This window comes from Myotis myotis, unplaced genomic scaffold (assembly GCF_014108235.1).
Source record: "Myotis myotis isolate mMyoMyo1 unplaced genomic scaffold, mMyoMyo1.p scaffold_m19_p_2, whole genome shotgun sequence".
Taxonomy (NCBI): domain Eukaryota; kingdom Metazoa; phylum Chordata; class Mammalia; order Chiroptera; family Vespertilionidae; genus Myotis; species Myotis myotis.
The window spans coordinates 46,054,480-46,198,658 of NW_023416324.1; the positions used below are offsets into that span (position 1 = coordinate 46,054,480).

At 40.3% G+C, this 144,179-nt stretch overlaps 2 protein-coding genes and 1 pseudogene across 5 annotated transcripts; 2 read left to right on the forward strand and 1 right to left on the reverse strand.

Annotated features, from left to right (window-relative positions):
- Positions 1-6,166: 6,166 nt before the first annotated feature.
- Positions 6,167-108,081, forward strand: LEPR (leptin receptor). Of its 4 annotated transcripts, none has more exons than XR_004974164.1 (20): positions 6,167-6,295; positions 43,027-43,086; positions 46,670-46,999; positions 48,963-49,086; positions 76,729-76,937; positions 78,030-78,172; positions 80,367-80,511; positions 83,023-83,313; positions 83,455-83,572; positions 84,422-84,621; positions 86,385-86,533; positions 87,543-87,702; positions 87,821-87,903; positions 90,852-91,068; positions 91,648-91,830; positions 93,617-93,712; positions 95,077-95,182; positions 96,417-96,492; positions 101,055-101,165; positions 103,199-105,384. XR_004974164.1 is itself a non-coding variant. In XM_036350770.1 (20 exons), the coding sequence occupies exons 3-20, from the start codon at positions 43,047-43,049 to the stop codon at positions 106,931-106,933; spliced, it is 3,495 nt and encodes a 1,164-aa protein (XP_036206663.1). In that variant the 5' UTR covers positions 6,167-6,295; positions 23,302-23,453; positions 43,027-43,046; the 3' UTR covers positions 106,934-108,081. The 4 variants fall into 4 exon arrangements, 3 of the variants coding, with proteins under 3 accessions (XP_036206663.1, XP_036206662.1, XP_036206664.1); XM_036350770.1 differs by lacking the exons at positions 101,055-101,165; positions 103,199-105,384 and adding exons at positions 23,302-23,453; positions 106,109-108,081; XM_036350769.1 differs by lacking the exons at positions 101,055-101,165; positions 103,199-105,384 and adding an exon at positions 106,109-108,081.
- LOC118676607 (cysteine desulfurase, mitochondrial-like) lies at positions 20,559-22,048 on the forward strand. Its single transcript, XM_036350772.1, has one exon. The coding sequence runs from the start codon at positions 20,602-20,604 to the stop codon at positions 21,973-21,975; it is 1,374 nt and encodes a 457-aa protein (XP_036206665.1). The 5' UTR covers positions 20,559-20,601; the 3' UTR covers positions 21,976-22,048.
- Positions 74,948-75,410, reverse strand: LOC118677458 (annotated as a pseudogene).
- Positions 108,082-144,179: the final 36,098 nt, after the last annotated feature.

Genomic DNA, 144,179 nt, shown 5'->3' on the forward strand with positions numbered 1-144,179 from the left:
CTAAGGCACAAGTGGTTAGGGGCAATCAGGCAGGCAGGCAGAGGTGGTTAGGGGCAATCAGGCAGGCAGGCAGGTGAGCAGTTAGGGGGTGGCCAGGCCAGCAGGGGGGCTGTTAGGGGGTGACCAGGCCAGCAGTGGAGCAATTAGGGGTGGCAAGGCCAACAGGGGAGCAGTTAGGATGGAGCCAGGCTGGTAGGGGAGCAGTTAGGGGGTGACCAGGACAGCAGGGGGGCAGTAAGGGGACACCAGACTGGCAGGGAGGCACTTAGGAGGCGACCATGATGGCAGGAGGCAGTTTGGGGTGAACAGGTCAGCAGGGGGGCAGTTAGGAGGTGATCAAGCTAGCAAACAGAGGTAGTTAGGGGCCATCAGGCAGGCAGATAGAGTGGTTAGGGGCGATCAGGCAGGCAGGCAGGTCAGCGGTTAGGAGCCAGTGGTCCCAGGTTACGAGAGGGCAGTCAAACAGCCCCCCAAGGGGTCCTGGATTGGAGAGGGTGCAGGCCAGGCTGAGGGACACCCCCTGTGCACAAATTTCATGCACTGGGCCTCTAGTATACTATATAAAGACACAGGTTTATTTCTGGGTTCTCTATTCTGTTCCATTGATCTATATGCCTCTTTCTATGCCAGTAATATGCTGGTTTGATTACTATTACCTTATAGTATAGTTTGATATCAGGTAGTATGATTCTTCCAACTTTGTACTTCTTTCTTATGATTACTGTGGGTATTCAGGGTCTTTTGTGATTCCATATACATTTTTGGAATATTTGTTCTAGTTCTGTGAAATATGCCATTGGTATCTTGATAGGAATCCCATTGAATCTATAGATTGCCTTGGGTAGTATGGACAGTTTAATGATGTTGGTTCTTTCTATCTATGAACATGGGGACAGTATATGCTTCCACTTATTTGTATCTTCTTCGATTTCTTTCTTTAGTGTCTTATAATTTTACGAGTACAGGTCTTTTACATCCTTGTTAAATTTATTCCTAGGTATATATTTTTTGATGCACTTGTAAATGGGATCTTTTTTTGGTTTCCCTTTCTGGTAGTTCATTAGTGGTGTATAGAAATGCAACTGATTTATGAATATTTATTGTGTATTCTGCTACTTTACTGAATTCATTTTATCAGTTCTAGTAGTTTTTTTTGGCATAATATTCAGGGTTCTCTATATACAGTATCATGTCATCTACAAATAATGAAAGTTTTACTTCTTTCTTTCCAATTTTAATTCCTTTAATTTCTTCTTCCTATCTGATTACTGTAGCTAGTACTTCCAGAACTGTGTTGAATAAGAGTGGTGAAAGTGGACATCCTGTTTTGTTCCCGATCTAAGAGAAATGCTTTTAGTTTTTGCCCATTGATTATGATTTTGGCTGTGAGTTTATCATATATGGTCTTTATTATGTTGAGGTATGTTCCTTCTATTCCCACTTTGTTGAGAGTTTTTTTTTTATCATAAATGGGTGCTGGATTTTATCAAATGCTTTTCCTTCACATGTTAATATGATCATGTGGTTTTATCCTTCTTTTGTTTCTGCGGTGTATCATGTTCATTGATTTGTGAATATTGTACCAACCTTGTATCCCTGAAATAAACCCCACTGATCATGGTATATGATCTATTTTAGAGTTAATAATACAAAATATATGTTTGTTCAGTCCTGGGTTTAAAAAATTGTTATCTCTGGTGTGTTTGCCAATGAAAGAACCTGTTTCTAGAAGTTATGAAGCGTGTTTTGCCAATCTAAAAAATGCTAATAGCTTACTTTTTAGTTGTCACTAAAAAAATTAAGGTTTCTAAAAGTTAAGAATTATGGTTTTGTGAATAGAAGGTATAAAGCATGAAGATACTTTTTGAAGGTAAAGGAAGAACATGAGTTGTTCTAAAGCTGGTTATTTCTGAACTAGAGGCCCGGTGCATGGATTCATGCATGGGTGGGGTCCCTCAGTCTGGCCTGCACCCACTCACAATCCAGGACCCCTCAGGGGATTTCAGACTGCTGGTCTTGGCCTGGGCCAGAGGGCATCAGGCCAAAACCAGCAGTCCAACATTCCCCAAGGGATGTAGCAGTGCACAAAGCAGCAGGCAGCCAGGGGGGAGCCCCAGCTGGGGCCAGGTGCCACTCCTGCTCATCCTGGCCCTGCTGCACCTGCTGCTGCCACCACTTGGTAGCGCTGTAGCAGAGGTGGGAGAGGCTCGCGCCACCGCAGCTGTGCTCACCAGCTGTGAGCCGGGCTTCTGGCTGAGTGGTGCTCCTGCTGTGGGAGCACACTGACCACCAGGGGGCAGCTCCCACATTGAGCGTCTGCCCCTGGTGGTCAGTGCGTGTCATAGGACTGGTCGACTGGTCATTTGGTCGCTTAGGCTTTTATATAGAGAGATGGGTAAGAAGGTTTGTGAAAGTTTGTTGAAGGTTTGGGAAGAGAAATCTTGAAAGGAAATTATATAGGTAAGCTGAATAATGAATTTAACTAAGTATATAAGTTTAAGAATCCAAAGTAAGATAATACAGTGTTGGAATTTTATTCTTTTATAATTTGTTAAAAACAACAACAAGGATTTTCCTCTTACTTGCCAGACATAAGGAGACTTATTTTTAAAAGCAATTTGGTAAATTATATATTTGTCTCCATACCTGATCCCTCCAGAATTTAGAAACTCTTAATGAGTATTATTATTTCCATGACAATATGTTTGTTTGCATAAATTAAATGAGAATTGATTTTTTTATAATAGGACACAAAACTGGTTTCCAATTATGGTTATATTAGCCAAGAGCTTGACTGAAATGTCATGTTTGAGAGAGACATGCCTAAACTCTGGATGTCACCAAAATGGTTTAAGGCCGTGGTCAGCAAACTGCAGATCGCGAGCCACATGCGGCTCTTTGGCCCTTTGAATGTGGCTCTTCCTAAGCCTTAGGAGTACCCTAATTAAGTTAATAACAATGTACCTACCTATATAGTGTAAGTTTAAAATATTTGGCTCTCAAAAGAAATTTCAATCGTCGTACTGTTGATATTTGGCTCTATTGACTAATGAGTTTGCTGACCACTGGTTTAAGGAATTAAGATAGACTTTGAAACCAAATAAAGCCCCTTGCAGAAATGGCCTGGTACCTTGCTTACTCACATGGTTCATGGCAGTCTTTCCAGGTAAGGAACAAAATTTGCTTTCCTGGAAGATTGCAAAGAAAAACCCTCAACATCTTTTTTGTCACCTCTAGAACTCGAGGAATTCACCCAAATCTATAGGTATTGCAGGCAAAGCCTGATGCTGGACAATGTTTTCTAGGATCATTAGTTACTCCTTTATCAGTCGACCCAGGAAATGAGACCTGCCACTGGACTCCCTTGCTCAAACTATTCGCTCAAGTAGCCCTAGATCTTTTAGGATACATCTCTGACAGGGACAAGTATTGCTTTGGTTATACCATCCTGCCATGGTGGAAAGTGGTAGTCCACTGTCATATTTTATGTAACCTATCTAAAACATTAATAATTACCTCCAATGAAACTGCTATTTCACTTGCCAATCTGCTAAAATCTGTAGACTTGTTAGCAAAAATAGTATTAGGATACTGAGTGGACTAAAGGAATTATAAATTTAGGCCTAACCCTTCTAGTACTAATTTTAATCCTTTATATAACATTTAAGTTAACCATGTTATGTATCATAAGATATGTAAATGAGCCTCAAGGATTGAAAAGCAAATGCATCTTGAGGCTTCTCCTCCTGATAAAACTAGAAAATATATCTCACAATAGGTTCTGGCATTTCATGCCAAATTAATATCTCAAGGCTCTTCTGCCAATTAGTTAGGGGGGAAAAAAGAGAGAAACTTCCATAGAAATGGAAGAAAAATTGATAGCAGGTAGTTGTAACCCACCCCTCTATTCTTTTAATGGTGTTTCTGTTAAAAGTGTTTTTGTAATAGATGTATTGTTAACTAATATGTAATCCGTGGATAGGTGGTATATTTGTGTAAGAGTTCCAGGAACTAGTTTTGGGTGAGGAGGCTGACTCCAGCAACTGTTCTGGCTCTGGAAGACTTGCTGATTCTCAACCATAAAAACCGGACCTCTGCTTGACCAGTTTTGAGAAAATCATTGAAATGGACTCTGCTGACTTACAGGTAGAGAAGTTTCAACCTCCTTCCGCCTGATTTCTCTGTTCTGTTCTCCCTCTTCCTCCTAATAAAAACCCCTGCCTACACTGAGATGTTAAGATGGTTTTGGGGATGGGAGTTCACCTTTTTCCCAGGCCGCCAGCACCTGAATAAACCCTCTTTCCTTGCACTAGCACCTCCCTCTTGAGAATTGGTTTTTGATTTGGCAGCCAGCCAAACCTGAGTTCATTATCAGGATCTTACTTAAATAAAGGTCTTTGCAGATGTAATTAAGCAAGAATATTGAGTTGAGATCATCCTGGATTCTCTGGATGGTCCCTAAATCAATGACAAGTGTACTTATAAGAGACAGAAGAGAAGAAGACAGACACAGAGGAGAAGACCATGTGAAGATGGAGTCAATGATCGGAGAGATGCAACAACAAGTCAATGAATTCCTGGAGTTACCAGAAGCTGAATGAGGCAAGAAAGAATTCTCCCCAAGAGCTGCGGGAGGGAGTGTAGACCAGATGACACACTGACTTTGGACTTCTGACGTCCAAAACAGTGAGAGAATACATTTCTGGTGTTTTAAACATTAAATTTGTGGTCATTTGTTAAGGCAGCTTAGGACCCTAACATGCTATTTTACACCAATTATTTGATTAAGGATTCGGCTATGTTGTTTAATTTCATAATTATTCAGGAGAGTCAGTATCTCTACTCCACTTCTTGTCTCCACCCACTGGAGACATTACCTGTTTTTGTGAGGTTTGATGAAAACCGAAAGGTTAGTGCTTTTGGGTTATTTTTGCCTATCACTGATGGCCCAGCAAGTCCATTCATTGCACAAATATGAAATTTTGGAATAAAGTAGCCTCAACAAGTGGTCTGGAGATTGACATGCTCTTCAGGAAAGTGACACTGGTCCTTGGAAGATATTTCTACGGGGAAAAGTTCCATGAACAAAACTGGCCAAGTGATTGGGCTAGGGACCTAGACAGGATACCTGCTTTTGGCCTTATCTATCTCTGGGCTCCGTTCTCTCTGCGCTTCTGATGCCTCTTCCTGTGAGGGCGTTGGGTAAGTTCATGTCTAGAAACCTTTTAAAATTAACTATCCAACCGACCTAGAGTATGTCCACTCCACTTAATTCATTCTTCCTCACCCTGTATCATCCATCACAATGAATAGTTATAGGAATACTTGCTTGTCTGTCTGCCACAACCCCAAGTTCAAGGAACATAATAACTTCACCTAGCATATTGTCTGGCACCCAGCACCTCCTCAATTAATAAACAGATCCATGGGTGAACATTTTGAGTGGAGAGCAAGAAAATGTCTATTTACTTTGAGGTCGGAATCAGACTGGTCAAGGACGTTTTTTTTTTTCCTATATCAAAAGCCATTAATTTTCAAGATAAAGGTAAGTGGCCATTTAGTCCAGCCCTCCACTTGATGCCTAAGTGGCCTCTTCAGCCTTCCTTACAAGCATGACCAATATGGTTGGCTGACATCCTTGGTTACAGGAAACTCACTACCTCACTACTCCTGGGCTTTTCAATTCTCTTTCCTTTCCCACTCCCCCCAGTTACTGAAATCGTTATGGCACATTTCCCACCCCTGATGGAGCAGAGGCCTGGAAGTCTGAGGAACAGGGGGGCTCCTAGGCCAACTAAGAGTCTGAGAACCACTGGCTTAAGGTGGGCGCGCTGTAGCTGACGGCAGCATCCAGGAGTGGCGCCGCCTTCCTGCTGGGTTTGCCTCCGCTTTCTGCCTCAGGGAACGCAGGGGGTCCTCCTTCCCGAGCTCCCGGTAGTCCTCCCCGCGGCCACCCCCAGCCGTATCCCAGCCGCCGCCTCGGTCACCTGCGCCCCGGGTCACCTGGCCGCCCGCTGGGTCCGTTCCTCCCGCCCCGGAGCGAGCGTGGAGAGGGGCGCTGGCAGCATCCCGCTCTCCCTCCCCTCTCCCCTCCCCACCCGTCCCCCCTCGGCCCCTCCTCCCCACACCCTCGGCTGCGCTCCACTCTCCCGAGAGTTGCCCGGCCCCTTCAATGAGGAGTTTGGAGCCGCCCCACTGCAGAGTCCACACCGGCTGAGCCAGAGCCACGCGAGTGCGAGAGCCCGGGTGCGGCCGCCATCTCTGCTTTCCGTCTGGGTTGGACCCCGGCATCGAGGTGAGACCCGCTTCTCTCTCCTCCATTCCCCCACTGCCTCCTCTTCGGGCCCCGGGGAATCCAGGAGCCGGCCGCTGGGGCGCGCGTGGCCCGCCCGGAGCCCGTGGGCCACGTGGGGACCCGGAGTTCGGGCAGCTCAGCGGCGCCACCTGAGAGGCCAGCGGCCGGGGGTGGGGGCGGCTGGAGGGGCGCCGGGGAGCTCTCGGCTTCCCCCGGGCTGGGAACCGGGGGGTGGGGGGAGCGGAGGCGAGGGGGATCGGGGCGCAGGACTGAGGGCAGCCAGCGAGCCTGGGCGCACCTGCCGGGCGCCACGGAAAGGACGGGCCAACCCGCCAACTTCTTTTCCGTCTCCTTCCTACACTTTGGGACGGAAGGGACTGCGACTTAAACCGTAAGCCTTGGGTCCTGGAGGAAGGATTTATTGGTTTGGGTGACAAAAGAAAAAAAAAAAAAGTGTGTTATAGACCCGAGCCTCTGCTTTCCACCCTTTTCTGCTATCCTCAAGCAAATTAAAAACAAAACAGAAGACCCAATCCCAATCCCAATTAAAGCGCTTGTTTAAAGGGATTCGTAGAGGTGAGAAAAAGAGACCCCACTGGGGAATCATTTCGGAAATCTCAGGTTTGACGAGGCTGGCTCAGAAATTGGGTGCTGTGGGTGCTATTTCCCTTGCGTTTGTGAACAGGATGACACGGGCTCTTGTAACCCTGGAGGAGTTCCTTATAGTGAGGGGTTGCTTAGAGTGTTCTCTGTTAAAATTCTTTCCCCAAATCTTAAAGGATGTGGAAACAAATATTCTTTCAGAGCTTTGGACTTGAAGTCAGAATTTTGGTATGACGTGCCATTTGTCTGTGACACTGGTTAGCTTAACTTCTCTGGGCCTCAGTTTCCTCATCTGTCAAATTAGGGGGTTGGATTGGGATTCCGAGGGCCTTCTAATAACTATTTCCCAACTAAAAAAAAATGTATAATTCTGGAACTCTTTAGCATGTTAGATTCATAATTTCATGACATTGGTTCTTGGCATTTTTGTATATAGGCATTTATGATTTGTACCTGTAGGTTTTTCAAACAAAAATTAAAGAGAAAAAAACACTTATAAAAGGGTTCAGAAATATATAGTTTACGTGTAAATACTTAGATCATCTCTCACAGTACCTTAAAAAACCTTGTTCAACTTTAAGTCAGTAGAGTATTTGTAACATTGCAAAAAAAACCATGTGCCATCAGCAAAGTACTTACTCTCTTTCAGCATTGTACATTTGGAATACATAAAAATTGTTTTGGAGGAAAACTAAAAATTTCACATTTCCTATCAATTACTGATCTTGAACAGTGTTTGTTACTTTTTAGCATAAAGTTGTGTGTAGAATATTAAAAAAATGGTTTCAGACCACTTCAGAACCTCTCTGAATCAAGCTCAGGAGCAGAGATGCCAATTTTAGTAATGCATTTTGGTCTGCTTGGAATGAATCCCAGAAAATAGCAGAGGTTAACTAAACTGATAAGCCAGAAATTAGGAATTGACACACACACACACACACACACACACACACACACACACACACGAAGTTATACAAGCAGTGTGTACTATAAAGTGTCATTGAACCTTTCATTTCTTTTTTATTAAAACAACAACAACAGACAACTATTGGCTTAAGCAGACAGAGAATATTAGAATGGCTTTTGTTGTCACTTGTAATTCAGAATTATTTAAGATTTAGTCGTCAGCCATTAGGATAGGTTTAGAAGTGGTCTAGCTTTTTTGGTGGCTTTGATATAAAATAATGTCTTCCCACCAGCATGTGTGTTGTCTGCAGTGAGGGAGAATGGAATGGATTGGAAGTATTCTTTTATGAACACATTTGAACTTAGTTTCAGGGCCTTTTGCTTTTGGGCTGGAAGTCTCATAAACCAATCATTCAGGCATTTGCCTTCTCTCTTATGCTCTGGTGAAGTAGATCAGTGGTTCTCAACATTCCTAATGCTGCGACCCCTTAATACAGTTCCTCATGTTGTGGTGACCCCCAACCATAAAATTATTTTCGTTGCTACTTCATAACTGTAATTTTGCTACTGTTATGAATCGTCATGTAAATATCTCATATGCAGGATGTATTTTCATTGTTACAAATTGAACAAAATTAAAGCATAGTGATTAATCACAAAAACAATATGTAATTATATATGTGTTTTCCGATGGTCTTAGGTGACCCCTGTGAAAGGGTCGTTCGACCCCCAAGGAGGTCGCGACCCACAGGTTGAGAACCGCTGAAGTAGATGATCATCTCCTTTGAAGCAGATGTTCAAAGAGTTCAACAAACTGTTGAATGAACGCCCAGCAGTAGAACTGATATACCCTGGCTTCTCCTTGCTTTTTTAAATATATTTTCATGGATTTCAGAAAGGAAGGGAGAGGGAGAGAGAGATAGGAACATCAATGATGAGAGAGAATCATTGATTGGCTGCCCTCTGTACACCCCCTACTGGGGATTGATCCCACAACCTGGGCATGTGCCCTTGACTAAAATCGAACCCGGGACCCTTCAGTCCACAGGCCCACGCTCTAGCCACTGAGCCAAACCAGCTAGGGCTCTCCTTGCTTTTTGCAAAACAACTGGGAACAGTGGGTGGATCTGACTGCTCATAGTCCACAGCCAACTCATTCATGCCTTAGAAGCATCATTGTGGTTGGCAGAAGCTGTATTCCTCTTTTGTAATGTGGGGATTTTACTCTCACGAATTTACCAAGAAAAAACAGTCATGTCTTCACACTTAGATCACTATTATATAACCAAATGGTTTGTGTTTGTGAAGTGCAATATCTCAGGAGGTCTTGGAAATAAAACTAAAATATCCATTAAAAAATGAATGTTTTGGCAGTTACTGTACTGCATTTTCTCATACTCAGAGCCAAACACACAGAGAGTTCTATGGAGTTAAAAATGAAGAAAATGGCTATAGTCTGATTTAATTCTTAAGATTTTTTGTGGTTTACAAATCCTGCTTTTAATTAAACCAGAAAGGTACAAATGTTCACCAACTGGCCAAACCTATGTATATAATGTTTTAGAATTTTAATTTAAATCTGGTCTTCTCAAATACTTTTGAAAACTTTGTGACAATAGGCAAATACCCCACTATTCACCATGTAAGGAAAAACACACATTGCTATTACTCTGAAACCTTTTCCTTTATCCTTCCTGATCACAAGGGGGTTTTTTGGAATTTTATATAAATACTAGGGGCCCAGTGTACAAATTCATGCACCTTGAAAGGTACTGTGGGCTGGGAGGCTGTGGTGGACACAGGGGGAGGTCTCGGCCCATCCTCCGTGCCCCCACTCTGCCCCTCCCACCATGGCCCCTTGTCCCCTGTCTGCTGGCAGCCCCCGCCACTGCCGCCACTCCCACATGCTGATGTCACAGAGCGATAGGGGCCAGCACCAGCAGCAGGTGTGAGCAGGGCCGGCACCATCAGTGGGTGCAAGCGGCAGCTGCTGCCCCCATCACCCTTTAGAAGGAGGGGCAGATAGAGAAGCCCTCAGGGATGATCAGGACTGGCAGTCGCTTGCACCCACTGTTGGCACTGAGCGATCAGGACCAGCGCCGGGCGCCAGCAGTGGGTGTGAGCAGCGGCTCTGGCGCTGGCAGCGGGTGTGAGCAGTGGCTGCCAGCTCTGATTGCCCTTCAGCAGCAGGGGGAGGTGGAAAGCCCTCAGGGGCAATTGGGGCCGGTAGCCGCCACTCACACCCACTGACAGCACTGAGTGATCAGGGCCAGCACTGGGCACCAGCAGCGGGTGTGAGCGGGGCCAGCGCCGGCAGCAGGTGCAAGTGCCCAGTGGGACTGTGGTGCATGGGAGCAAAGAATTTTCAGTAATGGCCAGAGGCTCAGCCTGATGACAGCAACTGGTGCCCCGCCTTGGTCTGGCGCTTCCACTCACCACCATGGCTAAAGCCCACCATGTTCCGCATTCTGCTGCCTGCTGCCAACGCCCACCATGTTCCATGCATACCCCCTAGTGGTCAGCGCACATCATAGCGATCGGTTGTTCGGTTGTTCCGCTGTTTGGTCTATTTGCATATTAGGGTTTTATATATATTGATAGGAGGCCTTCTTTCTTCCTTTTTTAAAATTCTTTGTTGTTTAAAGTATTACATATGTCTCTTTTTTCTGGAGGCATTCTTTCATAGATTCTTTTGCTTAATATTATATTTATAAGATTAAGCCATTTCTTTGTTTCCCTTTATTTTATTTTTTTAAATCCTCACTCAAAGATAGCTTTTTGCATTGATCCTAGAGAGAGAAGAAGGGATAGGGAGAGAGAAAAACATTGATTTGAGAAAAAAACATTAATTAGTTGCCTCCTATAGGTGCCCCAACTGTGGATCGAACCCAAAGCCTGGCTGGAATCAAACCCACAACCCTTTGGTTATGGACAACACTCTAACTAACTGAGCCACACCAGCCAGGGCTCTTTGTTCCCCTTTAAAGCAAAAACTTTTAAGAAGAGTTGTCTCTCTCCAATTCATCTCTTTGGAACATTTTCTCTCTTATTTGTTTATTTATTTAATCTTTATTGTTAAAAGTATAACAGATGCCCCCTTTTTTCCTTCATTGACCCCCTTCCATTCCATTCCTGCCCCCTCCTCCGGCCTTCCCTGAACTATTGTTTGTCCATGAGCTATGCAGATCTATAATAATAAAAGCATAATATGCTAATTAGAACAGACGTTTTTCCGGACGTCCTTCTGGATGACCTTCTGGTTGAAGCCAGGGCTGCGAGGGAAGCCCAGGTCCCAGGTGCCTGCCTGTGGCTGCAGGGAAGCCCAGGTTTGGGGTGCCAGAGGGAAGCTGGTGCCGGCAGCCAGGGGAAGGAAGGCCTACTCTTGTATGGATTTCATGCATCGGGCCTTTAGTATGCATATAAGTTCTTTGGTTAATTTCTTCCCATCCCTCCTCCCCGCCCCTTCCCTATGAAATACATCAGTCTGTTGCATGTTTCTGTGTCTCTCGATCTGTTTTGTTCATCAGTTTATTTTGTTCATTGGATTCCACATATGAGTGAGATTATGTGATATTTATGTATATTTGTATTGCTCAGAGTTTATAAATGACTTTATTTTGGCCTCCTTAATATTTAAAAGTAATTTGAGCCAACATTAAAACTTTTTGAGATTATATACTCAACTAGTAGCCCTACGCATGACTCCGTGCGGGAGTAGCTTGCTGCAGCTTGTCTCAGCTGGCCACCCACCCGCTGCCACTGGTAGCTCTCCACTGCTCCTAGCTCACTGCCCCGCCCTCCTGTAGCTCTCCACCTGCTGCTCCACCCTCCTGCAGCTCTCCCTGCTCCTAGCTCACTGCCCCGCCCTCCTGTAGCTCTCCACCTGCTGCTCCACCCTCCTGCAGCTCTCCCTGCTCCTAGCTCACTGCCCCGCCCTCCTGTAGCTCTCCACCTGCTGCTCCACCCTCCTGCAGCTCTCCCTGCTCCTAGCTCACTGCCCCGCCCTCCTGTAGCTCTCCACCTGCTGCTCCACCCTCCTGCAGCTCTCCCTGCTCCTAGCACACTGCCCCGCCCTCCTGTAGCTCTCCACCACTTGTAGATTGGTCATGACGTTATGGCATAATGGATAATTAGCATATTATTCTCTTATTATATAGGATTATATATTTCTGGCTCCTTTAAAGAAATTTAGAACTATCTACAGCAATGAGATTGAGCTGAGCACAAACTGCTCTCTTTTCCTCTTTTTAAAAAAAGGATTAAATCTTTATTGTTGAAAGTATTACATATGTCCCTTTTTCCCCCAATTGACCCCTTCTAGCCTGCCCCACCCCCTGCCCCAGGCCTTCACCACCCTATTGTTTGTGTCCATAGGTTATGCATACATGCATACAAGTTCTTTGGTTGGTATCTTCCCACCCACTCTCCCTCTCCCACCTTCCCTCTCTGATTCCATACTGTTCCATGTTTTTATGTGTCTGGATTTATCTTATTCATTAGGTTCCACATATGAGTGAGGTTATGTGATATTTATCTTTCTCTGACTGGCTTATTTCTTTTAGCATAATGCTCTTCAGGTCCATCCATGCTGTTGCAAATGATGAGTTCTTTCTTTTTTACAGCTGCCATCGTGTAAATGTACCATAGCCTTTTTATCCACTCACCTACTAATGGGCACTTGGGCTGTTTTTATCAGATTTTAGCTATTGTAAATTGTGCTGCTATGAACATAGGGGTGCATACATTCTTTCTGATTGGTGCTTTGGGTTTCTTACAATATATTCCTAGAAATGGGATCACTGGGTCAAATGGCAGTTCCAAATTTAATTTTTTGAGGATACTCCATACTGTTTCCTACTGTGGCTGCATCCCCACCAGCAGTGTACTAGGGTTCCCTTTTTTCCACATCCTCACCAACTCTTGTCATTTGTTGATTTGTTGATAGTAGCTATTCTGACAGGTGTGTTGTGATATCTGATTGTCCTTTTAACTTGCAACTCTTTGATGATTAGTGACTTTGAGTATTTTTTAATATGTTTCATGGTCTTCTGTATGTCTTCTTTCAAAAAGTGTCTATTTAGGTCCTTTGCCCATTTTTTGTTTGGATTGCTTTTGTTAAGTTGTATGAGTTCCCTATGAATTTTGGAGATTAAACCTTTATTGGAGATAACATTGGCAAATATGTTCTCCCATGCAGTGGGCTTTCTTGTTGTTTAGTTGATGGTTTCTTTCGCTGTGCAGAAGCCTTTTATTTTGAGGTAGTCCCATTTGTTTATTTTCTCCTTAGTTTCCATTGTCTTAGGAGCTGTATTGGTAAAGATATTGCTATGACATATGTCTGATATTTTGCTGCCTATGGCTTCTTCTAAGATTTTTATGGTTTCCTGTCTTACGTTAAAGTCCTTTATCCATTTTGAGTTTATTTTTGTCTATGGTGTAAGTTGGTTGTCTAGTTTCATTTTTTTTTTTTTGCATGTATCTGTCCAATTTTCCCAACACCATTTATTGAAGAGACTGTCTTGACTCCATTGTATGCTCTTGCCTCCTTTGTTAAATATGGAGCATAATGACTTGGGTCTATCTCTGGGTTCTCTGTTCTGTTCCATTGGTCTATATGTCTGTTCTTGTGCCAGTACCAGGCAGTTTTGAGAACAGTGTCTTTGTAGTATAGCTTGATATCTGGTATTGTGATCCCTCCAACTTTGTCCCTCTTTCTCAAGATCGCTGCAGCTATTCGGGGTCTTTTTTTTTATTCCAGATGAATTTTTGGAGAGTTTGTTCTAGGTCTTTGAAGTATGCTGTTGGTATTTTTTTTAATATATTTTATTGATTTTTTACAGAGAGGAAGGGAGAGAGACAGAGAGCTAGAAACATCGATGAGAGAGAAACATCGATCAGCTGCCTCCTGCACATCTCCCACTGGGTACATGCCCTTGACTGGAATCGAACCTGGGACCCTTCAGTCCATAGGCCGACGCTCTATCCACTAAGCCAAACCGGTTTCGGCGATGCTGTTGGTATTTTAATGGGGATTGCATTGAACCTATAGATTGCTTTGGGTAGTATGGCTATTTTAATGATGTTGATTCTACCAATCAATGAACACGGTGTATTCTTCCATTTGTTTTTGTCTTTCTCTATCTCTTTTTTCAGCATCCTGTAATGTTCTGAGTACAAGTCCTTCACCTCTGTGATTAAATTTATTCTTAGGTATCTTAATTTTTTTGTTGCAATGGTAAATGGGATTGGTTTTGCAGTTTCTCTTTCTGTGAATTCATTATTAGTGTATTAAACAGCCATAGATTTCTGAGTGTTAATTTTGTATCCTGCTACATTACCAAATTCATTTATTAGTTCTAGTAGTTTTTTGATGGAGTCTTTAGGTTTTCCTATGTACAATATCAAGTCACCTGCAAATAATGACAACTTCACTTCTTCTTTTCCAATTTGGATGCCTTTTGTTTCTTCTTCTTATCTGATCACTATGGCTAGCACTTCCAGTACTATGTCAAATAGGAGTGGTGAAAGTGTGCATCCCTGCATTGTTCCTGTTTTTAGGGGAAATGGTTTTAGTTTTTGCCCATTGACTATGACATTGGTCAAGGTATCTTTTGATTTCTTCCTTTATCTCATTGTTAATCCATGGATTGTTTTGTAACATGTCATTTAATCTCCCTGTGTTTTTGTGTTTTTCTTGTGATTGATTTTTATTTTTACACCATTATGGTCAGAGAAGGTGCTTAATATGACTTTAATCTTTTTAAATTTATTGAGACATGTTTTGTGTTCTAACATGTGGTCTATTCTGGAAAATGTTCCATGTGCATTTGAAAATAATGTATATTCTGCTACTTTGGGGTGAAATGCTCTGAAGATAGCTATTAAATCCATTTTATCTAGTGTGTCCTTTAAGGTCGTTGTTTCATTGTTGATTTTCTGTCTGAAAGATCCATCCACTGATGTCAATAGGGTGTTAAAGTCCTTTACTGTGAATGTATTACCGTCGTTTCTCACTTTATGTCCATCAAGATTTGCTTTATACATATTTAGGTGCTCCTATGTTGGGTGCATAAGTGTTTACAAGGGTTGTAGCCTCTTGTTGAATTGCTCCCTTTATCATTATGTAATGTCCTTCATTGTCTTTTACCATAACCTTTGTTTTAAAGTCTATTTTGTAAGTATTGCTACTCCAGCTTTTATTTCATTTCCATGTGCATGAAATACCTTTTTCCATCTCTTTATTTTTAGTCTGTTTGTTTTGAGGTGGTTTTCTTGTTGACAGCATATATATGGGTCTTGCTTTCTTACCCATTCAGCTATCCTATGTCTTTTGATTGGAGCATTTAAACCATTTACATTTAAGGTGATTATTGATAGGTACTTATTTATTGTCATTTTATTCTTTATATCCATGTTCCTCTCTCCTCCTCCTCCTTCTTCTCCTCCTTCTCTGTCTTGTTCTTCTCCTCAAAGAGGGTTCTTTAACCTTTCTTGTACTATTGGTTTGGTGGTAATGAGGTCCTTTAGCTTTTTATTGTCTGGGAAGCTCTTTATATCTCCTTCAATTTTAAATGATAGCCTTGCTGGGTAAAGTAGTCTTGGTTGTAGGTCTTTGTTTTTCATGAATTTAAATGTTTCATATGAATCTCTTTCGGCCTGAAATGGTTCTGTTGATAAACTCATGGGTGCTCCCTTATAACTTACTGTCTTTCTCTTGGTATTTTTAAGATTCTCTCCTTGTCTTTTACCTTTGCCATTTTAATTATGATGTGTCTTGGTGAGGGGCTTTTTGGGTTCATCTTATTTGGGAATCTCTGTGCTTCCTGGGCTTGTGTGTCTTTTTCCTTCACCTTGTTAGGGTCATTTTCAGTCATTATTTCTTCAAAACAGTTTCTCAATCCTTTGTTCGCTCTCTTCTCCTTCTTGTACTTTTGTGCGTATATATTGTTACTCTTCATGTTGTACCAAAGTTCCCTTAAACATCCTTATATTTTTAAAATTCTTTTTTCTTTTTGCAGCTCTGATTGGATGTTTTTTCTACCTTGTCTTCCAAATCACTGATTGAATTATCTGCTTCATCCAATCACTGTTTATTCCCTCTAGTACAGGGGTCCTCAAACTTTTTAAACAGGGGGCCAGTTCACTGTCCCTCAGACCGTTGGAAGGCCGGACTATAGTTTAAAAAAAACTATGAACAAATTCCTATGCACACTGCACATACCTTATTTTGAAGTAAAAAAACAAAACGGGAACAAATACAATATTTGTATTTGTATGTGGCCCGCGGGCCGTAGTTTGAGGACCCCTGCTCTAGTGTATTCTTTATTTCAGATATTTTTGACTGGTTCTTTTTTTATGGTTTCTATATCCCTTTTTTTGTTTACTATCTCTTTGGTTATGTTCTCATTGATTTCATCCATTCTTCCCCTGAGACTTGAGCATCCTTATAAGCATTCTTTTGAACTCTATATCTGGTAAACTTGCCTCCATTTCATTTAGCTCTTTTTCTAGAGTTTTCTCCTATTCTTTCATTTGGTGCATGTTTCTTTGTCTCACCATTTTGGCTGCCTCTGTGTTTGTTTCTATGAGTTAGTTTTATCTGCTATGATTCTCAGTCTAGGTAGAGTGGCCTTATCTGTAGTCTGTGGCTCAGTGTCCTTGACCACCTGTGTTGGGTGCTTTAGAAATGTCCTTTATGTTAGTTATGTGGGTCCTCCGTTTGAATCTTGATTGCTATTTACCCATACATGTATGGAATCAACCCTCAGGCTGGATGAATGTGAGGATAAACCCCAACCACAATATTCTAGCTGCTGTGCAGGTGCTGACCACATAGGGAGGAAGTTGCCTTAGCAAGGTGTGGTACCTGCTGATATATCTCTTTGGATATGTTGATTGTAAAGCTAAACTGAATACTGCTCTTTGTTGCCTGAAGCTGGCCACTGGGTGTGTTGATTCTGGGGCCTCTTGGGAATGATTCTGATGCAAGTCAATGTCAGACTCTGCCTGTGACTGACCCTGTTTGGAGCTACAAAGTGATCCACAGTTTGTGACTGCCTCTTCTGGGCCTGTGTGTGTGTGGGAAGGGTCAAGCTGTGCATCAATGTTTGCTTTACCAGCACTGGACCTGGGGGCAGGTGAGCAAAAGTTCCTAGGAGCCCCTAGGTCCACTTCTGTCTGCCCCCACCTGCAAGCTGCCTATTAGGCTCAGCCACTGAAGGAAACTCTGGCAGTACTTAAATTGCATGCAATAGGTTCTGTGAGTTACTAGGTAGGAGTGAGAGTGTTCTCCAGATCTATATGGGCTCAGCCTTGGTGCCAGAACTGGGTCTGAGGTCCCTTAGCAAATGTCCTAGGGTTTACCAAGTCTAGTGGGTGCTTGCACACCTTTGTGTGGGTCGGAGTTTCAGAGAGTAGTCAGGATGAGGCCAGCAAAGTTTATCAGGCCTAACCAGACCAAAATTTGTCCATGTGAAAGGAAGACTCTCTACTGATCAGGTGTGAGATAAAAAAAATATCCTCTGTTCTAAGGCCACACAACATAGTCTGTCCCAGATTCTGCCAGGAGTCTGATCCCAGCAGGGAGGGGCCCCTGGGAGTCAGGAGAGGAGGAAGTGCTGGTCAGGTTTGGGGGATTTGGGGGGCTATGGCTTCCATCCCAGAGCCACACACCTCAGACTGTCCTGGATTCTGCCCAGGGTTCAGCAGGGTGGAACCTCCAAAAGTCATGAGGTTGGGGCCCCTGGGAGCTCAGAGGTTCTACCGTGAAGAAGAGGCACCAGTCAGGTTCACAGGAAAGCCACACAACTCAGTCACTAACATCCCTTGAGTCTGCCCAGACCTCTACACCACATCCCAGGCCTCTCACTCCTCAGCAGGGCAGAAGCTCTGCAAGATGGGTCAACAGAGTGTCTGCAGGGTGGGGCTGTTGCTTTCCCCCAGGCTGATGCTGTATGGAAAGGCAAGCTCAACCCAAGAAAGATGGCATCTATGGTGTTGTAGAACGACTCAGCATAGATATCCTGGAAGTTGTTTTCTCAGCTCTCTCCCCAGAACCCCAGTTTCTTCTCATACAATCGTAGCCTGCTCTGCCCTCATTCTGTCAGATCCCAGGGTGAATGGCTGCAAACGAGATTTTATATGTTGACCCTGTAAGGGGGTTCCTATTTTTCTAGCAGACTCTTGTCTCTCTCTGGTGGAGAGAGACCCTGCTGCTTTTCACAGCCAGATGTTATGTGGGCGTCTCTTCTTGGCTCTGATGCCCTGGGCTGTGGAGCCCAGTTTGGGCATGAGACCCCACACTTCTCAGGGGGTGCCTCCAGAATCTCAACTGCTGCCTGTGGGAGCAGGGCCAGTTCTTTTTGTGTCTCCATACTTCCTACTAGTCTCAATGTGGTCTCTTTTGTAAATCCTTATTTATAAGTCTTCTTTTCAGCTAGTCTTCAGTTGGCTATCCTGGTTGATTGCTCTATATTTTAGTTGTACTTCCAGGTTGGTTCTGGGAGGAGATGAGTGCAGTTTCTACCTATTTTGCTGCCATCTTGAATCTTGTTTTCTATTTTATTAATTGCAACTTTTATCTTTATTTTCTCCATTTTACTTTCTTTGAATTTTCTTCTGTTCTATTCTAACATCTCAAGATGAATAATAGCTCATTAATTTTTGGCCTTTCTTATTTTTGGAATTTTAAAAAATTATTTGAAATTTCCCTTTAAGGAATCCTTAATCTGCATGAAATAATTTTGAGATGCTTTTGTAAAAAAAAATTATCAGTTTAAAATATATATTGTTTTTAATTTTATCTATTTTGTTTAGACATTTGCTCAGAAGATTTTTTAAAATGTCCTAACATGTGGCATTTGTGCAGTTATATTTTTTGCTATTTATTTCTGTCTTAAAAACTCTGTGGTCAAAGGATGTGGTCTGTCTGATTTTAGTCCTTTGGTTCTGTTTGTACCATGCTTTCTATCTTTGTGTATAGTCAGTTTTTGTAAATGCAACATTGGTCCTTGAAAATAATATTTTGTCTGCATTTGGGGGGAGCAGAGTTCAATGTGTGTCAAATTTGTTAATGTTGTCCCAATGTCATTTGTTAGTGTTGTTCCCAACTCATATATCCTCATATATTGTGTATCTATTGTTTTGCTTATTTGACTCATTCTTTAGGAGAGTGTGTTAAAATATCCCACCATCTATGTGGACTTCTGCCTTTTTTCTATAGTACTCTATGAGTTTTTACATTATATATTTTGAAGCTACATTGTAATATGTTATTTTTACATTATATTATAATTATATATATATATATATATATATATATATATTTAAAATTATATATTCCTGCTGAATTGAAGCTCTCATCAACTGGAGTGACTCTCTTGAATTACTGTTTCTGCTTCTGTAGGGTTTTATTGGGGAGATATTATTTTAAGATACATATTTACATACTTAACAACCTTTTAAAATAGTTCTGTGTTAGGGTTATACTCATATTTCCGATTGGCTTCAATATGAAAACCAAATATATATGCTCTGTAACTCTTGAATCTGGCATGCCAAGCTTTAAGATGTGATTAATGCAATTTTAATATTTTCCAGCGAATTTTAGTAAGTATAAGAAATATCAGAGACAGAAATGCTAGATATGTAATAAAAATTGTCAAATTTAAGTGCAGTGAAATTGGAAGTTTAAAATCTTTTTTAAAATTGTGAACACTTAATATGTTTAAGTAGGCTATGGGAATTTGGGGGGATACTGATTCTTACTGAATGAAAGTCAGCCAGTCACTTATCCTATCTAATAATAGACAAACATGATAATTGACCATACCTTTGCTACACCTCCCACTGGCTAATCAGCACAATATGCAAATTAACTGCCAACAAAGATGGCGGATAATTTGCATACTGCAGGCAGGGTGGGACAACGCCATCCAGCCTACCCTGCTGCCATCCGGGCTGGGCAGCAGTGATCAGCTGACCCCCTTGGGCGTCCCATGTGCAACCCGACCTGGGGCGGCGCCCCAATCCCCGGATTGGCCCTGTCGTGCGCACAACCCGGGGAGGCAGGGCAGGCACAGAGGGATCGGGCCTGCCATCTGCCACCTGGGGAGCAGGCCTAAGCCAGCAGGTGGTTATCTCCTGAGGGGTCCCAGACTGTGAGAGGGCACAGGTGGGGCTGAGGGACACTCCCCACACTTCCCCTCCCCCGCCAGTGCACAAATTTTTGTGCACCAGGCCTCTAGTTCTTTCATAAAATTAGTAGGCTAGATTCTTCCCACCATACAATTTTATGGTACCAAATAAAGTCTCCCTCAAAGTGAAAACAGTTCACTTTCAATAAGAGTGGGAGACTATTTGCTTGGTCATTGAAATGCTTAGGTAATGTACTCAGCTGGGTTATTCTTGTGGCTCTGCTTAGCATAGCATGGAGACTGCTGCAGAGAGATCAGAGTTGTGGGGAGCCATTGCCTAGTGGGCTGTGGATAATCTCAAGGAGAGAGTCATACATTTGAGAACTATTTGAAAAAAAATTTGTGCTATACTGTGGACATAGTAAATCAAATTAGAGTACTGTGGACTAGCAAATGAAAATGACCTACTGCAGACTCTTAGGGGCGTTGTGGTATTAGTTTAATTTTAAAGTTTTTGCCAATTGGTGGAAAAAATCTAGAAATAATATAGATTTACAAATGTGTATACATATGTGTATAATAATGAATGAAAAAGAGAGACTTCCGGGAGTTCGTAGCTAAGTACTGCAGCCGCTCGGGGCGAGGGGCTGTGCCTCCGGGACCATGTTGCTGCGGACTGCTTGGAGGCGGGTGGCTGCGGCCCTGCCAGCAGCTCAGGGGCCCAGTCTCAAGGCGCCCACTCGGGATCTGCGCCTGCGCGTTGCAGACCATGCTCCCCAGTCTGCTGTTCCCTCAGATACAGCCACTGCTCCAGAGATGGAGTCAGTGCTGCGACCTCTGTATATGGATGTGCAAGCTACAACTCCTCTGGACCCTCGGGTGCTTGATGCCATGCTCCCTTGCCTAGTCAACTACTATGGGAACCCACACTCCCGGACACATGCTTATGGCTGGGAGAGTGAGGCAGCCGTGGAACGTGCTCGCAAGCAAGTATCATCTCTCATTGGGGCCGATCCTCGTGAGATCATTTTCACTAGTGGCGCTACTGAATCCAATAACATAGCAATTAAGGGGGTGGCCAGGTTTTACAGGTCACGGAAAAAGCACTTGATCACCTCCCAGACAGAACACAAGTGTGTCTTGGACTCTTGCCGCTCACTGGAAGCTGAGGGCTTTCAGGTCACCTACCTCCCAGTGAAGAAGAGTGGGATCATTGACCTGAAGGAACTAGAGGCTGCTATCCAGCCCGATACCAGCCTGGTCTCAGTCATGTCTGTGAACAATGAGATTGGAGTGAAGCAGCCCATTTCGGAAATAGGGCGGATTTGCAGTTCCAGAAAGGTCTATTTCCATACCCATGCAGCCCAGGCTGTTGGAAAAATCCCACTTGATGTCAACGACATGAAAATTGATCTCATGAGGATCAGTGGTCACAAAATCTATGGTCCCAAAGGGGTTGGTGCCATCTACATTCGCCGCCGGCCCCGTGTGCGTGTGGAGGCCCTGCAGAGTGGAGGGGGGCAGGAGCGGGGTATGCGGTCTGGGACAGTGCCCACACCCTTGGTGGTGGGCCTGGGGGCTGCGTGTGAAGTGGCACAGCAAGAGATGGAGTATGACCACAAGCGAATTTCAAAGTTAGCAGAGCGACTGATACAGAAGATAATGAAGAGCCTTCCGGATGTGGTGATGAATGGGGACCCTCATCACCATTACCCAGGTTGTATCAACCTCTCCTTTGCCTATGTGGAAGGGGAGAGTCTACTGATGGCACTCAAGGATGTTGCCTTATCTTCGGGGAGTGCGTGCACTTCTGCATCCCTGGAGCCATCTTATGTCCTTCGAGCAATTGGCACTGATGAGGATTTAGCTCACTCTTCTATCGGGTTTGGCATTGGCCGTTTCACTACAGAGGAGGAAGAGGACTACACAGTAGAGAAGTGCATTTACCATGTGAAGCGCCTTCGAGAAATGAGCTCTCTCTGGGAGATGGTGCAGGATGGCATTGACCTTAAGAGCATCAAGTGGACCCAACACTAGAAGAGTGGGCCTCTGACTTTGTGCTGTCCTGGTTGCTCCTGCATCATCACTGCACGGCACTTCATTACACCAGTGGGTGCTTCATGTTCAAACCAGAATTGGTATAGCCCAGTTGACTTCAGCATCAGCTCACCTCCAAGGCAGAAACACAGGATCTTTCCCGGGTCTCAGCTTTTTTCGTGGGAAGCACTCCCCATTTATCTCCAGGAGTCCTTCTCTGTTCTTATGATCAGTGGATGTCTCACCCTGAAGCAGAAGGAACATTTGTTATGATCTTGCTCTATATCCTTGGTGGAGAGAGCCAGAAGAACTAAAAGGAGGCTCTTTGTTCAGGGACCCTGATGCTATACATGGATATTTGAGTTGTTGCTTACTGCTACTAGCAAGACTGATTCCTTCAGGAACAAACATAATCAACTATGATTTAATCTTTTTTTGTGGCCTCAGAGGCCACCTCTTCATATTGACTATAGATGGAACAGAAAGCTTGTCTTTCTGTTCTTATCTTCTTTTCTCTAGATCTACTGGAGCGAGAAATATCTATATGATACTACCCATTATTCTAATAATTTGTTTCTTTTTAAAAATTTGTTAATTTGCAGATTAGAGAAATAAAATCGCCTTCCTCTAAAAAAAAAAAAAAAAAAAGAGAAAGGAAGGGAGGGAAAGTAAGTGGACAGAGAGAGGAAGAAGGTGAAGAAGAGGAAGGAGAAGGAGTAGGGGGAAAGAAGGAGGGGGAGGGGGAGAGGGAAGGAAGGAGGAAGAAGGAGGAGAAGGAAGAGGATGAGGAGGAGAGGAGGAGGAGAAAGGGAGGGAGGGAGGGAGGAAAGGGAAGGAAAGAGCCAGTGAGTTTTTGAGAGAAAGAGGCTTTACTGCTGGGCCAATAATTTCTATAAAATTTATGGGAGTGTACTAATGTAAGTGTGTAGAGAACGCCTGGGAAGGCACATGAGCATTTCTTTAATTATTGTCAGCTGAATCCAGTGGCGTTGGCAGAGCCACATCCTGGAAACATTCCTTGCCAGAGGCAGGAGTGTTGTCAGCCTGACCTTCAGCCCAGGCACCAGGGGTTGGGTTTCGTTATCCAAATCCAGCCAAGCACCAGGAATGAACATGACTTGGGCCCACCCAAGAATGCACATACTCTCCTTTGTCTTGACCTTTAGTAAAACTTCCTGGTTTTTGCTGTATAAAATAAACTCGCTGTATTGGCTTTGAGTTCCTGTCTCTCCATCAGAGGACAGTGGTCCCACCCAGTCCCAGCTTTTCCTACTGTATTTGTGTCTGTCTCTTTCATTTTCTCAATCCCCGGTCACCCCTATTCAGGAACCAGACCGCTCTTTAGCCGCGCTGGACACGGAAAAGAGAGAAAAATTTATATCTGGCACCCGGATCCAGGGACCTGAATACTGGGGCACAAAAGTCAGGCGCAGGGGTCACTTCGAGAAGTGCACCGTGCAACAAACTAAAGAAGTAAGGTAAGGAGTGGACTGTTGTAGGAACTGGGTGTAAAACATGGGATATTCAGGGTCTCAGGAAAGAGACCTCTACCCTCAAATGCTTAAAACTATGCTCAAAGCTCGAGGATGCTGTGTTAAGTGTAGTCAGATTCTTGATTTCTTAAGTTTTGTTAATGAAACTTGCCCTTGGTTTCGTGAAGAGGGAACTGACAACTTTTAAACATGGGAAAATGTCAGAAAGCAGTTGCGTGACCAATTCACAGCAGAAGGTCCAGAGGAGATTCCTATTCCTACACTATGGTCTTTAATTTGTGATTGCCTTGTCCAGCACAGGAGAGTTTAAGAATGTCTAAGCAGGGTGTAGCCACGGCTTTACAGCCTACAGTGGGGGGGTGTGAATCTCTAAAAATACCACTTCCCCCCTCTGTGCCTCTTCCGCCTCCGCTTGTCGCTCCTGCGACCGCAGGCAAGAGCCCACCTGAAAAAGTTCACCTCGTAATTATGAGCAGAGCTAGTGTTTGAGGCAGAGCGGGACAAGCGTCACTGTTAGCGGGATGACTCAGATGATAAGAAAGGTTTTGCTCGCAGCTGCCCAGCCTTTATGGCTGGATGCAGGTACTTGGCCGAAAGTGACTTCATATTTCATTTTGCTGGAGGCTCAAACTACTTGAACTGGGCTGAACCAAGTAGAAAGGAATAAAGGAATTTCTCAGCAACTGCCAATCATTCTTTATCTTAAAAAATCTTTTTCTTTCCCTCCCAGGCCACCAGAAACTCTTAGCTAGTTAAATTTCTTTCTATACGTCTGTATTGTTACTTTAATCTGCTTTTCTCTGACTTATGATTTTTTATTGTGCTGTGTTAAAAGTTTAAGATTCTAAGATTAACTTGAAAGTGTAAAATCTGTAAAAATTGCAACCCAGGGAAGTTTAAGCAAAGGCCAGTTAATTCCAAGCATGCCTGTAACGCATAAACACGCGCAGGCCAGCCCTGGGGATGTGAAGCATGTAAATGGATGATAACATGTGGCCGGTAACACAGGTTCTAAGAAAATTTCTAGACAGAAGGAAGTAACTAAAAAAGGCCTCAGCCCATTGACTAGATTTTTGGTAATCCTGTAAAATGGATGCCCACTCCTGGGAGTGTTATTAAAAGTCTCATTTTTGCCATGTTTTTATTTCCCTGTCCATCATTTGAAATTTGGATAGATGAGACATTTCTCACAATTTAGGGATTTGTATAGAATTTCTGTACTCATGACGAGATAAAGGCTAGATTAAGAGAAATGGCGTGCCCCACCTGATTTGGGGTGGCTCTTGAACTGAGTCCCATGTCTCTTCATGATGCTATAGAATAAACCCCAAGACTGTTTTTCTTTAAAAGATGGCAAAAATGACACAAGGCTGTATTTGGGCAACAAGACTAGTGTTTCCATAAAAAGGGTAGTTCTTGAATAATAATGGACTGCATTCCAAGGTTGCCTCACAGGTCCTGGGGCACTCCTGTTTTTATAAAGAAAAATAAAATAATACTTTAACATTAAAGCCACTGAAAGTCAGTAAGTTACCTCTGTTACAGAATTTGCCAAAGAAAATGCCTTGGGTAATAATAATTGACTTTAAAATCAAAGTTGTTATGGAAAAATATACATAACTAAAATGAAAGGTATATGGCAAATCTTTTTCAGTGGCAAATATATATGACTACACATAGTTTTCCAAAGTCCTTGGTAACTTAAGGACTTTGGAACAGGGCTAAATATCTAGGTATTTTAAAATGACAAGGCACTGAAACGTCAGTCTGAGTTTGCCTCATGTGAAGAATCTAGAGAATAGAATTGAATCTATTAATTGAGTGTGCCTTGTGTTTTGTTTGAAATATATCCTTAGAAATATATCCTGTGGATATGTTGCTAATTTGAGAAATGCTAGGTGATTGTCTTGCCGGCTAGAGTTTGAGGCTTCTGGAAGTTTGGAGCTCAGGTTAGGTTGGGAGAAATTGTATGGTTGTGATGGCAGAGTGCATGGAGTATGGAGGTTCATCTTTGAGAGGAATGGTTCTTGTGTTTTCTCTGGAGAGATTGCTGGTTTGGAGTGTATTGTGAGCCTTATGTGTAGTGCATGTGGTGGAATTTCAACCTAGGAAATAGTATTTTGTTGGCCTAATTAGAGGATAAGTATTAATTCTATGGTCTGAACCAAATTTTTAATGTTAAGACCAGTTTTAATTTAATTGATGTCTGAAATGTGTAATATAATCTTTGGGTTATGTATATTTGATAGACTTTCCAAGTTAAATTTCAAGACTTTAACCGAGAGATACCTTTGGGACATTTCAAGGGCCTTGAAATGATTCAAGGATGCATTCTCTCCTCCTAAAAGAAATATTTTTGAATTAAATTAGGCCGATCTAATATACTTGAAATCACGTGGGAAGCATTATCAAATAAAAATTAATAACTGTGTTCTGTTTAAATACATATAAGCAATTGGTTCTAACAAAGTCCACAGTAAAATTTGCAAAAAGAATATTGTTTAAAAGTAAATTTAAAAAGGAGAAATTTTAAAATCTCTTCCGCTACTATTTACAAAGTAAACTAAAAAGTTATTATTTGGGCATTAAAACTCACCATTAATGAGACACCATAAAGAAAAAGAAAGTTACCTTACTTGAGATGTATATATTGCAGTATTGGCCAGCATGTCTCTCTCCTAGTTTTTCTGAAAAAGTAACCAAGTTGGTTGTTCTGTTTAAAAGAAAGTAAAAGGTTTTAAAAGAAACCCCCTAAATGTGGCTTAGAGATTGCTCTAGGAAAAAATATAGTGGAAAATGCCCTTCAAATACCTAGGAACTGTACCTAAAAATCAATATATTAGGCCTCAGAAGGTAGAAATACGAAAGGATTATCTCAAGACCCTAAATGACTTTTAAAGGTTATTAGAGGACATTAATTAGTTAAGACCTTATCTAGAAATCTCTATGGGAGAAATGACAAATTTATTCAATATACTTAGGAATCCTAAGAAAGTTTTTATTCAGTGTATATAAAGACACTTAATTATTTTTTCTAATTTTGTGACTCGCATGTAACAGCAGTTTGCAACCATCTAAAATATGAATGCCAAGCAGTTTGGGGCCATCTAGCAAATCCTATCTTCCCTAAACCAAGGATCCTTAAAGGTGAATAGTTTACATTTTGCCTCCCTAACCAAAACTTACGTCTATATACTCAAAAAAGACTGATAGCAGAAATCCAATTGGTGTCATTTACTGTCCACACCTTAGGTCAAATAAAGTTCAAAGGAACTAATAGTGGAAGGTTACCAGAGGCTTAATATTGTCACCGAGGCTTGTCTCTCACCTGGAGATTACTCATGGAAGCATTTTTGTGCTGATATTGGACCAGCCTACGTTCGGGGAATGGTATTAGCTGCCACATCAAAGGGGATGTTATTCTTCAGGCATTCGCCATTTTTACAATTGGATCCAGTTCTGGAAAGGTTGGATCTACTGCAACAAACCCCTTATATTTCAGCACAATGAGTAGAAATATAAGCTCTTATTTATGCCTTGACTGATTTTGCTATGGAGCCCATCAACCTATAGTGATAGTGCTTATGTGGTAAGTATGGCCAAAAATATTGAAACAGCTACTATAGGGCACACTAATTCGGAGGAACTCTTTCATTTATTTTTCAGCCTTCAAAAGGTTGTTTGAGAATGACAATTTTCATGTTTTATTGGCTATATTAGATTCCATTCTGGCCTTCTGGATCCCTGCAGGTAATGAAGAAGTAGATGACCTCATTGCCTCAGTAGAGGAAGTCACTCCATTTTCCATGACATAGGCCTCGCATGCCTTACATTATCAAAATGCCTTTGCCTTGTACAAGGAATTTCATATTTCCCAAGAGCAGGCTCTCCATGTTGTCAAGCAATGTCGTCAGTGTGTTATCCACCTCCCTGTGCCAGCATTAGGGGTAAATCCCTGAGGACTTAAACCTAATCAAATCTGGCAAATGGCTGTCATTCATATACCTGAATTTGGCAGTTTCGGTGGGTCTATGTCTCCATAGATACATACTCACACTTCATTTTTGCTACTCCCCAAACAGGGGAAAGTGCAAAGCATGTAATTAACCACTGTCTAGCAGCTTTTCCAGTCATAGGACCTCCCTTAGAGCTATAAACAGATAATGGACCCGAATATGCTAGTTCTGGTTTTCAGCACTTTTGTCAGCAATATCAAATTTGTCATAAAACTGGTATTCCTTACAATCCTCAAGGTCAAGTAATAGTGGAAAGAGCCAATCGTACTGTTAAAATGCAATTACTAAAACAAAAAGGGAGAGACGGATGTTATGTGTCACCTCAAAACAAACTCAGTCATGCTCTTTATACTTTAAATTTTTTGAATTGCAATGCAGAGGGTCATACAGCAGCTAAAAGGCATCAGGCCTCCTGTACAATAGCCTCCGCCAAGTTAGCCCAGTGGAAGGATGCACAAACCAGACAAGTTTTACCAGATTCAGTAATGATGTGGGGAAGAGGTTGTGTTTTGTATCTTTCCAGAAGGAGCAGTGCAGCCAAATTTGGTGCCAGAGCATTACATGTATCACCACAATGGACCCAGAGAAGCTCCTTGTTCCTTTGTTCAAAAGACTGAGAGTTGCCCCAATGACAGCAAAGTGGAAGAAGAAAACTGAAGGCTACCCAAGGGACCGAGGTGCCAACATGGGGTCATTTGAAGAAGTTAAAGACTGAAGCCCAGCAGATAGTAGGAAAGCAAGAAGTGGAAGCTACTTCCTCAACCATGTTTCTGGCTATGCTAGCATTGGTTAGCTGCCAGTCTTCTGTAAAGTCTTGTGTAGCCAAGTCCGAGGCCCTGAGTAAATATACACCAGCAGCAAAAGAAACTTTCATTTAGTAGCTATAAATGTTAACATGTAGGTGTAGGTAGCTTGATTTCTCTCTTATTGCTGTGTTGCATTGGCATTATTTTGTTATTATTTTAATAGTCAGAGCTTTGTTCTTGATATTTAAGTTTTACTTTTATTATAGTAGCTTAAAAACAAAAAAAATGGTGAGATGTAGAGAGCATCTGGGAAGGCACATGAGCATTTCTTTAATTATTGTCAGCTGAATCCAGTGGTGCTGGCAGAGCCACGTCCTGGAAACATACCTTGCCAGAGGCAGGAGTGTTGTCAGCTTGACCTTCAGCCCAGGCACAAGGGCAGGGGTTTTCTTATCTAAATCCAGCCAAGCACCAGGAATGAATATGACTTGGGCCCACCCAAGAATGCACATACTCTCCTTTGTCTTAACCTTTAGTAAAACTTCCTGGTTTTTGCTGTATAAAATGAACACACTGTATTGGCTCTGGGTTCTTGTCTCTCTATCATAGGACAGTGGTCCCACCCAGTCCCAGCTTTTCCTACTGTATTTGTGTCTGTCTCTTTCATTTTCTCAATCTCTAGTCGCCCCTACTTAGGAACCAGACCTCTCTCTAGCGGCGCTGGACACGGAAAAGAGAGAAGTATTTATATAAGTGTTTATCTGTGCTGTGTAATAGTTAAAGGTTTGAGTCAAATAGGGATACTTGGGAGCTTCTATAATCCTATATAATAAAGAGCTAATATGCTAATTAGACTGGACAGCAGAATGCCCTCCAGCACGACCTTCTGAGACGACCTTCTGGAACAACAAGTGGGTGGGGGCCAGGCCATGAGGCAGCTGGGGCTGCTGCAAGGGCCGAGCCCCTTGCACAAATTTTGTGCATTGGGCCTCTAGTAGCATTATAATGGGCTTTAAAAATGTGAACTCATGTTTAAGAACAGCTGTTACCAAATATCTGTTTTGTGAAGGCATAGGACAAGTTAGTTTTCCTTAGAATTATGTATTCTCACTAGGGGCCCGGTGCACAAAATTGATGCACTGGGTGGCGGGGGGGGAGTGTCCCTCAGCCCAGCCTGCCCCCTCTCACATACTGGGAGCCCTCAGGCGTTGACCCCCATCACCCTCCAATCGCAGGATCGGCCCCTTGCCCAGGCCTGACGCCTCTGACAGAGGCGTCAGGCCTGGGCAGGGGACCCTCATTTCCCCCCCATCACTGGTTCTGCCCCCAGCCCAGGCCTGATGCCTCGGCCCAGGCGTCAGGCCTGGGCAGGGGACCCCCAGACCCCTCCGATTGCTGGCTCTGCCCCTTGCCCAGGCCTGATGCCTCCGCCAGAGGTGTCAGGCTTGGACAGGGGACCCCCATCTCCCCCCGATCACTGGCTCTGGCCCCCGCCCAGGCCTGAGGCCTCTGGCCCAGGAATCATGCCTGGGCAGGGGACACCCATCTCCCTCTGATCGCTTGCTCCACCCCCTGCCCAAGCCTGACGCCTCTGACCCAGGCTTCAGGCCTGGGCAAGGGGACCATCATATCCCCCCAATCCCCGGCTCCGCCCCCCACCCAGGCCTGATGCCTCAGCACCCTCCGATCACCAATCACCGGATCGGCCCCTTGACCAGGCCTGAGGCCTCCGGCAGAGGTGTCAGGCCTGGGCAGGGGACCCCCAGTTCCCCGCAGTTGCAGGCTCTGCCCCTGCCCAGGCCTAACGCCTCTGGCCTAGGCATCTGGCCCGGGCAGCGGGGACCCGCAGCTGCAGCGGCCCCGCGATGGTGGGCTTCACTTTAGGACCCCTAGCTCCTGGGACTGCCAGCTTCGACCATGCCCAGCTCCCATCGCTGGCTCCACCCCTACTTCCTGCTATCACTGGCCAGGGCGGCAAAGGCACCTGATTCTCCTATCATGGCTGGGGGGCAGGGCAAAGGCGGCCCTGGGGCCGCCTTTGCCCTGCCCCCAGCTCTTAGCTCCCCCCTGGGTTTCCGATCACTGTCAGTGGCAGGGGGCTTCTTCCTGCTTTCCCTTTCGCCTCCCTGCATTGTGCCTACATATGCAAATTAACCGCCATCTTGTTGGCAGTTAACTGCCAATCTTAGTTGGCAGTTAATTTGCATATAGCCCTGATTAGCCAATGAAAAGGGTAGCGCCGTACGCCAATTACCATTTTTCTCTTTTATTAGTGTAGATTTTACTTTAACTAGCAGGTATTATCTGGGTATCTAAACCTATGAAAATTAAGAAACTATAAGCATGAGATAATAAAATAATTAGATTTTTGTATACACCAACTAAATTTCTGAACCAAACTGGTTAGCATTTAGGAGATGAAAGAGAAAATACTAGTAAATTATAAACACACATAGAGTAAACAGATAGAAAGTATATTGACACATTCATAAGCTCCCAAGAGTTGCAGTTGGCTGTTATATTATTAAAATGTTATCCCTTTGAATTTTAACTACTTATTATATTAGTCCTACCTAGGAGGTAGCTGGGTATTTCTCTAGTGGCCTGAGTATCTTGCAACAACACTGCTAGTCACAGGTTTGACTTGGGGGAGAAAGGGTTTTGCACAGAACAAACAGGATGTAAAAATATTCTTTCCATAAAAAGCAGACATTTGGACAAATGGCTTCTTGGTCTTTTAATTCCAAATTTGCAAATCAGTTCTCAGAGGAGGTCCTGTTGTGTTTTATTGATATTCTTTGGTTGATTTTGAATGTGTTTTTTTAAATAGCATTTACAATATGCTTCATATCCTCCCCATTCTTCAAAGGGGCAGTTCAATCTTCACTCACCTTTGGGATCTGTTATAATTTCTCCAAACTAGAAGTAAGTCTCTCTGATTTCTTTTAATTAACACTCTCTCTAGGTAGTTGTGATTCTTTAAATCTAGACATTGTGGATTTTTAAGGTAAACCATTGTTTTTGTACTGTTAGGAAAGAAAGAGCCCTGTCTACTTAACTGTTTCACATGCTTTCTCACCTTTTAGAATTTTTTTCTGCCTACTGAGAGAGCTCTTTTAGAATTATTTAAATGAAGATTTTTTTGTTTAAATCCTATTACTTTCATAAGAAAGCACAAATCAAAGAAATTGGGTAAGGAATTCTTTTTTATATTCAGAATCTGGTTTTCTTTTTGATCACTTTGCACCTCAGTGTTGTTGATGTCAGTGTTTTCCCTAACAATATCGTACTCTCTGGATTATCAAGAATATTTGTGGCATGGCACTTCATAAAAGAATGCTTCACTATTGTTTCTGAGATTTTTTCTAGGTTGGCCCATTTGGCAAATTTTATGCTGCTCTTTGTTGATATTACCATAAGATGTCAACGTAAGGTTTCTAGATAGTACACAGGGCTCATATTCCTTCATTAAATGGTCTTTACGTAAATGGTTTGTTGACCAAAATATTGATGGGTTAAAATTATCCAGTCTGTAATGAGGCAAGTGCCTCATGCAGTCAGTGACAACTAAATCACAGCTGCTAGCAGGCCATTGGTGATTGTAAGATAACATTGATTTTAGCAGAGAGCCTGCTATCAGAGAAGTGAAAATATTGTGAATCTAACTAGTAAAATAGAAGAAATTCAATACTATACTCTCCTCTTTCATATTTCTTGGAGTTCAATTAAAATTTCACTTCTATGAAATTTTGTTGGCCCCTTGGACTTTGATAGTAGCTATTTTCTCTGAAATTTCATAACACTTTATTTAATTAAAAGGACTAAATAATAATTTTTGCATGAAAATAATCTATGTATATGGCTACAAAACCCAAATGCAATTAAAAACTGTAGTGCCCAAGCCCACTACCCTCACTATGCGAGCCCTGGTCGTGGGAACAACTAACTTGAACCATTTTTGGTATTGGTTCTTAGACCTGTGGCTACCTTTCTAGGGCTAAAATAATATGCTTATACGGATTGTTTTTGCTATTCTTTTCATTTAACAGATACCATGGTAGAAAAGAATTTAGCTTATTAATTTCACCTTCTTTCTTTCTCCTTCCTCTACATATAATTACATTAGTTTTATGAGCTCTTTTATTGGTACACTAGAGGCCCGATGCACAAAGATTCATGCAAGAATAGGCCTTCCTTCCCCTGGCTGCTGGCACCAGCTTCCCTCTGGTACCCAGGACCTGGGCTGCTTCGCTCTGGCCGCTGCCACCACCCACTGGGACCCTGGCTGCTTTGCTCCTGCCTCGGGCAGGCACTTGGGACCTGGGTTGCTTCGCTCAGGCCACCACCACCACCCACCAACCCAGGCTGAGGTGGTCAATGCCACCTCATGGCGATTGGTTGTTTGGTCATTTTGGTTGTGACACCTCTTGGCCTTTTATTATTATGATTGGTAATTCCCACCACTATTTCTTGTTCCATTAACTATAGTTTCTCTTGACTTCCTACTTCATGAAGTTGGGATATTTAACCCTTTGCCTTCCAACTATCTTTCCTTATATAATTATACCACCCAAAGTTGACAGCTATGGTGAGAATATTAATAATATTTTATGTTAGTATTGTAATTAATTAAATATTTAATTTTTGTCTATAGGTTGAACCAAAACAATTGAAAAATCAATAAATTGGGGTGTGTTGCAAATCACTTTTTGCTATTTAAAAAATATTGATTTTTCAAATGGATTCTTTAAATCCAGCATTTGCACAAATTTATGCCATATTTTATTTTGGTTCATATTTAGATCAGGAATTTCTATAAACTGTTTTTCAATTAACTTTATATTTTCTTATTGGGAGAGGAAATCTGGGTCTTCTTCATTATATTCTTAATTTTCAGGGTTTTTTTTTTTAACTTAATCTCTTTCTTTTTTAGGCTCTATTTCATTCTTTGAAGCCCTCTGAACTCATATTCTTATTTGGAATAGTGGCTTCAAGTTTGAGCTATTACTTCCTTCCTGCCACGCCCCCCCCCCTCCCCGCCCCTTGTTCCATTCTGTGTTTTGTTTTATTTTCTGCAGCTTCAGGATCATATTATGTACAGAGTTACCTCCAGTCCCACCTTCCTACAACCATTTCCTTTTGGGGCCATCTTTGAATATTTTGCTTATGTTTGGAGAATTCTCTGCTTTATAAATCCATACTTAACCAGGTTGCCTTACTGCCTGGATATAGACTGTGAACTAGGCTCTACCAATTATAGGAATTCATGCCAGATTTTAGATGAGAAGTGTGGGATATGAAACAGCAGATGAGCTCAGAGGAACTCAGATGTAGTAGACATTGAGATTTCAGTCTTAACATGTGGTGTCTTGGTGTGGTAGCAGGCTGGAATTTGGAGAGCAATCTACATGGGATTTTGGGTGTAGTTTTTGGCTATGTGCTTTATTAGTTGGGTTTTCTGGCCCATGCTGAGGTTCTGTGAAGTACCCCAAATTCTTTAATAAATTCTTTTTCTACTTAAATTTTGTCAGTTATTTTCAGCTATGTGTAAGCCACTCCCCTGACTGTTATAGAAAGGGAGATCTCACTGGTGTGAATTTTCTATATGAGGATGAAGAAGTCAGATATTATCTAAATAGACCAAAATGTCCTCTTCTTTTAGCCCCATATCACCCTCTGACCTTTACCATTCAGAACAATTTAATTAATCTTTGCTTCATCTTCCAAAAATTTGTTTAAATCTCTCTTTTGTTGCTGGTCTCCTCTCATTCTCTCTGTTCTTGGGGGTTGAATGATTTATTTTACTATAATTCCAAATGTATCTTGGGAGGAAGAGAAGATCAATTTAGTTGCTCTGTTTACCATCTTGAATCTGAAGTCCCATGATATTTTATTCATATTGGTATAATAGTACTACGACAGACAAAAAAAATCATGATAATGTTACTTCTTTTTTTTTTCCCTTTTTTGTTAATTCTCACCCGAGGATATTCCCCGCCCCTTTCCCCCCATTGATTTTTAAAGAGAGGGGGAGAGATAGAGAGGCAAATCAATCGGTTACCTCCTATACATGCCCTGGATCAAGCCTGCAACCAAGGTATGTGCCCTTGACCGGAATTGAACCCGGGACCCTTCAGTCCGCAGGCTGATGCTGAGCCAGACCAGCTAGGGCTAATGTTATTTTTTTTTAATTAAATTATGATCTCATCAATGTTTATATTTCTAACACCTTATGTGGTAACTTACATTTTATCAAATATCCAGTTAATATTTAAATGAGTTGATATATGTACAGATTTATAGATTATTTTATAGTAAGATACCTGTTCTTTTTGTTTGTTTGTTAATCCTTTTCCATGGATATTTTTTCCATTGATTTTTTTGTTTTTTTTTTGTTTTAGAGAGACTGTGGAAGGAAGGGAGGGAAATGAGAGAGAGAGAGAGAGAGAGAGAGAGAGAGAGAGAGAGAGAGAGAGAAATATTGATGTGAGAGCGACACATTGATTGGTTGCCTCCTGCACGTGTCCTGACTGGGGCTGGGGATTGAACCTGCAACACAGGTCTGTGATCTTAATTGGGACTTGAACCTGAAACCCTTCAGTGTGTGGCTGATGCTCTAGCCCAGGGGTCCTCAAACTACAGCTGGCTGAAAACATTTATCCACTGGGGGTGTTTTTGCCGTCGCTGCCTGTTGCTTAGCAGCCGACTCGTCCCAGGCTGCAGTGCGCATGTGTGGAATGTGCGGCGCACTCTCCGACTCCCCTCCTTCTCCCTGTCTCTCAACTCCTCCTCTCAGTCTCGGGTGTGATCAGCCGAGTCACGAGCTTGCTTGTGCAGAGCCTGCTGCTGCCTGAGGACTGAGGTAAGAACAAGTTAGGATTTTTTTTTTTTTTTTGAAGTTAGGAGGTCTATTTTTTTTTTTTATTTTGCAGTTAGTAGGGCCTTTTTTTTGAAGTTTTGTTTTTTTACTTCAAAATAAGATATGTGCAGTGTGCATAGGAATTTGTTCATAGTTTTTTTTAAAACTATGGTCCGGCCCTCCAACGGTCTGAGGGACAGTGAACTGGCCCCCTATTTAAAAAGTTTGAGGACCCCTGCTCTAGCCACTTAGAAACACTGGCCAAGGCTAAAATGCTTATTCTTTACTTAAAAAAAATGTTTTTTTTCCCCAACCAGGATGTCACAGTTTGATACCTACCTGGTCAGGGCACTTGCCCGGGTTGCAGACTCAATTCCCAGTGAGGAGCGGGCAGGAGGCAGCCGATCAGTGATTCTCTCTCATCATTAATGTTTCTATCTCTCTCTCCCTCTCCCTTCCTCTCTGAAATTAATTATATATATATGTGTGTGTGTGTGTGTGTGTGTGTGTGTGTGTGTGTGTGTGTGTGTTTATTGATTTTAGAGAGAGAGGAAGGAAAAGGGAAAGATAGAGAGAAATATTAGTGGCAGATGGAACTTCCTGCACATCTTAAGCCAGGAATGGAGCCCACAACTTGGACTTGTGCCTCAACCAGGAATTGAGCCAGTGACCCCTGGTGCATAGGACAATGCTCAAAAAACTGAGCCACTCTGGCCAGGGAAAGATGCCTATTCTGACTCAACTTTGTTTACTTTAAGTTTATGAATCATAGCTGATCCCTCTGCATTTTTGTTTTCTTTCTTAGTTTATTTTGTTCATTAGATTCCACTTATATCTCTGCATTTTCAAGGAATTAATTTGTGAGAAGATCACACAATTAGAATCATATCAGGAACTGAAGTACTTGAAAAAATATGTTTTCAAAGTGACATGCATATGTCAGGATGATGGAAAAATAGATATTCTTTAAATTTAGAAAATAATTTAAGTCTTTAAAGCTACTTGATGGAAATAACACAACCAATTTCTATCCTAAGTGAGGAAATAAAAATAAACATACTTAAAATTACAAGATAGTACAAATCTACCAGACAGTATTTATATTGTTAAATTTTAGACACTTGAAGAAATAGTGTTTTTCATTTATATTTTAATGAAAAACTTAAATGTTGTTTAAGTGAACAATAAATGGGTATTGCTCCTGTGCAAAGTAAAAGCAAAAATTAGTGCCAGATGGAGCCCATTGAGTTTATTCATCAAAGCAGCAGAATTGTCAGAATTGCTTTTCTCACTCATAAACTTTTTTACAAACCTAGAGACTCTGAGATCATTGGAGCAAGTTGTGAACAATATCTTTCCTGCCCAATCACCCATTCAAGCACTGATTGAGACTGTTCTGTTTTATATTTAAGTAGAATTTGATACATAAAAACAGCACAAAGAGACTTCCCTGTGATGGAAATTAAACAGTCTGATTTTTTAATGAAAACCCATTATATCATAACTACCCAATGCACAAAATTTATGCAAGGGTAGGCCTTTGCAGCCCTGGCTTCTGGGGCCCTGGCAGCCCCGGCTGCCTCGCCCCACCCCCTGCCCACACCCATGTCCGCCACCACAACCCCCAGCTCCCCGGTTCCGCGGAGCCCCCCATTTGATCACCCCGCAGAGGGTGGGTCGGGCCTCCCTCTTTGTTGTGATCATGGAGTCTCCCCCTCCCCCCCATTAATCGCCCCTTGGCCAGTGGCCTGGGCCTCCCTCTGCAGGGCGATCCCAGAGGCCCCAGTTGATTGCCCCATTGGCTGGTGGCCTGGGCCTCCCTCTGCGGGGCAATCGTGGGGGATGGCGGGCCCCTCGGCCAATCGCATTAACACCCACCTTGGCTGGCCTGGCGCCAGTGTGTGTCATAGCATGGTCATCCGAAAGGTCGTCCTGATGGCCATTCTGCTACTCAGTCGTTCGGTTGATTTGCATATTATGATTTTATTATTATAGATTCAGTAGAATATGGATCTTGATTTTCCTTTTCTTTAAAGTTTATGGTAATCACTAAAGTTAGTGATATGTTTAATATGCTTATTGTATTTGGTATGTTATGCAAATTGAATTGAATTATTGCCTCTATACCCAGGTATCATGAATGCATCATTTAGATTAGACTATGGATGAATCTTTGTATATTTCAGAAAGATTTCTTCAAATATGTCAAACAAGACACATTATTCCTTTAACCATGAACATAGAATGACTACATTCCAGGGGAATGTTAGACAGTATTATCTCAAACTCCTCATAGTTTGGTGTCTATCAGTGGCTCAATTTAGGGAGCTATAAATGTGAGGAATTGCCTTAGGTATAAACACTCCATTTATTTATCAACATCAAGCATTAAAAAGAACATAAAATACATAAAAAGGAACAAGTCAGAAACAAAGAATACTACATCTGAAATGAAGAATACATTAGAAAGAAATAAGAGCAGGTTAGGAGAAACAGAGGATTGAATCAGTGATTTAGAGACAAGATAACAGAAAACATTCAAGCAGAGCAACAAAAAGAAAAAAGAATTTTTTAAAAATGAGGTAAGTCTACATCATAGGGGCACCAGATCCTGTTTGAAGAAATAATGGCTGAAAAATTCCCTAATCTGGTGAAGGAAAATGACATACCTCCCCAGGAAGCACAGAGAGTTCCAATCAAGATGAACCTGAAGAGGCCCACACCAAGACACATCATAATTAAATTGGAAAGGTTAAAGATAAAGAGAAAATCTTAAGAGCAGCAAGCGAAAGACAGTTACCTACAAGGGAGCTCTCACAAGGCTGTCAGCTGATTTCTCAGCAGAAGAATTTCAGGCTAGAAGAGATTAGGATGAAATATTCAAAGTGATAAATAACAAGGACCTACAACCAACATTACTCTACCCAGCAAGACTACTATTTAAAATTGAAGGCAAAATAAAGAGCTTTCCAGATAAGAAAAAGCTATTGAAGTTTGTTACCACCAAACCAGTAGTACAAGAAATGTTAATGGGTCTTCTTCAAGAATAAGAAAAGAAAAAAAAATAGAACATAGATATAAAGAATACAATGGTAATAAATTAGTACCTATTAATATTTACTTTAAATGTAAACAGATTAAGTGTTCCAGTGAAAAGAATGGGTAGCTGAATAGATAAGAAAACATGACCCATATATATGCTGTCTACAAGAGACCCAGCTCAGAATGAAAGATATACACAGATTTAAAGTAAAGGGATAGATGAATATATATATTTTTAAAAATATATTTTTATTGATTTCAGAGAGGAAGGGAGAGAGAGATAGAAACATCAATGATGAGAGAGAACCATTGATCAACTTCCTCCTGCATGCCTCACACTGGGGATCAAGCCCTCAACTTGGTCATGTGCTCTGACTGGGAATTGAACTGTGACTTCCTGGTTCATAGGTCAATGCTCAACCACTGAGCCATGCCAGCCAGGATGGACAAATATATTTTATACAAAAGGGAATGAATAAAAAGCTGGGGTAGCAATACTTATATCAGGCAAAATAGACTTCAAAATAAAAGCTATATCAGGAGACAAAGGACATTACATAATGCAAAAGGGATCAATCCAATAAGAGGATATAACCCTTGTAAACTATATGCACCCAACATAGGAGCACCTAGATATATAAAGCAAATCTTGGAGAACATAAAGGTGGAGATTGACAATAATACAGTTTTAGTAGGGGATTTTAACACACCATTTTCATCAATGTCTAGATCTTTAAGACAAAAAAAAAATCAATAAGGAAACAGTTGCCTCAAATGATACACGAGACCAGATGAATTTAATTGCTATCTTCAGAGCATTGTACCCCAAAGCAGTAGAATATACATTATTTTCAAGTGTACATGGAACATTCTCTAGGATAAACCACATGTTAGAACAAAAATCAAGTCTTAATACATTCAATAAGATTAAATCATATCAAGTATCTTCCTTGATGACAATGGTATAAAACTATAAATCTATCACAAGAAAACAAAGCTGAAAAAACACAAACACATGGGGGCTGAATAACATTACTAAACAATAAATGGGTCCACAATGAAATCAAGGAAGAAATCAAAAGTTATCTTGAGAAAAATGGAAATGAACACACAACAATCCCAAATCTATAGGACACAGCAAAAGCAGTCCTCTGAGGGAAATTCATAGCAATGTAGACCTACCTGAAGAAACAAGGAAAATCTGAAATAAACAATCTAACCTTACACCTAAATGGAACTAGAAAAAGAACAACAAACAAAACCTAAAGTAATAGGAGGAAATAATAAAGATTAGAGCAGAAATAAATTACACAGAGACTAAAAAAAGTACAAAAGATTAGCAAAACAAAGAATGAGTTCTTTAAAAGATAAACAAGATTGACAACGTTTAACCATACTCAAGGGGGAAAAAAGGAAATAACTCAAATAAAATCAGAAAAGAAGGAGAATAACTGATACCACAGAAATACAAAGGATTATAAGAAAATATCATGAAGAACTATATGTCAGGGCTTACTTGGGCCAGCTGAGGACTGGGCTGGGGCTCAGGATTCACTCCTCCTGCTCTGGGCAGGCACCTCTATGGTATTTCTAAGGTGATGATGTGTACAGCAACTTTCTTTGGAGCAAGAGGAAACACCTATGAATCCAATGGTGACCTTGCTCTCTGGATGCCAGAACATCAGGTCAGAAGTTGAGATTTCCACTATCAAGAAACAATGGAAAGAGCTGCAGCTGGTGTGGTGCCACCAGCTTACTTTGGAGAATAATTCTGGGAAGAGTTACATCTTGCCATTCACTAATTCACTCATTCATTCAGTTAAAATATATTGAGCACTTGCTATAGAGTCAGCTTCTATGTATGAAGGATATAATGATGAAAGGAAATAGTAAAAGAAAAATCAGTTGGTCTGGTGGAGTTTACATCCTATTGGAGAGGGTTAGACAATAAACAAGAAAAATCATATTCACATTACTATCCTATATAATAAAGAGCTAATATGCAAATGGTCATCATGCCCTAGTGCCCTCATGCCCTTGTGCCAGGGCCAGTTGACCTGAGGCCATGCCCCCCGCCCGAGTGGGGCTTGACGGGGGACCTACAGCTGCACCCCCCGCCCTGCGTGGCTTGACGCGGGTGGGCCCGGCCGGGTCTGGGTCTCGCGTGATTTCAAGGCACACATGGGTGGGTGGGGACTTGACTCTGGGTCCCGCGGTGCGCCCCAGACTCAGACAGGTGGGAGATTTTCATATACATTTTACTAATTTCTTTCATCTCTGACACTTCTATATTATAGAGAAAGGGCAAATAGCAATATTCAAATACTAGAGGCCTGGTGCATGAAAATTCATGCACTGGAAGGGGGATCCCTCAGCTCGGCCTGCTTCCTCTCACAGTCTGGGAGCCCTCAGGGGCAGGAGATGACCTGGCGATCAGGGGAAGGCGATGCCCCCATCACACCTCTGCTGCTGCCACTGCCGGCAAAGCAAGCTTCGGCCGGCCCTGGTTACCTGAGCCTCAGGTCGGCCCTGGGCAGCCGGGGGGCTGAGGTGACCGAGGGACTCCGGAGGCAGGTGCACAGAGTGGCCAGGCCCATCTGGGGGTGGGCTCGGCCTTGCCATGCACCTGCTGCCCCGGTGGGGCTGAGGGGACTGGGAGCCGCCATCTTGTGGCTGTGGGTGCTGCCATCTTTGAGGGTGTGGCAGTCAATTAGCATATTCCCTCCTTATTGGCTGTGGGTGCTGCCATCTTTGTGATGGCGTGAGGGTCAATTAGCATATTTTCTCTTTATTAGATAGGATTTCCTCTAATTAATTCCCTTTTAATGGGCCAATAGTTAAGTAATAAGGAGAAAAAATTAAGCAGAACAGCAGATATGACATATTGGGGTGGGGAAGGTGTTGAAATTTTAGTAGGTTGGTCAGGGAAGGCTCCTCAGAGAAGGTGACTTGAGCAAAGAGGAGAGTAGTGATTGATGAAGTCAGTGAGATCCAGGACCTTGTAGTTCTGTTCGGGACTCGGACATTTACTCTGAGTGAAAAGGGTGGTACTGCGGTGCTTTGGGAAAGAGAGACATGATCTGACCTATGCGTTAACAAGACCACTGGCTGTTGCATGGAGAATATATTGAATTGGGGAGCAAGGGAAGCAAGCAGCAGGGAGACCAATTATGAGGTTCTTCCGATCTTCCAGGGAAGAGATAACGGTAGCTTAGAATGGGGTACTGGTAATGGAGGTGGTGAGAAATTACTGAATTTTGAAATTCCCATGAAAGTCTGCCACTGTTAGAATGGTACCTGTTACTTAAAGTTGGGCAAAATTGCTTTCTGTTCTCAGTGTTAGGATTATTGTACGTTTCCCTAAGCTGTTGCTCTCATTTTATTTTAAGTACTTTGAATTTTCAGTTGAGAAATTTAACCATAAGAAAGCTTAAAGCAAATTAATAGGTCATCCTTAGGAAGTGAATTCCAATTAATGGCATTTTGTATATTAGACTTATTTTGGTCATTTTACCATTAGTTTCCCCTTTGCTTGATTTTTCTCTCCTGTTTAAAAAATTTCTATCACTTTTTTTTTCCTGTGTTATTTTTGTTTTTATAAACCTTCTTATATTACTTTCTGGTACAATTTTTGGTACATATGATTTTTTTCTCTCTTTGAGTCTATTGAATGTACCACCTTTCACCCTCTATGTCCTTTTCATAACCATGATTGTTTCTTTGTTATATAAGAGCAAAACCTGTCTGTAAGATTTCAAGCCATAAGAATAGTTTGTGTTTTTCATGGAACATTAAATAAAAGAATGGCTGGCTTATGTAAGGAAAAACAACTGATCTACTTTGTCACTTAGCTCAGCAGATAATATTCAGTTGAGTTAAAAGTGAATCAAATTAATGGTTGGACTGAATGACTAGTCACTAGTCAGTTCATTTGAAACATTTAGCCTAGTGATATGCTTATCTATGATACATTCTGATTATGAAACTTGCTCTTGGGGTTATTTTATGAGAAAATTTTGTGTCAAAAACAGGTAGAATAAAAAAAAACTGGGAAGAATTTGCACACATTTCATAGGATTAAATAATGAAGATTTCAAACTGAACCCTTTTTTAGAAATCCTAAATAAATATTGTGATGTCAGTGTACAAAGAACTCAAATTCTTATGAAAAACAAATAGTCTGAAAAACAAATTTACCAGACTACAAAATGTTTATGCACATCTATTTTATTCCCAAGAGTAATTAAGTTGTAAACTAAACAAACATGTCTTTCCGTTTTCTCATCACATGGTACCAATTCTCAGATATGACTCATGAGGCATGTATCTCATTTAATATTTTATAATGTTATTTGTGGTAAAGATGTGATTTCTGTTTTCAAATAAAATCACTCAGAATTATGGGAAGCTCAGAGAGTGACTGGAGAGATCATCCATCTGATTTGTAGATGAGGAACCTGAGGTCTAGAGTGTTGAAGTCCCAGGTTCTATAGCTGACTTGTAAAAGAGCCTAGATTGATACCCAAGTCTCCTGACACCTAACCCAGGGCTTTCACCTCAGATTAACTTGCATGTGGTGAACTGAATCCCCAATTTTAGGATAAAAAAATTGGCCTTGGCTGGTTTCGCTCAGTGGCTAGAACATTAGCCCACAGATGGAAGGGTTCCAGATTCAATTCTGGTCAAGGGCACATACCTCAGTTGCAGGTTCCATTCCCCACCCTGGTCAGAGCAGTGAGGCGGGCAACCAATTCATTATGTCATATATGAATATGTGGCTTATTTTAACTATATAAAACAGCATGTGCATAGGAATAAATCTATAATACAGTTGTCCCTGATATTGATTCAGAGTATTATTGATGATTAAAATATAAAGATTTACTGTTTTTCAGGTGTTCTTCTCTGAAGTAAGATGACTTGTCAAAAATTTTGTATGGCTTTGTTACAGTGGGGTAAGTTATTTGTCTTTTCCTCCCACTTAAAAATCATTTTTATTTTTCAATTACAGTTAAAATACATTATTATATTAGTTTCAGGTGTATACCCCAGTGATTAGACATTACCTAACTTACTAAGTGATTATTCTGATAAATCTTTCACCCATCTGACACCATACATAGTTATTAGAATATTAATGACTATACTAGGGGCCCAGTGCACAAATTCACGCACCTTGAAAGGAACTGTGAGCCGTGAGGCTGTGGTGGGCACAGGGGCGGATCTCGGCCCATCCTCTGCACCCCTGCCTGGCCACTCCCGCTGCAGCCAACAGTCCCCTGTCTGTTGGCAGCCCTGCTCCCACTGCTGCAGCTCCCACGTGCTGACTGTGCCAGCCCTGGCCCCATCCACACCTGCTGACAGCGTGGAGCTATTGGGGCCAGCACCAGCAGTGGGTGTGAGCGGCTGCTGCTGCCCTGATCACCCCTCAAGAGCAGGGGGAGGTGGAGAAGCCCTGATGGGTGATGGGGGCCGGCAGCCGTTGCTCACACCCACTGATGGTGCTGAGCAATCTGGGCTGGTGGTGGGTGCCAGCAGCAGGTGCAATTGGCAGCTCCGGTGCCGGCAGTGGTGTTAGTGGGTCTGGCACCGGCAGCAGGTGTGAGCACCGGGTGGGACCATGGCACGCGACAGCAAAGAATTTTCAGTAACCACCAGAGGTTTGTCCCGATGACAGCGACCTGCTCACCTGTTCCACAATCCCACCGCAGCCGACATCTGCCATGTTACATGCGCGCCCCCTGGTGGTCAGCGCACATCATAGCGACCAGTTGTTCAGTTGTTTGGTTGTTCCGCTGTTTGGTCTGTTTGCATATTAGAGTTTTATATATATAGATTCCCTATGCTGTACTTTATATCTCCATTAGAGGCCCTGTGCACGAATTCGTGCACCAGTGGGATCCCTCAGCCTGGCCTGTGGGATTGGGCCGAAACCAGCTCTCTGACATCCTTGAGGGGTCCTGGATTGCAAGAGGGTGCAGGCCAGGCCAAGGGACCCCACTGGTGCACGATCGAGGCCAGGGAGGGACGCAGGAGGTTGGCCAGCCGGGGAGGGACCATGGGAGGGCTCCAGGGCATGTCCGGCCAGTCCCGATAGGCCGGACCCTAGCAGCAAGCTAACCTACCAGTCAAAGGATCTGCCCCCTGGTGGTCAGTGCACACCATAACGACTGGTCAACTGGTCGACTGTCTGCGCCTTGGTGGTCCATGCACCATAGCGAAAGGTTGAGCGGCCTTAGCATATCATTAGCATATTATGCTTTGTTTGGTTGAACAGACAACTGGACGACCAGACACTTAGCATAGTAGGCTTTTATTATATAGGATGACTATTCTGTAAAAACCAATTTGAACTATTTTTTTAAAAAATAAATATTTTTATTGATTTTAGAGAGAGAGGAAGGGAGAGGAAAAGAGAGATAGAAACATCAATGAGAGAGAACATTGATTGGCTGCCTCCTGCATTCCCTCCTGGGGATTGAGTCCATAACCTGGGCATATGTTCTGACCAGGAATCGAACCAAAGACCTCTTGGTGTATGGGACAATGCTCAGCCAACTGAGCCACACCGGCTGGGCCCCATTTGTACTTCTTATTAAAATGTCCATATGTAAGGTAGAGATTTTGCTCTTGGAGATACTGTTTCCTATATTTGCTAACAGAATTTTCTGTTTCCAGGTAGGAATTCTCATGCTCATGCTCACTTAATGAAAGTATAAGTGTGAAAATGAAAACCTTTTATCCCTTTGCAAATAGTGTGAAATGAACACTATTCCCAAACTCTTGGAAAGAACCTGATTTATAACACACACACACACACACACACACACACACACACACACACACTTCATATTTATAGCTGCAAAAATAGAATTGGTCTATATATACTGTTCTGTGTTTGTTTTTTCAAACTATATTTTTATTGATTTCAGAGAGGAAGAGAAAGAGAGAGAGAGAGAGAGAGAGAGAGAGAGAGACAACATGATGAGAGAGAATCATTGATTGGCTGTCTCCTGCATGCCCCCTACTGGGGATCAAGCCTGCAACCCAGGCATATTCCCTGATTAGGAGTTGAATCATGACCTCCTGGTTCATAGGTTGATGGTCAACCACTGAGCCACGTTGGCGGGGCTGTTCTGTTTGGTTTTTTTTCCCTACTTAACAGCTTTTCAATTTATCATGCCTTTTTTGGTATTTACTAATGTAATTATTTGTTTAATGATAGCATGACAATGAACTGTATGTATCTACCTTAAATTATTAATTTATTTGACCAATTCCCCATTAATATTGATTTATTTTCTGTAACAAATAATGCTGCATTGAAATGTATATACATATATCTTTGTATGTTTGGGAGAATATATTTTTAAAAAATATATATTTTTATTGATCTTTTACAGAGAGGAAGGGAGAGGGTTAGAGAAGTTAGAGAGAGAGAAATATCAACCAGCTGCCTCCTGCACACCCACTACTGGGGATGTGCCTGCAACCAAGGTACATGCCCTTGACTGGAATTGAACCTGGGACCCTTAAGTCCGCAGGCCGACGCTCTATCCACTGAGCCAAACCAATTGGGGCTGGAGAATATTTTTGTAGATTAATTCCTAAAGAGGGATATTTATTTTGAATAGTGTGCACAATATATATATATATTGATTTCAGAGAGGAAGGGAGTGGGAAAGAGAGAAAGAGAAACATCAATGTGAGAGTGAAACATTGATTGGCTGCCTCCTGCACACCCCCTGCTGGGGATCAAGCCTGCAACCTGGGCATGTGCCCTGACCAGGAATTGAACCAGCAATCCTTTGGTACATGGGATGATGCCCAACCAACTGAACCACACTGGCCAGGGCAATGAGAGAGAATCACTGATTGGCTACCTCCTGCATGCCCCCTACTGGGGGTCAAAGCCCGCAACCCCGGCAAATGCCCTGACAGGGAATCAAACCATGACTTCCTGGTTCATAAGTTGATGCTCAACCTCTGAACCGCGTGGACAAGGCTGTTTTAATATTTCTTAAAAAGAATAACACCAAAATGTTAACAGTACTTTCACTGAATCCTTTTATAAAGGATTTGTCTTCAACATCAGGATACTTGGATGAGCTGATCCTGAAATCAATAAAAACATACTTTAAAAAAGAAATACTAAAACAGCACTTCAATATTTGGTTATGTAATTGTCCAGATATTTATCTATGCTGGAGTTCATTAGAATATTCAGTTTTAGAAATGAAAATTGAAATATTTAGTTATACTTTCTTTTCATTAAAATATAAATTATCCTAATGAGAAAGTAGAAGCATGAATTTCCAAAAAGGGGTGCTAGAGAGTGAAGTTGTCTCTATAAATAAATGCACCTCTCAAGTATAACACATTATACAATAGACATACAGAGCTAGGTATTAGGCACTGATTTGAGCACTTGGAAAGTTAAATAATGACTGTTGAGCACTGCATGGTTTAATCGTAGATACTTCCTATTTATGTCTTAGTCAAAATGATTTTTTATGTGTGTTTTTAATGTCCAAACAGAATTTATTTATGTGATATCAGCATTTAACTTGGCATATCCCAGTACTCCTTGGAGATTTAAGCTGTTTTGCATGCCACCAAACACAACTTACGACTTTCTCTTGCCTGCTGGAATTTCAAAGAACACTTCAAATTTGAATGGATATTATGAGCCACTTTTAGAAGCTAAATTTAATTCAAGTGGTACCTACTATTCTAACTTAACATCCAAAACAACTTTCCACTGTTGCATTTGGAGTGAGGAAAATGAAAACTGCTCTGTACAAGCAGACAACATTGAAGGGAAGGCGTTCGTTTCACCAGTAAATTCTTTAGTTTTTCAACAAATAGGTAAGTATTTTAATGTTCCAAGATTTAGCTGTTATTCAGCTGTTTTGAACAAAATGTTTTTATTCTCTGAAAACTGCATGGAATTGATGTCTTATGGATGGGATTCTTAACATGTATTATAATTTTATATTAGTAACAGAATTAGGATTCATCATGTGACCAAACTAATAAGCCCCCAATTTTTTTTATGTCCCATAGAGTTAGATAAGAATGTAATGAAGGAACTTATTTTAAACTATAAATACATTTCTTGTGGTCTTCTAAGTGTGCTTTAAAATAGAAAAGGCACATCTAACTTATTAAATAGATAAAATATTTAAAATATTCAATTGTTAAATTAGTTACATTTTAAAGCATTATGAGTGATAATATTTGTTCAAACAAAGAATTGCTCTGTACCCAATAGATCCTTTAAATCAAGGAGTTTTTGTTGTGTGAGGTTAATGCATACTGAATGTAGCTAGTATAGTTCATAATGCTGCATCTGGAGATCCAAACAACAAAATTACTTCTAAGCCTTCTGGAAGAGCTAATAGAGCAGAGTCACTTGATGTGGCACTATAAAGAGACCTACAGGATGAAAATAAAGGCACACATATGTATAGCATTCCTATGTAGGAATAATCAGGATTTCTCAGCTTCTACACTATTGACATTTTGGGCCAGATAATTCTTGGTTAGGCGGGGCTGTTCTGTGCATTGTAGGATGTTTAGCAGTATTTCTGGCTTCTCCCACTAGATGCCTGTACCACTCCCTCTCCAGTTGTGACAATCACAGCATAGCTCCAGGGTTTGCCAGATGTCCCATGGAGGACCAAATGGCCCTGGTGGAGCACCACTGATTCGATGGAAGAAACACTACAGTTTGTGGAAATCAGTTTAGGAATAAGGATAAAGCATACATATGCAATAAAATCAGAGTTTTAAAATAAGTTAACAGTGCCTCCAATTGAATCTATAGTCTTTTAATTTTGTTATAAATGTTTTATTCCACTGCACTGTCACTAAAATTAAGCACTTTAAAAAATTTGTAAAGAAACTTAGCCTTTCTAGTGATTATTAAATGTATTAAGAATGAACATAAGAAATCAGGGTCCTTATGATGAGCTTTGAAATGATAAAATAAAAGTTAATATTTTTTTTCACATGAAAGGAATGACTATGATGCTGTAGATTTTAATTTTATATACTGTATAAATAAAGGCTAATAGCTAGTTACTTCTGAATGAGTTAGTCTTTAAAACTAAAATTATTAATTTAAGTGGTGGTTACTGAGGATTTCCATTGATTATTCTGCCAAACGGGGCTCAAGATAGGTTTTAGGTTTGGGGAAATATATTACTGTTGCCCTAAGATAGTTTAAAAAAATGGAAATTACTAAATAGTCATGATTTCCATTTTTTGTTACTCTTGCTTTCTAAATTACAAACCACCTATAGTTTATCTTACATTACCAGCTGAGTTTTTCAGTGTGCTGTGAAATAAACTTTCATCAGTTATATTTGGAGCCTGTAATATTATAATAACGAGAATTTAAGACATTCATCATAGTTCAAATGTGAATCACCTTGCTTTTATTGCTAAAATAGACACATAAATATTGCTCCACATTTGCTTGTACTTTGATATTTAATGTTCTCTTTCGCTTGGAAAGTGAGTCTGAACTGAGCTATGTGAGGATTTTGTTTTGAGGATTGTCCTATGTAAGTGATTCAGGATAAAAAGGTCTAAGAAGCAATCATTGAATTTAATTCTTTTTTACACAAAAAGGAAACTGAAGGCCAAAGGCACTGAATGACTTTGGCAAACACATCCCACTAGGTAGAGCCTGTTTTGTTTTGTTTTCTCTCAGAATGGGCAATGTGAGTTGTATCAGAACACTGGTAAATTTAATTTAGCTCTTCTCTTTCAGGGAGTTGTTCAGAATGTTTTTCAGATTTAAAGCAGTTTATTTTTAATTCAGGTGCAAACTGGAACATACAGTGCTGGATGAAAGAGGACTTGGAATTATTCATCTGTTATATAGAGCCATTATTTAAGAATTCTTTCAAGAATTATGACCTTAAGGTCCATCTTTTATATGTTCTGTAAGTACCAACTAAATTAATTTGTACATTTCTATGACACATAAAAAAAAATGTGTCGAAGTGGATTGTGAAACCTCTCCTATCCATACATTTCCTTTGATGTCTATGTAAGTTTCTAGGTGGCAGTTTACATATTTTTTTATACAACTTTCTTTTCCATTAGTTTTTCTCTTTTCTCCTCTTCTTTATTCAGGTGGCAAGACATTGCAGATATGAATGGGCATATATTCTGAAAAAAAGGATGAGCTCAATTTAGGGGTCTTAGATATTTGAGTGGAGGATGGGGAGTTTTTTCCTATTCATTTTTCACAGGCTAGTGGTTGGGACAGAAGGGCACCGGGTTTTAGTTTTAGTGGCTGCTGATGTGTACTGGCCCGCACATGAAGCTGAGGGAGCACAAGAGTAGTGTGGGAGCCTTGGTGAGGAGAGCTAGGACAGCTGGGGAGAGAAGAGAGGTGGGAAGGCTGCCTGAGGAAGGAGACCTGCTGAGGTGAGTTTTCAGGGCTGAAGAAGAGCTAATAAGAAAAAAATGTGAGTAGGTAGCATTGAGAAGCAGATCAGCATTACAGTGGCGCCTTGACTTACGAGTGTCTCGACTAACGAGTGTTTTGAGATACCAGCTGTCTCCCGGAGGATTTTTTGCATTGAGTTGACAGAGTAATTTGAGTTAACGAGCTCCTTAACGAGCTCGGTCTCGGAAAGAATTAAACTCGTAAGTCAAGGCCCCACTGTACCTGGAAGTTTCTTAGAAACTGAACTAGTGAGCCAGAAATTCTAAGGGTGGGGCCTGTCAGTCTAGGTTTGACCAAGCCCTTAGGTGATTCTGATGGAACTGAAGTTTGAAAACCCCTGGTGTAGAGGTTACTAAGACATATTTTGGAGTTGGACCACCTGGCTCTACCACTTACTAAATGTGCACTCACAGCACTGGCTATGCTTAACAGCATTCCTCACTCTAGAAATTAACTCACTGGACATATTCATACAAATGCTTTGTAATTATTTGTTGAACCAATATTGCTAAAGTGCTTTCTAAGAAATTTTTGTTAATTTACCCCTCAGGAATGTATTGATGAGGCAAAATTATTATTTTTTAACTTTTATTTTTATTGATTTCAGAGAGGAAGGGAGAGAGAGACAGAGTAGAAACATCAACAATGAGAGAGAATCATTGATTGGTTGCCTGCTACATGCACCCTACTGGGGATTGAGCCTGCAACCCGAGCATGTGCCCTGACTGGGAATCGAACCGTGACCTCCTGGTTCATAGGTCGATGCTCAACCACTGAGTCACGATGGCTGAGCGAGGCGAAAGTTATTGATGAAGAAATAATATTGTCTAAAGGTGGGACTAGAGATAGGTCAATTGTGCCAGATATAACAGAACAGTATAATAAGGTCTGAGTAATATCTATTGACTTGACAATGTGGAAGTAGTGGAAACTTTTGCCAGAGCTGTTTCAAGGAGTGGAAAGGGAGGTAGCCAGAACCAAACAAAACTTGGGGGAAGGATCCTGCAGAGCTGACTTCTGAGGAGCTGGTACTGGTTCTTCAGGCACTTGATGGAGGGACCCTGCAAAGCCGAAACTCATGTATCTGAGGAGGGGATGCTGGATCGCCTGTATAGAAGGGTCTCCGAGGAGGCATGTTACGGCTGGTTCTGAGAATGTGGGGGGGAAAGACCTGGTTACTGACCTGCAGCGACCCAGGTGAAGAGCCTTTGCTGGGGTGATGAATAGGAAACAAAACAAGAGGGATCAAGTCCCTTGTTCCTCCATCAGCCTTCTAGTGTCCTAGCACTTATAGGTAGAGATTAACCAGCATCCAGGAGTTGTGCAGGGCTCAGTTGCAGCGTGGGAAAGCAGGGTATAGAGGGTGGGTTTGAAGATGAGAGACAAAAGCTTCGCCAGCATAGCTCTCCCCGTTAGCTACATAGCAGCTACACATACCTTTCTACACATACTGGAACTACGACTTCCCTGTAGCTTCATGCTTTCCCTTACTAAGATGCAACTACATTTTGAACAAAAGGAGACACTTGAATAGGGAGACGCTATGTGCCAATTGTCGTTGTATCCATTTCTGTGCATCATTTACAATTCTGATATCTGGGCAATATTAATTTCTCTTTACATTCAGACACAGTCTCGCCTAAATGAATATTCTGTAAACTAAATACTAAATTGTAAAGAATCCTTATGTAAAATGATAGGGGAAGGAGGTGATTCAGAGGAAATTACTTAATATATAAAAATAAAAAATTAGTTACTATATGTATTTTGTATGTACTATATACAAAAATACAGTTAATGTAAATCAAAAAGGAAGAACATATGCTTAATGGACATCATCCTTATTTTTGTGCTGATTATCAGGCTGTGGTTAATACTTATAACTTATGTTGAACTATTTCTTAAGGTTATCCCAAGTGTAGCCCAGGTAGGGTGTCCTTGCTGTCACCCCTGACATTGAATGTCTCTGTGCTAATAATTTCCACATCTCAGTGCTGGCCCCTAGATGCTACCACTGATGAGTCTAAAAGCCCCTGCCATCCCTGCTCCCCTGTGCAGTCCTCATCAGGGCCGGTGTCCTGAATGGGGGTATCTGATGGGTGAGGACGTGCCCTCGCTGCCAGTGTTGCAGCCTTACAGAATGGTGGATTTTCCACTCTGATGCCGTACAGCCCCGGCACCTACGTAAATGTCCACAACAGAAATGGCTGGACTATAAATCCAAGAGGCCCAAGAAGCCTAGCTGAGATTGTGAAGGTTGGAAGGTGGAGGAATACAGGCAATGCCAGGCTAAGGGTGGACATTTAAAGCATGGGAAAGAATGAGCTTAGTTCTAGTCTATAGAAAGTGACCCAGCAGGGAGAGAATAGTTGGAGATCTGATAGATAGGCACCTATTGGAGGTATATGATAGAGAGTGAGTAGTTGAATAGGCAAGTTCCAGAAAAAGAGCACAGATAGAGGGATGAAGAACGGTCACTTTGTCTTCTGAGTATTGAGACAATAAAGGAAGCCCTATGGCAGCGGTCGGCAAACTCTAGTCAACAGAGCCAAATATCAACAGTACAACGATTGAAATTTCTTTTGAGAGCCCAATTTTTTAAACTTAAACTATATAGATAGGTACATTGTTATTAACTTAATTAGGGTACTCCTAAGGCTTAGGAAGAGCCACACTCAAGGGGCCAAAGAGCCGCATGTGGCTCGCGAGCCCCAGTTTGCCGACCACGGCCTATGGGGATGAAGATATAGCTGAAGTTTGGGGCAGAACATTTCCTGCTTTATTGGGTAAAACAGACTTTAGCACAGAGAAAAGAAATCATTTGCAATGTAGTACATTCCTACAGTGACCTAAATTCTTTGGATCACTTTTTATTTTAAGTACACAAAGTACACAAGTGTAATTGCAAAATTACAATTTGCAAGCACTTTGTTTTACATTTCAAAAATGCCACCATCAAGTTGTTGACACATTTATGTACAAAACAGATTAATACCTGCTACAAAGCACTCTTTGTGAGAATGCAAACTCTAATAACAGGAAAAAAAAAAAAGGACAAAAGCATCAACATCATTACATAAGTTTAAAAGACAGTTTTTAAACCTGGGTTGCAGGCTTGATCCAAGGTCCTGGTTGGGGTGTGTGTGTGTGTGTGTGTGAGGCAACTAATTCATGTAGTTTCTCTCACATTGATGTTTCTCTCTCTTTCTCCCTCTCTCCCTTCCACTCTCTCAAGAAAATCAATGGAAAAAATGTCATTGGGTGAGGATTAAGAAAAACAAAACAACAACAAAAAAGAAAATTATGATAAGTTAACTAGATTTTTAAAATCTTGCTCATATGATGAATTTAGCAGATTCTTTTTACCTGCTTTTATTCTTAACTCAGGTTTCTAAAAATATCAATACAGGAAAACCTATCCTAAGTGCATTCAATTTGAGAAGCGATCTCTCTTTTTTGCCACATTAATTCTTCTATCCTTTATATGATTTGGTTTAATCTAATGAATATGTATATTTTACCAATTGTCACATACTAGTTCTGCCTTTAATTTTATTTTTTGTGCACATCTTTGTGCAAAATACCTCTAAGTAATTCAAATAAGACCTTTTAGATCTGGAGGAAGAGATGGTCAGAATAATACATGAGACCTCCATGGAAGAGAAAATCCATAATGTTGGTTACTATAGAAAAGTTTTTAATCAAAATCACCTTCTGTGGACATTAGGAAATTCACAAGAGAAATCTTTCAAATGCTTCCAAGTGCAAATAATTATATTTTAAAAAAGAACTAACACCTAATATTTATAAGAGTTTTAAATCCTATAGAAATGTCCCTTAAGGGAAAGTGTTGTTTGAGCTCAGATATTAATGTTTGTCAGAGAATCTGAAGGAGAGATACCAAAGAAATGTGCTATTCTGGAACTGCTTAAGGCCTTTTATCTTAGACCTAGGATGCAAGTCCTCTTCTTCCTTCATGACTTGCCTATTGTGTACACCAGGCGCTGAGCTGGGGAACAATGTTAACTCGACTGAGCCCTTGCCCTCCTGGAGCTAATAGTAAAGACAAAGGACATAATAAAGTTTGAAAATGCTGTCATGTAATAAACACAGGGACACATGGAAACCTACTACAAGTATTCTGAGGGGGCAGAGAAGAATGAGCCAGATAGAGTGAAGGGCATTTGCAAAGGCCCGTCGGCACACGTAGACATTTGAAGACTTGAAACGCGTGCGATTGGGTCCGGAAGCTGGGGGTGATGACAGGTCAATGTGGATGACTAAGCAAGGGTTATCCGGAGAGTTTGGACTTTGTAACTCCCGTTTATAATGTGGATTTCCTTGGTCACACATTTTCTTTTTTTTTTTTTTTTTTTTTTTTTTTTTAATTAAATCTTTATTGTTCAGATTATTACATTTGTTCCTCTTTTTTTTCCCCCCATAACTCCCCTCCTCCCAGTTCCCGCCCCACCCTCCGCCCTCACTCCCCACCCACTGTCCTCATCCATAGGTGCACGATTTTTGTCCAGTCTCTTCCCGAATCTCCCACACCCCTTTCCCCCCCAGGAATAGTCAGTCCATTCCCTTTCTATGTCCCTGATTCTATTATAATCAACAGTTCATTCTGTTCATCAGATTATTTATTCACTTGATTCTTAGATTCACTTGTTGATAGATGCATATTTGTTGTTCATAATTTGTATCTTTACCTTTTTCTTCCTCTTCCTCTTCTTAAAGGATACCTTTCAGCATTTCATATAATCCTGGTTTGGTGGTGATGAACTCCTTTAGCTTTTCCTTATCTGTGAAGCTCTTTATCTGACCTTCAATTCTGAATGATAGCTTTGCTGGATAAAGTAATCTTGGTTGTAGGTTCTTGGCATTCATCACTTTGAATATTTCTTGCCACTCCCTTCTGGCCTGCAAAGTTTCTGTTGAGAAATCAGCTGACAGTCGTATGGGTATTCCCTTGTAGGTAACTGAGTTTCTTTCTCTTGCTGTTTTTAAGATTCTCTCTTTATCTTTTGCTCTTGGCATTTTAATTATGATGTGTCTTGGTGTGGTCCTCTTTGGATTCCTTTTGTTTGGGGTTCTCCGCGCTTCTTGGACCTGTAAGTCCATTTCTTTCACCAGGTGGGGGAAGTTTTCTGTCATTATTTCTTCAAATAGGTTTTCAATATCTTGCTCTCTCTCATCTTCTGGCACCCCTATAATTCTGATGTTGGTACGCTTGAAGCTGTCCCAGAGGCTCCTTACACTATCCTCGCATTTTTGGATTCTTTTTTCATTTTGCTTTTCCGGTTGGGTGTTTTTTGCTTCCTCGCATTTCAAATCATTGACTTGATTCTTGCGCTCCTCTGGTCTGCTGTCGGGAGTCTGTATAATATTCGTTATTTCAGTCCGTGTATGCTTAATTTCTAGTTGGTTCCCCAATATAAGATCGAGGGTCTTATTAGTTTTCTTGTAGATCTCATTAAGTTTATCGGCGGCTTCTAAACAGTTCTTGAGAGACCTTAAAAGTGTGGTTCTGAACTCTATATCTTCCATTGACAATTTTGTCCTGTTTCTTTGTCTCCGCATTTTGTTATGCTTCCTTGGTGCACCCCCTAGTGGTCTTTGTTCGAAGTCTTATAGTTAAATCTTGATTGTTGTAGCTAATTCCAGGGAGGGTTTGACCTCCAGGCCAAGTGGCTATGAGAATCAGCTGTGTCAGCAGTGAGAGAACTTCTGTCCTCTAGGGAGGTGCTAATCTGGCATTTGCCTGAGGCTATCCGACAAATGCCTGTGTGCAGGGATTGGGCGGGGCGGGTCGCACAGGATCAACAGGGTGGGCCGGAGAGAGCAGTTATGGCGGCTCTCAGTCCTGTCCCCAGGGGCTCTGCCTCTCTGAGTCCCAGCACCCGCTGCAAAGCTCAGAGAGAAAGCTGCACTCGCTCTGACCGAAGCCAGACAGTCCCGCTTCTCCTGTTTGAGTCTGGGTCCCTAAAGACTCGCCCGGATCTGGAGCTCAGAGTCTGCGACTCCCTCCCGATTGAAAACGCCAACCGCGCCCTCCGCCGCCAGCCCGCTCCGCGCACTCCACACCTCAGAATTTGACTTCAGCACTGTGCCTCCTCTGGGTGTCCGTATGCGTTTCTCTTTCCTCCTAGTTGTAGGACTTCCACTCAGCCAGCGTTCCTGTGGTTCTGGGTGATGTCCCTTCCGTTTTTTGGTTTCACTTTTGAAGTAGTTGTTCAAAGCAGCAAACTCCGGCGTTAACCTATGCCGCCATCTTGGTTCTCCTCTATAAAGCGTCACACATTTTCATCACGTAGCCACTCCATTTCACTACATCTAGTTTACTTGGTCTCTTCACTATTACTCCTGTCAGCTCTCTTGGTGATTTCAACATCCACTTGGGTTATCTTCAATTTCTTGAATGCTTTACTTTCACTATTCTTTTTTTTTTCTTTTACCCCATCTAATTAACCCTTTCTCATGGACATACTCCAGACCTTGTCATTAATGATAAGCATTTATTTCTATAATCTCAGTTTCAAGGATCCCACACTTTGACCCTTTCTCCTCCTACCTCTTGTGTAAGGCTTACTCCCTCAACCTTAGGAGTAATCCTCCATGTTTAGTGGCTCTGCCTTTTGGGTACCTGAACATGACGCAGGGCTGGGGAACTCAAGCAGAGCCCAGAAATATTGCTGATTCAAGAAGACAGAGATAGAAGTTCAGATAGTATAAAGGGGCTTGAATTCATGGAGCAGAGTACTTGAAGCAGGGATGTGCACAGAAACTATTATGGGGGTCCCCTTGACTCTTTGGCTGGACACCAGTCTGCCATGATGGTAGGTAGGAAAGCTACTTAGAAGAGAACAATTACCAGGAGCTGTAAGCTAAACAATCCCCAGAAGTCACATGGGACCAAGAATAATTAAATTTTCCACCAAGTAGATTGGAGAGACCTTGTTGGATGTCAATGACTTTCAGCAGAAACCCCATAATAACCTACTCTAAAGTGAGGCCAGATTACTCCTAGATTCAAGGCTTCTCTATACTATCTTCCCCCAAACTAAAAAAAAAAAAGCTTAAAAGGCTTAGACTAGTGCTGAAGTAACTTAACTGACTGCCAGAACAAAATCGTCCATTCTTTAGAATAAGCATAATATTCACAATGTCTGGCATCCAGTAAAAAAGCATAATATTCACAATGTCTGGCATCCAGTAAAAAATACTAAAGGAATAGGAAATACACTTTTCTGTATATGAAGTAATGGAAAAATATAACCTATAACCAGCAGAAAAATAAAAATCAGTCAATAGAAAAAGACCCAGAAATGACAGAGATGATAGAATTTACAGACAAGGATACCTATTATTAATATTCTCCACATGCTCTGGACATAAAGAAAAATATGAATATAATCTATATAAAAGGCTAATATGCAAAGTGTCCCCTCGGGAGTTCGACTGGGAGAACGGGAGTTCCATGGCTCACTATGACATGCACTGACCACCGGGGGCAATGTGGAACATGGCAAGTGACCAGCGGCAGTGGCGGGGCACTGAGGGAGCTAGGGGAGGAGGAGGCGGGAAGGTGGGGAGGTGGTGACAGGGAACCGCGCAATGGTGGCATGCCTGGGTGGCAAGGGAAGGAGGAGGCGGGGAGGCGGGGAACCTGATCAGCCCTGTTAGCCAACAAGGCCTAGGGACCCTACCCATGCACCAATTTCGTGCACTGGGCCTCTAGTCCTATATAATAAAACCCTAATATGCAAATAGACCGAATAGCAGAACAACTGGCTGAATGACCAGTTGCTATGATGCGCACTGACCACCAGGGGGCAGGTACTCAATGCAGGTGCTGCCCCCTGGTGGTTAGTGCACTCCCACAGGGGGAGCATTGCTCAGCCAGAAGCCGGGCTCACAGCTGGTGAGAGTAGAGGCGATGGCGGGAGCCTCTCCAGCCTCCACTGCAGCGCTAAGGAGCAGTGAGCCGAGTGGTAAGGAGCAGTGCAGGCGGGCAATAAGGAGCTAGGAGTCCCAGACTGCAAGAGGGCGCAGGCCGGGCTGAAGGACCCCCCCCTCCAGTGCACGAATTTTGTGCACCAGGCCTCTAGTGAGGCTATAAAACATGAAATTGATGATAAAAAAGAACCGACTGAAATTTTTAGAGAAGAAAAATACATTATTTTTAAAGTAAATAAAAGTGTTCAATGTTAATTGGATCATTTTAGAAATAGTGTTATTCAATCAAGAAACATTTAGTGTGTACAGGTCACAGTGCTAGGCCCTGTGAGAAGTATACTTTCCATTCTTCCCTCCCTCCCTTCCTCCCTCCCTCCCTTCTTCCCTTCCTTCCTTCCTTCCTTCCTTCCTTCCTTCCTTCCTTCCTTCCTTCCTTCCTTCCTTTTCTCCTCTCCTTCTCCTTCTCTCTTCCTTCCTCCCTATAAAGATGGATTCATGGATTATTTTAATTTATGGGCTATAATCACTTTCATTATTTTATTTTTCAAATTATCTCATTTGGCTAGTTGAAGCTTATTTAAGCTGGTCCTTGTGTCCCTTTGATGTATCCCATCTTTTACATTTGTTTTTGAGGATTTTTTACTTTCCAGCATTAGAATGTTTCAGGTTGATTTTATACTTTTCCTGCTATAACACTGGAAACCGCTATTTCTCTAAGGAGCCCTGATCCTTTTTTACTGGAGAATGGTATTTACAAAGCAGTATCTAGGGGCTAGATGTTTACTGTTACTTGGGTTGCATTATTGCTAGGTCCTCTTAACTATAGAGCTAGTTATATGTGTACACACACAATACAGACATGTTACATATGTATACACAAATCTACATATCTACATCTCTCTGTATATAAATATATTAAAAGTGTGTGTTCATACTAATATTTCCCATTTTACTCTAAAGCCACAGGATCTGTTCTAGCCTTTTTTCTTTTCCTGTAACTCCTTACTCCAGTAGTAAAACACCTGGCTTCCCTTTCCCACAATCTGTTACCTATTTGCTCAGTCCTAGAATACATATCAAGTTATTTTGAAATTGCTAACCCATACCACTGTGAAAAACATACTAATTAGAGTATAATGTTTAGACTTGTTTTGTCTTTGCTAAGGCTAACATTTACATTGGCAAAATACTAGTTCCAAAGTTAATTAGGATTCCTTCTCCTCCTTCTCAGTCCCTTGTGGTTATATTATTAACTTGATACACTTTAAGGTCCATTTGTTTTTGTTTCATTCCTCTTCTTTTCCTCTTTTATTTTCTTTCTCTCTCTCATCCTCGTTGATTTCTCATTGTTTGGTAATATTTTACATCAGAAGAGTACTTTGTGTTTTTACAAAATGCTTCTTAAACTTGTTTTCTTGATAAGACTTACCTAGTTCAGTGCTTCCCACTTGGACCTGATTCACAAGATCTGGGTTGGAGTCGGTAATTGCATTTCTGTCAAGTTCCAAGTGATGCTGATGTGACTGGTTATGAACTAGACTTTGAGAACCACTGATCCGTAACACTTACTAAAAACAGATGACTCAGCCCCAGACCTACCGAATTCTCCATGGAGGGTCTCGGGATCTATTTCTTAAGCCTCCATGTGACTCTTATGATAAGACTAGTCTGGGACACTAGCCTGGTTTTGAAATTAGTTGGGATTGGCAAAGTAGAATTTTTGGGTAACATTTATATAGATTACTAGTCTGAATTTAAAATAAGTGACTTGATTAAATTACATACAAAGCTGATATTAAATTTTCCAATTCCTGTTAATTGGTTTGTCTGTTATGTTTTGCTCTAAGTTTATGTCACAATCAGAAGTTTGGGTGGCACCAATTTGGTGTTATTCCTATAGTAATTTAGTATAAATCTCGGCTTATAAAAGTTTTAATACATTCACAGAAAAATTTTCTGGAAACAAATAACTTGACCAAAGGCCAGAGGACAGAATGTGCTTTCTGTAAACTACTGTGGCTACCAAAAATGAAATTTCAATACTAAGTACTTATATATATGGAAATTTTGAGTGGAAAATGGACCAAATGTAAAATTTGCAAATAAGCCAAATTTAAAATTTATTTGACAGATGTTTTTGTTTATTTGTTTGTTTGTTTGTTTTTACTATTTCCCTTTCAAGTAAAGTGAGATTAAATAAATAGAAGCACTGTGTGTGTGTGTGTGTGTGTGTGTGTGTGTGTGTGTGTGTGTGAGTGTACTGGCAAGGCATAAAATAGCTTGCTGCATAAAAATATTTTAGGAATTTCAGTAATTCTTTCCTCCCTCCTCCACCACGTGTGTCCCCGCACCCCCCTCCCCCCCATTAGTTGCCTCCTATATGCACCCTGACCCAGGATTGAACTCGAAACCTGGGTATGTGCCCTGACCAGGAATCGAACCTGAAACCTTTTGGTGTACGGGATGATATTCAACTAACTGAGCCGCTGGGCCAGGGTCAGAAATTTTTGTTTTGGTTATTTTAAGCCAATGTATCTCTTTTTTATTTTAAAATATTGACCATCATTTTAATCCTTATAGTTTAAAAGTATCAAATTTTTAGAGTATCATTTGATGTTCATAAATACTTAAAACTTTTAAAAGTCTTTTTGAAGGTAAAAGGAGTTCTTGTGCTGACTTTGGCAAGGAGCAAAGCTGGTCTAGTCCAGGTTTCACACAAACTTGGAAAAATTTCTGTTCTCTTAAATATGACAAATATCAAATGTTTTCCTCAAGGAAAAAAATAATTTGAAATAACTATATAATTCTCTAATGTTCTAATTTATAGAAATATTAACACAGCTCATATTAAGGATTCTTTAGTTGTGGCCCCTAAAGTCTTTATTATCCTGTATATAAAATGACAATGGCAACAGATAAATTTATCTTGTAATAATAAGGCATCTGGGTATAATGAAATGAGCACTGAAGATGGAAGGGCAAGACTTCATATGAGGTCTACCTTCTCTCTGAGCCTCAGTTTCTTACCCATAAAGTAGGTGATACTAGTTCCCTCATAAGGTGGATTAAAAAATTGTAGTAGGTATTGATTCTCAAGGTGTTTTATGTAAATTGTAAATATGTTATATTATGAAATTTGCTGATATATTTAATGTTGTTTCTCTGTTTCTGTGTCTTTTATCCATCAAGTACCCACCACTAAGGAATACAAAGTATTTTTAGCCTATAGCTGGGATTGAAATTTTTTTTCTTAAAGGGCCAGGTAGCCAATATTTTATTATTTAAAAAAATAATTTCAGAGAGTAAGAGAGAGGGAGAGAGAGATAGAAACATCAGTGATGAGAGAGAATCATTGGTTGGCTGCCTCCTTCATGCCCCACACTGGGAATCGAGCCTGCAACCTGGACATGTGCCCTGGCCGGGAATTGAACCGTTACCTCCTGGTTGATAGGTCAATGCTCAACCACTGAGCCATGCCAGCTGGGATTGCTAGCCAGTATTTTAGATTTTGCAGGCCACAGTATCTCTGTCATAACCTTGTAGCCATAGTTAATACGTAAACAAATGAGCATGCCTCTTTTTATGGACACTAACATTTGAATTTTATATAATTTCCACATATCACAGAACATTCTTCCTTTTCTTTCTTTTCTTTTTTTCTTTTTTTTTCTTAGAAAACATTTGAAAATGTAAGAAACCATTCTTAGCTCACAGGCTGTACAAAAAGAGGTATATTTGGCTTGTGGGTTGTAGTTTCTTGACTCCTGCTTAGAACATTTGAAAATTAGTTTTAGATTGATTCTTAGAGTTTCGTGATAGGGTTATCTCTTGGGGTGGCTTGGGAAATTTATGAATAGAGATGCTTTTAAGAGAAAACAAATTATGAATTACTGTAATATGTATTCTATAGTTATATATAATCATATATAGTTACTATGAATTTTTGCTATATATTTTTAGCATCTTTGTGTATATTGAAATTTTAAAGAATATGGAGATTGACTAAATAAAACACAGCAGTGAAGTGTTACAGAGAGCAAAGAGATAATCTAATTGGTAATCAGCATTATTCTACAATTATCCACTGTATTTAGAAAAGGATAGCATTGGCAAGACCATCTAAGTCAAGAGAGTGTAATTCTAGCTTATTTTTTATTTTAAAAAGAAAAATATCACTAGAATTTTTAAAACATAAAGACATAAAAAATATTAGTTGAGAATATGTCTTGTTATCGGTTCAGTTCTATTTTTGCCTTAAAATTTGGGAGTTTTTCAGTCAAAGCTCCTGACATAAAACCACAATTTATTCAATTTGTTTCATATCCCTTTGATAAAAGCTTTTATCTTAATCTGCGAAAAACACATAAAAGGCAAGGCATAATATTTTTAAAAATTACAGTTTATTGGCTTTGTTTAAAGATTTGTATAAAATGGAAAGTACTAAGTCAATCCACCTCTGATTAAAAACAGCATTTTATGGGTGTACAGCACTTCAAGTTTTCAAAGATACTTTTATGTAATTGTCTTTGATATTTACTACAACCTTGTAAAGATAGATATTGCAGGCATTTTCTCTGTCTTACGGATTAAGGAAACTGAGGCTCATAAAATGCCCTTACATGTCTGTGGCTCATAAGCAAACATAATAGCTTGAGTTTGAGTCTCAGTATGGATTTAGTGTGCATTTTGCAACAATATTATTCCTTACACAGTGCCCAGTAGACTGCTTGCCACATTAAAAGGTCTGTATATGCTGTTTCCTGATTGGTATTTTAGAACTAAATTAATACTAACATCTATGATAAATTATGAAAATTTATCATAATTCAAAACATTTAATGATAGTGGGACATGTGTGGAAAGACTAGGGTACATTTCTTTCCTGTTGTGTTTATATCTGAATGCACAGGTATATGCTAGTTAGCACAATTTCTAAAGCAACACTTCCTCCACACTGAATTTGTAATTGGTATATTTATCACATACAGTTGTTTCCTCCAAAAGGACAAACATTTCTGAAGGCAATGATCATGCCCAAATAGTACTACTCTCTCCCTATCCCCAAGTGTTTTTTAAAAAGCATAGAGTGGTTTGGATAGAAGGCAGCTGGTATTTATAGACAGAATGAGAGTAGCTCAAGCAAGATAGGGGAATGAGGGGCATTGGTACCCCTCCCCCCCCAAACACACACACACACACACACACACACACACACACCGACACTCTAAATCTTCTCGTTTACAACAAGGTTTAGACTAGGGGACCATGCAGATTAAATAAAAACCATTAATAAATCAGAAATAACAACTCTCTGTGTCTTGGTTGCATATCATTGTTCCTTATGCCTTGAGTTAGGTAACCTTACCCAACTAATTATAATTAATTTTATAAAAATATATTTTTATTGATTGAGAGAGAAAGAGAGATAGAAACATCAATGATGAGAGAGAATCATTGATTGGCTGTCTCCTGCATGCCCCACACTAGGGTTCGAGCCCACAACCCGGGCATGTGCTCTGACTGAGAATCGAACCGTGACCTTCAGGTTCATAGGTAGACACGCAACCACTGAGCCACGCTGGCTGGGCTATAATTAAAATTTTAAGGTTAACCCACTCATTTGTAGATTTACAGTGATAAGCAGAGCATTGTATTAGAATTCTAATTCCTCCATATCCTTGTTCAACACTTGGTATGATTAATTTTTTAAGTTTTAGCCATTTAATATGTGGATAGTGGTATCTTATTGTGGTTTTAATTTGTATTTCCTGAATGACTAATGATGTTGGGCTTCTTTTCAGGGACTTATTTTCATTCTTATATCTTCTATGGTGAAAGGACTGTTGACATCTTTGCCTATTTTTTTAAATTGTGTTGTTAATTTTAGTTTTACTGAGTTTTGAGCATTCTTTATGTCTTCTGGGTACAAATGCTTTATCAGGTAGGTGATTAACAAATGTATTTTCTCAATCTATGGCTTGTTTTTTTGTTATTTTTCATAGTGTCATTTGAAGAACAGTTTTCAATCTTGATAGAAGTCCAGTTTATCAATTTGTTCCTTTTTAAAAAATAAATTTTTATTGTTGAAGGTATTACATATGTCCTTTATTCCCCCCATTGCCCTCTCCCACCTCCCTCCCCCTAAGCCTTCACCACATACTGTCTGTGTCCTTGGGTTACACATAAACGCATATGAGTTCATCAGTTGATCTCTTCCCCTCCTCCCCATCCCTGCCTTCCCTCTGAGGTTTGACAGGCTGTTCGATGTTTCTATGTCTCTGGGTCTATTTTTGTTCATCAGTTTATGTTGTTCACTAGATTTCACATATGAGTGAGATCATGTGACACTTATCTTTCTCTGACTGGCTTATTTCGCTTAGCATAATGCTCTCTAGGTCCATCCATACTGTTGCAAATGGTAAGGGTTCCTTCTTTTTACAACTACCTAGTATCCCATTGTGTAGATGTACCACAGTTTTTTAATCTATTCATCTGCTGATGGGCACTTAGGCTGTTTCCAAATTTTAGCTATTGTAAATTGCACTACTATGAACATAGGGGTGCATATATCCTTTCTGATGGGTGTTTCTGATTTCTTAGGATATATTCCTAGAAGTGAGATCACTGGGTCAAATGGGAGTTCCATTTTTAATTTTTGAGGAAACTACAAACTGTTTTCCACAGAGGCTGCACCACCAGCAGTGCAGAGTTCCCACCAGCAGTGCAGAGAGTTCCCTTTTCTTCACATACTCGCCAGCACTTGTCGTTGATTTGTTGATGATAGCCATTCTGACAGGTGTGAGGTGGTACCTCATTGTCGTTTTGATTTGCATCTCTTGGATGATCAGTGACTTTGAGCACTTTTTCATATGCCATTTGGCCTTCTGTATATCCATATTGGAGAAGTTGTCTATTGAGGTTCTTTGCCCATTTTTAAATTGGATTGTTTATCTTCATTTTGTTAAATTGAATGAGTTCCCTGTAGATTTTGAAGGTTAACCCCTTTTCAGATGTATCATTGGCAAATATGTCCTCCCATGGAGTGGGTACTCTTGTTATTTTAGTGATGGTGTCTTTTGCTGTGAAGAAGCTCTTTATTTGATGTACTCCCATTTGTTTATTTTCTCCTTAATTCCTATTGTCCTAGGGGATGTATCTGTAAACATATTGCTATGAGAGATGTCTGAGGTTTTGCTGCCAATGGTTTCTTCTAGGATTTTTATGGTTTCCAGTCTTACATTTAAGTCTTTTATCCATTTTGGGTTTATTTTTGTGTATGGTGTAAGTTGGTGGTCTAATTTTATTTTTTTGCATGTATCTGTTCAATTTTCCCAACACCATTTATTGAAGACTGTCTTGACTCCATTGTATACTCTTGCCTCCTCTGTCAAATATTAAATGATCAAAAAAATAGATGCAGAAAAAGCATTCAACAAAATCCAACACCCTTTCTTGATAAGGACTATCAACAAAGTGGGAATAGAGAGATTACACCTCAACATAATAAAAGCCTTATGTGACAAACCTATAGCCAACATCATACTCAATGGACAAAAGCTAAAACCATTTCCCCTAAGAACAGGAACAAAGCTGGGATGCTTGCTTTCACTACTCCTGTTTGACATAGTACTAGAAATGCTAACCATTGAAATCAGACAAGAAGAAGAAATAAATGACATCCAAATTAGAAATGAGAAGTAAAATTGTCACTATTCGCTGATGATATGATACTGTACATAGAAACCCCTAAAGACTCCATCAGAAAACTACTAGATTTAATAAATGAATTTGGCAATGTAGCAGGATATAAAATTAATACCCAGAAATCTATGGCATTTTTATACACCAATAATGAATTCTCAGAAAGGGAAACCAAACAAACAATCCCATTTAGTATTGCAACAAAAATTTTAGATACTTGGGGATAAACTTAACCAAGGAAGTAAAAGACCTGTATTTGGAAAACTACAAGACATTGAAAAAAGAGATAGAGGAAGATATATGCAAGTGGAAGAATATACAGTGTTCATGAATTGGTAGAATCAACATCATTAAAATGTCCATACTACCCAATGCAATCTACAGATTCAATGCAATCCCCATTAAAATACCAACAGCATATTTCATGGAGCTAGAACAAATTCTCCAAAAATTTATATGGTATCAAAAAAGACCCCAAATGGCTGCAGCAATCTTGAGAAAGAAAAACAAAGTTGGAAGAATCATCATACCAGATTTCAAATTATACTACAAAGCCACTATACTCAAAACAGCCTGGTACTGGCACAAGAACAGGCATATAGACCAATGGAACAGAGCAGAAAACCCAGAAATAACAATTTGTTCTTTATGGATGATACTTTTGGTGTTGAAGCTGACAAATTTTACCTAACTCAAGGTCACAACTCCCCCCCCCCCAACCCCCCGCCGGCCCCCACCTTCTGTTCTAGAAGTTTCATAGCTTTAGGTTTTACATTTGAATTGATGATCCATTTAAAAAATATATGTCTTTATTGATTTCAGAAAGGAAGGGAGAGGGAGAGAGAGATAGAAACATCAATGATGACAGAGAATCATTGATTGGCGCCTCCTGCACGCCCTCTACTGGGGATTGAGCCCACAACCCTAACATGTGCCCTTGACTGGAATCGAACCTGGGACCCTTCAGTTCTCAGGCCAATGTTCTATCCACTGAGCCAAACTGGCTAGGGCTGGTGATCCATTTTGAATTAATTTTTTAATCTGGTGTGAGGTATGGATTGAAGGGTTTCTCACCCCACCCTCTCCAAATCACTGGAATATAGAGATCCCATTGCTCCAGCACAATTCATTGAAAAGATTATCCTTTCTCCACAGAGTTGCTTCTTTTTATTTATCATTTATTTATTTATTTGAATAACAAAAGATATTTTACTAAAACTGCCGGGGTCCAACCCCAGCAGGTCCAGGGGTCCCCAAAGGTGTGGATGGAGTCGGCGAAGAAGGAATGACACAGAGACAGCGTTCAGTTGATCAGCAGCCTAGCCAGGATCTCTAGCCAGGATCTCCAGCCAAGTTCTGGTCTGGATCTCCAGCGAAGTTCTGCTGTTTATTGTCTTGTTACATCCGTATTTATACCAGTTGATTTTAATCCTGTCAATTTCTATTACAAAGGTTAGGGCGTTTCTTATCTCCACTCCAGGGAGTAAAGATTATGTAGCTTAAGCATGATTGTTTGTAGTTAAAGTGATTAACTACCCGCCTGGCACTTAGTTAAGGAGTTTCATCCCCTCCCTAACTTCAGGGAAAAATCCCTACCTGGGGAAACAACCTTTCTCGGAGAGGTGACCTTGGTTAAAACACACAGCGCTAAGGGGAGCAAACATATTAAGAACAGTATGCTATATACGCCAGGTCCCTTGAAACATATGCTGTGCAGATGTTTCTGTCCTGCAGCGACTGTGTCAAGCAGCAAGGATGGACTGGCTTCCGGCAAATTCCCCCTTTTTTATTTTTTAAATGATAGCGCATGCAAATCAGTGGCCACCTCTCAGACTGGCCGTTTAAGACTCGGAAGAAGACTGGCAAGCAATGACAGTGAGCATAACCATAAACATAGTGGATGGAGCGCACAAGGAGCCCCATTCCTGTAGAAGGTTGCTGGCCTCTTCAGTCAAGGGATTTCAGCTGTCCTCAAGTTGTTGGTTTGATTGTCTTTGTTGGTCTGGCTAGCGGGCGGCGTCACTGGCGACGGGCTTCCCGAAGCGTCAGCGAGTTGAAGGGCTGCATCAAAGGGTCCATCAGGGCCGTGGTTGATGGTGGTGTCGGTGTCCGAGGAGGAGTAAGCTGTGCCCTCTGGGTCAGCTGATATGGAAGATGGAGGGTAGTAGAGAGAAAAAGAAGAGAAAGCAAAAGAACTACAAGGCATGGAAGTGTTTAGAAAAAAGAAGGAGAAGAAAGGGAAGAAGGCAGCATCCTGACACAGCCTTTTCCTTCAGCTGACCCTTTCCCCGTGGTCCAAGGTAGAAATGGGAAACAAGTCCTGTTGCAGTGAGAGGGCAGCTGCTGTCAGCCAGTCTCTGTCTTTACCTGGGTCCCTATCTGAGCTGGGCATAGGAAGCGGGAAGCAGCCATGGGGACAGGAGACCTTCCTCAGAAGGGGCGAGTGTTCAAGCCCCTGGACCATTGGGGGGGGGGGTGAGGATCTGTGCCCCACCTCTGTTGAACCCCAAGTTCTCTCCTATTGGCCCCCCGACTGTGCCTGTCTTAGGTTGCCCCACCCTGTGGTGTCTTACCCGTCTTTGACTACCAGCCATCTCTGGGCCAAGTAGGGTGATGTGAGGTTCAGCTCTGTCTCCTTGGTAGCCTATGTCCCTCTGGCCTCCATGCCCAGCAACTGCCTTGGGATCCCCTTGCCTGCTGACGGGGCCCCGGCATTGATCACATATCTTGGGGAACCCAGGTTTCTTCTCCAGGGAGGGCCCAGCTCACGCTATTGGGTGAGAGACAGATCCATGGTACCAGCCACCATGAGGCTTCAACCTCAGCATGAACAGAGAGCTCAGGCAACAGCTATGGGAAATTGGATTGTAAGAAGAGGGTCCCTCTTGGCACAAGGGTAAGAGGCGCCAATACAGGACAAAGGAGAGTCCTGGAACAGGGCTTTCTCAGCCCAGGATGTCAGGCTCTTGGCACAAGACAACTCCATGTATGGGGCATATACCAAACACCCCTAGTCACGGCATAAAAGGGAGGTGCCCTTCCTGGAACAGTAGGGTAGGGAGGTTCTAGAAAACGCTGTGTTCAGGAAAGAAGGAGAAAGGCCAAAGAACCAGCAAACAAGTAGTTAGATTTTAAAAAAAGGAAAAAGGAAAGGAGATGTGGGGCAAAGCTGGGACATGTGGAAAGACAAAACGGAGGCACATGTGATCCTCCCAATGGACAGATTGTTCCAGCTCAGGGCTGCACATCTGCTGCAGACGGGCACTGGTCAGGTGTGCTATGATGAGGCAGAGATGGCGGGCGGTGAGACATAAGGTCGGACTAGACGGTCTGGAATCCACACAGGTGAGTCTGCGTCCTGTGGAAATATACAAGCATATCCTCTCCCCTGGGTTAAAAGTACATCAGGTCCCTTCCAGGCTCCTGTAAGCAAGTCTCTCCATTTGACGAGGGCTTTAGGTTTAGTTAGATCAGGGTTCCAATGCCTGTACATCGGGGAATTTCCCTCAGAATCTACATTTAGTATATTAATTACAAATTGAGCATGTTGTAGAACATGATGAGGAGAGGAATATTTAAACTCATTTTCTTGTAATTTTTTAATTTGTTTTTTTAAAGTTTGGTGAGCCCTTTCTACTATTGCTTGGCCTTGAGGATTGTAGGGTATTCCTGTAGTATGTGCGATGCCGAATGTAGAGCATAAGTTTTTAAAAGCTCTAGAGATATAGGCAGGCCCATTGTCAGTTTTAAGTGCCCTTGGTATTCCTAGGTAGGAAAAGCATTGGAATAGATGTTGACTTACATCTTTAAAGGCTTCTCCTGTACGTGCAGAAGCAAGGATAACATGAGAAAAGGTATCAATACAAACATGCACATAGCAAAGTTTGCCAAAAGATGGGACATGAGTAATATCCATCTGCCATAAGTCACAGGGTCTAAGTCCTCTTGGATTAACTCCAGTAGCAGGGCTAGGAAAATGAGTAGGACAATGGCTGCAGTCACGCACAATACTTCGAGCAGCTTCTCTAGATATGCGATAATATAGACGGAGAGCAGAAGCATTTTGATGGTGAATGGCATGAGACCGCCGGGCTTCTTCTAGAGCTGTACAAACTACTGGGCAAGTTAGTAAATCCGCCTGATAATTTCCTTCGCTTAAGGGTCCTGGCAGGCAGGAATGAGCTCTAATATGTCCAATATAGAAAGCCTTTTCTTGTTTATGAATGTAAGTTTGTAGCTGAGTTAACAAAGAGAAAATGGCTGTTCTTCCTTGTGGGAGAGAGGCGGTCTCAATATGAGGAAATAATTTAACTATATATTGAGAGTCAGTGTACAAGTTAAAGGGGACCTGTTGCAATTGTTCAAAAGCATAAATAACTGCCAAAAGCTCTGTTCTCTGAGCTGACATCTCTAGAGTTTGTTGAACATGGGTTATTGAGTCAATGATTGTTACTGCCCTACCATTAGAGGAACCATCTGTGAATACTAAGGAGGCAGGAGGTGATAATGGTTCTTTTGAACACTTAATAGGAAATATAAACGGATGTAGGGAGAGAAATTGCAATATAGGTGATCTTGGCAAATGATGTAAAATTTGTCCTGGGAAGTTACCTATAGCTATTTGCCACTCTTCTTCAAATTGTAATAGTGTGTCTAATTGTTCTCTTTTATAAGGTATTATTATCTCAGTAACTTCTCTTCCAAAGAGTTCGATACTGCGTCGTCTACCTTTGATAATGAGAGTGGCCACTAGGGAGGGATAGGGTGGTACAATCTTCCTAGGAGTGACAGGTAAATGTATCCATTCTAATGGTCCTTCCTGCCACAAGCATCCTGTAGGAGTATATTTAGTGGCTAGAATAATTAAGGCCCAAGATTTGGAATAATCTAGATACTGTAGTTGCTGTTTATTGATGGCCTGTTCTATTTTTGCTATAGCCTTTTCTCCTTCTACAGTTAATTGTCGGGGAGACTTAGGGTTAGAATCTCCCTTTAAAATGTCAAATAGAGGTTTTAAGTCAAGAGTGGTTATTTTTAGATATGGCCTGACCCAGTTGATATCACCTAATAGTTTCTGATAATCATTCAATGTGTTTAAATGATCTTTTCTTAATTGTAGAGGCTGATGGGTGATAGTAGAGGTATGTAATATTCTGCCTAAGTATGAAAAAGAAGGTTCAGTCTGAATCTTTTCTGGGGCTATTTTTAGACCATGTTCTTCTAAAGCAAGGACGGTCTGAGTAAGAATTTCCTGTAAAGTAGCCCGATCTTTATGAGCTAGTAAAATATCATCCATGTAATGAATAAGATATAGATCTGAAAATTTCTTTCTGATAACTTGCAATGCCTGATCTACAAACTTTTGACATAATGTAGGACTATTTTTCATCCCTTGTGGGAGAACCTTCCATTGATATCTCTGATAAGGCTGTTTAAAGTTTTCTGATGGTATGCTGAATGCAAATCTTTGACAATCAGCTGGGTGAAGAGGTATAGTGAAAAAACAATCCTGTAAGTCAATAACAACAACACAATACTCCTGTGGAATTGCCACAGGGGAGGGCAGTCCAGGTTGTAAGGAGCCCATATCTTCCATGGTGGCATTTATGGCTCTTAGATCTTGCAAAAGTCTCCACTTGCCTGATTTCTTTCTTATTACAAATATGGGTGTGTTCCAGGGACTATTTGATGGCTCTATATGTCCCTCTGCTAATTGCTGATCAATTAATTGTCGGGCTGCTGATATTTTCTCAGATGTTAAGGGCCATTGCTCAACCCATACTGGTTGTGACGATTTCCAGACTATGGGATCAGCAGTCCTAAGGGCAATGGCCCCAATTACAGATCCTGTCGAGGAGTGTGAGGTATTACTTTCCTTTCCTAATCCCTTTCCTGGATTAAATCTCGTGTCTAGCATCTGTGATGTTACTCTATCACTGGGGCTATATAATACAACTCCCATTTGAGACAAGATATCTCTTCCCCATAATGTAAAGGGGATAGTCGTAATTACATAGGGACAGAATGTTCCTGAATGTTGATCTTCATCAGCCCAAGTTAGAATCTGAGAACTCTTTTTTACATTAGATGCCTTGCCTAGTCCTACTAGGGAAGTGGAGGTGGTGTGCGTGGGCCATGAAGAGGGCCAGTCCTTCCCTGCTATGCAGGAAACATCTGCTCCTGTGTCCAATAGACCTTCAATTGGTTTTCCCTGAATTTGTAAAATTTTTGTAGGTCTAGTAGCATGGATTTCTTGTATCCAAAATGCTGCATCACTAGATCCAAAGCCTCCGGCCCCTCTAGCTTCCTGGGTAACAGCTGTCCCTATTTTATGTATTGGTAACAGGATTAATTGGGCAATTCTCTGGTTGGGCTGAATCTGTATAGTTGTGGTGGGTGGGGAAAGTAAAATCTGTATTTCTCCTGTGTAGTCTGCATCAACAACTCCTGGGATGACTAAGATCCCCTGTAACGAGGTGGAGCTCCGTCCTAATATTAAACCTATGGTTCCCTCAGGCAGCGGCCCAGACACTCCTGTAGGAATGGCTGCTACTGGCGAGTCTGGGGTTAGTACTGCATGGGTGGTTGAGTGGAGGTCCAATCCTGCACTGCCTGGGGTTGCCCTGAAGAGGTCACTGACTGATCGAAATTTGCAGAGGGGTTGAAGGTTGATGCCCCTATTATTGCAGGGGCCTGGGGCTGGCTCCTTCTCAAGTTTCCCAATTGAGGTGATGGGATATGACCTCCTTGGGAGCTATTTGTAGAGTTTAAAGGCCGACCATTTTTATGGTATCTTGATCTACATTCCTTTGCCCAATGGAATCCTTTCTGACATCGGGGACAAACGGTTTTTGGAGGATTAATATTATTCCCTAATGTATTTCCAGGCTGTCGAGGCATCTGGCCTGAGTATTATTATTTTTATTTGGGCATTCTCTGCTAAAGTGCCCAGATAAGCCACAAGAGTAGCAGTTCATATTTCTTTTATTACCTGTATTATTGCTGGCTTGTCCTATAGCCTGTACATATTGAGGGTATGTCTCCCCTTTGAGAGCTGCAGCTATAGCTACACCCTGTATAAATGCTGGACTTACATCAGCACACTGTTTTATAAAATCATTTATAGTTCCTGTTCTGCGAATCGGCCTTAATAAAGCCTGACAGGTATTATTAGCATTTTCAAAAGCCAGTTGTTTGATTAGGATATCGGCTGCCTCTTTGTTATTGATTACTCTCTTGACTGCCTGCATGAGGCGAGAAAGGAAATCCTGATATGGTTCCTCGACCTTCTGTTTAACCTCTGTAAGGGTGGTGGTTTTTCCTGCTGTATAAGGTAGGGATTTCCAGGCACTTACTGCACAACTGGTTACTTTGGTAAGTGCCTCTGTGGGCATATTCATTTGCTCCTGAGCCGTGTTAAAATCACCTTCTCCTAATATCATGTCTAGGGTTATTCCTTTTCTGGTTTTTTCGCTAGTGGCTACAGCTTTCTTAGCAAGGTCTTCATATTCAGTTTTCCATAATAAGTAATCGCCTCCTGAGAGACAGGATTTACAAACCTGTGACCAATCATAAGGAGTCATCCATTTACTGGCTAGGGTTTCTACCAAGGTTTGTGTGTAAGGAGCTAGAGGTCCATATTCAGAGCAGGCCAATTTTAATTCTTTAAGTACTTTGTAAGGTATAGGCTCCAAGGTGGGGTTTCTATTCCCACCAGACTCATTCTCATATGTAACTGGGAAGCAGAGTGAGAATTCAAGATCTCCATTAGCTTCAGCTTCTCTTATCGCCCTTTGAAATTTAGACATGGAGCTCATAGGAGCCACAGGACCTGGTTTAGGCTTCCTTTCTAATTTGGGGAGCCTGTTTTGAATGGGAGGGCCATTCTCCTCTCTACTGACTGGAAAGGACCAATGGTCATGTATATGATATTTATTCTCCTCCCGATCAGTAGGCATAGCTAAATTGCTTTTAGATTGAGCTGAAGACAATGATGATGTATCCTCTCTGGGTGGAGCCGAGGGACTATTTAAATTTTGAGAAAGTTCAACCGTTTTTGCCTCTGGTGCCAAGGTGTCACAGATTGAATCCCAGAGGGAAAAGAAACATGGCAGGACCTTCTCAGATCCATGGTGTTTCTTTAATTGCTTTCCTACTTCAACCCAAGTTTTTAAATTAACAGTTCCATCCTCTGGAAGCCATTGACATACTTCTTCTATAAAACTTTCTTTCTGACTGGGAGTAACCTTAACTCCAATTCTGCTAGTAAGCATATGCGTTAAAAGATTAATACAGAGTCTTTTTTCTTTAGACTCAGTATGACCCATCTTGTCAATCTAAGTTCTGTACTAACTACCCGCTTACCCTACTTATCCTCTATAGGGGGGGGGGGGTCTGAAGCACCCTACGGTGCAGTCCTATCTGTCCCAAGTACGGGGGGACTTACCTAAGGGGTCCCTGTTCGGGCGCCAGATGCCGGGGTCCAACCCCAGCAGTTCCAGGGGTCCCCAAAGGTGTGGATGGAGTCGGCGAAGAAGGAATGACACAGAGACAGCGTTCAGTTGATCAGCAGCCTAGCCAGGATCTCTAGCCAGGATCTCCAGCCAAGTTCTGGTCTGGATCTCCAGCGAAGTTCTGCTGTTTATTGTCTTGTTACATCCGTATTTATACCAGTTGATTTTAATCCTGTCAATTTCTATTACAAAGGTTAGGGCGTTTCTTATCTCCACTCCAGGGAGTAAAGATTATGTAGCTTAAGTATGATTGTTTGTAGTTAAAGTGATTAACTACCCGCCTGGCACTTAGTTAAGGAGTTTCATCCCCTCCCTAACTTCAGGGAAAAATCCCTACCTGGGGAAACAACCTTTCTCGGAGAGGTGACCTTGGTTAAAACACACAGCGCTAAGGGGAGCAAACATATTAAGAACAGTATGCTATATACGCCAGGTCCCTTGAAACATATGCTGTGCAGATGTTTCTATACTGCAGCGACTGTGTCAAGCAGCAAGGATGGACCAGCTTCCGGCATAAAACATAAGATTTACAGAAGTTTCCAGACAAGCCATACAAAATGGTCACAAGCTTTGCTTGAAAGGGGGGGGGGGCCTACATTTGACAGCAAAGTCACAGTGTTATTCGTGAGGGCTGTGGTGTTTGTTTAATGTTCCCATTTTGGTTCAAACAATCAAGCTTGTCCACCTACAGTGTCTAAATAAAGGTAGACTTGGCTAAAGAGCATATTCTAAAGAACTGGTTAGTTGCTTTTAACCAATGCAATTAGATCACCATAAAAAAGGGGGAAAGGAGCCCATAAAATTAAACTACCTACCCCTCAAAAAAACCACCCACACCCCTTCAGCTAACCCTGACAACTACCTTCATTCACAGTGCTTTATACTTAAAGCATGACGGGGGGATGGGGGAGGGGGGAATGAATAAAAGCAGAGAGGGAGCAATGCTTTTAAATGTTTCTCAACAATCCAGACGGTACTTCTAGCCTCTGCTCATGCTTTATAACAGTGACTCAGGACAAGACATAGATTTGCTAATGTGCATTTAATCACCAAAGGACTGAAGATGTCTGGGCTTTTATTCTGTAATGTTTCTAAGACCGTGTCCATTAAATGCAAACAAAAAAAGAAGAAGTCTTGGCAGAACAGAAGAAGTGATGCACACCTGACGATGAGATCGATTTAAGTGTTATTCATGGCATATAGCCTAGTCCATGCTCTAGCTGTTTCTATGGCTTGGGCTTCGCTGGTCTTCCATTGCTCCGCTACATCATCTGCTAATGGGTCATCTGGATTGGGAGCACTTAACAAAGCCTGGGTGGATGGCAGAGCTGTGAATCTGCAGTGCTGGCGACCACTTATCTGTCACAATATCTGAACATTTTCTTCCCAACTTGTCTACATTAGGATGATAAATTTTGGTCATGAAACGTACTTTAGGTGCTGCCATGGGGTATTCTTCTGGAAGGAATAGTTCAAGTTTAAAAGCCCCTCCCTCAAAGGGGGAATCCTGGGGGCCAGCAATGACCACATGAAAATTACGGGCGTTGCTCTCATCTGGTTCTGCTTTAATGCCAGGAACTGGTTCTGCCAGCAAACATAAATGCTGGGTTTCCTTGATAATCCTGTGGGGCAGCCTGGCCATCTTGTCAGATCCCAAGTTCGGCCTCTGGTCTAGTCTCTGGCTCTGCTTGCCTCACTCACCCAGAGCTGCTGCTTTTTTAAAAAACAAAACAACAACAACAACAACAAAAATACCACAAAACCCACAACACTTTATTACTGAAAGTATTACGTATGTCCCCTCTTTTTCCCCTATTGACCCCTTCTGGCCTGTCCCCACCCCCCGCCCTAGGCCCTCATCACCCTACTGTCTTGTGTCCATGGGTTCTACACATATACATACAAGTTCTTTGATCACTTTCCCAACAACCCATGCTCCTCCGCCTTCCCTCTGAGATTCTGCATTCACAGAGCTGCTTCTTTACCTTTGTAGAAAATTGGTTGTCCATATAGGTGTTAATCTTTATTCCGTTCCAGTAATCTGCTTTTCTATCTTTACACTAATATCCATTGACTTGATTATTGTAGCTTATTAGCTATAACTTCTTTTTTAAAAATTATTTATTGTTGAAAGTATCACATATGTCTTCTTTCCTCCCATTAACCTCTCCCCACCCACTCCACCTCTCAGCACAAGCCCTCATCCCCCTACAGTCTATGCCCATTGGTTATGCTTATATGCATGCATACAAGTCCTTTGGTTGAACTTTTATCCTCCCTCCCTCCCTTCTCTACCCTCCCTCTGCTGTAACTTCTTGTTTTATTATTTTAGTGGTTGCTTTGGGATTTATAAGATAGCCTGATATTATACCTCCAAGTGATATTACACCACTTCACCGCATAATAACATATCTCCCCCCTTTCTAAGCTTGGTGCTAATGTTACACATTTTACTTCTACTTATGGTATAAACCCCACACTACATGGTAATTATTTTTGCTTTAGATCATCCGTAAATATTTACCCTCCATTAAATTTTATTTCTTTGTGTAGAACTAGACTTTCATTTGCTATCATTCATTTTCTTTTTGCCTGAAGGACTTTCTTTAACATATTTAATAATGCAGGTCTCATGGTGGTGAGTTCTTTCAGTTTTGGTACGCCAGCAAAGAAGTCGTCATTTCACATTTATTTTGAAAGATACTTATATTGGGTATAGGATTTTAGGATAGCAATTTTTCTTTCCTTTTTGTACTTCTCTTCTTGCTTATATCATTTCTGACAGCTAACCTGCTTTGACCCTTATCTTTGTTTCCCTGATATAATGTATGGCTTTGCCGATGCCCTTTATGCTGGGTGTCCAGAATAGCTCATTTCAATTTGGATTTTGTGTCCTACATTTTAAGTATAGTCAGTACCTTTACATCTATGTTAATGTTTGCCTCTCCTTTTTCACATAGGCCTGAAGTGTCAGAAGAATCACCGCTGGTCCCCCAGAAAGGCAGTTTCCGGCTTGTTCAGTGCAACTGCAGTGCTCATAAATGTTGTGAATGCCATGTGTCTGTGCCAGCAGCCAAGCTCAACTGCACTCTCTCTATGTATTTAAAAATCACATCTGGGGGAGTGGTTTTTCAGTCACCTTTAATGTCAGTTCAACCCATCACTATCGGTAAGTTGTGTATAAGAAAATCACAGATCTAAACATGAGTCATACAAATAGGTTAAACACGGCTTACAAAATTTGTCACTAGCTTATCTCGCTTTCACCAGCTCTGTAATCATGGTAAACGTGGTGCCAGGGAGTATAGTGAGCAGCTTCTGGAATGGTTGTAGCATTCAGTCATTCAGTAGTAACAGCAGTATTGCTATCTTTGCAATTGTAACCTAAATTCTTGCTTGAAAACAATTTTATTTCTTTAAATCCTTTTTCTGTCTAATGAGATATACTAATAAAGTATTTGGTTATCACATTTTTACATCTCAGATAGCTATTTATGAAAATAAGTAGGAGCTTTTTTTTTTGCCTGGATTTATTCCTTCAATAAATATTTCTTAGAGGCTCATGATTTGGGAGCCGGGGAAAACAGTGGTGAATGAGACAAAGTTCTTGCCTCACAGAGTAGGGACAAATAATAGTGGGCAGAGATGAACAAAAAGTAAACAAGGAGTAATTTTCTATACAAATCTGAGCAAAAGAAAAACTCAAATAATAAGTAATGCTCCATGTTTTCAGTGCAGAGATCCCCCTAAATTTTTTGACCAGCTTGAATATGTTACTACAAATGTGACTAATATAAGTAAATGTTAACTTAAAATATTTAACTTTTTAATTCAGTTTTGTGTACATATGTTAAATAATATATTTTAATTATTAATATATAATTATATAATATATAATTTAACAGTGTTACTATTTTTTTCAGCTCATATTTCCTTAGGTAGATATATATTAACTCTTTACTCGTATCTTTGCATCATTGTTTTTGACATCACTAGAGTCACTTTTCTAGGTATCTGAAACAATTTTCCTCACAATTTCTCCTTTACTTCTAAGTTATTGGGGATATATCACTTTTTGAATCTGCATATGACATTATATCTTAACATTAGGACTTTCAAGTAATTTGTCCTCCAGGTCACCTTTTAAGTAGTTGAAAGAACAAGATGTGCTAAAATTTCAATTTGACTTCATTTTATGATTATCACAAGAAACGCTTGACTTAAAACATGTTCTTTTTTTCCTTTTTTTTTTTTTCTTAAGTGAAGCCCGATCCACCATTAGGTTTGCATATGGAAATCACAGACAGTGGTGATTTAAAGATTTCTTGGTCCAGTTCAACATCGGTACCGTTTCAACTTCAATATGAAGTGAAATATTCAGAGAATTCTACAAGTATGAGAGAAGTAAGTATATTTTAGTAAAGGAAAAGTTGAGATGCAACTAAAGTAAAGGTGAGACTCAGCTATGTCCCATAGAAAGTGCTCTCCGCATACCAAATATGCCTGCTCCTTGTAGAGCAGGATCCGTTATAACTTAACATTGCACCACTGGCTTTCATTTAAGATCAGCATAGGAACTTACCATATGAACAGCATTTCTGCATCTTCTGTAAAATGCTTTTAGAAAAATTATTTGACGTTACTCAGTGTTGCTTATATATGGATCTATGTTACATATTGAAGAGCATGACAAATTCCTTCTAGAATTTACTGATAGAGAAAGTTCCTCTTCTAAAAAAGTTTATATATATTAAATTGATCTCTCTTCTTTTCCCTGTTTTCTCTTCCCCTCCCCTCTCTTCTTTCTTCCTCTCATTTACACACACACACACACACACACACACACACACACACACAGTTAAATGGCTACAGGAAGTCCAACTACACAAACTTGAATTCATTTATAATTTTTTCACCTACCGATCTTCTTTGATTTCTGATGTTACATTTAATCCTTTTAAAAATTGCTTAGTATATTTATTTACATGCAGTGCAGTGTATGCACTTGCACTGATTTTCTCAGTAAGTTTTTGTGGAGCTCCTGCTCGATATCAAGAACTGCCATGCTTGTATCAGGCAGTAGACCAGAATGAGAGCAGTTTGGGAGTACTGGTGAGAGACGGTGGGTTATAGCATTAAATGGAGGTAGGGGAAGATTTCATTGAGAGGCTGGCAGTGTAAATATGTGGGGGAATCCGGTTCCAAATAGAGAAAACAGCCATTCAGAGGTTCTAACCTGGGTGAGAGGCTGGAGGCCAGGGGAGTGAATGAGAGTAAGGGTAACAGTGTGAATCAAAGTGGATAAAATCAAAGGGAATAGTGGTCTAGTTTCATTCTGTTGCATGTGTCTGTCCAGTTTCCCAAACCAATATAATGTTACTAACAAGTTACCTCAATCAAAACCAATCAATCAGCTAATCCTATATAATAAAGAGTTAATATGCTAATTAGACCAAACAGCAGAATGACCATCTGGACGACCTTCTGGACAACCATCCGGATGACCTTCTGGATGAAGCCAGGGCTGTGAGGGCCAGCCAAGGCTGTGAGGGGCCTGTGAGGGGCTGCAAGGGGCTGCAAGGGGCTGCAAGGGCCAGCCGAGGCAGCCAGGGCTGCTAGGGCTGAGCCCCTTGCACAAATTTCATGCATCGGGCCTCTAGTATGCAATAAAACCAAGAAGGTTAGGGGAGGAGAGCAAGGAGATTGTTAAGAACCTCATGGGCCATGCATGGACTTTGGCACTTTGTGAAACTAATTGTTCTGTGATTTAGAGATAAATATCTGTTTTCTTAGATCTAGGACAACTTTTTTTAAGACTTTATTTTCATAAAGAGTAGGATGGGAATTCTTTTATGATGTGTATGGAAAACCAGAGTTAAGACTTCTCTGGGCTTCAGCTTTCTGATCTGTAAAATTGAGAAAATAGGATTTTAAATACTATAGGTGACCTGATATTGTTTAATGGGTTCCTAATGCTTTTCATCATTTTCATTCTATGGCGCCTTGAAGTCTAAGACACAGGGAAGCCCAATAGTTTTAGAGTATATCATTAGGAAACCGAATTTATTCGCTAAGCAATTCTTTGCTGGTGCTTTATGCAAAGTTAGATCTCTTAAATATTTTCCTTCTACTTTATAAACTGTATTTTGATTCACTGTAGTTTATCATCAGTCTAAGATTCTTAAAAATTATTCATGCCCTCCATCTGTGACGTTTTCCTCTAGGAACAAAGCTGTTCTCTGTTCACCCTGCCCATCATTTCCACCATGTGCTTTCCAGTTGTCAGCAGGGGCATGACGCTTCCCATTGACACTATATATCTCAAGATTTGAAAAGTTATATTCATTATCATCCAGTTAAAAATATTTGTTTATTGTCATTGTGATTCTTGGACTCATGGGTTATGTAAAATTTTATTGACTAATGTACCAACCTTTGTTATTTGGTTATTAATTTCTGTTTAATTCCATTGTGGCCAGCTAACTCCTCTGTAAGATTTTAATTCTTTGAAATTTGTTGAGACTTGCTTGTGATCTCACAAGGGGTAAAGGGCTCACAGTGACTTGATACTTTGGTGTTTTCAAATAATATTTAACAGGCTGATGAGATCGTCTCAGCCACATCTCTGCTAATAGACAGTGTGCTTCCTGGGTCTTCGTATGAGGTTCAGGTGAGGGGCAAGAGGCTGGATGGCCCAGGCATCTGGAGTGACTGGAGCACCCCTCTTACTTTTACCACACAAGGTAGGTTTTTGTAAGAGTACCTTCTATTGAAAAGGGAATATGTTTTTTGAAGTTGTGTTTGGTATATTATAAGATTATTAAATGTTGTGGCACTAAACCAGAAAGACATTTCTACATAAATTTTGCAAAAGCTAATTCGTTAATGAAAACATGTATAAGAGCTCCCAGGTGTGTATGCATCCATAGCAGTATCTTGTTGAATTACTTTCTTTTTCAAAATGTACAGTTAATATAAAAGTTTCAAACTCACAAATTCAGAACACTACTTGTATTGATGTTTCCTTAACTTACTTAAAAAAATAATCTTAGAGAGAGGAAGGCAGGGAGAGAGAGAAATATTGATGTGAGAGAGAAACATTGATCGGTAGCCTTCTGCATGGGACTTGACTGGGAATCGAACCCGAAATCAGGTATGTGCCCTGACCAGGAATTGAACCTGCCATCTTTTGGTGCACAGGATGATGCTCCAACCAACTGAGCCACATCGGCCAGGGCTTCTTAACTCACATTTTGAAAAATCAGATATATTTATTAAAAAATATATTTTTCTATACATATTGTTTTATTTATTTCAGAGAGGAAGGGAGAGGGAGAGAGAGAGAGAGAGAGAAACATCAATGATGAGAGAAAATCATTGATTGGCTGCCTCCTACATGACCCCCACTGGGGATCAAACCCACAACCTGGGCATGTGCCCTTGGCCAGAATCGAACCTGGGACCCTTCAGTCTACAGGCCGACGCTCTACCCACTGAGCCAAACTGGCGAGGGCCTTATTTATATTATTTAAAAAGTAAATATTCAACATTTACCCCATCAATTTCAATACATTTGTTTAATGTAAATTTTACAAATTGTCAGGTTTTTAATAAATTGTCTTTCTTATTTTAAACTAATATTTTAGCACTTAATAATGCCAAAATACTTTGACTTTAATCCGACTTCCCAGTTAAGCCTTAATTATATGCATTCGATTTTGAAGTGAAATGTTTTGTGTGTTTATTACCTTTAAAACAAAAAGCTTCAACTTACTTTTTAAAAGTTCATTTGTACTCTTTTGAAAAATGGATTATTCTGAGTCTTTTGAAGCAGCTGAGTAACGAGATGTGGAGCACATGGAAGGTAGGTTAATGGTCTCTCAGGTCCCGGCTAGGTACTTATTTGCAGTAAGTAATGTACTATGAGGCTTGAATGCCACTCTACACTAGTTTATAAACCTAATGCACTGGCTTCTGTCCAGTACTTTCATGCTACTGAGTTTTTTCCTGTTTATGTCTAACTGCCAATGGCTGGCGTAGATTTTAAATATAAAGATATTGGAGTTTAGCATGCTGTTGCAGAAAACTTAAAAACCAATGAAGTGTTTTCGATTTTGTTTTTTGGGATAACCCAAAAAATGTTATGTAAGAAAACAGATATTCATATGTTATCAGCAGAAAATGGTTTACCTTAAATATACTGATTTTATAATGCACTCTGGCAGAAATAATTTCTTCCTTTGTTAACAGTTGTTGACTTTTATTCTATTTCTAATTAAAAGCACAGACAAACTATGTTTCCAATAACAGGGAACTGAAAAAGTAGGATGGAATAGTGTATAGACATTAAAAGTAATATTTTAGAAAAGTTTGGGTTCGCTTTGTCTTCAAACACAGATTGGAATAAAATAACTCAAAATTATGCTACAGAGCAGTAATATACAGACCTGCTTTGTATATTGGTGCATTAATTTTACATTTCCTAACTAGTTTTCTTATTTAAAGCTTATTTCTATACCTTTCCTACTAATTTGAAATTTTCATATATCCAAATGAGATAATAGTCCACCATTTTTTGGGGGGAGGGAGGGATGAATGTTATCTTACAGAGATTTAAGAACTCACCCTAAGCTTCACTGATTCTTAAAGCAAAGTCTCATGGAAGACAAGTCATTGTGGAATTAGACTACATTTCACTTTCGTTAAATTTCTACCTATCACTTAGCAAGTGACCATTATTCATGAAATCATACCCTATATAATAAAAGGCTAATATGCAAATTGTCCCCTTGGGAGTTCGCCCAGAAGACCGGGAGTTTGATCGCTCGCTATGATGTGCGCTGACCACCAGGGGGTGGCGCGGAACATGGCAGGTGACCAGCGGTGATGGTGATGGTGGGGCACTAAGGGAGTGAGGGAAGGAGGAGGCAGGGAGGCAGGGAACCTGATCGGCCCTGATCACTGGCCAGGCCTAGAGACCCTATCCATGCACGAATTTCATGCACCGGGCCTCTAGTATTATAATAAAACTGAAGATATTTATGGAAGGTCAAGTATTTGAGAATGGGAGTGCTTGGGATCTTAACTAGCTGTACACAAACAGGCAGTTACAATTATGCAGTCTCTTAGCACACTTGTTTTGTTTTTGGCAGTGTCATCCCTGAATGCTTTTATCAATTTTTTTTACATAGTAAATTGTTTACACAATGTTTTCTTTCTTCATCGGATTTTCTACCTTTCTTCCCTCATTACAGATGTCATATACTTTCCACCTAAAATTCTGACAAGTGTTGGGTCTAATGTTTCTTTTCACTGCATCTACAAAGATGAAAACAAGATTGTTTCCTCAAAAAATATTGTTTGGTGGATGAATTTAGCCAAGAAAATTCCTGAAAGCCAGTATAACATTGTGGGTGACCGTGTTAGCAAAGTTACTCTTCCCAGTTTGAATGCAACCAGACTGCGAGGAAAGTTCACCTACGATGCAGTGTACTGCTGCAACGAGCATGAGTGCCACCATCGCTATGCTGAATTGTATGTGGTTGGTAAGCACACTGAGGTTTTCTTCCTTTTGTTCCACAAGATAAATTTATCTTAGGGACTCTGTATTAGAGTCTCATTTATTTTCATTAAGCACTCTTTTGGTATTTTTGCTGCATATTAATATTTTTATGTGTTTTAAATAGATGTCAATATCAATATATTATGTGAAACTGATGGGTACTTAACTAAAATGACTTGCAGATGGTCACCTAATGCAATCCAATCACTCACGGGGAGTACTTTGCAATTGAGGTATCATAGGTATGTATTCTTTTTCTGTTTTTATTTTTGTGTGGATATGTTGAGATAAAAATTTCCTATAGAAATATCGCCATCACGGTATTCTTGTAGCTTTTCTTCTTGAAAGAGGATAGTAGAATATACTTCATTAGAAAACAGTAGCTGCTACTTTTAGCCATTTTAATGCCATATTAAGAGCAAATAGTGGCAGAAGGGCTGTTTCAAAGAAGAGGAGAAATGCTTTGTATGTTATGAGACAGGGTGTTGATAGGGGCTCAGTTATAAAAAAATGATTTTCTTCTCTGAGAAGGTGAATGATATTCTTTACTATATGATTCATATGCAAAGCAAGAATTGATATCTTCAAAATTATACTGCTTTGAACTAGAAAGTAGTCGGACACTGTAATTATGCTATAATTACTATCGACTCTGTTTTCAGTTTGTGGTAGAATTTAATCTGTATTGAAAGTGTAAGGAAATTATTTTCCTTCCCATCTCAGGGATGCCCACTACTGCTTTTGGCCTATAGTTTTAAAATGGTATTACATAGGTATAATATTAGCTTAGCTTTCAAAGTGTTAATAGGTCTTTCTATAACTGGGTCATTATCTCCTTGCTAGAGCAATGCCATTTAATTTATTTGCATTCCCACTTAGTGTCTAGTGAAATATTTAATAAGGGTTACTGTCTGCCTTTATGGAAAAACAAGATTGTGATGTAGCTGGGAATTCTAAAATACCTGTTTAATAAGGACAACTACTTTTAGATGGAGCAAAACCGGTACCTTTTAAATAGCAAAGCAGAATTCTCAAATCTTACTGCTTCCATCAATGTTGTATATTAATAGACTGTTTTCATGTCTTTCAAGGAGCAGCCTTTATTGTTCTGATGTTCCATCTATTCATACCACCTCTGAACCCAAAGATTGCCATTTGCAGAGAGATGGTTTTTATGAATGCATATTTCAGCCAATCTTTCTATTATCCGGCTACACAATGTGGATAAGGATCAATCACTCTCTGGGTTCATTGGATTCTCCTCCAACGTGTGTTGTTCCTGATTCCATGGGTAAGTTAAATTGCTGTGTGTCTTCATTTTTACCAGCAGACTTGGATTTAGGTTGATTCAGGGCAGTTGTATTTTACTACATATTTTCTGGTCATATTAGATTTAAATATTTGTTCTGCTCATAGTGAAATTGAGAAGACAATCAGCATTTGAAAGTTTTACTATATTTACTGTATTTTAAAATTTTTGTAGCACAATTTTTTAGCAATAGGAATATTTTCAGCATACTATTTGATGAGTGAAATTTAATAATATTATTAATAATGCACTACTTTGTATTTTTTCCCCCCAATGTACTTATAGAAACATTTGGAGTTTTTAAATCTCAAAGTTTAATTTAGGTATTCTGATGGTTTTTGTAATCTGAATAGTAATAACTCAAGGCTTTAATTTATGAGGCTGTGTAGGGAGCAGCATTCAAAATAGCTAAAGTCAAGTGAAGAAGAGAAAATAGACAAGGAAGGATGACATCCATGATGAAATTTTAAATACTCTTTTCAAAACACATTTTGATTTCAAAGGATTAAGAGGACCCTGGGAAAATTTGATATATCCATCCAGTATTATTACTGTGGAAGCTTTGAGAAAGGATCCATTTATGATTGTGCAACAGAGATAAAAGAATACATTTCAGTGCTCTGTACTATTTTTGTTGGGAAAATATGCCAAAAATCACTATTTGATTCGTTATACTTTCAAATAATTAGTACATACACATCAGAGTTAAAACCTTCATTTTGTTAAATAGAAAATAAACTCATAATGTTTAGATTTCTTTTTCCACACAAAGTCACATTGTTGTGCTTGGGCATTGGGACTTTTGATTTCCAAATATGTTGTGTTGCTACATTGTCTTTTTTTATTTAAAAAAATGTTCTTGACATTTTAGTCACCTTTGCCTCCATTTCTGTCCCCTGGGAGGTCAATTTGGGGCGGGAGGGGAGGGGGGCGGGGAGGAGATATATGTACTACTATTTGTAATACCTTAAACAATAAAATAAAATTAAAAAAAAATACAACTAAAGGAGATTTAAAATGGCAGCAGAGTAAGTGGATGCTGCATGGACATGCCCAGGAACCAACTGGAATTACAACTAAAATACAGAAAAACTTCCTGAATAATCAATGGAAAACTTGAAGGAAAGAACCCTAATACCCAAGAACTGAAAGTGGAGACTGCATGGAGACTGATTTATTTTGTATATTGTAAATAATAATAATAATAATAATAATAATAATAATAAATTTAAAAAATACGGCTTTAAAAAAAAAGCCTGTTTTTCATAGATTTTAAAGAGCCAAGTCTTCACTCTGCAAGACTACCTCTGACCTTGACCCAGAAATACTTACTAATAGATAGTAGAAGAGTTTGAAATTCACACGTGTGGGAATGGATGCAGTGCATATTTTTTGCCTTTAATTAAAGCTCTACATGGAACAGAGTTTGCTCTCAATGTTTATCCCGTGTTCAGTATGGTATCTTCTGCATGCAGAGCCAAGGGCTCAATTTCTAATCAGGTCTTACTATAAACAGAGTGACATGGACAATGTATTGATCTTTAAAGAATCAACCTATTTGCAAAATAATCCCTTTTGTATTTATTATATAAAGTTGTAGGGGAGCAAATGAGATAAGGGATGTGACATTTTTTGAAAAAGAGCTACTGCTTTATAAATATAAGGTATGGAAATAGAACATCATAAGAATGGTTTTTAAAACATCATTACTGTTACATATACTGTGTTTTTTTTAAAATTTCTAGTAAAACCATTGCCTCCATCCAGTGTGAAAGCAGAAATTACTGCAAAAATTGGATTATTGAAAATATCTTGGAAAAAGCCCATTTTTCCAGAGAATAATCTTCAGTTCCAGATTCGTTATGGCTTAAATGGAAAAGAAATACAGTGGAAGGTAACTTTTATCTAGAAATTTCTTTAGCTTGTTTCACTAAATGTTATTTCTGACTATTTTAATAATTTTATTGCAACTTACTTTGTTGTCATAAGATTTATTTATTTAGTATATCCTCTGTATTCTGTAGCTATTTTTGTTACAGTGATCTAAGTTTAACCCTTTAAAGAAATAAAATTTCCTACAATCTATCATTTCCAAAAGTGAGCTTTTACCATTGGCCCCATAAAATGTTTCTTTAAAAAAGCTTGCATGGTTAAACAAGTTTAGGAAACCCTGTATCACTGTATGTTCCTAGTGTAAAGTCATAGTTTATTACATATTAAAGATTAGGAAAGGTCCTGCATTAAAGAAACATTTATTTGTGAATTTACTTCATCTTATGTTTCTCAAACTTATTTTACCAATAAGCCCCTTTTTATCCAACATATAATTATATTCTTTAGTACACGTATCCAATGGAATACATTTTGGAAGAAGCTGCTTTTACCAAATAACCAGAATCATACCCCTAGGTGCAAGTGTGCATATGATGACTCATGGTGTCAGTTGTCTGATGGCAGCCTGCAAAGACTTACAAACATCACTAGGTCATGATGATTGTAACTGAAATGAATGTGATTCTTTACCTGCTTATTGAGGAGATTGAATATCAGAGATCCTCCACAGCAGGCCCTATTAACTACTAGGTTAAAATTCTTAATAGTTTTTGTGGATAGAGGCTTAGTGGACAGAGATGTGTAATAATAGGCTTATGAGAACGATTGGGAAGTGAGGCTGCAAGTGAACCAGTCCAAATCTGGTTACAACAAGGGGACTAAGATAGTCCTTAACCTGAAGGAGCTCATGATCCAAGCCTGATAGGAGTATTTCCAAAGCCAGAAGACATGAAGTCAGTTTACTCTTCAATTGGGAATAGTGTTAAGGTTTAAAATAAAGTGTACTTCAGGGCCCTTTAGCCACCTGTGTGTGAGTCATGATCAATCTAATGCATTGACTTATGTTACAGATGCATGAGGTATATGATGCAAAATCAAAATCTGTCAGTCTCCCGGTGCCAGACCTGTGTGCAGTCTACGCTGCTCAGGTGCGCTGTAAGAGGCTGGATGGACTGGGATATTGGAGTAATTGGAGTACTCCAGCCTACACAGTGGTCATGGATGTAAAAGGTCTGTAGAGATTTTGTAAACGTGTCTTAAAAATGCATGTGTGTGTTTCAAATGCTATGACTGAAAAATATTACCTCTGAGAATACAAGTACAACTTGGGCTCCTTGTTGTTTTGCAGTTCCTATCAAAGGACCTGAATTTTGGAGAATAATTCATGAAGACAGTACAAAAAAGGAAAGAAATGTCACTTTACTTTGGAAAGTATTTCTGCTTTTTTATGTTATTCTTCATTGTTCATAATTTTAGGCTCTGCAATCCCATATTTCATTTCCATTTTAAGAGACGATCACAGATAGCTAAGATCCCTAGGGGAGGATGTGTCAGCATGGAGTTAGGAGACTTTAGTTCTATTCTCAGCTTAAGGTATTATAGTTATGTCAGTACTATTTTGGCAAAGTCACCTGAACTCTTTAGCCTAATCTGTATAAAAGTAGGATTGCACCAGATGACATCTAATGTTCCTTCAAGTCCAAGAATTCTATTTATATTTAATCCTAAACAAAGTAAATGCCTTCTCCACATACCTCAAGGACATCTAGAACAAGAGATATTCTTTTTGCATGATGACATATAAACTGTGGATATTTCCATAAACAGTGGATATTCAGCCTAACAATTTTCAAAACATTCTCTCTACTATATGAATTTTGTATCCCAAGTGAGTGGATTATTTTTTGTCACAATTTTGGGGCAACACAAACATTCAGTCCACAGCAAACATTATCTGCCATTAGGGAATTACAAATTCCAACAACAAGTGTGTAGAGATACCACTACATACTTCTTAGAATGGTTAAAATAAAAAAAAAAACAATGGATAATAAATTGCTTGCAAATATGCAAGGCAACAGGAAGTTTTATTCTTTTCTGGTGGGACTACAAAATGGAAGATAGTTTGGTAGTTTCTTACAAAGTTAAACAGTGTTACCATATGATCCAGCATCATACTATTAGCTCTTTACCCAACTGATTTGAAAACTTGTCTTCACATAATAATTTGCACATACATGTTCATAGTAGCTTTATTCATAATCACTTCAAACTGGAAGCAACCAAGATATCCTTCTATAGATGAATAGCTAAACAAACTATGGTACTTCCGTCCAGTGGAATGTTATTCAGTGATAAAAAGAAATTTCTATAAAGCCACAAAAAGATGTGGATGAATCTTAAATGCATGTAGCTTAGTGGTAGAAGCCCATCTGAAAGGTCTACATAATGATTCCACATACATGACATTCTGAAAAAGGCATAACTATAGAGAAGATAGAAATATTGGTGGTTTCTAGGGGTTTGGCTGATGATGAAAAGTTTGAATAGGTAAAGCACAAGGGATTTTTTATGGTGGTTAAACTATTCTGTAGATTGCCATGGTGGGTACACAGTATGGTGAGTACATATGCATTAGTCAAAACCCATAGAGAGCAACCCTTAATGTATGCAAATTAAAAATAAATCACTTAGTGGGTTGGAGGATCCCGGGATGGAATCCAGACTTGGACAAAAGAATCTAACTGTATTACAAGTGTATGCAAAACCTCACTGAAGGAGGTGGGAGAAAAAAGTGCAGGCCTAAGTAACTTTGTAAATGCATGGATTCTTAAAACTAAGGCAAAAGAAGTGGCATTATGCACTGGGTTCTATTTGATAATGTTAATTATTATGGGTTAACAATTCTTATACTACTGTACATGTAAACTGGAATTGAATAATCAAGGAAATGGGTGTGGATGGTGGGACCCAGATGTCTCATAGTTGGATTGGTTATAGAGAATCTAGGGGCAGAAGACCAGAATGACCCGTATGGTGAGGGCTTAGAGTTGGAGACATCAGTATGAGCTTCTGTTTAGCTTAATATGGCTACAGATGGATGCATTTAGAAGTATTTATAGATATAAATATTAGTATACACACATATATTATCTTGATTTGCACTCGAGTAACGACACTCCAGTGACAAGGAGCATGCTCAGATTTGTATTTCTAATGGTATTTCTAATACCATTCTCCAATGAAAGGAACTAAAGTTCCTTGAAAATGGCTGGTTTGGGACCGGGGCAGGAAATCCACAAGATGAGCCTAGAGCAGCTTCCTAGTACCAAAAAGTAAGGAAGTTTATCATCATTTCTAATCGATGGTTACAAAAGTAAATATTTGTATATGAAAACTGACATGGATTTTACAAAATGAAATGTGAAATATGCATGATTTTTCAGACATTTCATTCTTGCAATGTTTGCTGCAAGAATCTCATTCCTCACTCACCCAGGTTATTTCAGGCCCTGTAGGGGTAGATGTGTATGTGCTTGTGTGTTTTTTTTTTCTGATATCTGACTTATAGGAACCTCAGTGACAAAAGAAAGGAAGGAAGGAAGAAGGAAGGAAGGAAGGAAGGAAGGAAGGAAGGAAGGAAGGAAGGAAGGAAGGAAGGAAGGAAAGAATTGAGCAGCAGCACTGGTCTAGTCTGTTGTAGAGTCAAGCTTTCTGGGGTTTACAAAGGATTGGCAGCACTTATTCTTACCTGAAGCAGGTGAAGGCGGTGGGAGAAGTGGTGTATTCTGTAGAGTGGAGGACTGGAATTGGACTAAATCTGTATTTTACACTGGAACTGTCAGTGACCTGGTATGATTTATTTTCAGCCTTGGACTGAAATTCTGGGGTGCCATGCACACTGTTCTGACAGCTTCTGTTACTTGAAGTGGCAGAATATCAAGGGAAGGGAAAATGAGTGACGATTTTACTGCGATTAATATATGATGATGAAGAACATTTTTCAGCTTTTCTCTACCGGTCTTTTTTTTTTTTTTTTTTCTTTAAAATTAGAGCGAAACTTTTTGGTAGAAAAACTTTGTATTCATACTTCATTATCTTCCAATGATTTATTTTCTGAATATTAAGAGAGAAAAAAAAACCAGGAGAGGGAAAATAACTTTGCTATGCTCCATACCCACCTGACACCTTCACCTAGCCTGTGGTCAGAGGCAGACCCTCCCCTCCCCCACCGCCTCCTACCTCAGCCTGCACATAGGCAGTGCTGCCTCTGGTCTGACCCTGCCTCCCAGTGGGAATGTATAGTAAGAGTTCGTGAGCACAGTTGGTGTAAAGAGCACTGTAGCCCTTAAACTAATCCAGTTTTATGTTTACTCCAGCCCCTGATGAAAAATGATTCATTGTGCCGTGTGAGAAGATATGTAGTAAAGCATCACACTGCCCGCAATGGAACATGGTCAGAAGATGTGGGCAACCACACCAAATTCACTTTCCAATGGACAGAGCAAACACATACTGTTACAGTTCTGGCTGTTAATTCGATTGGTGCCTCTTTTGCAAATTTTAATTTAACGCTCTCATGGCCTATGAGCAAAGGTAATTGAAAAAGTACAGGGTAGTAAACCTGTGCCCTTTTAAATATTTAATCTTTGTAAACTCCTTCCATTCTAAATGGTCTCCCAAGAAACCTGTGATTCCCTGAATCTGAAAGTTTCTGTTTTACCTTGATCTCTTCTTTGTCTGAAAAATAGCAAACTAGATGGTACTCTGATTATGTATATGGTCTTGGGGTTTTCATGTGGTAGAACATGGTTGAAATGATATTATAATGTGAGAATATTCTAATAAATCTAATGCTTTTGGACCAGTGATGGTCATAGGTAAATCAATCAATCTCTCTCTGTCTCTCTCTCCCTCTCTCTCCCCCTCTGTCTCTCTCTTGATATGCACAATTACATGTATACATGTGTTATATGGATTATACATGGGTTATATGGATTATAAATATATGTAATAGTATGGCATATTATATGGATGCAAGTAATTGCTCAGACTTGAAAATGTCTGCCTTCCATTCCTTCTCTCCCTTTCCAGGAGCTTATATGTTCTTCAAGGGTATTAGGAGATTTTCATTAATTTTGATTTTAAAAATAAATATTTTTCTTTTCTCCTCAGTAAATATTGTGCAGTCACTCAATGCTTATCCTTTAAATAGTAGTTGTGTGATTCTTTCCTGGATGCTATCACTTAGTGATTACAATCTGATATATTTTATTCTTGAGTGGAAAATTCTTAATGAAGACAATGAAATTAAATGGCGTAGAATCCCTTCGTCTGTTAAGAGGTATTATATCCATGGTAAGTTTACTATACTTTAATAAGTTTTTCTTATGGGTTAGTATGATACTACAGATTACTAATTCAATTAATAGAGCCAGTTAATTAAATAAAACTTGAAAAATATAGATGACAATACCATCTGAATACTTGTAATTTTATCACCTTACCATAAACATTTAATTCTATTTCATTTGATCCTTTTTCATTTAAATATTTTACACAATGGTCATCATACCATGTAATTTACCACTCTCCTTCTGATTTGTTCCTTTGGTATATCACAAACATGTTTCTATTTTCTCCCCTATCCCTTTACTTATTATTTTTAATGACCATATTGCATTTTATGCCAAAATCTACTTAAACTGTTTATTTGAGAACTATTTCCATTGCTTTCAGCTTTATGTTTAAACCAATTTGTAATGGCTTTTGATATCTGCTGCCAAGTTGTTTTCTTGAATTGTGTGCCAACTTATAACTCCACTCGCAATGAGTGGAAGTGCCATGCTGAAGGTCTGAGGATCTAGGACCTGGGGACATAACCAGCACAAACTCCCAAAAGTAGACCAGTTGCCCCAGGAGGTGATTACAAAGTTTAAGTGCACAATACAGCATTCCAACTCTGAGTTAGGTTTAAGTATAGAGAAGCCAAGGATTGCCCTGATCTTATCCTGTATAATAAAAGCCTAATATGCTAAGTGTCTGGTCATCCATTCAACTAATCAAAGTGTAATATGCTAATGATATGCTAAGGCCGCTCAACCACTCGCTATGATGTGCACTGACCACCAGGGGGAAGATGCTCTGACCAGTAGTTTAGCTTGCTGCTGGGGTTCAGCCGATCAGGACTGAGCAAGATGGGCCGGACATGCCCTGGAGCCCTCCCATGATCCCTCCCCGGCTGGCCAACCTCCTGTGTCTCTCCCTGGCCCTGATTGTGCACCGGTAGGGTCCCTTGGCCTGGCCTGTGCCCTCTCATAATCCAGGCTGAGATACCACCCCCCAACAGAGTGCACAAATCCATGCACCAGGCCTCTAGTTGTGTAATCTCATCCCAAAGACTCATATGTTTATTTCAGAGACCTAGAATTTAGCCTTAGGCTAAATAGAAACAAATTCTTGATAGAAAACTAAATTCATTTCATTACCACTATTATCCAGGTGGTTACTCTCTGTGCTTTTCATTATATCATGTGGACTTTAGGTTTCAAAGAGATTTATCTCTTGTGAACTCATTTTTATATCTTAATAGCACTTGATAGATTCATTTTGAGCTTTGCAACGGAGATGGCCATCCTTCAGTAATCTAGACTCTTGGATATTGCAAGGAGATTCCTGGTTCCCACCCCTATCTTTTTAATATAGGATTTCACAAGACTTGAGGCTTCTAGCTGCCCTTGTAGGAAAACTAAGTAGCTAAATTCCTGTGTAAAGGAAATATTGCTCACCTTGGAGATACAGGAGAAGAGGTAGAGCATACTGTCCTGGACAGGGTAGTACAACACTTATATACCCCGAACTTGAACAAAGTGGCTATCACTGGAACATGTCTTTGAAAAATTGCCATTTCCTATCTCTGGGTAAGATTTTTAAAACTGTTACTTGTAAAATTATTGTCATTATTAAAGAAATTTGGAGTTCTGAGGTTGTTTTGAAATTCCTTTAATTATCAGTTTCAATCCATAATAACAACTAATTTCTATGTTTGGAAATATAGGAGGGTCACTTAAAAATGTTTTATATAGATTTCACTCATTTATATGAATTCAGTAAGAATGACCCTTTAATATGTTTATTTCCTCAGATCATTTTATCCCAATTGAGAAGTATCAATTCAGTCTTTACCCTATATTTATGGAAGGAGTGGGGAAACCGAAGATAATTAATAGTTTTACCCAAGGTAAAACTTTTACTTTCAGTTTCTTTTTATACAGATGAATGGTTTCCTGTGTAGTGGTAATGTTGCCATCTGGCTATTCTCCTGATAAAATAGTGCAAGGGTCCAGCATCTTATGTGTTCCAGGGTACATGCAGTCAGGATGTGTGGTTCCAAGGTGGTAGTAAGAAAGAGAATAATCAGGCACGGTATTGAATTCTTGTATTGGTAAGTAAAATTTTTAGTCTCAAATTGGGTAAAAAGTTGATGCAAACAAAATAAAGGGAAATACACAGCTATATAATAAAATACATCTTCATAAAGACTAGTTAGAAATATATTATTTTTCTGAACATTTTTATATAATGTATATAAATGCACCTTCCCCAAAGAATATGTTTGGGAGCATATATTTGTGAGTCCATAAATTTTAATCAGTCTTCTAAAGGAAATAATTTTTCCTCTGAAAATAAAACTGGAGAGGTTGTCATAGACTGGGCCTCTCATATTTCTGATTCATCTTACCATATTTGGCATATTTACATTTTACTATTACTTTTTAAATTGTCTTCACATCCAAGCACACCAATAATGAAGTTTCAAGAGATACACATTTTGCCTGGTTTTAGAATGAAAATAATTAAAAGAATTCATTAATGAATTATTGAACAAATGAGAATTCTTCTAAGCAGTGGGACTTGAACAGTGAACATCATTCTCTAACCTCCAGGACTCCAATGGGAGTGAGAGACAATAAACAAATCATGTATAATATAATGTCAGATAAAAGTGCCATGAAGTAAGATGAAGGGATAGACTTAAAATGTGGTGTGGTAGTTAGAACGGCCAACATTTGTCTTTTTCATTGTGCAGATGATATTTGAGTAGAGCTTTGCAAGCACAAAGGGGAAGACCATTTCAGCAAGGGCTAGGAAGTACAGAGGAGTGCTTTGTACTGATGAGTGAGCATGCTTAGTGATTCAAGAAACAGCAAGGAGGTCAATGTGTCTGGACTGAACAAGCTAGAGATTGGCAGGTGTCGTAGGTTGGCTTCTTTAGAAGCAGATGCTCAGACAGAGTCATCATAACAAATTTAATTGGCCCTTTGGCTCATATAATCTAAAAGGGAGCAGAGGGAGAGAATTCACAAATAATTTTTAAAACAATATTTCGCTAAATTACAATAAGCATAATTGTGAACACAATAATAATCATTTTATTAATGGGATCGTAACTATCCTTTTATCTTCCTCTTTTTTACTTTTATATTTTAGAGGTCATACAGATCTAGGATGAAATTAGGAAAAAGTCTATTATAATTATTGATACAGAAAGATACTTTTTTTTCCTCAAGCTTCTGAATTGCATGAATTGCATTTCTTTTCCAGATGATATTGAAAAACACCAGACTGATGCAGGTCTATATGTAATTGTGCCAATAATTATTTCTTCATTAACCCTGTTGCTTGGAGCATTGCTAATATTACATCAAAGGTATGAAACTTCAGCATATTTAAACCTTGATTTACAATACAAATCAGAAGTAATATACCCTAAATATTTTTAAGATGGCATAAAAAGAAAAGGCCTATTTTCAGATAGCTAAATTCTGTTTTGCTAGCACAACATAAACTTCATGGAAAAAAATGATTTCTTTTCTGAAATGCAAGCAGGAAATAACAAGCCTATTATAGGAAAGCCTAGGCTGTATGTTCTTGGAGGTGGCAAAATGGCTTTCAGAGTTGTGCAATTTGGGTTGAGGACTTTGAGTGGTGAAAATTTACCTGTGGCAGGCAGTCCACTTATAACCAGTAAGCACTCTGCTTTTTAAAAATCAGCACTGCTGGCTCTAGTCAATCTGGTTTGGCAAATGGCCTTGAATTTCTTGTGGGTTTGTGCTGAGAGGTCTGGACCAATGAGTTTTACAGAATGAATCTCTGCAGAAACTTTTGTCTTTTAGCACAAAAGAGGGAGAGTCCATTTTAGAATCAGAATTTATCTTTTGGTCAAGTGAGCTGATGGGGCCATATTGAGTAGACTTGTTTCTGAAACTCACTTGATGACCATTTTTAATATTTTATTTTCTCTGAGAAAAATGCAAAGTGCCTGGCACACAGTTTTCTATAAGTGTTTGCTATTTTTATTATTATAACTAGAGGCCCTGTGCACGAATTCATGCACAGGTGGGGTCCCTTGGCCTGACTGGCAATCAAGGCCTATCGGGAGGCTGGCCGGGCAGGGGGAGGAGTCCTGGGAGTTTGGCCAGCCCGGGGGTAGGGGTGTGGGAGGTTGGCCTGCCAGGGGAAGGGGCCATGGGAGGTTGGCCCATCAGGGGGAGGGGCCATGGGAGGTTGGCCGGCCAGGGTGGGGAGGAGGCTGCAGGAGGTTGGCTGTGGGAGTGCACTGACCAGCAGGGGCAGCTCCTGCATTGAGCATCTGCCCCCTGGTGGTCAGTGTGCGTCATAGTGACTGGTCGACCAGTGGTTCCAGTGGTTCCAGTAATTAGGTCCTAAATGTCACTTAGGCTTTAATATATATAGATGGTTATTAACTTTGGTCTAGACAGCTCATTGGTGGAAATCTTCCTGTGATAGCATGTGAAAATGAATCTGCCCCTCCTAAGGCGTAGCTCTGGGGGATTAATTTCTAGTTTATACATTTATTAACTGTTAATAGTTTTGATATGAATGTTTTTCTGTGATTCCAGTGCCTTATTTTTCTTTTGTAGAATGAAGAAGCTGTTTTGGGATGATGTTCCAAACCCCAAGAATTGTTCCTGGGCACAAGGACTTAATTTTCAAAAGGTCCCTTTTTCAATTTTCTTAACCCCAAATATAAGATTGTATTTTAGATGTCATATGCCTTCCAGAGCTTTAAACATTTTTAAGGTTTAAAAGTTCTTTTTTATTCAATTCATTTGAATATGAGTCTGTTTAATCTACTATATATTTCTAAGAGTAGCAGGATATAAGGACTTAGTACTGAGGGATACAAAATTCAATAGATAGTTTATCATATGAAAGTTAATAATATGCATATCTCTTATGTATCACAGTACTATGTAATAAAATAAATATTAGAATATTAGGAATCAAATCTGATGGAGAACGGGTTTTGGTATAAATTTATTGTCCTTAGGCAAAGGGCTGGAATCGGTATTTTTAATACCTATAATTATTTCCATAATTATTTAAATCAGATAAAAAAACAATATAAATAATCCCATGATTAAACACTGTAATTTGAAAAATTCAGTTATCAAAATTAAACTTATACTTATGTAAGATGGTTTTTTTAAAACCTCTGCAAATATTTAATTTCATAATTTTATAAGCTCTTCTTTTAAGCAAAACTAGCCCTCAAGATGCTTAGTTTATTACCAGGGATTAATAGCTATACAAATAACACAATTAGAAATAACTCAGATTTTGAAATATAGCAAGAATATTTGGAGTGGAAAAGAATATAATTTCAAATATCTTACTAACGATAAAAATCTTCTAAAATTTAGTAACTTTTTAATCTCATTGCTTTAATCTCCTAAATAACTAAAATTTACTTTTTAAGGAAAAATAATACAGTGTAAATCATGTTATATTACCTAAGAGTACCAGGTAAATGTGCTAACTGCTCTTTGCTTTTATATTCACATTACTTTATTTAATTCTCTCATTGGCCTAATTGCATCATATTTTCTGATGAGAAAACTGAAGCTGAGAGTGATTCACTTTGTCTTGATCTATCCAGCCATGCATGTGAAAGCCTCAGTGCCAACAGAGGTTCATGTGACTCAAACTGATTATCTTGCCATCAACTCCATATTAACAATTAATTGCTTAATATACTTAGTGCCGCTAAATTGTATACTTAAATATACTTAAAGGGTAAATTTTATGTTATGCATATTTTAATGAAATAGAAAATGGGTAACAGATCTGAATAGACATTTCTCCAAGTGGCCAGTAAGCAAATGGAAAGATGCTCAACATCATTGGGCATTAGGTAAAATAAGTCCGAAACACAAGATACCACTTTACATTAGCTAGGGTGGCTAGAATATAAACACAGATAATAGTATTGGTGAGAATGTAGAGAAATTGGAACTTTTATACACTGCCTATGGGAATGTAAAATGGTGCAGCCCTTTTGGAAAATGATCTGACAGTTCAATAGTTAAGCATCGAATTACCATATGACCCAACAACTCCACTCCTACCTATATATCCAATAAAAATCAAATATATTCACACAAAAACTTGTACATGAAGGTTCATAGCAGCATTATTTATAATTTACTAGAGGCCCAGTGCATGAAATTCATGCACTGGGGAGAGGTCCCTCAGCCTAGCCTGCACCCTCTTGCAGTCCAGGACCTCTCAGGGGATGTCCGCCTGCCAGCTTAGGCCCAGGGGGAGTGGGCCTAAGCCAGCAATCAGACATCCCTCTCGCAGTCCGGGACCCCTCGCTCCTTACCACCAGCCTGCAGTGGAGGTGGGAGTGGCTCGCCAGCCATGAGCCCGGCTTCTAGCTGAGTGGCACTTCCACAGGGGGAGTGCACTGACCACCAGGGAGCAGCTCCTGCATTGAGTGTCATCCCCTTGGTGGTTAGTGCATATTATAGCAACCAGTCGTTCCACCATTCAGTCAATTTGCATATTAGGGTTTTATTATATAGGATAATAGCCAAAATGTGGAAACAACTCAAATGTCCCTCAAATGAAAAATGGACAGGCAAATTGTGGTATATTCAGTTCTAACACAAAAGAAAACAAAAATGTTAGTGATTGGTCTAGGGAAGTTCTTTTCTTCAATTTTATTTTTTACATTTTATTTTTACATTTAGTATCATTCTATATTACTTTCAGGTGTTCAGCATAGTGGTCAGACAATCATATACTCCACAAAATGATCACCCCTATATTTCCAGAACTCAACTGGAACCATACATAGTTACTATAACACTAGAGGCCCAATGCACAAAATTCATGCAAGAGCCAGCCTTCCTTCCCCCAGCTGCCAGCACCAGCTTCCCTCTGGCACCTGGGACCCGGGCTTCCCTCACAGCCCTGCCTTCATCTGGAAGGTCATCTGGAAGAATGTCCAGAAGGACATCTGGTCTAATTAGCATATTATGCTCTTATTATTATAAATTATAGACTATATTCCCTATTCTGTACTTTATAGGAAGGGTCTTTTTTCATTTAACTTGGTCATCATTAGAAAATACTTTCAATTCTGTCTCTAGTCAACTCTAAGAAATTCTTATTTCTTTGACAATTTTCTCTTATTTCTTTGATTTTCTCTTTCTAGAGTCTGTATTCATTGGATTTTAGATTCTCTCTATATCATTATATTTCATTCTATATTTCATTATATTTTCTCTGTTCTTTGTGTTTTTGTCTTACATTTGAGACCTTTCCATAACTTATTTTTCCAGTGTTTCAGTTGAACTTTATTTACTATTATATTTGTAAGTTTCCAAATATTCTTTTTAAGAGTATTCTGTCCTAGTTTTATGCATGCAATGTTTTGTTAAATCTTATTCGAAATATCAATTAGAGGATCGTTTGTTTTAAAAATTCTCTTTTCTTCTATTCCCTGAATTCTCTGTTTTTATTAGGATCATGTTTTTCCTTTGTTTTTCTTGGCCTTGCCTTTTCTTTATCTTACTTCCCCAAATATCTGATAATAATCTTTTGTTTTCCTTTCTTGCTTAAGAGTGAAACAGTAGACAGGCTGACTGGGAGCCCCAGGCATATAGACAGGTATTGTTGCCCTACGTGGGTAGACAGATGAGGAAAGATATACCCACCCATGATGCTGAGTTAGCTCATTAGTTACTTTTAAAACAAAAACCCAAGTTGGGTGTGGAGGGTAGTTCTAATACGAAAGTTCTTGATGTGCAGCAGAGAAGTAGAAGAGGCCATTCCCTGGCAGAGTTTTCAGTTTCCGGCCTCAGCTCTCATTTCTTCCTGTATTTTTACCTGCCACTTATTTCTTCATGCACCATCTCCAACTGGGCAAACTGGCTTTCTCTCCAGCTACAGCCCGCTCTGGAGATGTTCTGGTCTGCAGCTTTCTTTGCTCATCATCTTTGGTCTATACTCATTCAGTCATTTTCCATTTTTAAAAGATGGATTACAAAGCTGATTCTTTCTTAACCTTCTCAGATCATCTTTGTTGTGGGTATGCATTTGATTTACTCATGTATTTTCATTCTAACAGAGTCTCTACAGAGATGAGAGAGAAGCATATATGCTCAGTCTTCCGTCTTGAATGAGGTTACTTCTCTACACCATTTTTCTTTTTTTTTCTTTTTTAAAAATATATTTTATTGATTTTTTTACAGAGAGGAAGGGAGAGGGATAGAGAGTTAGAAACATTGATGAGAGAGAAACATCAATCAGCTGCCTCCTGCACACTCCCTATTGGGGATGTGGCCACAACCAAGGTACATGCCCTTGACCGGAATCGAACCTGGAACCCTTCAGTCCCCAGGCCGATGCTCTATCCACTGAGCCAAACCGGTCAGGGCTACACCATTTTTCTTAATGCTTTAGAAATCAGAATATTAAAACACACAGTGCATTATACAGATTAGGTATTATAAATTGGATACCTGAAACCTATATAATTTTATTAACTAATGTCACCCCAATAAATTCAATAAATAATTTTTAAAAGAAAAAGAAAAATCAGAATATTAGGCAAAAGATTGAATTAGTCTTCTAATTCAACTTTTACAGTGTTTAAAAGACTTTAATGATTTTTCATTCTTTCTTTAGCATTTTTGCCTAGTCTATGGTTTTCTTTCTCTAATTCCAAATCATCTGTATTTTTAAAATCTAATTCCGCTCATTGGTTGTCTACATTTATGTCTATTTTCATAAGAGTGTGCTCCACTTAACAACCTTTAGGAGTGTTAAAGCTAAAACAAAGTGGATTTTTCCCTGTGATTCGAAGACTGTTTTAGATTCCTTAGCCTGCTCTAGACCTCCAAAGAAGAAACCCAGTCGCCCATGGAAGAGCACCATCCTCACAGATCTGAGGCGGAGCATCCTGACATTGCTAGCAGGCCTGGCACAAATGTGGAAGAGCTAGTGCAGTTTTGAGTTAGAAGTTCTATTTAGAAGTGCATGTTACTGGGCTTAGAAGTGTGTATTCCATTCCCTAAAATATGACTTCAGTTTTGTTTATTTTCTTGTTCTTCATATTTATGCATATGCCCTTGGTTTATAAGTATCCAGAAGAGAGTAAGAATTAATGAGCTCAGCTCTATCACAGCAAGTAGAAAAAGCAAAACAAAGAACATGTCCTCCTGACAGTTTGTGTTTGGGATATCTTGTCATCTTTCACTGTGCTACAGAAAGATTGTTGGACTGGAAAAAAACCGACTTAGGGTCCTTGCTGTTCTAAGTAGCTGTGCAACTTTAAGCCTCAATTGTTTTGTCTAAAAAAGGGGAGATACGTGGAGCAGGTGATTTCTTTCTCTCTTTTTCTTTGGGGGAGGGGAATAGTTGTATGTAGTTTTACATATCGTTGCATAGTTGTACATAGCTGCTGTATATTAGGTTGAAGAGCTGTATACATAGTTGAATAGTTGTATATCTCTATATATTAAAGGTTAATATGCAAAGTTTCTCCTTGGGAGTTTGACCGGAGACCGCGAGTTCGATCACTTGCTATGACATGTGGTGACCACCATGGGGTGGTGTGGAACAAAGGAAGGCCTCAGTCAGCACCTGGCAGCCAGGGAAGGAAGGCCCCAGCTGGCAGCTAGAAGGCCCCTATCGGCCCTGAATGCTGGCCAGGCCTAGGGACCCCACAAGTGCATGAATTTTGTGCACCAGGCCTCTAGTAGTTATATATAGAGTCAAATAGTTGTATATAACTGCTATATTGTTAGTGGAATAGTTGTATATAGCTGTGTATGTGATTGAATAGTTCATGTAGTATATATATATATATATATATATATATATATATATATATATATAGTTGAATAGTTGTACATAGCTGTTGTATATTTAGTTGAATAGATGTATATAGCTGCACATCTATATATGGTTGAATAACTGTATATAGTTAAACTAGGGGCCCAGTGCACAAATTCGTGCACCTTGAAAGGAACTGTGGGCCATGAGGCTGTGTTGGGCACAGGGGCGGGTCTCAGCCCATCCTCCATGCCCCCACCTGGCCCCTCCCACCACGGCCCCCGGTCCCCTGTCTGCCTGCAGCCGGCCCCGCTAGCACCCGCTGACAGAACTGCCACCGTCAGCAGGTGCGAGTGGTGGCTGCTGCCCCAATCACCCTCAGGAGCAGGGGAGATGGAGAATCCCTCAGGTGATCAGGACTGGCAGCTGCTGCTCGCACCCACTGATGACGCCGAGTGATTGTGACCGGCACCAGGCACTGACAGCGGTTGTGAGCAATGCTCAGGTGCCGGTTGTGGATGCGAGCAGAGCCGGCACTGGCAGTGGGTGAGAGCAGTGGCTCCAGTGCCAGCAGCGGGTGCGAGCACTGGGTGGGACCACAGCATGCGTGAGAGCAAAGAAATTTTAGTAACCACCAGAGGCTTGCCCCAATGACAGCGACCAGTGCCCCGCCTTGGTCTGGCACCCCGCTCACCTGCTCCACCGTGTCGCCATGCCCAACACCCGATATGTTCCACACATGCCCCCTGGTGGTCAGCGCACGTCATAGCAACCTGTTGTTTGGTGGTTCTGGTTATTCCACCATTTGGTCTATTTGCATATTAGCCTTTTATTATATAGGAATTTGTATATAGTTATATATATATGATTGAATAGCTCTATATAGTTGTATATTTAGTTGAATAGTTGTATTTTGCTACTGCGTATTCATTTAAATAGTTGTATAGAACTAGTTATATATATATTTGAGTAGTTGTATATAGCAGGATCTGAAGTTGAACAGTTGAATATAGTGCTATATATTTAGCTGAATAGTTGTACATACTTGTATATATAGTTGAACAGTAGTATATAGCTACATATGTAGTTGAATATAGCTATATATATATGTAGTTGTACAGATGATTTCTTAGATCATTTTTCTAGATTAAAAATTATGATTATGATTCAATTTTTCACTCTTTTAGTCCTTCTTTCTCTTAACATTTAAATTTTTGTTTTCACTGCTCTATTCTGTTTTCTTGTTCCAAACTATCTAATATTACTTTTGTTTCTTACACCCTTTTTTTTTCTTTTCTTCTTTTTCTCTCCTCTTACTTATTTTGTTATTCCTCTATAGTTTTTCCTTTGCTGAGGTAATTAAGACTGTCCACGAGTGTGATATTAAGAAAGTGAGAGAAGACACCTTAGTTCAAAATTTTACCTTTTTCTAAAACGATGCAGCGCTGTTATATAACACAAGAATGTACAGTCCAGAACCCATGCCTCACAGAAAATGTTTGGAATCTTTTATATTTTGTTTTCTGAGTAATTTTTTTATTTTTCTTTCTTATTTTGTTTTATTTTATCTAAACAGAGTACGGACATTCTTTGAAGTCTAATCATGATCACTACAGATGAACCCAATGTACCAACTTTCCAACATTCTATAGAGTATTAGAAGATTTTTACATTTTGAAGAAGGGGAGAAAATCTAAAAATAAAATTTGGTTGAACTATTAAGAACTAAACTATGATGGATCTGTTGATTTAGAACTAAAAACAGATGGGTAAATTTGGGATGGAGATAAAGGTCTGAGTCCAGTTCAATTTGGATGTATGATTACTTTTCAGGTCATCTGAAGTTTAAAAAGCAGTGTTCATGATATCTGGCTTTTGATTGATCATTTGGTCATGAAACATTGAAAAATTCTAACTGTTGTTCTTATTACATATCTATTAGGAATCATCAAATATAGAGTAAACAATGTTGTCAGTAGATAACAACAGCAGCTTCTGACACGTAGTTTTGCAGATATACTGACTCTAATGACAGATGAAGTAAATGTATTTAGTTTGTACTTTTATGTTCAAAATTTCCCATCTTATATTCTTTTATAGACACTTCCATGTGGTCAACCTGGGAGTTTTCATTTTCTATAGTCTCAAAAATGGTCAAGTGCTAACTTCATTTCATTTCAAAAAAGCCAGAAGTTATAGTTTGTGCTGGTCACAGGCCTCTGCAAGTTACAGTTCATATCAGCATGACCTGGCATAGCAAGATCAGATTGACCAGAAAATACATTAGCTTCCAATTCAGCCTCCTCGTAAAATTTTTGCTTGAATTTAATATATTTACACTGAACCTCCCAAAGCTTCTGGCAGGCAAGGGAGTGCACAGTGGTACAAGAAGGAAGACTCTTTGGAGCTTTGACAGATATTTCATGGTGATGACAGGACGTTTCTCCCTGAAAAAGACCACCTGCTGTTTCTATGAACTTAGCAGACTGTGTTCTGTTGCTCACATTAAAAATGAACCAAAGTCTTTGTTTGATGAACAACAACAACAAAAATTCAAATTTAGGCTATACATGGATCACTTAAATTTAGATTTCATTCACAGTTTTATTTGAATGTAAAAAAAATAAAACTAAACAATGAAAAGAATGGTATCCTTTTTCCCCTTCATTGACTTTAAATAGATGTCATTGGAATGTAAAATCTGAGTGAAATTAAGAAAAGACATTCTTTATTTCCCACCAGCTGAACATATAATATGTTCCCAGACTCTTCTAAAAACCTCAAAAATTTAGATGCATTCAGTAATTTAGATGCTTTTGAGTAAGCATACTTTTAATAAAGGTTTGTGACCCCTTTATACACTTCAATAATATATGAGTGTATGATTTCTAATTATTTATTAGTGAAGTCTTCCATCTAAAATGAATGCAATCATAGACATGGGGTCAGTTTTTAGTTACCAATTACGAAGTCCTAGAGGGCATTGAATATGCCAAACATGTCATTTGAAAAACATATGTGAGTTAGACTGCATTCCATGGGCTATGTTGTGTATTTTTTGTTTTCACACTGATAGTTTGTAATTCCTTTATTTGGTGATCTTAATTTCTAAGTTATTTAAAATTTCAAGAAATTCAAAACATATATAGTAGTAGCCTTAAGAAAAAACAAAATGAACAAGCAAATATTTGAAGGAACTAATAAATCTAAGTATAGATTTCTGTCAGAATGAAAATAGGCACAGAAACAGTTCCTCTTACTATATTATGTTTATAGAATAATGGAAAGGTTATGTTAACATGGTATTTGTCATTATGCAGTATTTTAATATCTTTATAAGCCTATTCCATTATTATTATATTTACTGTTTGGTATATTTATTCTTTTATGGTTATAATGACCAATATATTTCAGTTCAGTTCAAAACTTTGCTAAATGAACTATGTTTTTATATGGAATAGATTTGCCATTATGAACTCAGGCAACAAATCTGAATTCACTTTATTAGTTTAAAATTTATAATATTCAAAAGTTCACTTATATGTATGATATACAAATTGCACATATTTTCTATAACACTTCATTTAGTTGTGTTAATTTTTCAATGTGATGTGTCCACAGTATTCTTTATTTTGCATTTATTTTTTCAGTATGTTCACATTGTATGAGTTGTGTTTTTTGCACACATATTCTTGATGTGTTATGCTTGAGAGGATTTTTCTTTTGCTGTAACCACCATTCTTATAAAATATATGATATGCATTTGTTTTGTGTCTTTGTCTTCATTTCACATGTCCCATAGCATGTTTTTTATATGAAGTCATTAATAAGGAATAGTAATGTAAAAGTCTGTGATCATTTTTTTCACCTTCTTAGTTCTTATTTTCTGATATCTTAAACAGATGCTCAGTAGGATATAAGGCAGATAAGTTCTTAGCAATCACAAATATTTTACCTTCACATCATATCTCACATCACGTTTCTTGCTAATTTGATTTTATTTCTATTTACTTTTTTTAGTTGAGGTTTACATTTTCAGTTTGTGGAAATATAATTTGTTATTAAATGTTAGGAACTCTTCAGATTCTGGCGCTTTCTAATTACAAAAATCAGTCTTCCTTGAGAGCTAAGCACTTTCAGATACTATTTAATTTATTCTTCACCACAATGCCATGAATTAAGTATTGAACATATTTTTACAGATGAAGAAAATGAAATGTAAGGCAGAAAGATTAATGTACTTGCCCATCGCCACAGAAATAGGACTCAAACCTAAATCAGTCTCATCCTATTTTTAAACATTATCTACTGATTTTCCTTTCTGATTTTTGATATATCTGTTTCAATCCCAAACTAGTTAAATTTTGGTTGACTTATGTCCTTTAGCATCAATCTTTCACGCTTCCATTTCTGCAAGGATGTCATAATGAAGCGGGAAAAAAAGATAATAATACAATTAAACATTAAAATGTGTCTTTTCTTTTAGCCAGAAGCGTTTGAGCAGCTTTTTATCAAGCATACAGAGTCAGTGACATTTGGTCCTCTTCTCTTGGAGCCTGAAACCATTTCAGAAGATATCAGTGTTGATACGTCGCGGAAAAATAAAGATGAGAAGGCGCAGGCTGCTTTGGTTCCTCTACTTTTGACAACTGCAGATCTTGAAAAGGGTTCCATTTGTATTAATGACCAACGCAATAGTGCTAGCTTCTCGGAGGCAGGGAGCACCAAGATAACCTGTGAGGATGAAGGCAGGAGACAACCCTCTGTTAAATATGCCACCCTGCTCTGCAACTCTAAGTCAAGTGCAATTGATGATGAGCAAGGGCTTATCAATAGCTCAGTCAGCAAATGCTTCTCTAGCAAAAATTCTCCATCAAAGGATTCCTTATCTAATCGCTCTTGGGAGATAGAAACACAGGCGTTTTTTATGTTATCAGATCAGCACCCCAATATAATTTCACCACACCTTACATTCTCAGGAGAATTGGATAAACTTTTGACCCTTGAAGGAAATTTCTCTGAAGAAAATAATGATGAAAAGTCTGTCTATTATTTAGGGGTCACCTCAATGAAAAAAGAGAGTAGTGTGTTTCTGACAGATGAGTCAGGGGTGTTGTGTCCATTCCCTGCCCACTGTTTATTCACTGACATCAGAATCCTTCAGGACAGTTGCTCACACCTTGTAGAAAATAATTTCAACTTAGGAACTTCTGGTCAGAAGACTTTTGTATCTTACATGCCTCAATTTCAGACTTGTTCCATTCAGACTCAGAAGATAATGGAAAACAAAATGTGTGACCTAACTGTCTAATTTCAATCAAGAAACATCTCAGATTATGTTACAATGAATCATAGAAACTGTAATATATCCCCCTATAGTTGCTAAGGGAGAGAAGAGAAAATTGCTCGTTAAATTTGAAAATGATTGTTTCAAAATTAATGGTGTCTGTCCTTCAGTCATATAGACAAATAATGTGAGAAAGCCTTCATGAATCCAGCCATGTAGACAGTCTCTCCTAATGATTCTTTTAACAAGCTACAATGGGAACGTCTCCGATGGCTTGTTTCTAGCTAAAAATAAGCCCAACAAATATCTTTTGTGAAAGTAGACCTGTTTAGAAAGATCTAATCTGAATTATGCCTACATCTGAAAGAAGATTTCAAACTAACACTTGTGAGATGTAACTCTTGCTTCAAAGATGTGTTAGTTTTACCTTGAGTTGTCTTTGTTTTACACTAATTTACGTATGTGCACATGCGCACGCACCCAAACACACACCTAACAGGTATCATTGTGCATTTTTAAAGTATGTGCTGTATTTGTATTTTGTGCTACTAGACTGTGCGAGTTAAAGATTTTTTAATTTAACTTGCCTTGAGCACTTACTCTGTGTTAGACCTCCACTAAATGTTGTATATAAATAGAAGATTTAGCCCTGGTCTAGGGGATATACTTGTGAAGACTGAAAAGCAAGCCAATATTTATGTATCAAATCTAAGATATGTACCATAGAATGAAACCACTTATTATAATGGCAATCCCCACAGACAGTATTTGGAGGACAACACAAGCACTTTTGAAAACATGCCTGTCTTAACTCTTCTCTGTAAATATGTTGAAATGTTTACTTTCTTTCTTTTTTTATAATGAGTATTTCTTTCTTATTTTACTTTGTTATAAATATATTTGTGTGTGTATCAAATATCTTTGTTTTATTTTCCTCTCTTGTCCCCTTGTCATGTAACATAAAATATATTATTGACTTTATATCACAGTATTTAAGTTGTTAATTTTACATCACAGTATTCAAGTTATGGGATGGCCAAGGGAAGAGTAAACATCACTTTCTGGTAGTTAGATTGCCAAATGATACTGTATGTCACTCTAGAATCATTGTCTTTTCCCCATTCTCACTTGTATGCACACTATTTTTCTCACTTACTAAATATTTTCTCTATATAAGCCAATCACTGTGCTAATACTTTCCATACTTTAACTCAATTAATTATTAAAATAATTGTATGAGACATGGACTACTACTACACTCCTTTAAAAGATTAGGAGATTAAGTAATTTGCCCAAGGTGGCAGGGTTAGTGGAAGATGGAACCCAGATTTAAACCCAGATCTTTTCACTGCTAGTGATCATGTTTTTAACCTATACCTTGTATTGCCTTCCATTAAACAAAAATTGATGTGTCATCAAATAAAATCTATTAGGTAGAAACATAATAGCGGGTGAAAATTAAGTGAGAATTGCATAGATCTTGTCTTTGCCTCTAAACACTTTAAAGTTTATTGTTTATTTCAGCTTTTGATATGGAAAGAAAATTGAAAGACCGTATATTGGGCAACAAACTAAATTAAGAAAACTGCACAGATGTTCAATGGCAATAAGTAAGAATTTAAAGATGATCAGCATCATTAAAAGAAATAACTTTAGTCCTCAAATATATGATGATGGGTTGTTAAACATCATGAATTTCATACTTAGACTGAGAGGATTTGCTGATTGAACTGTTACCCCAAATAAAGTCCTACCTGCCATCTCTATTCCAGGTGTAAGCATATGAAGTGAGCTGTTCTAAAAAATGACAGATATCTCAGATGCTGTCTGACCCAGTGATCACACTTCAGGGAATATATCCTAAAAATCCCGAAACACCCATCAGAAAGAATGTATGCACTCCCATGTTCATAGCAGTGTTATTTACAATAGCTAAGATTTGGAAACAGCCCAAGTGCCCAACAGTAGATGAGTTGATAAAAAAGCTATGGTACATTTACACAATGGGCTACTATGTAGCTATAAAAAAGAAGAAGAATCTCTTACCCTTTGCGACAGAATGGATGGACTTGAAGATTATAATGCTAAGCAAAATAAGCCAGTCAGATAAAGACAAGTACCATATGATTTCACTTATGTGTGGATTCTAATGAACATAATTAACTGACGAACAAAATAGGTCCAGAAGTATGAATGCATAGAACAGACTGATAGCTCTCAGAGGACTGGGGGGGAGAGGGTTGGGGGGGGACGGGTAGGAGGGGCTGAAAGAGATTAACCAAAGAATTTACATACATACTAGAAGCCCAGTGCACAAAATTCATGTGTGTGGGGGGCCCCCTTAGCCCAGCCTGCACCCTCTCACAATCCTGGTCCACTGGCTCCTAATCGCTCACCTGGCTGCTAGTCTGGTTGCCCCTAACTGCCCCCCATGCCGGCCTGATCACCCCCAACTGCCCTCCCCACCGGCCTAGTTGCCCCTCACTCCCCCTCTGCCAGCCTAATTGCCCCCAACTGCCCCCCCTGCTGACCTGGTCGCCCCCAACTGCATACCCCCACTGGCCTGGTGACTCCTAACTGCCCCCCACTGGCCTGGTTGCCTCTTACTACCCCCCCTGCCAGCTTGGTTGCCCCCAACTTCCCCCCTGCTGGCCTGGTTGCCCCACACAGCCTGCTATTCAGTCATTTGGTCGTCCCTCATTAACCCCCGGGCCAGCCTGGTCATAGGCAGCCATCTTGTGAGGGCGTGAGGGTTAATTTGCATATTACCTCTTTATTATATAGGATAGACAAAGCCCATGGACACAGACAATAGTGTGGTGAAGGCCTGGGATGGGGCTGGGGCTGGGTGGAGAGGGGAAAGGTGGGAGGGGGGAATGGGAGACATCAAAAATAATACATACATACATACATATATAAATATACAGATTTGAGAATTAAAATACATTCAATAGTTAAAAGATCTCAGAGCCCAATTGCTAGATAATTTTTTCACACTTCATGATCATTTGCTATTTAGAAATCAATAAAGCTGTTTCATGTCACAAGTATTATTGGGATGTCTCAGGATCTCGTGTGCTCAACTGATGACCCTCTTACAAGAAAAAGGTAGAGGGCCCATATCAGCTCACTAAACAAATAGTGTGGTATGAAAGCCTTGGTTCTGTACAAATACAAGTTGAGAAAACATATCTCTTTCACTGATTTTTAAATGGTGTGCGGATTCAAAAGCAGAAATTATTAATAAATAGAAGTTTTGGTAAAATTGACCATTTTTCAAACTATTGCTCATAGGATACAGATATTTAATTGAGAATAGAGTATAGAAAAGTTAGAAAATTACCTTTTGTCCCAGTCCACATATAATTAGAGACTAAACACTGAACATGTCCATTGAAACAACATTTGCCTGTGGTGTGGGACCCAGAGCAACATGGAAGAGAAATTGATAGATGTGTCAATCAGCCCACGGTTTCATCATGCTATGTGGACACAATAGTGAAGTCCCAGGACCACTGGAGTGCTGCAGGCCTGAGATAAAAAGGAATTTAGTGACAGCATATCAACCTGAGATCGTTAATACCATCCTATTGCAGCTTCAGTTCCAAAAACAAACACAAAAATTTCAAAAATATTGCAATTCCAAGGGACTTCCTTTCATGGAGAGGGCTGAAGTGGTACAGTTTGGCCTATACCTAATATATTAAATTTAAATATTTATTGTCAATGTGCGAAGGCTCTAATTTTCAGTTTTGAAGTTCATTTCACTATATATTACTGTATATTATTGGGTCTTTATGAAAATTATGTGCTAATAAATGTGGATTTTCATAAAAATGTAGGTAAAGTTTAGAATCTTTTATACCTCAGGATGATCGGATATTCTTTATTTCTTCCCAGTGATTCTGTAAAAAAAATGTTTAGGAGGAGTTGAAATATAAGTTCAGATTTTAAACTTAGGATAAATCAGGAATTTTGAATATTTTACTTAAAGGTTTTAAATTGCAACACAAGCTACTATTCAGTTTCTATAAACGTGAAATTTGCTTTAAAAAAAACCCTCCACAATTATTAATTTGAACTATGACTTCCGGTTTAAACAGGTTGTTTGAAGATAAATCATTTTTCAAATTAATGACATTATAGATTTCCTAGGTTAAAACCCCCCAAAACAAAGATGAAAAAACAAACCAAGGAATATTTAGTAAGAGCAGGGACCTCCTGTTGGAGACCTATGTTCCCATTTAGAGGTGGGCTACATGTTGATAGGAGGAATAGGAACAGATATTATTTTTAAACCTAACTTCAAGTAGTGAAAGGACATAGATGAAATTCCCGAACCAGTGTGTGATCCTGGACCTGGAATAAAGTTTTATGACCCTAAGCATGACATTCTTCCACCTCTTCTCCCCAATAAAACCAGTTACCTCTTTCCAAATATCAAACATATGGTCATATTCCCTTAGAAATATCCATTTTAACTACTCAAAAGCTGATGAAACATAAATTTCCTCCACAAATTGATACCAGCAAAGCTGCTTTGGTTGGCACAGCACACAGATTAGACTGTAAGAGTTGTGCCTAAGGGACTCATGTGGAATTGGACAGTGTACTACATAAGTCAAGACATACTGCAACCATATGTCACCTACACATGGAGAACACAAGACTTCTCTGTAGTTTTAAAGAAATTTATTCTACTTTTTATCTTTCAAGTGTTGTCTTGATAGTTACAAAGTCTTCCAGAGTATTCATTATTGAGAAAACAGATTCTCAGATTTTAAAACACTCTTCTCTAAATAATTGATAGAACAAATAAACAGAAAATCAGTAAGCATATACAAGACTTGAACAATACTATCAAGCAACTTGTCCTAATCAACTTTTATAGTACACTCACTCCAAACAGTAGAATACTCATTCCTTTAAAGTACACATAAAACATTCACCAATATGGACCACATTCTTTGCCATAAAAAAGTCTCAATAAATTTAAAATTATTCAACTCATTAAAATATTTTTTCTACATGGAATGACATTAAAATCTAATCACCAAAAAATTTAGAAACTTTTCCTAATACATAGAAACTTCATAGTGTACTGATAAGTAACCCATGGACAAAGAAGAAATCAATAGAGAAAATATAAAATATTTCTAACTGAATTAAAATGAAAACACAGCTTATCAAAATTTGTGAAACACAGTTAAAGTACTTAGCAGGTGATTTATGGCACTAAAATAAATGACTTCCTCTTTAATCTTTAGAAACTAGTAAAAGAATAGTATATAAAACTTGATATACGCTAAAGATAAGAATGAATGAAGATAAAGGCAGAAAACAATGACATAGAAAACCTAAAACAAAAGAGAAATTCAATGAAACCCAAAACTGGTTCTTTAAAAAGACCAATAAAATTGATAAAATCTAGCCAGACTGACAGGGTGCGGTGTGTGTGTGGGGGGGGGGGGGGGGGGTGCGGAGGAGGGGGGCAGGGGAGGGAGGGAGAGTAAAGACACATATCAAAGAGTAAAGACAAATATCAAAAAGAAAATAAGGGGGATATTTCATACAATTTCATGTCAGTACATTTAATACTTAGATGACATGGACAAATTCCTTGAAAGACCCAAACCAATAAAGCTTACTCAAATAAAAATATCACCTAAACACTGCAATATCTATTAAATAAAATTTGCAGTCAAAAATCTTCCCACAAAGAAAATTGCAGGCCCATTTAGTTTCACTAGTGAATTCTACTAAACATTTATGGAAGAAATAATACCAATTCTACAGAAATTCTTCAAGAAAAACTAAAGTGAAGGAACTATTTTTAAACTCATTTAATGAAACCAGCCTTCCCCTGATGCCAAAATGAGGGGAAAAAATATAACTAAAGGAAACTACAGAACAATATCCCTCCTGAATGTAAATTCCAAATAAAATTTTCATAAATTGTTCCAATAATATATAAAAGAACTACATATTATATTCACATGAGGTTTATTCCACACATACAAGGTTGCTTTAATGTTCTTAAAATGTTATACATATACCTCACATGTGACCCAACCTTTTCACCCAGAGAAATGAAAACACATGTCCATGCAAAGATTTGGACTCAAATATCCTTTGTCTGTATTATATAAAACAACATAGTTTTACTGAATGAAAAAAAAAGCCAGAAAAATAAAAAGAGTATATACCATATAATTTTATTTATTTAAAATTCTGGAAAACTCCAAGTAATCTATAGCTAGAAAGAGTCAGTCAGTATTTGCCTGGGGTCAGTGGGTTGAAGAGGGGTGGGAGGAAGTATTGCCAAGGGGCACACTTAGGTCTAAGTTCTTGCCAACAGAAGTGAACAGAAAAGATGTATACAATTCTAAGATGGAAATGTAGGGCCTGGCCATACCTCCTCCTTTCTCTCTTTTTCCTTCTGGTTCATTAGAACCCATGACAACCCATTTCCCAAAAGGTAGCTGAAACACGTTGTATTCCTGAATGGCCAAATGAAGGAGGCCGATGTTTTACTTTGAACATTTCCTCTGGCTTTTATGGGAGAGGAAATAAACTCCAGTCTCCTTTAAAGCATTGAATTATTGTTGAGTCATTTGGTTAGAGCAGCCTAGCCTTTACCATATGAAGTATTTATTGAATTTTACATTTCAATGACATTGTTTTTTAATTTGAGGAAGTCTCTTTCAAATCTTCTAATTATTTTTATTACATCTTGTTCCATGCTTATGTTGTTTTTTTTTTAAATCTCAACATATACTAGTATTTTAAATGTAGCTTATATTATGTAGTTGGTAATGCCAATGTTTGTAGTAATAGGTCATCTAAATTGGTTACTTCTCCTAACTCTCGGTGACTTGTTTATCCTTGTATATTTTTTAAATTATGGAATTATATTCTGCTGAACTTCATTTTTGGAAACTCTAAGAGACTGAATTAAGGATGCTTTCTTTCAGAGTGAATTTGCATTTTTTTTCTGCTTGCCACTAGGGGTTCTAACAATCTTTTAGAAATTTAATTTCTCAGTTTATAGTTTCACCACACTGTAAATACAAATTTGAATTCCAGTCCTATGTTCTCATAGGGAGACTTATTAAGGCTGTGTTTTCTCTACTCAGAGGTGTAGGAGAGACAGACAAATTTCCATATTGGGTCCCTTAAATAGAAACAGGGTCCTAGTCTGTGTGAAGCTCTCAGGTTTAGCTCCCACTATTCCCAAATGCAAAGCCTAGTTCCCCAGGATTACGTGAGGATTAGCCATTTGGCTCTGGGATAGATTTGTCAGATAAAATACAGGTCACCTGCTTATATTTGAATTCAGGTAAACAATGGATAATTTTTAAATGTGTGTGTGTGTGTGTGTGTTTGTGGTTTTTTTTTAGAGAGAGGAAGAGAGGAAGGGAGGAGGCAATAGAGTGGGCGAAACATTGATATGAGAGAAATATCAATTGACTGCCTCTCATATGCACTCCGACTAGGGATGGAACCACAACCTGGGCATGTGTCCTGACCAGAAATTGAACCGGAGACCCCTCGGTGCTCAGGACTATGCTCAACCAGCTGAGCCAAACTGGCTGGGGAAACAATGGATAATTTTTTAGTAGGAGTAAGTCCCATGCAATATAAATATTTTTCACCTAAAACTTAAATTTAACTGGGTGTTCTGTATTTTTATTTGCTATAGTATCTGAATTTTTATTTTCTTGAAACTATCTGCTCAAGTGTTTTGATCTTAAGGATTACATTAACTTTTTGTACAGCATTCCATGTTTTTTGGAGGGATAGCTAGTCTACCCCTCTGTCTAAAGCAGAATTCCTGTCTTCTGCTTTATGTGTATAGATACCTTCTATATACATAATACTTTATTTAGTCTTAGACCTCAGTCTATTACCTTTGGTTGCTGCCTATCTCTGATTGGGATAATCTCTTTTGATTTCAAAGAATGTTTGTCAGCTGAAGGAAATAAGTTTTTGTTTTAAGGAAATAGCCTTAGCTAAATAGATCTCCTGCAATATGTTTCCCAACATTCTGTGGATCACGGAGCTGCAGAAAAGTCACTTTATCAACCTTACTATTTCAGACCTAATGTAAATCTCCCAAACTCAAAGAAAATTTTAAGTGCTAAAAGTAATTACTACTTTAGTTGGCTCCAACTGAGTGTAAAATCATTAATCTTTGCAGAATTGATGCTATGTATTTCACAAAACAAATGGGTATACTTTAGATTTACTTAAAAAAATTACATTCTTAGTCATCTTAGGTCTGAGGGTCTGGGCTCCAAGTCTGCCCCTCTTTATTGCCCAGTGATGATCTGTGAGCACCCAACTATCTGGCCAGCTACTTCCACTCTAGATAGGATATAAACTTAGCTAAATAGAATTTCTGCGATATGTTTCCCAACATTCTGTGGATCACGGAGCTGCAGAAAAGTCACTTTATCAACCTTACTATTTCAGACCTAATGTAAATCTCCCAAACTCAATAAAATTATATATGCTAAAATTAATTACTACTCTTGCCCAGTGATGATCCATGAGTACCCGCCTATCTGGCCAGCTACTTCCACTCTAGATAGGAATTGGAATTGGGAATCTCTCCGAGATTGAGACAGCTCCAGGGAACATTAATTTCATTATCTCTGTTCCCCACAGGCTGCTTCTCACAGAATCTCTATTGCTGAATAAGTCTAAATTCAAGTTATTCCCTGCATTCCACAGTCTAGATAAGAGAGGAAGACAGTTCAGTTGGTTTCAATAATTTCCGGCACTCCTATGATGCATTTATGGTTGGCTGCATGTCACCTTAGTCATGTGCCCACCATTGATACAATCATTGGCCATCACTATGAAAAGAATCACTTACTACCTCTTCCCCAGGGTGGCAGTGGGAGGGGACTTACGGGAGAAGGTCCCCCTATAACACCTGCACGCAGCACTATCACATTGCTTACACTTCATAATGTTGTCAAAACATCAGAGGAAAGGTAGATTCATATCTAACAAGTGAGGCCTTTTAAATAGGAAAATGCTGAAAGGAAATAAAATCTTGGTGAAGTGGATGAAAGGGACACAAGAGGTGGTTATTTTTTTCTGAGCTGGGAGCTGTTGGACCTGCAGTAAAGGGCACTTGAAGTGAGAAATGTTCATTATTTTCTCCAGGGCAACTGGCTCATTAGAGTACTTGTTGCAAATTGACTTGAATTCCCTACATTCCTCTTTCAATATGTGCCCAGCATTGTTTGGTACCAGGTTTTCTGCCCTGCATGCCAAGGTCATGAGTGGGCAGAGAAACTGCTCCCAGCTGAGATCCATAGCTCAGCAGATGTGGAGGCCAAGAGTGCTGGAGAGTAAGGGAATGAATAGAGATGTTTTGGCTCTAGGGAGTATGGCACAGTAGAAGAGAGAAAAAAATGGTTAGAGAGAAAAATCTGGCCTGGAAGGAAGGCAGAGATTCATCCTGAGTAATACCTGGAGATGTAAGTTATGCAGGTGAGCCTTCGCATCCTTAACTTCACCACAAATGTACATTCCCAAAGCCAGTAAATATAGAACCTAAAACATTACATTTAAGGAAATTAGTTTTCTAAAATAAGAATTCCTTACAGACATGTAATGTTAGCCTAGAATTAATGAAAAACATGAATCCTGAGATTGAGAAATCACAAACCCAAATTGTGAATAAAACTAAATCCATACCCAGACATAGGATGAAACTTCTAAACTATGAACAGAAAGAAAAGATATTAAGAGAACCAGAAAAAAAGACAATCTACAGAGAGACAACAATTAAACTCTAAGTAGACTTCTCAAAAGCAAGGGTGGAAACCATAATGCAATATCTATATAATAAGAGAAAGAAACAGTGTACTAGAGTGCACCACTAATAGGCCTTTGCTGAAAGAACCACCAAATGACATCCTATATAATAAAAGCCTAGGTGGTGTCCTGTGATGCCCTCGTGCGACATCATCACTGTTATGCCCAGATTTCAAGATTCCCAACAGACCACGCGAGGGAGCCAGCCGTGTCTGATGCAAAAGCAAAGAGTCCTTTATTTTGAACTAGTTCGGCTCCCCAACCACACTCACCGATGCAACAGTAAGCCCAGTGGCAGAGAGCTAGCCCGATGTGAAGAGGAGTTTTATAGGGGGGTGGAGTAAGGGCAGGAGAGGGGACTGTGGGCCCCGCCAATTGGCCAGGTGAAAGTTGGTGTCTCATTACACAGGATGTGGTCATATTGATGGCGTGCACTTCCCTTGATTATCATTGGTTAGTCCAGAGAAATCCTGGGTGTGGCTAGCAGAGGCTTGGGCTTCCGGGAAGAAGCCTTGCCAAGCACATGGCTCTGCCCAAAAATGGAGGACCCAGGGTAAGATGGAGGGCGTAGTCCTCGCCCTTTCAATCACAAGATGGCTGCCATGATGTCATCACAAGATGGCCACCACAAGATGACCTTCAGGGAAGGGCAGTTGTGGGCGATTGGGCTGGCAGGGGAGGGCATTTGCGGGCGATCAAGCCAGTAGGGGAGGGTAGTTGGGGGTCATTGGGCTGGCAGGGGAGGGCAGTTGGGGGTCATTGGGCTGGCAGGGGAGGACAGTTGGGGGAGATCAGACTGGCACAGGAGCAGTTAGGTGTCAATAAGGCCAGCAGGGGAGTGGTTAGGGGGTGATCAGGCTGGCAGGCAGAAGTGGTTAGGGGCAATCAGACAGGCTGGCAGGCGAGCAGCTAGGAGCCAGCAGTCCTGGATTGTGAGAGTGTAGGATCGGGCCTAAACTGGCAGCTGGACATCCCCTGAGGGGTCCCAGACTGGAGAGGGTGCAGGTCGGGCTCCCTCCCCCCAGCCCCCGTGCATGAATTTCATGCACTGGGCCTCTAGTAGATAAGAAAGAAATGGAAGATGAATGGCAGAATGAGATACAAGACGTATTCTTCAGCAAATAAATTAGTAAGCATGTGGGTAAACTAACTGTAATAAACAACAATAAAAATGTTGACTAACTCACAAGGAGACATTTCTCTATACATAAAGGATAGATAACCTTGCAAATTTTTGATTGATGTAAGCATTACAACAGAAACCTAAAACCCTACCACAAATTCACACCTTCTCCCTAGCAATCAACAAACTCAAATGGTGGGTATCTCTCTATATAAAACCCTAATATGCAAATAGACCAAATGGCAGAACAACAAAACAACTGAACAACTGGTTGCTATGACGTGCACTGACCACCAGGAGGTGCTAGGAGCCAGCAGTCCTGGATTGTGAGAATGCAGATCACAGAACATGGTGGGTGTCAGCCATGGAGGGATGGTGGAGCAGGTGAGCAGGGGCGCTAGACCAAGGCGGGGGCGCCAGTCACTGTCATCAGAGCGAGCCTCTGGTGGCTACTGAAAATTTTTTGCTCTTGTGCTCCTGGTCCCGCCTGGCGCTCGCACCTGCTGCTGGCACTGGCCCCGCTCACACCTGCTGCCAGCGTCCAGTGCCAGCCCTGATCACTCGGAGCTATCAGCAGGTATGAGCGGTGAATGCTGGCCCTGATTGCCCCTCAGGACTTCTCCACCTCCCCCTGCTCCTGAGGGGCGATCGGGGCAGCAGCCGCTGCTCGCACCCACTGATGGCACCAGCCCTGCACTGCTGCTAGCGCTGGCCCCAAACACTCTGCGCTGTCAGTGGTTTCGAGCAGGGCCGGCGCCATCAGCGCATGGGAGTGGCAACAGTGAGAGCAGGGCTACCGACAGACAGGGGGCTGGGGGCCACGGTGGGAGGGGCCGGATGGGGGCATGGAGGATGGGCTAAGACCCACCCCTGTACCCACTGTAGCCTCGCAGCCCACAGTTCCTTTCAAGATGCACAAATTCATGCACTGGGCCCCTAGTATCTCTAATAAGCCTCAGATATTTCTCATGTTCCACCCTCAGACCTTTAATCAAGGAACATTTTTTTCTCTTCTGTGATATTATACCTTCTAACTTGATAGTAAACAGAATTCCCAGATTGTTTTAACCAGATAGAGTCTCCAGAAATGAAATGGTGTTTGTTGCTTGACATATATAGGAAGAAAAATTGGGGTCTGCAGAGATGACATGAGGATCCATAGTAGAGATTCACAGCTTCTTAGCAAGTTCTGAGAACTAAGTCAGTTTATGGAACCAAAGACACTCAACTGAGAGCAACTGCAGTCATTTACCCAATTAACGGTGCACTGAGGACAGGAGAACCCCAGATCTTCTGGGGGTTATTAGGTACTGGCTCTGAATTTATACTGATTCTCAGAGATCAGAAATATCACTGTGTTCCACAGGTTAGCATTTATGTAGATCAGTGACAGATGGGCTGTTGGCCTGAGACTCAGATTTATCTTGTGTTTCATTTCCCAGCCTCTAATCAGTGGGAATATGTTTTCTTTGTAACTGTCAAATCACCACAGTTGTTCTCTGACCCAAGGAGTGAGAGCTATTAGGGTGGGAAAGGTCAAGTGGAAACCCTTGGAGCTGCAGCACTCCTAGGGACCATTGCAGAGCTGCCTGCCACCATTAGAGACCCGAGAGCTGCAGGTATGGTGCTCCTACCAGACCTCGAGCTGGGGATTCTTAGGAATCTTCTAGAAACTCCTGGTATCCCAGAAGGTGACAGCTCCCACCCAAACCAAGTAGGTGACTGCATGAAATATAGATAGATTAACCCCACCCCACCCCAATTCAACGAACAAGACACAGGTTGTCATGCTTTAATCTTCATTCTTTTGTTCTTAACTTTCCTAGCTTTCTTCTTTCCTCTCTTGCTAGTTTAAGGCTACTTATAAACATTCTGATTAACTTCCTGTGGTATTTGTGCCTGCTTTTCACTGATTCTTTTTTTAAAAATATATATTTTATTGATTTTTTTATAGAGAGGAAGAGAGAGGGATAGAGAGCTAGAAACATTGATGAAAGAGAAACTTTGATCAGCTGCCTCCTGCATACCCCCTACTGGGGATGTGCCCGCAACAAAGGTACATGCTCTTGACCAGAATCCAACCTGGGACCCTTCAGTCCACAGGCTGACGCTCTATCCACTGAGCCAAACCGGTTAGGGCTTTTCACTGATTCTTAAACGCCATCACCGGGCCTCTACCACAGCAATATCCTATTTTTCCCTTTGAAGTCAGAAACCCAGTTCCATGATATCACACTGCATGGTCATTTCCAGCTTCGGAGGACAGTCACCACAGAGCTCTTCCAGGATGCACATGCCCCTTCATGACGACATTTCTTAATTGGTGAGAGGAGTGTCCTCTGGTCCCTTAAGAAAGGTATGACAAGAGATGGCTGAGCCGGTTGCTCATATAGATTCCTTTCAGCTTACCGATTTCTCTAAGACTTCGGATTCCTTCTAGATGTCAGGAAAGTAACTGCCAAACTGCAGGCCCGAAAAGACGAGGGGACAGAGTCCCACCAGAGGACACAACGAGAGAGAGCCAGCCACTTGGAGAGCGGTCAGTTTTAGTTGAGGGACACAGGTGGCTAAAGACCTGTCAATTGCGGACAGGGAGAGAGCTAAGGGGCTAACTACCTCAACATCACTCCCCTCACATCCCTCCAGTTTCTCCCAGAGCTTCAACTTATCAAGCCCAGCCAGACAAAGAGGGCCTGAAGCCCTGGTGATAAAGTCCATACAGGTTAGTTTTCTGAGGCACAGAGAGTGTGGAAAAGGAGAGAGTGGACAAGGAAAGGCAGAGAGATTTGGGGGGGGGCTCTAATTTTTTTAAATATATTTTATTGATTTTTTTTTACAGAAAGGAAGGGAGAGGGATAGAGAGTTAGAAACATCGATGAGAGAGAAACATTGATCAGCTGCTTCCTGCACACCCCCTACTGGGGATGTGCCCACAACCAAGGTACGTGCCCTTAACTGGAATTGAACCCGGGACCCTTCAGTCTGCAGGCCGACGCTTTATCCACTGAGCCAAACCGGTTAGGGCAAGAGGGGGTGTGGGGAGCTCTTTTCAGCAGAAAAGAAGTGGAGATTCATAAGTAAGTTTAGTGTTTTGTAGAAATAAAAAAAGTTACGTTTCTTCCAACATGACACAACAGTAGTATATTCATGTTAAGGTGGGTTGTGCTAGTATTTTCTTGCTCATCCTAAAAAGAGAAGGAAGATATAAAGAAACCCACAAAGAAGGAGAACCCATCAAAATCCTTGTCACGAGGTCAAATAAATTAACCTGGGTAAGACCCTAACAGAATCTTTTTTTAAAATATATTTTTTATTGATTTTAGAGAGGAAGGTAAAGGGAGAGAGAGAAATATTAATGATGAGAGCATCATTGTTCTGATGCTTCCTGCACACCCCCTATTGAGGATCAAGCCAGCAACCCAGGCACATGCCCTGACTGGGAATCGAGCCATGACCTCCTGGTTCATAGGTCAATGCTCAACCACACACACCAGCTGGGCAAGACCCTATTGGAATCTTATCACGACATGGCAACCTGGTTCTCACTTGTCAAATTGAACTGCTGGTCTCCCACATTTTTGCACAGGTCATTGCCTCCTTCAGGTAGGTGTCTGTGCTCAAATTGATTTCCTCACTTCAGAGACACCATCCCAAACCAAAGTATCTGAAGTTGTGCCTTTTAAAGTCTTTCTTTTTGAAATAAATCATTCTCTAACTAAAGTTATATTAATATTTCTTTCCCTTACATTTTTACTGTCTGTATATTTCTCTGATATATATGCTTATAAGCTTCAAAGGGCATGTCATTGTACGTGTTTTTTTTCAATTTTATATCTTTAATGCCTAGAACAGTTTCTGAAGCAAAGCAAATTCATTTCTCCCTCAAATAAATACATATTAAATTGGCAGAAGGCTAACCATAGTTTCAGCATTACTAGGCTCCTCACCACATCTCAAAACTGGTGCTTTTCAAAGTCAGTCATTTTCTAGGTGTTATTTTCTGCCCATAATGTTCTCTGTTCAATAGCTCAGAGAGGCACACTCAATCAAAATTTGGAGAGCATAGCAACTTACAAAAATTGGACCCATTCTTTGAAAGACATGCACTACTAAAACTTAGTAAAAAAGATTAACTGACAGTTCTATATCTATTAGAGAAACTGAATTTGTTGTTTAAAATCTTCCCACAAAGAAAATTCTAGGCCCAGATGTTTCCATTAGTGAATTCACAAAGCTTTAGTTAAAGGAAGAAATAATACCAATTCTGCACAATCTTTTCCAGAATAATGGATGATAAAATTCTTCCTAACCCATTGTATGAGGCTAAAGCTGCCCCTGTAACCACAGAACCAGCTCAAAATGATCCTATCCTGATTAACTTGATACCGAGTTGTTTTTGGTGACAACAGACCAAAAACACAAGTCTTGTAGCTGACACATGTGCTTTGACCTCCAGCTGAACCCAGAAACAAAGTCTCATCCACCAACCCCCTTTGATCCAATGGAATCAAAGGATCAGGATACAACCGGAACACAAACACCACAACCCTTTCAGAAGCCAAAGGTTCATTGTCCTGGAAATCCCTGTGTTGATACCTCTTTACCATAAATGGCCAAGTTTCAAGGTCCTCCAATTAAAACGTTTCCAGCCAACACTTCTGCATACCTGTTCCCCCAGCCCCTTAAAATCCTTTAATCTAGTCCATTGAGCAAGATGGATTTGGGGTACCATTAGGTCCCCCACATTCTCAGTCGGTGGCTTCAAGACCAATAAACCTTTCCTCACTTCAAACTTGGATGTTTTGAATTTTTTAAAAATATATTTTATTGATTTTTTTACAGAGAGGAAGGGAGAGGGATAGAGAGTTAGAAACATTGATGAGAGAGAAACATCAATCAGCTGCCTCCTGCACACCCCCTACTGGGGATGTGCCCATAACCAAGGTACATGCCCTTGACCGGAATCGAACCTGAGACCTTTCAGTCCACAGGCCCTCGCTCTGAGCCAAACCAGTTAGGGGACGTTTTGAATTTTTGTCTTTCAAAGCATTGGGCACTGAACTTTGACTCAGCAACACCTAATGCTCAAATCAGACAAAGACATTACAAGAAAGAAAACATTAACAAATCAAATATCTTACTTACATTTGTACCTCCAGGGTCTATGCTAGTATCTGGTATCTAATAAATTTGGTAAATTTTTATTGAATCCATTGAACAAAATCAATTTAAGTGAAGTAAAAAGGACAAAGAAGTGTTGACACTGCTTTCACTGCACAGGAGAGTTAACAATAAATTAATAAAGGCCCAGGCTGGTGTGGCTGAGTTGTTTGGGAGTCATCCCATGCACCAAATGGTTGCTGGTACGATTCCCAGTCAGGGTACATGCCCAGGTTGGCCACTTGATCCCCGTAGGGGGAATGCAGGCGGCAGCTGATCAATGTTTCACTCTCACATCAATGTTTTTCTTCCCCCTCTCCCTCTCCCTTCCTCTCTCTCTCTCTCTCTCTCTCTCTCTCTCTCTCTCAAATTCAATTTAAAAATCAATTAATTAACTAATTAACAAGGACAATTCTGGTTTCAAAATCTTTCTCTACCTCTTTGAACCTCTTTGAAATGATACCCCTCCCTACACTAGGTAGTCTCTTTATTCACTTTGCCTTCGGGTTGTTTTGAATGGGGCGAGATAATTGTCAAGCATTGAAGACTTCCCAGGTGTCCTGTGTTGTCCTGGTGATTAATTCTATGTTCTCATTTTAATCCCCATAGTTGTTAGTATGCCCAGTGAGAAAATGGGGGCTTAGTCACTTTTCTAACAACTCGGAGCCAGTGAATGGGCGAGGAAGTAGTCCTGGCTAAATGCATATCAACGTCAAAACCAGCTTATCCAATGGTGTGTTTTCATTAGGAGCCATCTCCTAACAGTGTGAAAACTGAAATGACAGTGGGTGAGGACAGAGGCGTGCTCAACTCCAAATCTCCCAAGGGTTAGAAAACAACCATGGGCTGGCCAATTGGGTAAGACTCATTAGGTTATCCAAGAAATGAAAAAAAAAAAAAAGTATCAGTTAATCAAAAAAAGTATGATGGTTTCAACCTCTTTCCCAGATCCTGTCTACAGTCCTACTGATTTGAGTTGTCATCTTCTGCCACCTGCTGGTCATCCAAGGGAAGGCAGAAGTTAGCTTCACCACCTGCAGTTCTCAAGGAGCTTGTTTTGAGATCCTTGGGCTAGTTTCTGCTTGTTCTTTTCCTTCCTTCCTTCCTTCCTTCCTTCCTTCCTTCCTTCCTTCCTTCCTTCCTTCCTTCCTTCCTTCCTTCCTTTTTTAGGTATCTCCCCCCACCCCTCAGCCTTCAAACAGCATGCAGGCAGAGAACCGTCCCCTGGTCCTGGAACCTTTGGTGTAAAGATAATGGTCCTCACGCAGGGCCCAGCAGTGCTGACTGGAGCATAGTGGGTGTTTTCCAAATAAGAGTTCTTTGTTCTTCTCCCTTCACTCGAAGTTCCCCCAGGAGATGCGTGGCCCCTGCAGTCCTCCAGGTGAAGTCCACTAGAGTCTGACACGGTTCCAAGGATTTGGGGCCTTCTCGCTGGCGTTTAGGACCTCCCCTGGTAAAAAATCAGCACGTGGGCTTAAGAGAGGGACCCTTCGTTTGGGGTTTGTGTGCCACTAGAGGGTCTGCAGGCAGCTGGCCTGGTTATGCCACGGCTCCCGCTGGGTGGGTAGTTGAGGTCAGCAGGGGACTCAGGTTCTGAATGTGCACTGGACTGGAAACCATCCACTAGCACGTTAGAAGACTGCCCATTAATTTTCCACCTGAAATCTGGGGAAAACATCAAGAAATAACGTGTAACTACATTATATATATATATATATACACACACACACACACACAAAGAGTGTACAATTTCTGAAAGAAGACCAAGTACCCGTAGTATTTATCTGATGAGCTTGTTTTATCTTACTGCATTTTACAAGTTTTTTTCCTACAGTGAACCTTTATTAGTGGTGAAATATTTTTTAACTTAAAAAAAATTTTTTTCATCAGAGACCTGTGTACCTGAGACTTTTTTTGATGCAGGTCTCCCAGGCAGGAGATGGGAAAGCAGGAAGGGCAGCTAAGTTCATTATTGCAGCTCACTCACAGCAGCGGTTTGAAGGCAGTGGATAGACTTATTTGTCTCCTCTAATGCCCTCACTGCCCTGCCTGGATGGCATGCTGCTTGGGCTGGAGTCCAGGGGCCTGGCACTGGCCTCGAGTCCCCACCTATTTTCATTCCTGCTTCACCCATGATCTCCTGCCGCCACCTCTGTCCCCAGTCCTCCCCACTCACAGTAATGGACCCATCCTCACTCCATCTCTCTTTCCATTGCCAAGTGAAATGACCACAAACAAGGGGCTAGAAACAGACATGAATTCTTTCAGTATTAAGTCAAAGGAGAGAGGGAAGGGACCACAAGGCTTATTTGTCACTGGAGAGGTATGTGAATGTCAGAGTGTAAGGCTTTTTAACCCGTATAGTTAACTCAAGCCAAGAGGAGCTAAACTCTAGGCTCCCCCGTTAGCAAATGAAACAACACATGAATGAAGTCAAACGGGGCCATCGCTTTTCCAGAAACCTGAGTGTAAAAGCCAGGAGTTACATGTCACTCTTCCCACCATTTTAACACCTGTCCAGTCCTGATGCTCTGTCTCCAGGATGTTTCTACCTTTTCTCCTTTCCACTGTGGCTTCCCTGCTTCATCCTATTCCCTCTGCTCTCCCCACAACATCAATCTCTCCAGGTTTCCTGCCTCCACTCTGCTCTTTTTCAGCTCATCTGATGTAGATGCTGCTTTCATCCAACTGAGGGCCAGTTTTGACTGCCCTGCAAAAAAAAAAAAAAAAAAAAATTCATAAGTTACCCAGTATTTTAGAGAGGAAGGGAGAGGGAGAGAGAGATGGGAACATCAGTGATGAGAGAGAATCATCGATCAGCTGCCAGGCCAAACTTCCTACCACTTTGCTCATTTACTATTCAGCTCCTCACAACTGAGAAAAAAAATGACTACTCTTTTCCATAACTATACAACTTACTCAGTTTCCCTTGCTGTAGTTTGGTTTCTAATCTAAACCTTTGAATACATAATTTATTCTATTAACCAGTATTTTTTTTCACTAGGAATGAAATGTTTTCATCTTTGTACTGGCCTAAAATATGCTTGCTGAATATGTATAGGGGTACATAAGAGATGACACCCTCTCCCTTCCTCTCAGTGAAGAATTTAGAGGAACCAATATTTATTAATTGTATTTTTTTTTTCATTTAAACATTGGGCAGATATACCCTATGTGCCATATACTGTACACATCAATTATTTTACAACTGGCCACTTCCAACAATAACCACTTCCAAATGCCAGTTCCTAAAGGCATTGGGTTCCCAGAAAGTATCTGTCCCTGTCTTGCATGCACTCCAGAGGTCTGTCTCTTATTATAATATGCCATTTTCAGAGTAGAGAGTCTTCATCCTTAGCTCCCTGCCCTGTCATTTTAGTAAACTTGGTTGGCTCCTAAGCTTTCGTACAATGATGAAGATCACACATGACTTGCCTTTGACCCCAGACCCACTGATTTTTAAATTACTTATCTTGTGGAAGTTTAGCCTTTGAAACTTCAATGTTAATCTTTGTTCAAAGTCAGAAAAGACAATGCATATAGGAAGGGGGGTTGGGGCTGAGAAGTATAGCCCCTGAATGTCTTTTTGAGGAACTGCCTGCATCCCCACCTTGAGCCGGCAACCTCACCCCACTCACAACCTCAGATACACTCTCCTTGACCGTAGGAAGGCAGCTTCTTACCTCTTCAGTCCCTCCACCCACCTCCTCGTTCTAGCTGAATTTAATCTGGGAAGGACGAACATTTCTGAAATGTATTTGCCTGGAAGGGGGATACCTTTGTCCAACTTATAAAAGACACCAAATATTCTAGGATAGCCCTAAAGCCAAAAACTCTAGGACCAGCTTGCCCAGAGCTGATGAAAATGTCTGAGGCCTGAAGAACAAAAAATATTGGTTTCAAAATATACAAGGAGCCTTGGCTGGGTGGCTAAGTTGGTTACAGCATTGTCCCGATATGCCAAGGTTGTGGGTTTGATCTGGTCAGGGCACATACAAGAATCAGTTAATGAATGCATAAATAAGTGGAACAACAAATCTCTCTCTCTCTTTCTCTCTCTCTCTCCCCCCTGTCTTCCCCCTTCCTTTCTCTCTCTCTTGAATCAATTAAAAAACACACACACCTAAATACACAAGGAAAACTGCAAAATTGAAGTAAATAAATGTTTAGTTAAATGTCTGCCAAAGAAAACAGCTTATCTACCACTGAACTGAAATGTATTATACCTTCATTAATTGAGATATGGGATGGGGGTGCATTTTGATGTGCTTGATATTTGAAGGGTGGGATTTTCAAAAGAGAGTTTAGAGCCCTTAAAGACTAGAAAATAGCCCCCCAGGACACAGCTGCTTTGGAGTCCCATTTCTTCTCCAGCATCAAGCACATTGATAGCACCTCAGGAACCCTCACCCTAGGGTCAAAGTGGGAATTTTACTCTGTCCTGGGGTTTTGCCACCATCCACTCCCCGTGTGGGCTGGCGGCATGTCTTCCCTTTTGTGGGCTTCCATTTCCTTCTCAAGGAAGTAAACTTAGTTCAGTAGGAAGCAGAGTTCCCGTGAATAGGAAGAAGAATCGTTCTAAGGTCAGCGTTCAATTCAGATGTCCAGCCAGTGGAGGCAGCCTGGAGCTGAGGACTCCTCCCTCTCCCCAAAGCAGTCAGGAAGCAAATCTCTTCCTCACATCTCCAAACGTTAGTGGTAATACCTCACGTCTCACCACTCACACAGAGAAGTCCTTTAAGCTTGGGTTTCCAATGCAAAAAATTCTTGGTTAGAACTGATCAGGTCTCTAACAGGAGCTTGGAAACCAGGACCTGGATTCTGATTTCATTTGTCGTCCCAATGAGGGGCTACCTGGTGGTGATGCGGAGAAGGAAAAGAACACAGCAGCATCTGGAAACAGTAACCAACAGCCAGTCTGTGTGAGGTTCTGTGTTGCCTAAGTCACCCGGCCTTTCCCAAGGCACCCAACCTCTTCTCTCTCAGCCCTTTGTTTATATATTTTTTTTTAATTTTAATTTTCTTTTTTAGCCCTTTGTTTTTATTTTATTATTTTTTATTTATTTTAATTCTCACCTGAGGAGGATATGCTTATTGATTTTAGAGACAGGAGAAGGGAGAGAGAGAGAGAGAGAGAGAGAGAGAGAGAGAGAGAGAGAGAGAGAGAGAGATGAGAGAACATTGGTTAGTTGCGTTCTGTAAGTGCCCCCACTGGGCACCTAGCCCGCATCCTAGAGAAATAAAACCGGAAACTTTTCGGTATATGGGACAGGACAATGCTCCAACCAACTGAGCCACACAGGCCAGGACTAGACCTTTGTTTTTAAATTCAAGTGCTTAACACATCAATTCAGGCTCTGCTAGTGTAAACGTGTGTGGAATTCATGGGGTGGGGGTGGGAGGGTATCTATTTCTTGGAGGCAGTGGAGAGAGGATGAGCCCTGCAATCCAGCAGAGTGTGCTGGGATCCCTGCTTTGCCAGCTATTTGCAGCAGGATCACTTAAGTCACTTAATTTTTTTGAGTTGAAACGTCATTTAAAAAAAAAGTGATAATTGTGCCCTAGCTGGTTTGGCTCAGTGGATAGAGCGTTGGTCTGCAGACTGAAGGGTCCCGGGTTCAATTGCGGTCAAGGGCACATGCCCAAGTTGGCGGCTCGATCCCCAGTAAGGAGCATGAAGGAGGTAGCCAATTAATGATTCTCTCTCATCATTGATGTTTCTATCTCTCTTTCTCCTTCTCCCTTTCTTTCTGAAATCAATAAAAACATATTTTTTTAAAAGATGTGCAATTAAAAAAATAGTGGTAATTGTAAAATTATATATCAGTGATTGAGAGATTAAATGATACATGTAGGCAAATTGCTCGTCAATAGTAGATTCTTAACAAATATTAAATCCTCCCTATCCTTCTAATCATCAATATGGTCTTCACTAAATATTTCCCTTGGGCTGCAAAAGTGCTCTTTATTGAAAAAGTCAAACTGATTTAGTACCAAGACCTACCCGGTAGCAAAGGTAGAAATTCACTTACAGATACACACTCCCATGGGGGTGAGAACTGAACAGGAATAAGGCAGTAGGTATTATAGTTGCTAATGGAAATGGACTGAGAATGATGCAGTCAATTTACCAAACAGAAGGAATGCTTTTAAAAAATATATAATTTTATTGATTTCAGAAAGGAAGGGAGAGGGAGATAGAAACAACAATGATGAGAGAGAACCATTGATCAGCTGCCTCCTGCATGCCCCCTACTGGGGATTGAGCCCACAAGCCAGGCATGTGCCCTTGACTGGAATCAAACCCAGGACCCTTAGATCTGCAGGCTGATGCTCTATCCACTGAGCCAAACCAGCTAGGGCTGGAAGGAGTGCCTTTTTATGAAAGAACTGTATGAACAGAATGCCATAAAACTGTCGTTTTCCTCACCTTCTGGCTTTTGTCTTATCTTTTCATCTGGATGTGGGATTAATTGTTGTGTCCCCAGTTATGTGTGTGTTCACTCAGGCCTCACCCATAAGATTTCCTTACTCTTGGACAGATGCATATCCTCCAGCAAGTGCCTGCATTATCACTCAGCAACCTTCCTATTTATAACACAACATTTCTGAAGGTATCTTGACTGTACATATGCAGAGAATCCTCTGTATATGTATTTTAATAAGCACTGGCTTTATAATTATTCAAGGAGTGTGAAGACATTTTTGGGGGACACCCTATATAGCAAAAGTTTAAAATTGTCCTTAACTTGACAATTCCAATTTTAGGAAGTTATTGAAAGAACATCATAGACATATTGTTACATTATCATGCTAAATGAACAAGCATGCTATTTATAATTTGAAATGGAATGCTAGGTAGTTATTAAAAATGTGTTGTAGGAGAAGAATGACATGGAGAAATGTTCATAATGAATGTGTAATCAGAAAAACAAGTTGGTTGTAAGGCATTTTGATCCTTATGAACTCTTTGCTTTAAAATCTGGGCTTTACAGAGTCCGAAAGGAAACAAAAATTATGTAGTGATAATCCCTGGATCATTAAATTAAAGGAAACTTTTAATTTTATTTCTTTGTACTTGCCTGTGTTTTATAAGTTTTGTGATAAGCTATTATTGTCATCACTATCATCAAGTGAGTGATGGTTTCTTTCCCTTCAGGGTCTTTGGAATGCTGTTCCCACTTCTTGGAATATCACATTGTCTGTTGAACATCTTCTTTGTCTATTGAAAATAATTTTCTGGTCATTGTTTAAAACTCAGCTAAAATATCACTGATTCCCAGAATTCTTTTTTTTTTTTTTGATTCCCAGAATTCTTAGCTCTGCCCAGGCCTCTCTGCATCGAAAACACCTTACATTTAAAGCACACAAACACATACTCATTGAACACTTACCACAGGCCAGTAAGTACTAGTCTAAGCTTTCTGTATGTATTGACGCATTTAATTTTCACCACAGTCAAATGAAGTAGAGAATAATATCATCTCCACTATCTTCAGGTAATGAAACTGAAGCTCAGAGATCAAGCAACCTGCCAGGACCACCCAGCAAGTAGAAACTTGAGTGAGAATATCATGAACCCAGGCAGTGTGACCCTGGAACCCATGCTGTGACCTTCTCAGCTAACCTGCCCTGTGCTTGCATGGGTCTCTTACACAGCTCATTGCTATTGCTGGTTTGCTTCTGCGCACTTCACTCTGTCCTGCACCTTAAGCTTCTTGAGGACAACAGGGACTAAATCCCTAGCACCAAACATCTTCAGAGATATGTATAGAATCTTCAATGAAACTTACCAGTGCTATTAAGAACAGAACAAATGTTTCATTTTGATAGAAAAGACATGGAAAGGAGGGGAGGAAAAGGAGGAGGAGGAGGAAAAAGAGGAGGAGGAAGAGGAGTAAGGAGGAGAAGGAAAGAGAATGGAAAGAAAGAAAGAGGAAGAGTGACCAGAAGAACAGGGATGCCTGTAGAGAGAAAAAAAGTGTCAAGGCTCGGGCCATACAACTGACAGCCACTCGCTGTTTGGCAGAAATTTCTGTTTGGCAGAGATCCTAATTCAGTAATTTTCAAACTTCTTTTTTAAAAATATGGTTTTATTGATTTCAAAGAGAGGAAGGGAGAAGGAGAGAAGGAAACATCAATGATGAGAATCCTTGATTGGCTGCCTTCTTCATGCTCCCTACTGGGGATTGAGCCCACAACCTGGGCATGTGCCCTGACCAGGAATCGAACCGTGACTTCCTGGTTCATAGGTCAAAGCTCAACCACTGACCCACCCTGGCTGGGCAGTAATTTTCAAACTTTTCAAGAAAGCAGCAGACTTTTTCATCTAGTGAAATTTGGTGCCGAAGGCTAACATATAGAACATATGAGCCTGGAATGGAAGCTGAGCTTGCTGTACTAGTCCAGGGAATTCCTAGCCTCCCCAGCCCCACCGCAGCCCTGTTAGACCTCTCATGTTAGGATCTGAGAATTTGAAAGCCACTGACTTAATTCATTATTGTGGTGGGTGATGGTCACAAGTGTTCTTTTGTGAGTAGAATCTTTATTTCCTATAGGATCAGTGTTACCTTTGTAATCTGAGATCCCATTCAAAACCATACTAACTCCAAAATCAGTCATTAAATTAGGGGTAAAGAAAATGAAATAGTGACATAATGTGGAATTTACACAATAAAGGTTCCATTTGGAAGATTTATTTGTTCGTGGGTTTTATTGGCTGATGAGCTTTTTCCTTTTTTAACTTTAGACTTCAGATGCCTTCGTTGATAAATATTCCTACAGGAACTAGAGGCAGTCTCACTGTTCATGGGTTTTCAAATTGCTCTTAAAATCAATATTATTTATTCTGAAAAATCTTAACTTCATTTGGTACTCACAAAGGCCTTAGAAAACCAGTGAATGGAATAAGAGCTGGTGGAGGGAGATTTTTTCCCAAGGCAATTTAATCCTTTTCATCGATTCCTTGCTCAAAACACAGCGTGTATCTGACTTCTACCAGCTGGTCAGCAATGCTAATCTACTTATTGCTACATCAAAATCCATGAGAGAGTTGCTCAAGGCAATTAGCAATCATACATAAAGTGCTAATTGTTAGTATGGGGTTTTATTTATGATATGGAAGATTACAATAGCAAGGTTGTTTTGGTTTTTTTTTAGGTCAAATTAATATACTGGCTTTAGTCTCTATATTGGTCTATAGCTACCCTTGAGAGAATATTATATTATTTTCAGCCTGTTAAAAAGAAAACCCAAGTCCCCAAATGGAGTCACTTGTACTAAAAGTCCATGACACCAAACCTGGACTTATTACCTCATCTAATTGCAGTTTTAACCCTCTCCAGGAATGTAATAATGGGTCAGTCTGGAATTTTTTGGTCAGCACCAATGAGGTAGTCTGCCATATAGGCCCCTCTCCTTTCCCTCAAAGGAAGCTGAGGCAATCTGCTGGTGACTCCTGACTTCCCTAGAGGGAAGGTAACCTTGCTACCAACAAGTCTTTCTTTTATTAGTAACTAGTTTCTGCCTACAACAGCTTTCCATACTGTACAGCTTCTCAGAGCACCACTTCATTTAATACTACATGGGAGGCTACTTGATTCAGCAATCCTATATAATAAAAGGCTAATATGCGAACAGACTGAACAGTGGAACAACTGGAACAACCAAACAACCGGTCACTATGACGTGCACTGACCACCAGGGGGCGTGTGTGGAACATGGCAGGCTTTGGCCACAGTGGGATGGTGGAGTAGGTGAGCAGGGGCACCAGACCAAGGCAGAGTGCTGGTTGCTGTCACTGGGGCAAGCTTCTGGTGGTTACTACAAATTCTTTGCTCCCCTGTGCCATGGTCCCACCAGGCACTCGCACCCGCTGCTGGTGCCCGGCACTGGTCCCGATCACTCGGCACCATTAGCAGGTGTGAGTAGTGGCTGCTGGCCCTGATCGCCCCTGAGAGCTTCTCCATCTCCCCCTGCTCCTGAAGGGCTATTGGGGCAGCAGTCACCATTCACACCCACTGACAGCGCTGGCCCTGCTTGCAATCATTGCTGGCACCAGTCCAAATTGCTCCACGGCACCAGCAGTGGGTGCAAACGGGGCCAGTGCTGAAAGTGCATGGGAGCAGAGGCAGCAGGGGCAGGGCTGCCAGCAGACAGGCAGGGGTCAGGGAAGGGGTTCTGTGGTGGGAGGGGAGCAGGGGAGCAGAGGATGGGCTGAGACCTGCGCCTATGCCTACTGCAGCCTCGCAGCCCACAGTTTCTTTCAAGGTGTACGAATTCATGCACTGGGCCCCTAGCTACTCAATAAAGTCATTAGAAGTTCAAATGTACTCAATTGAAATTTTTGTTCTTTAATGAGCCATAACAGACATGATGGATCTTGAGAATACTATTTATCCAGGATGTGGGAGGAGATACTTACGTAATATAGGTTATGTTGCCAATGTCTTCTATACCAGTTTATACATCCAGGACAGGATGTGTGGTGTATAACATAGCTTCTATGATGGGGGAATAGCTTATGGTGAGGTCATGTCACTAACTACACAGGACTCTCCAAGTATTCACCTTATAATCATGAATCTTTAGAGAAGCATTGCATTTGCCATAAACCAACATTGATGTATCATTGATATTTCAGTTGTTCGATGAGCCGGGAACATAGCTGCCATTTATTACAAAGTTTCTAAGTGCCATCATCTTATCATTAATTTAACATGCATCATGCCACTTCATCCTCAAGACAATTCTATGTGGTAGGTAGCATTTATGTCCATTTATAAAAATGGCTCAGAGTCTTTGATTTGCTCAATGTGACAAAGCTGGTAAGATGCATGGTCAGAATTCAAACCAGTCCATCTGACTCCAAAGCCCATGCTCTTGACTGCTCTGCTAAATGGATCCTTGCAATGTTTTCCAATTAGAACTGTATCTTTATTCAATGTACATAATTTTCCACAGTCTAGCACGTAGCTGGCATTTAAAAAATGTTTGTGTAATGGATCAATGAATGAATGAGTAAAAATTGATGATCTGATTCAAGCTGTGAAGAACCAAAATAACATACCAATTACTTCCTAAATACATCTAGGCTCTATTTACTTTTTTCCATCTGTACTGGCAGCAGTAGCCCAAGCCACTACCCATTTTGCCTGAACTCCTTAAAAAACTTGGATGCCTCCAATCTAATCTCACTGCAGCAACCAGAGCGAGCTCTCTGATATGCAAAACCTTTTCCCCTTCACCCTCATAAAACAATCTTCAAGGGTTTCTCCATCACTTCTAGGACTGAGTACCACATCCTGAACATGGGATACAAAGCCCTTTCAGCCTCATCTTATGCCATGTCCCCAAGGCACTCAGGAGCCCAACCACTCAGGTCTGCCTTCAGGTCTCAGGGTGCTGCTTTCCACCCCAGGAATTTGTCCATACAGTTCCTCTGTTGGAAATGCATTTCTGACATTCATCAATCTTCCATTTCTAGTAATTTATCTTTATTCTTAAAATCTGAGGCAATAGCCCTTCCTTAGAAAACACACCCCAGAACCATCAGTTTAGATCAAGTTCTTCTAAAATCCTCCCTTATGTCCCCTGAACTTCTCATTAGCATTGATCACTATACATACATTTGATGTATTTTCTGCCTCCCCCATTCAACTGCAAACTCCATGGAGCAGGGGCTCTGACCCATTTTTACTCACTTGTGTGAAGACCACCAGTATTTGTCCCATAATAACCCCTCCATAGATACTTAACATTCAGAGATTTGTTTGAATGAACATCTATACTGATAATAGACAAATATGTAAATTCACCATCCCTTCACAACACCCACAGCCAATCAGGAGTGAATATGCAAGTTAACCTGACAAAGATGGTGGCACCCATAGCGTCCTGTGCCTGGAGCGGCAGCAGCGGAGAGCTACCAGCAGCAGTGGGTGTGGTGACCAGGCTGCCAGGCAGCCGGCTTGGGTGGGCTGTACCCCGGTCTGCTGGGGCCTGCGCTGAGGCGACCGGTGGTGCAGGCAACTGTGGGGTGCATCCGAGTCTGGGGCACTGGGAGATGTCTGACTACAGCCCAGGAGGCGAGGCGCTGGAGGACCTGGCCACTGCATACCTGGCACAGAAGCTGCCTCCTAGAGATGTATCCTAGCCTAGGTGTGTGGGAAGCGGGTTCAGGGAACCTCTCCCTTTGTGGCACCCAGAGCCCGGCTCGGAGAGGTGCAGTGGAGAAAGGCCGTGTTGGTTGATCAGGAGCAGCAGACCCACCCTAGGCCACTTCTCCTTGGGAATTTGGAGAAGACCCACTTCCAGTCTGAAGGCCGACATGAACATTGGGCGTCTTTTGAAAAATGATTGTTTTGCTTAGGAATGTGGTTTGTCTGTAGAAGGCGGGAAAAGAACAAAATCTGTTACCAGTCCTCCTCCAAACAGACACCCTCTGGAGCTGAAAACTTCAAGAGTGAGCGCTCTCACACCCCCATCTCTGGTCCTACCAGCATCCGAGGTGGATCTGGTAAGTACGAGGCCACCCTGCTTGTCATCAGTCTGAGGGAGGCATGTCTGGGAGTAGTGAAAAGAGGCATCTTCTAAAAGAAGCTTCTCTGTCATTAACCATTTCATAAATTTCTCCACTTTGGTAACAAGACATTTACTTTTATATATTCCGAAGCAGGATATTTCCCACATGCTCCAATCAGTAGGATGCAGCCCCTTGCTCTGCACCAGTCACAGCTGAAAAAAAGAGATGCCCATTAACCACATACCCTTCCCCCACAAACTTCAAAAAGTTGGGTTGGCTTCCTTTACAGGTAGCTAGGACTGATTTTGAGGTCGCAGATACACTGGGCCTGGTTGCTGTGGAGTGATCTACCTGCTCAAATGACAGGGGAGGGATGAGACAGAGGATGTATTTGAGTTTTGTTCTGTTTCTCCAACATTGCCTGTTACAAACACTTCTGCGGTAGTCCTCAATTGTACTTGAAGTACTATATTTCCTCCATTTGTACGCATACTCCTTTCTCCAAATTTTAACACTTTTGAAACCAGGATACATCTTAACAGAGAGGTTAAAAGGACTTGCTAGCTGCTAGGCATCTATGTGGAGAGATATATACTATGCAAAGTGTCCCCTCGGGAGTTGGACCAGGAAACTGGGAGTTTAATCGCTCGCTATGACATGCACTGACCACCAGGGGGCGGCATGAAACAAAGGAAGGCCCTGGCCTGCAGCCAGAAGGCCTTGATTGACCCTGATCACTGGCCAGGCCTGGGGACCCTACCCATGCATGAATTTCATGCACCAGGCCTCTAGTATGAATATAATTGTGATATGGTGAGCTTGGGTTTTCTCATGTTCCCATTCCACATTCTTATGATCATGATCTAACATTTTTGGAACAGGTCTTTTGCTCAGGGCACATTGATATTCAGAATGGATTGTAAAACTATCAGCACATCTGTTGTCAGGGCTCATATCTAGGGAAGTTCCTATAGCAGTGGTTCTCAACCTTAGCTGCACATTAGAATCACCTGGGAATCTTTTTAAAATCCTGATTTCTGGGCCTCATCCTCTGGAAATTCTGTTTCTTTGTTACTAATGTTGTGGCCCCACCCCATAACAAAGAAACAGAATTTCCGGAGGATGAAGCCCAGAAATCAGGATTTTAAAAAGATTCCCAGGTGATTCTAATGTGCAGCCAAGGTTGAGAGCCACTGTCCTATAGAGTTAGGATTAGAAAAAGCAAAGCAAGTGCATATTGGGCAGGTGATAAAGGGAAGCAACAATCCCATAATGGCTGTGCTACTGGCCACCTGCAGGCCGCCTTCTTTCTTTCATTACCACCTTCCATTCGCTGCACATGGGAGAAGAGGCAAGTGCAGAATGCTGACTGCCTGCTGACCTGGTGCTGCAGAGAGCCACCGATTAAAGCTGGAGATGAAGCTCTTGTTCTCAGTTTCATCTTCTTGAACCTAATACCAGTTGTGTTGCATGCTGAGCTACCACACACCTGCTGGCAAGCCTTTGGCAACCTGAGGCTATAAAAATGATGACATTTATTCCTTCAAGTGAGAGAGATGACCAGCTCATTAGAAGAACAGAGGAAGGAAAAAAATTCAATTAGGTATGTGTCTCTCATCCTCTGACCAGTTAAAGGGTTAAGAATAAAAGTGTGTGTGTGTGTGTGTGTGTGTGTGTGTGTGTGTGTGTGTGTGTGTGAAACAGTGTTGATCCAGGCTTTTCTATTTCTAAAGCATCTATCACTGTGGGCAAATTCAATATCATGAAATTGAAATGGTGGGTGTCGTGCTGGCTCTTGAAGGCACTGCTGGGCTGCAGCCTTGGAGTCCTTCGTCTGCTTTGTCTCCACTCCTCTGGCTCCGTTTGTAAAACTAGAATCCAGAGAGGCAGAGTATATGCTCCCTCCTGTAACACATTATTAAAAATCATGATTTTCACCAAAACAGGACAGAGAGAAGCCAAAGAGAAGAACAAAGGTTTTCTCACCTGGGCATAGCTTGTTTATTGTCTAAGACCTCTTAGCACTCACCCTAGAGAAAAGAAAAGAAAGAAAAGACTCAGTGTGCAATAACTGTTCTAAGGGAGAAAATACGTGTGAAGATGGACATTTCTATTCAAACTCTGCACATCACATCTGCCCTACATTGCTAGCACTCTCAAAGAGTAAGAGGTTTAAAAATGTTTGTTTTTTAAATAAGCTCTTATGATTTGAATTTAGAAGTTGTTAGAATGTCAGGTGCTGCCTAGGTTGAGAACTTTGGGGTCAGATTGTGAAATTTATAATTTAAATATAAAGTTTTTAAGACAAGTTTTTAAGGGTGCCAATTTGGAATATAGCATAGTGAAAAGCATCCTCCTGAGCAGGATGCAAAGGTGATTTCTTTCCCAGTTCTTGTCTAGGTGGATTTGAAGAATGAAGCCACGGACAAAAGGTGGTAGATGAAAAGGTGGAAATTTATTGGAAACAATATAGACTCCTATATAGGGGGGGTCCAAAAGTGGGTAACCCACTGAGCTCCTGTCTCCTAAGGTTTATAGAGGCTGCAGTTCCTTGTCTTTTGATGCTCCCTGCTTATTGGTCACTATATCAGCTTCAAAGCTCAAGCCCCATGTGGGGGCCCCCTCCTTTTCTCCTCCTTCAGTGGTAGAATTCTCTATCTCCTGTGAAAATCTGTTTTCCTCTTTCTCCCTTTTGCCAGCATTTCTCTGTCCCCTGGGGCGCTTTTCCCTATCTTCTGTGAATGGGTGGCTTCCTCTCTCCCTTATCCTGTGGCGCCTTTTGTTCTCTGTGAATGTAGGCTTTTGGCAGCTCCATAGCCCTCACCTTTGTCGTCCTCTCCTCATGGACCCTCTTTATTTCTAAAACTCCCTAAACCTTCCTATTTTACCCCTGAAAACTCCTTTCAATAGAATTTACTGGACCTGCTAAACCATGTCTGTCTTGTTCCCTGTTGAATTCCCATTATAACACATAGTGCCTAGATCAGGGGTGGGCAACCCCCGGCACGCGTGCCAAAAATGGCACGCCAGTAACTTTTGCTGCCACGCGAAACCCTCTCATAATCTTCCATTTACAATTTTTTTCTTAATATCGACTTTTTTATTTTTCAGATAAATTCAGTGTAGGTGCATCTTAGATAAATAAATAATTTTACATAACAAGTTATCTTAAAGACCATAGACATGGATTGAAGAGAGAGGGGAAGAGCAATTTCTATGCCTCTGCCTTAACTCTCCCTGCCTTCCTAGATCCGACCAGTGTTTTGGTTTCATCCACATACGCTTGTGAATCTTTGTTCTCAGTGATGAATTTTGTTAAGTCTTATAATAGGAGTAGCCTGACGGATGAAAGTGGTAGCTCGTGCATATCTCTGAAGGTCACGAAATATAAACCTGATGTAAAATCTCTGTCATCAGTGATGCAGCAGCAAAAGTCCCACTGATAATATCAAATGGAGTCATAAAGTTTTCTGTCGGACTATCAGTGTACATGTATACATTAAAAAATAAATGTATTTTTCATCATCATATACTGTGTTTTTGTCGCTCGAATGAATTTTATTATTTCTTCAAGGTTCTTCACATACATACACCTTAAGAGATATCAAGTAGGCATAACATGTTCTCAAAAAATTAGGGTTGGCATGCAGAAGAATTTTGAGTCAGAGATTTTGCTGGTTTTGGCATGCATTCACAAAAAGGTTGCCCACCCCTGGCCTAGATCATAGCAATTCCTCAAGAAAATGTTTTCATGGGATGAGTAGCTAAATAATTTTTTTTCAATATCATTATCCTCATCAACACTCTCCTCTTGAGTACTCAGATTTTGTAGGGAGCTCAAGAGTTTCCTGTTTCTCTAGCTCTGCTTAGCTGTAGATACCAATGACCATCAGCCTATAGTACCTTGCCCCATCCCTGAGATGTGTTAAAAGACTTTGCCATATGTCACATCTTCACCAGTGGGTGGATTCTCAAGTAAATCTTGTTGCTGTGAGCCCAGTATCTGCTCTGCCCGGATGAAACCTCACTTCTATGCTTATACCTCCCAGCCTCATTTCTGTGCCCGGGAATATATCCCTCTTTCTTCTGTTTGACAGGCATTTTGCTTCAACAATGGTCAGCTAATGGACAGTCTGACAGCAAGTTGGTACCTCCTACTGTGCTATGATGGGGAGAGTCTACATGACCCCAAATATGCCACTTTGGCATGTGTATTATTTTGAACTGAAGACAACCAAGGCCCTACAGACTCAGGAAGATCTTTTTATTGTCCCCTTAACTGCCTAAAATAATTTAGATAGAGGGCCTTTAACAGGAGAGAGATAATACCAAAGATAACACCTTGTCAAAAAGACTTCTCTGCTGGCCTGCAGACATTTGTTTACCAAACACTTGCTGTTTTCGTCTTCCTGTATATCGTCTTCCTCCCCTTTGTAGTCCCAGACCCTCACCCCCTTCTTCTTAGCTCAGGATGGCATTCAGGGTTCAGCAAAAGTAGGTTTACAGTTGTTCTTATGGAATATAATATATAATAAGTAAATAATAATAAACGAATAAACTCTGTTTCACATACTCATAACTGTAAACCTACTTTTGCTCCACCTGTACAAATTGCCTGACTGTCTCTTTGGGTCTCAACTTTAGGGCTCCTGTATGTCTAAAATTTGTTTTTCTCCTGTTAATATGTCTACGTCAATATGATTATTAGATTATCCAAGGAAACTAGAAGGGAACAAGGGGAAAGTCATAATGACATGCACAGACTGGATCCTGTAGCCCAGAGAAATGAATAATAATAACCAATATTTGCTGAGCATTTATATGCTTGGCATAATTCTAAATATGTTGTCTATTCTGGTACATTTCATTCTCTTAATAATCTTATTAAAAATACTCTTTTTATACTGTTTTTAAAGATAAGGAGATTGAGTACAAAGCAGCAAAGACAATTTTCCTCAGGTTAAACAGCAGCATGATCCAATTCAGGTCATCTAATTCCAGAGCTCATATCCCTAAATAATATGCCATACAAGTATCCCTTTAGGCATAGAAAATAACTGTTAGCAGTGAGTGTCTGTTCTGATTGGTTGGGAGTCCATTCTGCATATAAATATTTTGAATATCAGCTCTTCCCTTTAGGCATTGTGAGGGGGAACCTGGCTATCTCCAACTGCTGTGTAGTGAAGTTCCATGATGCCACTCTACTGGTTCTAGATTCCATTTCTTCTCAACCAGTCCCACAACTGAAAGTACATGGCCACAGGAGATAAGAACAATAAAACAAGATCTTTAATCTCAATCTTGTTAAGACAGGCCTTGGGTAGAAAATAGAAAGAGCCTGATTTGATGTAGCTTGCACAAGACACCGGCTAAGAGGTACAGCAATGCCAGAAGCCAGTTCCAGCATGTCAGCAGGGCTGAATCATCTGGAGATGTCTGAGGGCATTTCCCCAAACCTGAAAAGGATGCATAAAATGATTGCTTGCTGCCAGACAGCTAAAGGCATCTTAATCTACATGTTATTGCCTCCTACTGGCCAAACACCTGAATAGCCATAGGCAGTTTTTCCCCAATCTGACAATGGATTCTGTATACCTAACCCTACCCTTTGATGTGTATATCTACCTTGCCTTAGGACAAATTGTGTTAATAAATAGCAAGGGGTCCTGAGACAAGGAGAACTTATTTTCTTTAGCCAAGCTCCTCTGGCCCTCCAAATGCCTTTCAAAATTATATTTCATCTCTGGACTCTTAATTAATTTACACACAGCCCTTCTCCAGATTCCTGAACCCTTCTAGATGCTGAATTAAGACCACGGGCACAGCAAAGCCATTTAGAAACTCAGAGAAGGAGAAATCATTAAGACTTCTCCCAAAGGAGATGGGACTTGAGGTGAAACTTGAAGGAAAAACTGGACCAATAATATGATGTAGAAATACTGGGAACACCTTGTGCCTAACAACCAAGTCCATCTAAAATGGCAATGACTGCCTTGGCTGGTGTGGCTCAGTTGGTTGAGCATTTTCCCATGCACCAGAAGGTCACTGGTTCAATTTCCAGTCAGAGCACAAGCCTGGGTTTCAGATCAACCCCCAGGAGGGGGCTTGCAGGAGGCAGCCGATGGATGTCTCTCTCTCACATCGATGTCTCTCTCTCCCCATCTCCCATCCTCTCTCTCTAAAAATCACTAAAACACTTAAAATAAAATAACTAAAATTGCAATGACTGTGAATCAGCAGAAGGTGTCAATATTCAAACTCCAAAAGTCTGCTATGAAGATGCTGATTAAAAGTGGGAGTGAACCCTGGCAGGTTTGGCTCAGTGGATTGAGCTCCAGCCTGCGGACTGGGTTTGATTCTGGTCACGGGCACTTACCTCAGGTTGCAGGCTTGATCCCGGTCCCTGGTTGGGGCACGTGCAAGAGGCAACCAGTTGATGTTTCTCTCTCTTTCTCTGTCTCCTCCTTTCCCCTCCCTCCCTTTCACTCTCTCAAAAAAATCAATGGAAAAAAGATCCTTGGGTGAGGATTAGTAAAACAAATAAATAAAAGTGGGAGGAAAATTTTGCCTCTGAGTATCCTATTCCAGAACGCTAAAAATGTTTTCTCTTGTATTTAAAACTTAAGAACAGTAGAGGTTTTTGTTAAGTTCTAGTAGCATTTTGGACTCATACATGTATAGGGAAATAACCAATGAATTCTTGCAATGCCTGAGATATAGAAATAGAATTCCTACGTTGGATATCTAGGGATGAAGCTGAATATTCATTTGGGGAGTGGGTGTGCAAATCAAAACAAAAATAAAATAACTCATATCTGTTAAAATGGCTATAACTAAAAGAAAAAAAGATAGGTGTTGGCCAGGATGTGGAGAAATTAGAACCTTTGTACACTGCTGGTGGGAATGTAAAATGGTGAACCTGCTTTGTAAAACAGTATGGAGAGTCTTAAAAAATTGAAAACAGAACTACAATGTGATCTAACAATTCCACTCCTGGGTATATATCAAAAAGAATTGAAATAAGAATTTACTTGCCTTAAATTCCCTTAAATTCATGAGTCATCATCCACAGATGCTAATTATAGTCCTTTATATGCAATTTTTATGCAAACAAGTTCACTACATTTTCTCAGCTCTCAAGAAGCTTACAATTTAGTTTGGGAAACATGATCTTTGCCCCTCAAATTAATTATCACTTGGCAATTGGCAATGTTGTTATGCTGTGTGCCCAGAGGCTGGCTGGCTGGTCCATAATTCCTAAAGCTTTTCCCTTATCAAGTCCATCCATGAAGAGTTTCAGATACCTGTGCTCTATAATTTTTAGTGGAGGCAACCTACTTTGGAGCTTGATGGACTCTGGAGTCAGATTATTAAACATCTTATCTTAGCAATGTGACTTACTAGCTGTGTACTTTTGTGCCTCAGATTCTTCATATGTAAAATATAAATAAAAATTAATACCTGCCTCCCGGGATCAAGAGTTAAAAATTGTTAAAGGGTTTAGAAGAGTGCTGGCACATACGAAGCCCTATATATGTGCTAGCTATTGTTACGTCTGCCTTTGCTTCCTTCAATATTTTCTTTAGGGGGGAAACATTGTCCTTTTCCTGGATAGAACTTTGTCTCTGTCAGGACCCCGTAGACAATCCTGTCTCTTTAAGTTCCACATCAATCTGGGTCATAATTTACAAATGTCTAGTCCAAGACACTGAATTTCCCTTATATATTAATTAAAAGTTGGGACTTCCCCTAGTTGCTAAGCTACCAGCTTCCAGGGAAGCTGCTCTCTCTTCATTTCCTCCCCCATAAACTAGCTGCTATTTCTGCCCTTGGCCAGATGGCTTCATGATCCTGGTGCTTCAAGTGGACTTGCTTTTCTGGGTGCTTTTGTGGCCTCTCAGAGCTGTTCCCTTGAGTCAGGCAAAGCTTTGCTTTGACTCCCCACCAGTTCCACATTGCCACCTCCAACCCCTAGTTTTCCAGCTCTCTCTCCAGCGGATTCTCCCGCTGGCATTCTTCGCCCTCCTGTATATTCTTGTAGACAGAACTTAAAGGCTCCAGGTTGGCCTTCTTTCCTGACTGGCTTATATGAGGCCCATGAGGAAGGACACCCATCCCTTGCTCTGATAGTCTGGGAGTGCGGGTCCACTGCAATGCAGCAATGCAGCAATGCAGAAACTTTTAGCTTTTACCTGCAGGCCACTTTCTCCTTCTCTCCTGAGGGTCAAGGCAACATTCTTTAGTGCTTTCTAGCTTCAGAGAGCAGTTTAAAGCTCCCAGAGAAGCCATTGGATTCTCCCACCCCTCCCCCACAGTACACTAAAGATGACTGGATGACTGATATAAACCTTCCTCTCATTTTGGGAGGAATAGGTTGGAGTAAAAGCAAAGCCATGCTCTCTCCAAAGAAATTTCTTTACAAATCCTTCCACATTTATATTTGCTTTCTCAACTCGCGTATAGGTTGTACCTGCGATTTAATATCTGCTATGTATCGTTTTAGTCAAACTGAGAGAAAAATACCTCGTTTTAACATCCTGGTTTGTTTGTTTTCTTTATTTTTATTTTTTAAACTCACAACTTGGAACACAAAAGCCCACAGAATTTTATTTTTTCTTTCTTCTGCTATG

Bases quoted from the DNA above. Each gene is read 5' to 3' on its own strand.
- LOC118676607 (XM_036350772.1), top strand. From the start codon at position 20,602: ATGTTGCTGCGGACTGCTTGGAGGCGGGTGGCTGCGGCCCTGCCAGCA.
- LEPR (XM_036350770.1), top strand. From the start codon at position 43,047: ATGACTTGTCAAAAATTTTGTATGGCTTTGTTACAGTGGG. The intron at 47,000-48,962 runs GTAAGTATTTTA...TTTTTAATTCAG, and splicing joins TTTAGTTTTTCAACAAATAG to GTGCAAACTGGAACATACAG. The intron at 83,573-84,421 runs GTATGTATTCTT...ATGTCTTTCAAG, and splicing joins TTGCAATTGAGGTATCATAG to GAGCAGCCTTTATTGTTCTG.